At 35.3% G+C, this 144,179-nt stretch overlaps 6 protein-coding genes and 1 pseudogene across 8 annotated transcripts; 2 read left to right on the top strand and 5 right to left on the bottom strand.

Moving 5' to 3' along the window:
* Positions 1-21,844: 21,844 nt before the first annotated feature.
* Positions 21,845-28,575, bottom strand: LOC127811288 (wax ester synthase/diacylglycerol acyltransferase 4-like). The gene is made up of 5 exons (XM_052351014.1): positions 27,811-28,575; positions 26,547-27,134; positions 24,675-25,031; positions 24,401-24,538; positions 21,845-22,140 (listed from the first exon to the last, which is right to left on the bottom strand). Exons 1-5 carry the CDS (start codon positions 28,018-28,020, stop codon positions 21,988-21,990), a joined length of 1,446 nt encoding a protein of 481 aa, XP_052206974.1. The 5' UTR covers positions 28,021-28,575; the 3' UTR covers positions 21,845-21,987.
* Positions 28,576-42,507: 13,932 nt separating this feature from the next.
* Positions 42,508-46,473, bottom strand: LOC127810792 (wax ester synthase/diacylglycerol acyltransferase 4-like). Of its 3 annotated transcripts, none has more exons than XM_052350341.1 (5): positions 46,219-46,473; positions 44,753-45,334; positions 43,682-44,035; positions 43,404-43,541; positions 42,508-42,829 (listed from the first exon to the last, which is right to left on the bottom strand). In XM_052350341.1, the coding sequence occupies exons 1-5, from the start codon at positions 46,438-46,440 to the stop codon at positions 42,677-42,679; spliced, it is 1,449 nt and encodes a 482-aa protein (XP_052206301.1). In that variant the 5' UTR covers positions 46,441-46,473; the 3' UTR covers positions 42,508-42,676. The 3 variants fall into 3 exon arrangements, with proteins under 3 accessions (XP_052206301.1, XP_052206302.1, XP_052206303.1); XM_052350342.1 differs by having other exon boundaries at positions 44,753-45,328; XM_052350343.1 differs by lacking the exon at positions 42,508-42,829 and having other exon boundaries at positions 43,404-43,537.
* Positions 46,474-78,959: 32,486 nt separating this feature from the next.
* LOC127811428 (switch 2) lies at positions 78,960-105,580 on the top strand. Its single transcript, XM_052351291.1, has 8 exons — positions 78,960-79,608; positions 82,535-82,641; positions 90,464-91,391; positions 101,951-102,198; positions 104,197-104,323; positions 104,397-104,672; positions 104,776-105,049; positions 105,248-105,580. The coding sequence occupies exons 1-8, from the start codon at positions 79,240-79,242 to the stop codon at positions 105,571-105,573; spliced, it is 2,655 nt and encodes an 884-aa protein (XP_052207251.1). The 5' UTR covers positions 78,960-79,239; the 3' UTR covers positions 105,574-105,580.
* LOC127811429 (uncharacterized) lies at positions 91,507-94,978 on the bottom strand. The gene is made up of 3 exons (XM_052351292.1): positions 93,943-94,978; positions 93,053-93,859; positions 91,507-92,949 (listed from the first exon to the last, which is right to left on the bottom strand). The coding sequence occupies exons 1-3, from the start codon at positions 94,955-94,957 to the stop codon at positions 92,792-92,794; spliced, it is 1,980 nt and encodes a 659-aa protein (XP_052207252.1). The 5' UTR covers positions 94,958-94,978; the 3' UTR covers positions 91,507-92,791.
* A 189-nt stretch (positions 105,581-105,769) lies between the features above and the next one.
* On the bottom strand, positions 105,770-106,912 carry LOC127811430 (ADP,ATP carrier protein 1, mitochondrial-like; annotated as a pseudogene).
* Positions 106,913-124,129: 17,217 nt separating this feature from the next.
* Positions 124,130-134,523, bottom strand: LOC127811860 (mitotic checkpoint serine/threonine-protein kinase BUB1). Its single transcript, XM_052352051.1, has 14 exons — positions 134,407-134,523; positions 134,197-134,326; positions 133,938-134,095; positions 133,635-133,725; positions 130,084-130,191; positions 129,884-129,971; positions 128,273-128,376; positions 128,121-128,192; positions 127,942-128,031; positions 127,699-127,856; positions 126,162-126,216; positions 125,954-126,088; positions 125,732-125,853; positions 124,130-124,541 (listed from the first exon to the last, which is right to left on the bottom strand). The coding sequence occupies exons 1-14, from the start codon at positions 134,475-134,477 to the stop codon at positions 124,352-124,354; spliced, it is 1,572 nt and encodes a 523-aa protein (XP_052208011.1). The 5' UTR covers positions 134,478-134,523; the 3' UTR covers positions 124,130-124,351.
* A 6,774-nt stretch (positions 134,524-141,297) lies between these two features.
* LOC127810961 (squamosa promoter-binding protein 1-like) lies at positions 141,298-143,179 on the top strand. Its single transcript, XM_052350604.1, has 2 exons — positions 141,298-141,843; positions 142,631-143,179. The coding sequence occupies exons 1-2, from the start codon at positions 141,503-141,505 to the stop codon at positions 142,860-142,862; spliced, it is 573 nt and encodes a 190-aa protein (XP_052206564.1). The 5' UTR covers positions 141,298-141,502; the 3' UTR covers positions 142,863-143,179.
* Positions 143,180-144,179: the final 1,000 nt, after the last annotated feature.

Raw genomic sequence — 144,179 nt, 5'->3', positions numbered from 1 at the left:
TATATGGGTTGTGAATTTTGTTAAATTAAAGTGAATTAGGTTGGGCTTTAAGTGTTTGCAAGTTAGAAAATAAACTCTTGGGTCTAATTAGTAAGAGTTGAATTAATGGGTTGGACTTGAACTCATTTGTTATGTGATGAGATAAATTAAAAGAAAATGTAATTTAATTGTGAAATGTCAAGAAAAGGCTTGAGGTCCTTATGTTGAGTGTGAAAAATGTAAGGGTAAATGAAAAATTGTGTAAATGGGTTTGATAAAGAAAATAAAAAAAAGAAATAAAAAATGACAAATGACAAATGTTTGAAAGGGACATGATAATAATTGTGTTTGTGTGTGCAAGTGAAGGGCAAAAGGGTCTTTTGATGAGAGACACAAAGGCATTTTCATTTGAAGCTTCAAGGATGAGTTTCAAGTTGGAAAACAAGTTCTTCTTGATTTATCTCCATCTAAACAAAGGCAAGTTCTCTTGCATCACCTTTTATTATGTAAGATTTTATCTCTTCTTGAATTTATATATAGATCTACTTGATCTCTCTTCAATTTTGAGCATATCTTTCACTTCCATGGTTATAAATTATCATTTGATAAAAATGAAATTTTCTTTTTGGTTGTAAAATCTTTGTAAAGATCCTTCAAAATTTATGGGTCTTGTTAATGTGATCATTTGGAGCTTGATTTACTCTAAAATCCTTCATGGAATGACATATTTTTTGTTAGATTAGCGCAACACGGGGGTGGTTTTGACAGAGTCTTGCGAGGGTGATGGCATGTAGGTGTGGGCATGCCCATGGCACCTCTGAGTGAGGGTGATCGGGGGTGTTGGCGTGCAGTCGTGGGGCATTCCCAAGTGAGGGTCACTTGGGGGTGTGGGCACCGGTATGTGCGGGGTTGCGTGCATGTGTGTGCATTGGGCATCTCGATTGAGGTCACCTAAGCCAGCGCACGCACGCACGCACGCACGCACGCATGGGCGCGAGTGTTGGCTATCACATTGGGCCGCGCAAAGGCACTGTTGCAGCTACTTGGCAGGTCACAATCATGTGCGCGGGGGCTTTCCGCTTGGACATGTGATGCAATCTCCTTCCTCTGATTCTTTCGCTTATTTTTGCTAACCCACTCTATCCACTTATATTCTAGGGCATTATCAAAGAGATTTGTAATTTCTTATGTAGTTTGTATTTTATGAAAATTTAATTTAAATATTGGGGCTGAGCTAAGATTTTGATTCAATGAGGGCGAATTTAAATATAAAAAATATAATTTTAAAAATAAGATAATAATAATAATAATAATAATAATAATATTAATATTAAAATAAAAAAATATAATTGTTCCTTCTTTTCATACTAGAAATTGCAATTGTTTAAGAAAGTTACCTTAATTATTTGTGTTGTGCCATGGAAAATAGGTTGAGAAAAAATTAAAATTTTTAAAGAAAAAATAAAAACGCTCACGGCAGTGTGCCACAAGCCCACTTGCGGCAAAAGCTTTGCAGCAGTGTGCCGCGAGCCCCCTTTGTGGTAGCAGCTTTGTAGAAATGTGCCGCGAGCCCCCTTGTGGCGAAGGCAAAATCTTGCGGTGAGACCTTGTGGCGGAGGTAAAACCTTGCGACGAGACGTTGTGGCGGAGGTAAAACCTTGCGGCGAGACCTTGTGGGGAAGGCAAAACCTTACGGCGAGACCTTGTGGCATAGGTAAAACTTTGCGATGAGACCTTGTGGCAAAGGCAAAACCTTGTGGTGAGATCTTGTGGCGGAGTGAAACCTTGCGGCGATACCTTGTGGCGAAGGCAAAATCTCGCGGTGAGACCTTGTAGCGGAGGTAAAACCTTACGACGAGACCTTGTGGCAAAGGAAAAACCTTGCGGTGAGACCTTGTAGCGGAGGTAAAACTTTGCGGCGATACCTTGTGGTGAAGCTAAAAGCTTGTGGTGAGACCTTGTGGCGGAGATAAAACCTTGCGGTGAGACCTTATGGCAAAGGCAAAACCTTGCGGCAAGCCTTGTGGCAAGACCTTGCATTAAATACTTGATTGCAGCCACACACCTCGAACATGGTTCATTCAACAAGTGACACGTGTCAACACCAAGCATCATTGAGAATTGTGCCCTATAAATACCCACTTACAAGACATTGAAAAGGATTTTCAACTTCGATAAAATCTAGACACTTTGAATGCACCTTTACTGTTTTTGTGAATAGTCATTAGGATTCGAGACTGACTTTGGCATCTGAGGGTCTTCACGGGGGAAGATTCCCGTGAGCCTTCTAACCCATTTTTTGAGTATCAATAGGGTCAAATTCTTGCGGCAAACCTAGCGGTGAAGGCAAAAGCTTGTGGCGAAACTAAAAGCTTGCGGCGAGACCTCGTGGCGTAGGTTAATCCTTGTGGAGAAACCTAACGGCGAAGGCAAAAGATTGCCCCAAACCTACCGGCGAAGCTAAAAGCTTGTGGCGAGATCTTGTGGCAGGGGTAAAACCTTGCGGCGAGACCTAGCTGCGAAGGCAGAAGCTTGTGACGAGAGTTAGTGGCGAAATCTTGTGGCGAGAGTTAGTAGAAAAATCTTGTGGCAAAAAAGCTAGTGGCGAGAGCTAGTGGCAAAACCTTGTGGCGAAAGAGCTAGTGACGAAACCTTGTGGCAGAACCTTGTGGAAAAATTCTTACGGCGAGCATTCTAGCGGCAAACTCCCTTGAAGGCAACTTTTCTTACGGCAACCTAACCTCACCCGACAACAAGCTTGAGTGGACCCCACATCACAAATTTTAATTGTTGTATTTTGGCAACAACAATTTGAATCTTTAGACTCGCCATGACTACAAAAGGGTAGTTCTTGTCATAGAAAAAATCGAACACAATCAATTGATTCATTCAGACGAATTCGATAATCACAATGTTTGTTCTAACTGTCCGAAGAAAATTGTCTCAATATTTTTCTCTTAATTCATTAAGATTTCACAATTATTTTGAGTTTAATTGTGTACACTATTAGCATCTCCAACAAACTTAAAAAGATAATAGTTATTTTGAGTTTAATTGTTCCCCATTATTTGTTTTAAAAAGATAACAGTATAAGTAAAATACGACATCTTTGCTTATACTATATTCCAACTAATTACTAAATTTATTGAATCAAATTAGAACGAATCATTTTGATTTTAAGACTGACACATACCTCTTTGTAAGTAAACTCTTTTAATTTGATCTCAAAAATTAACGTTGTAATCCATTATTATAATTCTTAGCCCGGGATCCATAGAAAGTTGAGCAACATCAATTTGCTCAATACTTGCTTTGTTAATTTACTTATTTTCTTCAATATAAATTTTCTCCATATTCACTTTATTTGTTTTACAATTTTCTTCAATACTTAACTTTATTTACATCATCATTGTAAAAAAATAAAATTATGAATAAATAATAAAAAATGCTGGGGCCATTATATACTTGCTTTATTCAATACTTATTTTTTTAGTTTTATTAGTAAAATATAATATATATTTTTTATTTCTAATAATATATTATTATAAAAATAAAATTAAAAAAAATCTGGCCCAGTGGAAAACTCCGCCCCCAATGTTTATGTAAAGATCATGCGCCTTGTGATCGTTTTGTCGAGACTTGGCGATTTGAAGATGAACCCCTCAATATAAATTTTACTATGTACGTTCACACCCCTTTCGGACCTTCTTATGCACACTCACAATTGCAGTTCCAAGTAACTTAGAACTTAATAACATTATTTATATTTTATGTATTAAATGTTGAATGCACCACGTAATAACTTTTGCATAAATTAGGGTAATAGAATAAATTAGTGATAATAGTTTTACAATAAAGGTCAGGTAACACTCAGCATATCCCCCATGTAATAACTTCAATAATTAAGTACCTTAGAAGCTTCTATCCATAACCTTAACCTCAGACTCCTCAGTCATTCTGTCAATTATCAAGCAAAGGGTAACAGTCTCTCTTCATAGTCATTCCTCAAAGCCTTGTTGCTGTTCCACAGGGACATAAATGTCTCAACCTAATTAGACATGAAGGAATTGTCAAACATCAGGCTCTTTAGTTAAAACTAGGACTGTCCATGCATAGGAACCAAATTGATGAAAATTAAAAAAAAAAAAAAATAGAGGCTAATTATGAAAATAATCTAATTTTTTTGTGAGTTTTTAATTTAATTTAATTTTATCAATTAAGTCTAAATTAACTCGGTTAGATGTAGTTATTTATGTTTATTGGACGAACTCAGTCAGCACATTAGAACGGTGAAATCCTTTGGAACGGTGAAATCCATGCATGTAAGTATGTGTGTGTCACGTTATTTATGAGAATTATTTGCTAAATTTTGGGTGTAAAAGGTGAAATCTTTCACCTTAAGGGCCCCCACACACTGTCCCACGCACGTGAGAGGGATTAATCACGATACACGGCAACGCACCAAGTAAGAGACATAATACTCACAAGGAGTCACCCTCATAGGAGGGTGAAACTCCCGCACTGCGGCTGCCATGACTCGAACTTGCATTATTGGGTGCAGTCTGCTACCTGAGAACCAATCGTGCTACGCTAGTGGGGGCGAATTATTTGCTAAACTTATTTGTAGGTAGTGTTGCTAAATTTATTTATAGGTATTGCATTTCCCATCAGACAAGATGTTGTCAACAAATTAAGATAAAGAGTTGAACATGAATCCAAAGATGAGAAGAGAGAATAACCATCATCGTACCGCCATATCATTCTGACTCTTAAGCTGATGAATGCATTTGTATGGTTTAGCTTTCTGGCGATTAACATCTGACAGTTTCCTCTCCAAAGCACAGCACTAATTTCAGTTTGAATAGCCTCTAATTTTTGATTGAGATGATTGATCTCAATCGTAAATCTCATTTGTTTCCTCTTTTCTTCATGTAGTTTTTCTTGAAGATACTATCACAAGAGCAAAAACATGTTAGTGAAATTTATGCTTTGAGGTTTCATGAAATTGTAATAACTAAAAGAGCATCTCTAATGGATGAGGTTCTCTATTTGGTGTTAGAACAGCTCAATTTTGTATCTAATCTTACTCTTTGATATCACATCGCAAAATTACTGATATATATATATATATATATAAAACAGCTGTAAAAGAGTATTTACTTCGAATCGACTTATGTTCCTTTGCAAAGCAAGATCAGCATCAAGCATGTCGGTTGATTCAATTTGCTTGATCGCTCTCAAAAGCTTCTTTTCCTTCATCAAGCTATGGCTACCGTGCCGCATCCGATGGTTCAAGCTTCGAATCTGTGGAAATCCAGGGAACAGGAAAGAAGTTCGAGGAAGAATTGGAGAATTCCCAATAAATGGAGTAATTCTAGGCTCTTGAATCTTACGTAGCTGCTACGCTCTTGTTGGTTTTCCGTCGAGCATGATCTAGGCCCTCTCCCTCGGCTAGGGTTCTTGGAAGAACGGAGCTCGTTCAGGTCGTGTTCCAGAAGCTCAATTTCCCTACTAATCCAGGAGATCCGATAATCAAGCCCGTTCCATCTTGATCGATACTGCACTTCCGAAACAACGCGGCCTCGTTCCGCCTGAATCCGAGAAAAGAGCGCAGAAAAGATTTATTAATTCGTGGTTTTTGATCATGTCCTCTGTTCTTCGGCAATAAAATTGTAGAGTGTGTGTGTGTGTACCTTTTTCTCCTGTAATTGTTCCGCAATCGGAGATCGTTCTTTAATTAGCTGTTCCGCTTCGTGCATTCTGATTTTCACGCTCAGATTCTCCGAGGGCGGAGGCTTGACAAAGTAGAAGTGATGGATTTCGGCGGAGTTTACCTCTGATTTGCGCCCGAACTCGCTCTCCTCGAAGCAATTGTTGTATCCATCACATTCTTCTTCTACAAGTGGGTGGCAAGTGCTTGAAATCTGCTTCAGTTGCCTCTATGTTCGTCTCCACCTAATTTTGGTCAAACAATGCAGTCAACTGAAAACTTTCACGCTCAACAATTTGAGGCCGGACATAATCGTGTTGAGTTGCGGTATTACTGGGATAATCAGAGGCAATAAATATGGTTTACGGTTTAATTCGAGTGACTGATGATGGTGCTGAATATGATTCAAAACATGGTATTAATGATTGTACAGCGAGCAAAATCAATGATTCCACCATGGATTAGCAGAGAGAGAAGCATTTGAACTTACCGGCCGGAGGCCGCAACAACTCTTCAAAGCTGTGGAGAGATGGAAAGAAAAGCAGCATTTTATGTGAATAAATGATGATGAAATGAAAAGTTATCACCACTACACTTGTGCTCCAAGCCAAGCAAATCAAAGACAAAGAGGCAGCGGCTTCATGCTTGGCTCAGGTCAGCTCCATTTGCTCATTTTTAAATTCATATCCTGTCTTAGTTTATTCATGGTTGCATTGGCAATCAATCCGTCTCTTACAATATGAGCATCCAAACTTCTTCAACACGTTGTTTGAAACTCAAATTCGCTATTCAAAAGGAAATATATTGTGATGGAAATACCTTTCTGCATTTTCAACCTGGAGGGAAATTGTGTTGTAAATATATTTTATAATTTTTAGAGTTAACAGAGTTAGCTATGATTACTCTATCCGGAATGTGATACGGTTATGAAGGATGAACGGGATACCGAGAGTTCTAATACGATTTCATTTTTGAAATAAAAAAAAAAAAATCTATTTTTGATTTATTTCATCTATTTCGTAACTAAAACAAGAGAGGAAACACATTACATCACGATTTTTAATTAAAAGAAGCAATTGATATTCACAATCAAGGGTGTAATACTCTTTGTAGTAACAATCTTTGTATATCGTGTTAGCAATCAAAATATGGTCGAAAGAAAAATCTCTATTTGATATGACTTTTTTCAATAAATTTCACTCAATTGTTATTTGTCAAATCTAGATGTGTTAAATGAGTGGGATTGCCCATAAGTTGTCAGACTCTTTTTTTTTTTTTTTTGATAACCTAAGTTCTGAGCTTCGCCCAACTAGTTTTAGGAACGAGCGATCTTCTCTCTTAGTTCGTCCATTAGGTAAATTCGGATGTGATCACAACCTATACACACACAAAGCAGGACATTAGTTCATACCTCCACATAAAGCAAATACCACCACGAAGATTTGATTCTTGATATTTCTTATGAAACTTTACATACTTTACCGATAAATCATACTCGTGGGGACTTGTCGAACTTTCTTGAGTTTACATGTACAGTGTCAAGCATGATCATGCCTTGCATGCTACAGGCTCAATAGGCACAACTTGTGTGCCAGATAAATAAAACGTATATATATATATAATATATTAAGTTATAACTTATTACATACATTGCTATGGTATATTGTTTGTGATTTGTAGATTATAAGTTTGTATGTAGCTTGTAACATATCATTTATCAACATTTTGAAAAACAAAAGTAATTTGAGATATTATTTAGTACTTACTATTATAGTTGGGTTGAAAATATTAGATAGCTTCACTCAATTAATTTTCTAACATGTTTTATGTGAATTTGTTGAGTGCATATGTTCCTTTGCAAAGGGACCTTTGAATAAATGTTTTTACAGCATTACTGCACAAGTTCACTCATGTTTATATGGAGCTTGTTTCTTTCATTGTTTGGCATCCTATCTTTAATTGGTCTATTTTGAACTATCTCTCCGTTTGGGATGTTCTGCTAGGGGCTATTTCTTCGGTTCGTCTTATGTTTTACAACTTTGGGCGGTAAGTTTGCTAAAAATGTTATATGTGAAGTGACCTACTTTTTTCACTAAAACTTTTTCTCCACTTTTACTATCTGATGAAACAAGTAAACAGAAGGAACCCAAGATAAATGAAAATGAAATTAATTTCCTATCATATGTGCTGGTAGACAACAATTGGTGGAAGGGTGTGACATCACACTTGAATAAGGCCATCTCCAATGCAAGCATAAATTGCTCGCTAAGTCATAATTTGGAGAGCCATTTCCAAAAAATCCACTCCAGCATTGCTCTCTGTATATCTTGTCATTATCCAAATATTTGTTGAGTTTCAAATTGCTCAACAAAGTTGGCGGGCGACTGGATCTTCTTTAAATGCAGATGGGATCTGTCATTAATGAGTATGAGATCTGAAGCGGGCACAGGGGTACCCAACATGCTGTGGTAATGATGCTGTTGTAGGCTGGCGCAAGGCCAGGATCAGGTTAAGGTTGGGCCGAGATCAGGCCAGTACGGTCCACAGCCCCCAAAGTCGATTGGTCGCGAAACGAGCATCCGAGCTAGAAAAAGGGAAAAGTGGGCATGTTTGGACTCAGCTGGGATAGATGACTGAGCTGAGGCATCGAATATGTCTGAGATCGATGTTCGAGTTGACGTGTGGTCGTGCCTGGGCAGATGTAGGTCCTATGGGTACTTGAGGTAAGTTCGGACTCTATGATGAGGCGGTTCTCCTGAGGTTCTGACACGCGGCGCGTGTGATTTCGAGATTCATGGGATTACACTTCGGGAGGTGGGTTGTTGCAGACAAGTAACTAACAACCCATTGTTTTGCTCGTGGTTTTAAATGTGCAATAGATGGCGATTTCCTAGTGGTGGATTGGCGACAGATGACTTCTGACTATCGGATGCGCAGCGCAATGAGCATTATAAAGGCTCTCTTCTGCTTAGAGCTTCTGTAAGTTTTTGAATTCCTGTAATCTCGCGAGCTCTTGGTGCTTTCCTTCCGCCTTTGCGGCCTAAGATCGAGATCGTGCCTCCTGCTTACCTTTCTCCTTCCGCCTACGACTTTGATTAGGTAATCCTCTAAATCTGGATTCCTTTTGTTATTATGGGCTTGCGTCGGGGCATTGTGGGGATTTTTCCAAGTGCGTGAGTAGTTTATTGCTTCGCTTACTTTTCTACTTATGTTTGTCTGGTGTGTATATGCCCATGCTTGTGTATTCTTTTAGGCAAAATGGCACATAAGTTTGCCAATGGAGACATGAAGGAACTCAATAAGAAGAGGAATGAAATTGCGTCGAGGCTCTGAGTCAGCCAACAGAGCAGTTGGGGAGGCCTTAGCCTTGCCAAGGTCGGCTCTTTTTGCTAGACAGTCACTACTCACGGTTGCTGTTACTAAGGCTTCGACTCCCTGTCTTAGGGAGCCTACCATTTCCGAGAAGTTAGCTCGGCACAAAAGGCGATAGAGGGATTCTAAGGGGGAGGCCAGATGGTCTGGCAGCTCGAGTTTTGTTGGCCATGAAACTTACTTGGTCCCGTTCCAAGATCCCAAATTCCCGAGCGACCTCTTCATTGATGCCCATCTACATTTGTCATTGGAGTGGAAAAGGTTAATGGATCTTGGGTAACCTGTCACATTTCATCAAGTCGAGCGCCAGGTACTCCAGCTTGTTATGGATTGTCGAACAATTGAGGAAGATATCGTGAGTTGACTCACCAAGATTAAGTAGGATTATGAAGAAAAGTTAGATCGAGCTTGGGAATCAGTGAAAATGGAAGTAAGGAAAGGCGTGGAGATGGCCACTACTGCAGCGTCTCACAATTGACGTTTTCCAAAGCCAGCTTGAAGCTGCCAATGCAGAGCTAATAAGGCTAAAAGCGAAGATTGCAATAGCTAAGGTCGAGGTGACCGAGAAGGAGATGAAGGCAAAAGATAATATTACAGTTTCTCGATTTGAGGTTGAAGAAGTGAAGGCCGAGGTGGCCAGGACCAAGGAGAAGATCGGCAGGGTACAGGCCAACGTGGAAGAGTTGGAAGGTAAGGCTTTCCTGCGATATCTCAAGGGTAGAAGTGGCCTTATCCCATGTTTGAGCTATCTTTCCCTAGTTGGATCTTTTGGCCTTTGGTCATTTTTAAGAAATCAAGGATGGCGAGCCCGTGGACCCATTAGAAGAAAACCAAGTCGAATAGGTCGACATTTCGGAGGCAGCTAAGCCTCGCCAGACTGAGGATGAAGCACTCGAGGATACCAAAGTTGTTGATCCTATTTTGGTGTCCTTATCCGAGACCGCCACCGAGCTTGCTCTCGAGCTCGCCAAGTTGTGATTATTTTCTTTTTCCTTTTTCTTTGTAATAGTCTTCATGATAGTGTAGCTCTTCCATTGTTGTGGAACACAAATCTTGTGACTTTGCAACCTTAAGTTTGAAATAGATGACTTTTTTTTTTACTATAAATTCGTTTCTGTTGTCATTTCTCCTTGTGTTTGCCTTATTTTTCTTTTGTAACTCTAATGCGTTTTAAACCTTTGTAAACTTGATACACTCGTGGGCTAGACTCCATTCAGTAGGGTTAGGTTAGCAAGTCGGTATGGCTCTTGGCCCCCTATAGGTCAGATGCTCGCAGAGGGAGTGTTCGAGCTTGTATATGCTTTACCGAGCTGGTGTTGAGTAGTTTGGTGTTGAGCTCAGTGTCCTGTTGAGCTGTTGGGCGTAACTTTATTTTGAATTCAAAGGGTCGTTCTGTCGCTCTAACTTGATTGTGCGCGTGTTCAAAAAATGAGGTGCATGCCCAAGAATGTGAGATAGATTCTACAAATGTGGCGGCAGTCCACTACCCTAGGTGGGGTAGGTTTCTCAAAGCATTAATTGCGGGGTATGTGGCGAGATCGCAACGGTTGCTTTAGGCCACATCCGTCCATTGGATGCTCTGCACGATGACTATAAATATGCTTTCCTTCCACTCACACACTTTTCTCACACTCATCCCTAACTATTCATCTGTCTTGCTTCCCATCGTTTATGAACTCTCTAGCCCCCCCCTTCCTTCAAATTTTTTGATCGAATGGGTAATCTGCTAGTCCGTTCGCCAATGGTCGTGTCAACTTCAAACCCCGCTAGGTCATATGATTGGGTAAGCGAGGAGGTTACCAAGATCGCCTCAAGATACATTACTAACTTGTCTGTGGAGGCGATGAGAGGAATCTTTCTTTATGGAACTAAGGACGAGGAAGAAAAGTTTATCTACTGATCGTGCGAGAAGGAAGAGTGTGTTTATTCAAAACTCAGCTTAGTCTCAGACGCTGGCTTTGTCTACATGTATGAGACATTTTTTTGGCAACTATGCCTGTGGTTGCCCTTGACCGAGTTCTAGGGTTTGTTTTTGCAAGCGTTGAATGTTACCCCGACGTAGCTGCATCCAAACAGTTGGGGCTTCATCTGTAGTTTCGAGGTGTTGGTTGAGTTTCTCGATCGGAAGCATAACTTGGGGATTTTCTTCTTCTACTATCATTGGAAAGGGGTCGAATAGGGCAGTTGGATTTCCTTGATCGGACGCCCAAGGAAGAAGCTGCTGAAAGCTTATAATTCCTCCTACAAACATTTCAAGGACGGCTACTTCAAGGTGGCTTCAAAGTAGGATGAGCTCAGCTTTTTCCTGGACGTGGAGGACTGGGAGAAGTATCCCATATGTTGGAAGCTAGACTCGAGCTCCCTTATGGACGTAGAGTATGAGAGTCAAGATCCGGAGGACAAGCTTTAGCAGACGCATTTGCATTCTCTCCCCAGCTTGAGTCTGCGAAGCTTATTGGGTTCGGGGAGGATCCTGAGGACTTGTCGCAATACATGCGTAAGTTGCTGTTGTCTTTCCTTCATTTGGTTTTTATTGATCGTGGCTCATACTGGCATTTATTATTTCAGGGCAAGTGGCACCCAATTTGATGGCAGAGGAGGTGATGAGGTGAAAGGCGGAGAAGGGTACCCAGCTGCGCTCTGGAGCGGTTGGCACAAAGAAGCCGTATCTGTGAAATCGAAAGGCGTTATCCCTACCCAACCGATTTTCACTATTGCTATTGTTGAAGCTATCCCTTCTCCATCTGATGAAATGGTAGAGGCCGAGGAGGTCTCTTTGCAACAGAAGAGACGCTGAACTTCCGACGAATCGGCGTCTTCAGGCTCGGGCTAGGCTACTGATGTACCAAGCCCCTTGAGCTCGAGCTGAGTTGAAGCCCTTGAGCTCGAAACTCCATCTGAGACCAAGCTTATGGGGCTACGACTATGCCGAGGCGACCCCTGAAGCCTCTGGAGCTATGACTTCTAGCCGAGAAAGTTTGTCACGGAACACCTCTTCCTAGAGTTAGACGAGGAGAGGCATGCTTCCTTGGGGGACGCCAAGCTATTTCGGTGGGTACAGATACAGCTTTTGCATGCTGCCAGTGCTACCCAATTGTTGGTGATCAAGACAAGGCTATAAAGGGGCGACGTCGAGAAAGCCAAAGGGAAACTAATTAAAGGCATTGAAGCAAAAGGCTAAGGAAGCCTGGGAGACCACGGAGAAGTGAGTTGATGAGCGGTTGGTGGCCAAGACGGAGGACCTGAATGCTCGGGTCGCAAGGGCTGAGGTAGTGGCTATGAGGACGAAGTCCAAACTCTAAAAGGCGTATGAGTAGAGGGATGCAGCCTGGAAGGAAATAGGCGAGCTGAAAGAAAAGGCTGGGGCGCTAAAGGCTAAACAAGATACTACCTTTTACGAGGTTGCTCATCTAAAAACTAAGCTGGAGGGCTTGAAGAATGAGGCCCTTGACCAGTACCTCAAGGGCTTTGCCACGACTTTAGCGCAAGCTCGGACGCTCTACCTTAGGGCGAATCTTTCCGACTACGGCCCTTTCAAGGAGATCGTGGACAGTCGGGTTGTGGACTCAGATATGGAGGAACTGACTGACCAGGGCAAGGCCTTAGAGGGGGTGCAGAAGGTTGAAGGTCGGTCGAGTGAGGCCAACCAGCAGCCCGGTGAAGCCCCAGTCCTTGCCCAACCTGACCATCCTATCGCCGACTTCTAGCATAGCTTTTTGACTTCTTTTGCTTTTACCTCTTTTTGCTTAGTCTTTTCCTCACTATGTTGTGTAGATGATGTAAACACTTCGCTTTATTATAGAATAAAGGAGATATTGTCGAGCATGCTTTTTACTTCTTTTCCTTTTGTTTTCCTCATGGTAGCATCTTTAAGCCTTGTCTCGTGAGAGAGAGAGCAAGATCGGGATGGATTGAGGTCCACCTTCCGAGGTGAGCCCAGGCATTTGGGGGTAAACTAACTGGTTTGGTTTGAACCCTGAGCACGACTTAAAAAGAGATTGGGATGGACCTGAGGTCTGTTCGCCGGGGGCTAACCAGGCGCTTGGGGCGAACTGAGCTGAAAGGTCCATTTAGTACGTCGAAGGGCATGAGATGGTCGTGTCCTATGTTTGGGTTTTTTTACCCCAGGATGGCCCTTTTGGTGCTTGGTCCTTCCAGGAAGTTCAAGGATGGTTACTTGGGTAATATGTTTGCGACGCACGTGCGACATGGAGCTCGAGGTATGTATTCATGAAGATGAGGCGACACCTTTAAATGCTGAGTGTGCCATGTCTCTAGGAGGGGTGTTCACGAAGATGAGGGGATGCTTTCCCACGCGAGGTGCGCCGCTTCCCTAGGATGTGTTTGTTAGGATATTAATTGTTTGGGCACGTGGCCGTATTGTAATAGCGAATCTTTGGGGCATTAATGTCTAGACACGTGGTAGGATCGCATTAGGGGTGATGATGGTCATAAGATGCCCTTTGTTATGGCTATAAAAGGGGAGAATTTCAGCTTGTTTCTACATATCTTACAATTCTTCTTAGACACTTTCTATTTTCGGGGGAGCTCTAGGGTTTAAGGGATGAGATTGTTGACTTGACTCAAGGCCCTGTCGGCCAATGGTAGTGCCTCTGTTGATGATGTTGCGAGGGCAGCAGAGGTATCCATGGCCAAAGTTAAGCGCGTTTGGGCGAAGGCGATGCTAGGATTGGTGATTTTGAGCGATGGCGGTTCTAGGATTAGTGACTTCCCTCATCTACTTTAGGAGTTATTTCCACTCCTGTCAGTAGATCTGAAGTCACCGTGTACTCTTCTCATGGTCTGCTAATCGGGATAGACCCGGGCGCTTGGGGGCAGACTGGCCGCGTCGGTCTGATACTTGGAGCACGGTTGGGATCGAGGTGACTCGAGGTCTGGCCATGCCGAACTGACCTCTGCTCCTGTCTGATCCCAAGGATGGTAGACGACACAACAAAAGAGAGGCAAGGCATCGTGGTCTGCCTACCAGGATAGACCTGGGTCCTTGGGCGCAGACTGACTGCGTCGATCTGATACTCAGAGCACGGTTCAAGATACACATCGGGACTAGCTAGTGGTGGTCGTGTCATTTTTGCGATGCGATATAATTTGTGTGTTTGAAAAAATGATAGTCCTCGAGATGAATGTTTTTTTAAAGAGTTGTTAAGATGAATGACTTCCAAGATAAGAGATGGTCTTCAAGATAAAAGATAGTCTTCAAAAAGATGCTCCGTCTGAATGACTTCCTATTTTATTGATGACGGGTAACCACATAATATATAGGGGAAGGCTTGATGGGAATACCAAATGCTGGAAGAGCATAAGACAAGATTTAGGCTTGGGCCCGTGTGAGAATATAATGAATAATGAATAAATGGAATTGATTTAATTGACTGAGCAGAATTACTCAATTGAATGATACATGCAAATGATATTTTGAACCATTACTTAGCTATAATATCTTCGCAGGTTGGCTACGTTCCATGATTTCAGCAGGGGCTGCCCTGAGAGCTCAGCAAGGAGGTAGGCTCCATTGCCAAGGTTATTAATGATTCGGTAAGGGCCTTCCCAGTTGGCACCGAGCTTTCCTTCCCTGAGTTGTTGCCTTGCGCCTTTTATTTTTCTCGAGACTAGGTCTCTTTCTTGAAATTTTTGAGGTTTGACCTTTTTATTAAACTTTCGGGTTGCCATTTGCTTGGCAACTTGTTTGCGAATATGAGCCTGGTCCCAAATATCTTGGATGTGGTCAAGGTCGTCTCTTTATTCCTCGTTGTTGATGTCTTCCGAGAAATGAGCTCCCCAACTTCCACCAAGATCATGGCTTCGAACCCATAGGTGAGTTGAAAAGGTGTCTCCATGGTTGAAGTTTGAGTCATGGTGTGATATGACCACAGCACCATGGGGAATTCTTCTGGCCATGCGCCATTAGTGTGGTTGAGTCGTTTCTTTAATTCGACCAAGATGATTTTGTTAGCGGCCTCAACTTAGCCGTTGGTCTGCGAGTGCTCAACTGAGGTAAAGACTTAGCGTATGGCGAGCTCTTTGCAAAATTTTCAAAATTTGTTGTTGGTGAACTGGGTACCATTGTTTGAAGTGAGTACTCTAGGTAGGTCATATCAGCAGGAGATATTTTTCCAAATGAACCTTTTAATCTTTTTAGTAGTGATAGTGACCAGGGGTTTGGTTTCGATCCACTTGGTGAAATAATCAACCACCACCACTATGAACTTGAGTTGTCCCAGGACGATCAAGAAAGGCCCAAGTATGTATATTCCCCATTTGTAAAATGACGAGGAGATGCCGGGGTTGTGGAGTTCTTTTGGTGGGAAATGATGCGCGCTTGCGAACCTCTGGCATTTGTCACAACGCTTTACATAGGCTAGACAATCATTTCTCATCGCCGACCAATAGTATTCGGCTCTCAATACCTTCGCTACCAGGGACCGGCCTCCGAGATAGCTCCTGCACACTCCTTCGTGGACTTTTGCCATGATGCATGTGGACTAGGCCGTGTCAACACATTTGAGGAGCGATGTGGAAAAGCCTCTTTTGTATAGTTGATCCCCAAGCAAGGTAAAGAAATAGACTGACTTTTAAGTTTCTTGGCTTTCTCGACGCTGGCGGGAAACATCCCATCTCGTAGGAATTGGATGATGGCCCACCCCCAGAATTCCAGTCTTGTCTCCACAGCTTGGACGTCAGCTAGGTCGGTGGTGGGTAAGTCCAAGACTTCTTATATGACATATCGGTTGTTTCCAAACTTTTTTGTGCTGGCGAGTTTTGAGAGCAAGTCTGCCCACGAGTTTTGCTCCCTAGCGATATACTCAATATCAAAGTATTCAAAAAACTTGGCTAAAGTTCTAACCTTGTGGAGGAATCGGTAGCCCACTGCAAATAAACTGTAATTTAGTGACGGGAGAATCCGTCACTAAATTTTTTAGTGATGGATTTAGTGAAGGGAAAAATTCGTCACTAAAACTAGCGTTGCTAAAATTTAGTCACGAAATTTAGTGACTGGCCACTTTAGTGACGAAATTGGCGATGGGATCCCCGTCACTAAAATATATTTTTAATTTAAAAAAATTATATATATTATTTAAATTAAATTAAATTAAAATTTAATTAGCAACGGAACCCTATCACTAAAATATATTTTTAATTTTAAAAAAATTATATATTTTACTTAAATAAAATTTAATTAAAATTTAATTATTTTAAATCATGTAAGAATGTAAAAATTAAAAAATAAAATATTTTCATTAACTAAATTAAATCATATAAATAAAATATAAATGTGAAAATATAAATAATTTCATATAAATTAATTTTTATATAAAAATAATTTTTTTTTCATAAATATTACTATTTAAAACACTATTTTTAAAAAATAAAATTGCATATTTATTAATTTTTTATATATATTTAATATTTCATTTACAAAATTAAATTTTATAACATTATATTTGTATTTCTAATTTTAAAGCTTGTATTTAATAAATACCTAACTAACCAATAATATTTATAACATTATATTTTTATTTTTATTTTTAAATACAAATAATTTTAATTATTATAATATATTTAATAAATAACTACTTAAAACACTGTTTTTTACAAAAAAAAATGTATATTTATTAAAAAAAATTATATATAATTAATATTTCATTTACATTTTTAATTGGCATAATAATTTTTTATTTCTAATTTACATATTTTTTAATAATTTCTCATATAAATCATCAATAATATATACATAATACACAATAATATATACAAAATATATAACTATATAAACATAAAATAAACAATAATATACATGTAATAAATATAAATAACATAGATATTAAAATAAAATTGACATATCAATTAAAACAAAACAATTTATAACTAATATCAATATTTTTTATTTAAGAATCATTCAAATATATTTAACAATTAAATTAATAAAATATTAAAAAATATATATATAGATGTATTTTCCATATGTGTATGTATATTTTTTCTCTAGGACATGAATGATCTCACTGATCTCTCTAATCTCATTTAAAATTCGAAATGATAAAAAAATTACTTTCAGATAATAATATGATCCAAATATTTACAATAATTTTTTTTAATGAATGTCTATTTATAAATTATTGTAACGTCTGTTGTTTAGATGAATGAGAATTTATTTTTATTTTAAAAAATGTTTATTATAGTACTTATTAAATCTATAGTTGAACTTACCTGAACCAACAAAAAAAAAAATAAGAAAAAAATTAATAAGAAAAACTTACATGAAATAATGCGCAGCATACATGCTCATATCAAATTAAAAATGTGTCATATGCAATATTCTTTAATTTTTTTTTTTTTAGTTTCATTCAATCACATTAGTCTTTTAATCACGAGTATGTGCTGATTTATTAAATGTATTGAAGATAAAAAAAATTGAAGAGAAATCAAAAAACTTAATTAAGAAACATGCCTTGGTTGGATCCAAATAATTAAATTGGTATTATCAAATATTAATTTAATATCAAAAAAATTAATCATACTTCAACAAATGAGTGAAAAAAAAATTATAAGATGCATGATTTCATTTAAACCATAAACCATACAACTAAAAATTGTTATATGAAAACTTGTATTCAATTATATATAATCTTTTTATCACGTAATCATATTTTGATTAGATGGCGGCCCTAACTAGCATGAATAATGTAGTGAAAATTTTCTTTATATTGCAAGTTGCCCATATCTCCTTCTACACTTGTTTTATTTAGAGTGGATAAGATTTTTAAATCATATAACTCCTCAAATTTACATATATATATATATATATATATTTAGCGACAAAACTATTCTGTCTCGAAATAATTTTTATTTTTATTTAATTTTTATTATTATTTAGTAACGAAAATGTTCCGTTGCTAAATGATTTTATTTTAATTTAAAATTTTTATTATTTAGCAAGGGAATTTTTTCTGCTAAATGATTTTATTTTTTTTATTATTTAGTGATGGAATTTTTCGTCCCTAAATAATTTTATTTTTATTTAATTTTTTTTCTTATTTAGCGACAGATTTTTTTGTCGCTAAATAGTTTTAATTATTTTTTTATTATTTAGTGACTAAATGATTTTATTTTTATTTAATTTTTTATTTATTATTTGGTGACGAAAATTGTCCGCCATTAAATTATTTTTATTTTTATTTAATTTTTTTATTATTTAATGATGAAATTGTCCGTTGCTAAATCATTTTATTTTTATCTAATTTTTTTCTTATTATTTAGTGACAAAAATTGTCTGTCACTAAATTATTTTTATTTTTATTTAATTTTTTTAATATTTATTGATGAAATTTTTCGTTGCTAGATCATTTTCTTTTTATTTAATTTTTTTTATTATTTAGTGACTGCAATTGTCTGTCACTAAATTATTTTTATTTTTATTTAATTTTTTTATTATTTAGCGACGAAATTTTTTCGTTGCTAAATAATTTATTTTTATTATTTAGTGACGGAAGTTGTCCATCAGTAAATCATTTTTATTTTTTTAATTATTTAGTGATTGAAAATTCCATCTCTAAATATAAAATTTTAATAAAAAAATACAAAAAAAGTTAGTGATTTCGTCACTAAATTTAAAAAATATTTAAAAAATTCGCGATGAAAAATTTCGTCGCAAATCCGTCACAAAAATTTAATGATGGAATTTTCGTCATAAATCCATCACTAATTAGCGACAGAAAATTATCGTCACTAAATTGAGTTTTTCTTGTAGTGGCCTAATGGTGTTGGTGGTGGCTATTCTCTGCGTTATTGTCAATTCGTTTGCTGGATTGGTAATGCTACTAATTTTGGGTTAACTCAACAACTTGGTTTTGAAGTTGTTGGATGGTCTGGATGAGGACCTCCATGGCGACTAGATTTTTTGGAAGGTGGTTAGTGTTTGGGTTGGGAAAGCCTTTGGTTCTGGCCATGGGAAGATTGCTGAGATTGGTATGGAGTGTTTTGGTGAGACTTATAGGGTAGCTAAGTTTTACCAAACCCTACAGTGGGCGTCAGATGTTCCTTCCCAACCAAAAGGGATGGACAAACACAGGCCTGTAGCGGTCAGGAACTGGCTTCGATGGATGGATGGTTAGTGCCTGCAAATACTCCGACGCTCAAATTAGTAAAATAGTAAATTGGCATAATATCAATAGGACAGAAAAGAATATACATTCACTCTTGATAAAGCTGATCTATATAGAAGGATGAGAGGTCCTCTTATATGCATGCTTGCATCAAGTATTGTAGGGTGGTGGGATTGAATATTTAATGCCGACAGGGCTTCTTGACGATGGCATGGTGCCGACATGAGCTTCATTAAATGCGGATGGGATCTAGAGTATGTGCGGGGGTACTAGCATGCAATAGTAATGATGTTATTGCAGGTTGGCACTAGAGATGGCAAATGGGCGGGCTGGCCAGGCTGGCCCGCATCCCGCTTGGCCCATTAATTTGGTGGGCCGGGCCAAATTTGGCCGATGAGAGCGGTAGGTTAGGCAATGGGAATTGGGGCCCGACACGGGCCTTAATATATAGGCCAATACGGGTCAAGCGTGGTCGCGAGCCTGTTGAGCCTAGAGATGGGAAATGGGTTGAGCGGCCCATGGGCCTGCCCGGCCCGTTACTGTAGCAAACAGGCCGGGCCGACCCGCCTAGTAAAATGAGGGTCGTGCCGGGCCAGCAATATTTGGCCCGCGGCCCGGCCCGGCCCTACCCACCAATTGGCCTGCTAAAATGGCCTGGCCCGACCCACCAAAAAATAAAAAAATATTTAAAGAATTATGTTTGTATTTAATAATTATAAACATAATAATTAAAAATTATGTTTCTTGTAAACATAATTTTATTGTAATGTTTGTAAATATAACTATGTTTGTAAACATAATGTTTATTATGTTTGTAAACATAATTTTAATGTAATTTTTGTAAAAATAATGTTTACTGTAGACATCATAATTTTACAAACATCAAAATTATAAGTAAACATTAATAAACATATTTTAAAAAATATTAGTTACATTTGGGAAAAAATAAAAAAAATATATTTAAAAAATTATATATAAAAAAATAAAAATAAATGGCTCACGGGCCGGCCCATGGCCCGACCCGGCCCACTTTGGCCCATTTATTAAGGGCTATAAGGCCGTGCCGAGCCCAAGTTTCTATTTCCTTGGCCCGGCCCGGCCCGACCTAGCCCGTCTTCCTCGTGGGCCAAATTCGGCTCGGCCCACCAAATGGGTGGGCTAAGTGGGATGCGGGCCGACCCGCCCATTTCCCATCTCTAGCTGAGCCGGGCCATGGGCCATTGATTTTTAATTTTTTAAATATTTTTTTCTAAAATGCAACAAACGTTTTTTAAAATATATTTATAAGTAATTACAAGCGATTGTCGATTTTATATTTTTCAATGTCTCCCTCTTTGAAGAACACCCCAACTCCTTCATATACTAAAAATACTTGCAAAAAACTACCCTCAGGGGCAATCCCGAGGGCACTCCAATGCTTAAGTTAGTTTGGTTTCAATAACAAACATATATTAAGATGCAAATGAATAATAGGTTATTAAATGATATTAAAAAAATAAATTAATATTTAAGTGTTGTCAAATCTCCTTAATTCCTTCAAACGGTATAAGTACCTGCAAAGAATTACCCATGGAATTGCTCCTGAGGGCACTCTGATGCTTAAATTAGTATGATTTAAAAAAAAATAATAAAATCTAAAGTACGAGAAGATAATTGACTATTAAAATACATATATAAAAAGCTCAAACCAATTATTCTTGCCATGTGCTTCAATTATAATTTTGCAAGGGTTTTGTCGGGCCAGGCCTTATAGGGCCATTTTGCATTGTAGGGCTGACCTACGAGCTTTTTTGGGCCATTTGGTGGGCTGGCCGACCTGTCTACTACAGTATTGAGTAGGGTCGGGTTGTGTAGAGAGGCAGACCCATGGGCCATCTGACCCGTTTGCCATCTCTAGCTGGCGCGAGGCCAAGATCGGGTCAAGGCTGGGCTAAGATCAGACCATGAGTTGAGGGTCGAGATTGGGCTGTGAGTCAAGGGACAAGATTAGGCCAATAAGGTCCAGAATTGAAGTTTATTAAAATTAGAGCTGGCAATTTTGGACACGACCCGATTACACGACACGACACGACACGGAGTTAAGCGGGTTAGGGTTGGGCTTAATCGGGTTCGGGTCATAAACGGGTCAACCCGTTTATGACACGATTATTTTCGTGTCTTAGGCGGGTCAACCCGTCTAACCCGTTTAGACACGAAATGACACGTTTAATTAAACGTGTTAACGGGTTGACCCGAACACGTTAACACGATTATATACGAAATGACACGTTTAATTAAAAAGGTTAATGAGTTGAACTGAACACGTTAACACGATTATACACGAAATAACACGTTTAAAACTAAATAACACGTTTAACAGGTGACACGACATGACCCATTTAAATTAAACGGGTTAAACAGGTTAATAGGTGACACGACACGATACGACACGTTTAGTTAAACGGGTTAAACGGGTCGTGTCGTGTTACACGTTTAATAAACGTGTCGTGTTCGGGTTTAAGAAATTTGACACGATTATTAAACGGGTCGTGTTCGGGTTAGCCTGACACGTATTATACGTGTGTCTCGACACGACACGATTACGATCCACCAACACGAATTGCCATCCCTAATTAAAATAGAGAATGAAATAAGAAATGTGATCGAATCACCCATAAATTAAAAATAAGAAGTAAATTATTTATAATGAGTAAAAGAGATGCTCAGAGATGGGCTGAGAATGTAAAGTTACATAACCCAACAATTTAACGACACATGTAACTTGGCAAAAGCCATTTATTATTAATTGACTGGTGTGTTATCCTACGGATTTGCAGGCTTCACTGCAGCTTTGAACATCATCTCAAAGGCTTTCTGGATGCTTGACTGGAACTTCTGTGAGTCGACAAATCCTTTCTCTGACCCCACTGCCACTCTCAGGTTCCCCATGTAGCTCACTAATGTTATTGTAAGACTCTGCAACTCAAACCAAACAAACTTTTAGCTTTGCCTTTCAAATAGTTAAAGAAGTCATTAATTATAGAAAATTTCTATCTGCAGCCCATAAAATTACTCTTCATAACTCATATCATGTAAAATTCTTCATTAATTTTAAAATTTTCAGTTTAGCCTTACCTCTCTTTTTCTCTCCCGCATCATATACACACACAAACACATACATATATATATATATACACACGGGCGACTGTTGACCCATCGTCATTAGCCCTTCCCCATACACTCTCGCTTTCTCTTTGTATAATGGTTGCGAGCCATAGTAGAGAAAAAGAGGGTCAATTGCCATGGCCGACCCATACACACACATATATATACACTCACACACACAGCATGGCCGCAGCCATGGAACCCAGTCCAACACACACACACACCTATATATACACTCACACACACGAAAGCATGGTCGCGGCCATCAGAAACCTCTGCACCTTGCGGTGCGGGGGTTTCAGCAATCTCTGTCCCGACCCCTCCCCACCCCGACGACACCGCGACCATGTGTGTGTGTGTGTATATATATATATATAGGTGTGTTTGTGTGTGGGGGGGGGGGTCGGCCATGGCCGACCCATTCTCTCTCTGCGACGACCGCGAGGTGGGTCGGCTTTCATGGCCACGACCATGGAATCGTGTGTGTGTGTATATATATATATATGTGTGTGTATGTGGGTGTGGGTCGGTCATGGCAGCCGACCCATTCTCTCTCTTTCTCTCTTCTTTCTGCTACAGATGGGGTTAAAATGGGAATTTTAAAATTAATGAAGCATTTTACATGGTGTGAGTTATGAAAAGTAATTTCACGGGCTGCTGATAGAATTTTCCTTAATTATATGGCGAAGACATTCTAAAAGACAACGGGCCTGTTTGTTGTAGGTTAAAAGCTGCAACTTTTAGCTTCTAACTTCAAAAAAATGGGTATATAGTGTTTGTTTTAGTTTTTAGAATTCTAGCTTATAGCTTCTACTAGTTTTTAGAAGGGGTAGAAATTGGTTTTTTCAAAACTGGGATACCCCAGTTTCTACAACTTCTGATTAAACAGTTACATTTTTTGACAATTTTGCCCCTATTTTTAACAAAAAATTACTCTTCTGTCTACACAATCAAGGGTCTCTCTTCTCCACCGCCATCTTCATTTTCAAATCTCTTCTTCTCACTCGCCATCTCCCTTTCTCTCTATACACTAATTAATTTTTTTATAATACTTGAAACTTATACATATACACTAATTAATTTTTAAATTATCATTCTATAACTATTAAGAGTATTATGGATAATTATACAAAAATAAATTATTTTACAGTTTATGGTATCAAACACCATAACTGTTTAACTACAAGTTCTGAAAAGTTATATCAAACAAGTTCACAACTTATTTTAAATTTTAAAAATTATAATCTAAAAAATTAAAAGTTATAATTCTTTTAATTAAGTTACAACAATCAGGCAAGATTAATGAATGGAGAAGAAAGATGGTTCTAAAGGTTTTAAGGTTGACATTTGTTGAAAAGCATAAATCTTTTAAAAATCATTACAGACAGTGGGGGCACATATAATTGTCCTCTTAGAAATCGTACTTTTTTTAATAATATATAATTTGTCGTCCAAAAAATATGTCTGAAGAGAGTGAAATAGGTATTTCGCCCATTTGGCCTCCAATAGACCCTCAATTTTTGGACAAAAAATCACTATGCTACCTTTTTTATGGACAATATTAAATCAATTACGAGTCTTTTTTCACCTAGCTAACCACCTTCACAAGAACAGAAAGGACAAATGGGAAGAAACCTAAGTGCTGAGTTAGAATCACAATGCTCTAATTGTAGGGCTTTAGGCCCCTTGATTACTAGTTGTCCATTATTGACTCTCAATATGGAGAATAATGGAAGAGTAAATAAAGGAAAATATTCAAAAGAAAGATCATGAACACAATATTGATAGTCTTGTCGCACCTTAGCCATCTTTAATAATTGACAATTGTTAAGAGATTATTTTTAGTAGTGTCATCAGTTCTCGCTCGCACTTAAGGTTGCAGATTGTATGGTGTGAGATCATTCGAGAAATAGCATGGTTCAACAAGATTTAAACTTATTACTTTACACTTATAAATAACAGATCCAGCTATATATAGCTAACCGATAAATTACTATCCTAGATGGTTGGGTAATTAAGGAAAATTGACAATACTAAAAGTAGAAATTTTAAAAACTTTAAGCATGCATACCTGTGGAGAACCAACTACCATGAAGTAGATGCCAGCACAGGGATGGTCGGCCAAAGTGAGTTGTTCTACAGGTCCTATCATGTTGGTGATTGTCATGCTTGAGTTCTTCAAAGTGTGGTGGATGTGTTGAGCTGCTGCCTGGCACAAAGTGTATAATTGTTAACCATAATCTTACATTATTATCTTTACTCTCACTGTCTCGTTTTAATCTAACTTTACCCATTTCGGCACCCAAAAGAGACTTGTAATTGTTGTAGGAATTCAACGTACGTACCTCAGGTCCCATACATCTTTTGAGTGTATCTAATAGCTTGCCAGTGAGGAAAACAGCTCCAGAGTTTTTCTGCCTCCTAATTGTTTTCTGTGCCTTAGAAACGAAGCTGATAGGGTCTGAAGACTCAGACTTGGTGAGCTCTGGGATAGCTATATGCAAGAAAGCAAATTGGTTGCCCCATTTTGTGTCATGGCTGGGGCTCATCATCTCAGCCACAGACTTGTAGCCTGCAAGATTCTTCCTTGTGTTGAGTAGTACCAAAGCTGTGGAGTTGGCCTTGCTGAATTCTGGGCCTGCTTCTTGCATGTATAGCCTGGCTCCCAGGAAGATTATCCCAGCTATCACATCATTCACTGTCTACATATTCACATGGCAAATCACTAGTTAAGAGGGTTAGCCATGACAAGATTATGAATTAGAAGGTGGATTAGCGCTAATTTTGAGTTTTGAATTTATTTTTAATTTTTTATTTCAATAGTCTGTTTTTAAGAAATTAAAAACATATTTTCTTTGTCATTTTAAGAAACTATTTCTCAAAACAAAAAATTAAAAAAAAACATTCTTTTTTAAAATTTTGAAAATATTTTTTTAATATTATTTTATTCAATAAATTTGATTATTCAATAAATTAAAAATATTTAATGTTAATATATTATTAAAACAATATATACATTTTAAAGTTAATGAATTTTGAAATATTTTTTTTATTATAATAATAAAATATAAATAAATAAATATATTTTGATTTTAGAGTTTGTTTTAAATAAAAATACTCAAAACAACTTTTTGTTATTTTGAATTTTTTTTACAGTATTTTTTTTTTGTTTTCAAAAATATATTTTTAAAAAACCAAAGAAAATATATTTTATTATTTTAAAAAATTAAAAATTAAAATAATTTGAAAACATTAAAAAAAACGCAACCTAATTCTTTTAACAAGAATTTAAAAATTACTACAGTGTAAGTGATGTTCGGAGCATAATAAAAAAAAACAATTAATATAAATTATATCACTTCAAATTCAGTAAAATAAAAAAAATTACGAATTTATTAAAATAAAAAAAAAACTAAGAATTAGGAAGTTAAATTTAAAATTTATCATTAAACTATAACTGAAATGATAGTACAATTATTTACATATTCTAGACAAGATATTAATATAATATTAAAGTCCAGGAGACAAGGCTGTCAATGGAGGAGATGACGATGAATGAATGACTGAAGACCACTCACATCCCAATTATTATTATTGGAAGGTGAAAACTGATATCCCATTTATTATCATCTGAAGATGACCAGTGATATCCCATTTATATATTATTATTGGATGACCTAAATCTCTCATTTTCTACTAAAGATTATGATCTTTATATATCTATATATTGGGTTGAGATTTGGCTGGGCAGGATATTCAGAGTTAGCCTAAAATTCAACCTATTGTGTATTAGGATAGAGACAAATCTCCTTAGGCTAATCTTAAATCTCCTGATACCTAAATATATTAGCCTTTTTTTGATATAAATAAGCCAAGTAGAGGGCATGTGTCCCAATCTTTGTTGGTCATTGACAAAAACATGTGGGACAAAGAGTAAGCGACGAAAATTTCATCACTATCTTTCGTCAATTAGCGGCGGAATAGTTCCGTCACTAAATTCCGTTACTTAACATTATTTTTTTTTTAGTGACTAAATTCTCTCGTCGCATCTTTTCAAGAGTAAGCTATCTTGTAATGATCTTTAAATATACTAAGTCACTTCAATATTCTGTTTATCTAAATATAGCGAGTTTTGTTAGTTTGGTGGAGCTGTGAAAATAAAAAATAATTAAAAAAAGAAGAAGTTGGTAATTAAGACACAAAGTGTTAAATCATACCACTTGAAGATTGGACTTGATTTGTTTGATCTGATCAAGAGAGAAAGTGATGGTGGTTATCCTCATCGGCCGGAACTCAACCCCGTCGGCGCTGGACCGAATCGGCGTCCGATCATCTTCAACATAGCTGCTCTTCAGAAGGCTCCACCCGAAGTCGGAAACCGTGTTCAGAAGCCCCGACAGAACCCTCGGCACTCTCCTGAAAATTCCGGCGGCCTCCCCATCGGAATTCGCCTGAGAATTCAAGCCCTTCCTGAGAGCCGGAAAAGTGAGCGGCAGAGAAGGGTCGTCGGCCCTCTTCAAGCAGGAAAGAAGAGCTCCCATTATGGAGTAGCCGTCGCCTATCGCGTGGTGGAGCTTGAAGATGACGTGGCTGGCGGCGGTCCTGGTCGGGTACTTGACGATGTGAATTTCCCACAGTGGCCGGCTCTGTGGAAGTTGTTCCATGGCGATCTTGGTCAAGTAGTCGCTGAAATGGTCGTCGTAGAAGCCTGAAGACGTTCCAGGCGGGAATGTGGGGACTTTGACGTGGTCCCGGAGGTTTACTTCCACTCTCTTCCATTGTTTTCCACCATTCTTGTCTCTAACCTGCAGCTTTCAACTTTTCTTAATTAATTTGTTCGGTTTGGATACCGATATTGCATAAAAAGGAGAAGCACATATATATATACATCTCTACATTTATATCTATACCTATACCTATCTATATATATACCAATATTGGATACCGTGTTCATTTTTCCAAAAATTAAACAAGATGTACATCATGGCTAAGTTTGGTTGTCATGGATGTACACCCACAAATATGTTTAGTGTTTACAAATATATATAGAGATACTAAAGAGACGTTGAGATCGTGAGTAATATATTTTATGTTAAACAAAGATTACGGGTTTAAATCTTTTTGTCATGTCTTGACAGTTGGCTATCACTCCAAAAAAGTGACTTACGTACCTTCTCTCTCGTTTCTAAACTCAAGAGAGTAATTGATCAATACCTTCTAATGGGTGCTCAAAAAACCCATAATTAACCCTCAAGGTTGGCCGGGTAGGAAGGGACTACATTGGCCTCCCTACCACTTGAGTTCTAACTTCTCCCGGCCGGGTAAGTACATATATATCTATATATATAGATATAGATTTCTGTATACTTACGTAATGTTCGTGATTTCTAAATTATTAGACACATATATAATGTATGCAGGTTCTCATCAATAATAACAAGAAAAAACTTGATTTTAATCAAAGCTGCATCGTATGTATACCATGATGGAGGAAAAGCGAGGGTTGATGGGGAGGAAGAGACTCTTGAGAAGGGCCATGGCTTGGGAATCATCAAAGGGAACCTGCAATTCCAAAACCCCAAGAATCGCAATGGATAAGGCGGAGCTGTTGAAGTATTGGGCGATCGGACTCGCCGGCTCCTCCACCTCCTCCTCCGCCGCCGCAGCCCCTTGTTCTTCTTGCTTATTCATCTCCCCGGCACCAATCTCTAATCTTCTTAATCAACCACAGGTTTGTGTCTCTAGAGCTGGCTATCTATCTATATATATATATATATATCTTCTTCATTAATTGGCCACCTGCAAAACCACAGACTCTCTCCGTATTTCTGGCTCTCTTGCTCATGATTGAATAATGGACGACGCAATCCCTACTTTTTGAAAATTTAACCATTTGCGGACCACAAGTGTTTACTGCATGTGCTGTGTTGGGAAAATGTTAGAGAGCACGACGGGTTTACAATGGGTTTATTGAAAGGGGGACAAAAAGATCATTTTACCCTCACGCCCTGCTCTCACCCTCCCCCTCCCCCTCTAATGGATTCCCCCCTACTTTGCACGTCTCTCTTGCTTGTCATGACTGTCGCTCGTCTCTCCGTCGTGCCTCGTTACAGTCGCCCAGCCTTGCCTCGCCTTACCGACAATCATTGCATCGACTGTCGGTGAGGCGATGGATTTATTTTTAATATGCTTTCAATATATGCAAAAATCCTTTGTGGCATAACTTTTTATCTTGAAAGTTAATATTACGGTATTAAAGAAAATATTCATTTTGAACTCAAAGTATTTTTTGAAAAGTGTGTTAAAATTCTTTCAAAATTATACACACTTAGTAATATTTAAGGTAAAACTATTGATCATTTTGTACCTTACAAAATGTGTTGATGTATCAAGCAAAACTATCGACCACTTTCCAAAAGTGTCAACCATTTTTTCCTTTAGAGCAAAATAGTTTATCGTTCTTGTGAACTGTCGACGTCGCATTTTTACGTTCTCTGTAATTTTTGTGTTATGTTTAAAAATTGTCGACCTTTACTATATAATGTTGACTTGTTGTCAAAATAATCGATCATTTTTCTAAAGAAGTCAACCGTTTTCCCAAAGCCATAAGTATGCTTCAATTTTCTCAAAGAAAACTGTTAACTGGTTTGGTAAATTGTCGACTGTCTCTTCATTGACATATTTAAATGGCTAGTTTTTACAGACATTAAAAGCTCCCAATGACTCTTGTAATGCCTATTTAATTCAATGCACAAAAAAAGCTTATAAATACCATACCAAGGATGCACCAGAGAGGTTGATCAAGTGATAGAAGTTTACAAGTGTTATTGTTTTTTTATTAGTTTTTTTATTATTTGTTTATCTTTTGTAACATCTTGTTTAAGTCTTATTGTAATTCTTAGAGAGATTTTTGTAATTGAGAGTGTTAACTCTCAGATTATTCTCTTTTGTAATTGTTTTGTAATTCCTAGCAGTTGAGCTAAAAGGCCTATTTGAATATAAGTAGGAGATTGTAGGGGTGTGCAATCGGTCATAACCAAATCGAACCGAACAAAAAATACTACTAACCGAACCGAACCAACCAGCATATAATAACCAAACCGACCAACCCTACTAACTGAACTAATCGAAAACTAAACTAAATTAACCAAATCGATAACTGATTATGCAATACTAACCTTTGTTTGAGTAACCTCTATCAATACTAACATCTGTCTAACTAATGTCAATACTAACCTCTGTCTGACGGCCGATCATCGTTGGTATGGGTCCATCGTCCAAGCATAAGGAAAGGAAGAAACAAGGAGACAAAGGGGACGACAATCGACGAAGGGAAAGGCATCGGTCTAGGTCCTACGAATGGGACGACGATCGACGAAGGGATAAAAGGGGGGCGGCCGACTGCTGACGGCAAAAGGAAAGGCGTCGAAGGTGAAGGCGACACCAATGACAACGGACTCGAAGGGTCTCTCTCTCGGCGTCTCGCGTCCGTCTCGGTCCAGCCTTCCAATTCCAGGTGAGTGAGAGTTTTTGCCTCGGGTGTCGCAGCGTCGACGTCGATGGAAGGGATGGGGTGATGGTGCCTTCGTGCCAGAGCGTCGAAGACGATGGAAGGAAGAGGGTGGAGCCGGAGCAAACGGAAGGTGCGCGCGGTTTGATCCTTCTGCCTTGGTCTTCTCTCCTCTACGTCTCTATTTAGCACTTGGATATTTTCAATTTGCATCTCTGTCCGATTAAAGGGTTTCGGTTATATTGTAATTATGTTGCTTCTGTTCGGTTATTTCAAGCAAAAAACCGAACCGAACACAGAAAATCGAACTTTCCAAAAAATTTAACCTAACCAAAATTTTGAAAAAAAATAATCGAACCGAATCGACCAAACTTATCGATTCGGTTCGGTTACATCAGTTTAACCGAAGTTTTGCTCACCCCTAGGAGATTGTAATTCCTAGCGGTAAACTGGATGGCTTATTTGGTTTAAGTAGGACGTTTTAGTGGATTGAAAAATCTCCAACAAGTAGGCAATAATAAATCTTTGTATCTCTTTCATTATTTTTTTTTATTTTCTAGTTTACATTTCATTGTTTTGTTATTTATATTTGAAAAGTATTACAAATTTTTAAAATATATAAACATTCAATTCACCTCCCCTCTTAGGTGTGAGGTGCCATTAGATTACACAATGCTAACATATGATGCAAGGTCATTAAAGTCTTAACAAAAAAATTATCAAATTTAAACTTGTAAAGACAATAACCTTCCAGAATCAATAAAACTATTATTCTTAAATAAACTAAAAGATCTAGAACCAAATTTAAAAGAAAATCCTACCATATCAAGTTTCTTTAAAGAAACTAAATTGCAAGAAAATATAGGCACATGAAGAGTATCAAATAAATCTAAATAATGTCCAATATCAAAAATTAAATGATAAAGTGTCAATGGCTTCAATAGGAACTTTGAATTTATTTTTTATGAACACAAAACTTACATTTGGATTTATGGTTCGAATCTTAAGAAATCCCTATATTGTATTAGAAATATAAAGGCTTACCCTTTTTTTTTTTTTTTCTCAAACCAAGTTTTACGTTTCAAACAATCTTTCTTATAGTGTCCACCTTTATTACCAAAGTAACACTTAATGGTCCCATATTCCTTCTTGTGATCACTCTTATAAGATTCGTTCAAGTTGTGAAAATCTTTTTTCTTGCTATTTCCACCTTTTTTTCAAAATTCTTTCCAACTTCTTGACTACTGAAGAGATGAACATAATGAATTATTTGATTCTTTAACTGTGTCTCCTCTTAAACAAGCATGGTGATCAATTCATTTACATTCCACTAATCCCTTATAGTGTTGTAATTCATTTAAAATGACCCATATTGCTCAAAAGGCAAAGAATTAAGAATGAACTATACTAAGTAGTACTCATTCATACTCATTCCCAAAGTCTTTAATTTTCCTATTAAGGTCGTTATTTCAAGATTATGCTCATGCATGGTACGAGAACCATCATATTTCATGATGGTTAAAAGTACTCATCAATGTGCTAGATTTAGATGGCATTTCTGGAAATTTTGGATAAATGGAGCAAAACGGTTGAAAGCCTTGGAAAACTGTTAACCATTTCGAGACGAACTGTCGACAATTCCTTGAGAATTGTCAACAGTTTCTGTCGATATCATTGGCAGAATGCATGATCGATTTGTCATTTTGTGTAATGGAAAAGCTCGAGCACGTGGCGAGGGCAGACGAAGGGCAGAAGACGTGCATTCTTCTGGTCTCCTCCATGTTCCCAGCCCGATTTCCATGTTTCTTATTCATTGTGAGGATGATTAGGTGGATAGGGTTTTGTGTATTTGATATATAAGCCAAAAATGGATAAGAAGAAACGAAAGAAATTGTTGCATTGATTTCTCTCAACCCTAGCTCGATTTCTTCTCCATTTTCAAAGCTCAAAAGACTCTCTGATTGCCCTTCTTCCTTAGCTCCTTATTCTTCCATTGCTATAGCATCAACTCAAGCAAAACAGTGAAACTGTTTTGGTCCTTGGGTCTTTTCATTTGAACCCAATTTTCTTTTCAGCCTATATCTCCCTTACTCTCTTTGTCTAACACAAAGAGAGAGTAAAGAGATTTACCATCTTGCTTGAGCGTGGATTGACTAGCCCTCCTTGTATTTAGGAGTCAATTCGGTCTAACCAAATCAATTCAAGTTGTTCAAAAGCAAGAAGTTGCTCCACCGAATGAATTATAGCCTCTACATCGGCCTTTAAGTGTTGAAAGGTATATCTACTAAAACCCTTATGGCATGGTTTAGATCGTCTGTCATATGGACATTGGAAACGAGTCTTGCAAGATGATTTTGGTTCATGTTTTCGCTGTCATTTTATTTGTTTTTCGAAATTTTTTTGAAAATCCACTTAAACCCTTGCATTGGTACACCCATTAATGACGTTTCTCATCAACTAGATCTTAACATAATTATCAAATCTTGTGAGTTTGATCAATCATGGCTCTCACTCAGTCGGGTTGTTAGTCAATAGAAGTATTATAATGCACGCTAATCGAAAACCCAAATAAGTTTACTCAATGCTAGTAACACAAAAGAAAAAGTTCTCTATGTTTAATTAATTCTTGATAATATATATTAATGTGTGTAACAATTATACACATTATATATGTTATATTAGAATTAATGAAATTAAGGTTTGAAATGTCAAATTGGAAAAGCAAATAGAAGAAAGGTACGAGGGTCTCGCGAGATTGTACAGGCGCAATTAATTCGCCAGCGAGATGAGAAGACAAATTTGAAGAATTACAGGGAATTGAGCCCAAGTAATATTAGTGTGTATATATATATATATATATATACGTGGGGGATGGGTTTTCTGTCGGGTAACATTTATGCGGCTAGCCGGGTGGGTGTGGGTTTCACCTTCATGGAGCCCACACTCCCTCATTTGTGTGGGACAGTGGAGTGGGTGTATGGGTTTTACTTTCATGGGGCCCAAGTTCCCTTATTCATGTCGAATAGCGGGGTGGGTGTATAGGTTTCATCCTCATGTAGCTCACGTTCTTTCGCTCGTGTTAAATAAATTTTATGCTATTTGATACGAATAACATAAAAGTTTTCATATTTCGCTCGTTTTCATCGTTTTGTGTTACAAAGACTTGAGGCTTCTTGATTTGATATTACATGTGTTATATAATAATAATAATAATAATATATAGAAAAAAATATAATTTGTAAAAAAAAATTAAATAGATTATGTATAATAAATTATAAATTTTTTAGCTTATGTGTAAGGGTAAGTTTTATCAAAATTATTATTATAAATATCTGTCGTATCAAGTAGTATGAATATATTTTTTTTTTAAATCGATAAATAAAATTACATTCAATTAAGTTAATTTAGATCTAATTAATAATATTAAAAAAATTGAATAATGTTGTAGCGAATGGGCTAAATGGTCCAGTTGGGGCGGCCCTCGGCCTACTGATATACTGCGACATGCATCCCTTCTGTCATGTGAGCTGATCAGCTAAGCCGACAAGTTATAGAGATCGTTGGGAGCTCGCTCGAAACGTAGCTGGAAGCTCGTCCGAATACGCTGATAAGTTAGGGGCATTGCCGAGAGCTCGCTCGGTCCCACCGTTTGAGCCTGGGGTTCTAGCATCGTGCGAGCTTGCCTTAACGAGCTCAGCTCGATGTTTATTAGATCTTAAGCGATTGAGCCGGCCCACTAAATTAAATCCAACCCATATGGAGCAGACGGGAAATACCCATAACAGTAAATCTTATCAAAATTATTATTATAGATATCTGTCATGTCAAGTCCGTATGAATATATTTTTTTTTAAATCGATAAATAAAATTATACATTCAATTAAGTTAATTTAGATCTAATTGACAATATTAAGAAAATTGAATAAAATTACAAATTTACAAAAAAAAATAATTAGCCCTCATTTTTCTTGTTTATCGAGCGGACTCAGTCAACACAATAGATTAGCTAACAAATCATATTATCCATATTATAACGAGAGTAGAAAGCTCTGTGGCATTGCTCAGCATTAAGGCACATCGGTTGTAGCATGAATTCTGGGGGTGTAGGAAGAATGAATCAAAACATATAAGAAGACAAATAGGAATGTGCTAATGTATGATATAAGCTAAGACACACAAAAAAAAAAAAAAAAAAAAATCCAATTCATGTTATAAAGTTCAAATTGGAAAGTAAAATATGTTTTTTACAATTAAATAGGCTCCTGAGAGATTTTTTTTTTACACCACTTTTAGGATTTAAACTAACTCAGAATCAAAGAGAATTTATACCCATAAAAAAAAGAATAAAAATAGTACAAAGATTAAACTTGATTTAGTCCCTCAATAAACGTACGCCAAAAACTATTATAAAATAAGGAAAATGTTATATTTACAAATAAGTTTGACAAATAATCATCGCAAATTAATGTGACACAAATTCATAATGATTCTACTCAAAATTAATAATAGTTTATAGTAATGAGTAGATTTATTGTTAATTTGAAGTCAAATTATTATAAATTTGTACAAAATTATTATGAATATGTCACGTTAATTTATGAGAATTATTTACTAAATTTATTTGTAGGTATTACATTTTTCATAAAACAAGCTGTTCCAAAGATCAAAAGAGAAGATAACCATCATCATACCGCCATATCACTCTGATTTCTTAAGCTAAAGAAGGCATTTGTATGGTCCGACTTTCTCGCGATTAACATATGAGAGTTTCCTCTCCAAATCACTAATTTTACTTTGAATAGCCTCTAATTTTTTATTGAGATGATTGATCTCAATCGTAAATCTTATTTGTTTCCTCTTTTCTTCATGTAGTTTTTCTTGAAGATACTATCACAAGAGCAAAAACATAAAACATGTTAGTGAAATTTATACTTGAGGTTTAGTGAAATTGTAATAACTAAAGAGTATCTCTAATATATGAGGTTCTCTATTTGGTGTTATAAGAACTTGTCAATTTTGTATCAATCTTACTCTTTGATATCGCATTGCAAAATTACCCTTTTAAGGAAGGTAGTCGAAGCTTGTCATGTGTTCCCTTCAAGGATGCTAGTCTAAGTTCGTCTCGCATCCTTTTCTTAAGTCCTTTGAGGCATAACACGTGTTCATGTCAGAATAAAAACTTAAATTCAAATCCTGAAGGATCCAGGGCGGATGATAAGGATCCAACCCCATCATTATTATATTTGGGGAACCTCCCGAAACCTGCAAGATATCAAACTAGGGATCTCAAAGTCTACTCCAAGTATCCCACATCCACTTGCCTTATAAAAGACAAGTGCTCCTACTTAAGTATAGTAGCTAAAAATGTTATATGTGAAGTGACTTACTTTTTTCACTAAAAAATTTTCTCCACTTTTACCATTTGATGAAACAAGTAAACAAAAGGAACCCAGGATAGATGTGTTGTGGAGAAATAAACCTTTGTGAAAAACTATCACCCAAATTCCAAGAACATTCGTGTTAAATCACCAAGAATAAATAAAACAATAGGCGAAAACATACTTGTATCCATTGTTGTGATTAATCAAAACGGGTTATGATTTTCCAATTGATACGTAGTTCCTGAGAGTTTTTTTTCTCTATTGATGGGGATGTAGATATAAAGGAAAAACTAACGTTCAATTAAAGACCATGACCTATTATTTGTAATTGAATTATGTAGTTAACAACTTTCAGTATTTTTAAATTGGCCCCTCATCAATTTAGAAATACAAATCATGTCTCTACACATTAATTTCATGACAACTTAATACCCAATAGCCCAGAAATTAAACTTTATAGATCACTTTTAATCAGCTAAACTTTAAGATAACATTACACATTTAAAAAATACATTTGTGGCCCCACATGTCGAAACCTTTATTTTCAACAATCTACCAATGGGCTACATATGTAACCTTATAAATGTGCACAACCTTATGAGCTCCAAACTTTTGTTATAACCATTAAGAGTATTTCTGAACAATCTCAACCATTGATCATACTAATATATGATCAAAGCGATCTTTGTAACATTTAGCGTGACTAAATCCATCAATAGTCACGTATATCAATACAATCAAATGACATAGATCAATTACAGCATAGAAATTACATGTGATGTGATCCAAACATGCCTTAAGAGTATTTCCGAACAATATCATCAATTAATCATACTGATATAGAATCAAAGCGATCTTTGTCACATTTAGCGTGACTAAATCCATCAATAGTCACGTATATCAATACAACCAAATGACATAAATCAATCATGGATGCATAGCATGAAAATTATATGTGATGTAATCCAAACATGCCTATTTCCAATTGGTCCTATCTTATTCTTTAGTAAGATCGATACTGAATATAACATAACAGAGTGAAATAAATAAAATACTTAATTTATGTACATAAAATATCCAAATACATGAATGTTTCCAAAAATAAACATAAAGCAACGAGAATACAAACTCCCACTAAAATATGACATTCTCACACAATACAATACCCATATGAACAATGTGCTCATGAAAGACCTTGGGTGGTAATCCCTTAGTAAGCGGATCCACAATCATGGAGTTTGTTCCAATATTCTCTATGGAAATATGTCCACTGTGCACTCTTTCCTTCACAATTATGAACTTTATGTCAATATGCTTAGACTTAGATGAGCTCATATTGTTATTGAAATACAAAACTGCTGATTTATTGTCACAATATAACTTAAGCGATATCTCTATACCATCCAAAATATGCAATCCAGTGACAAAATTCTGCAGCCATATTCCATGGTTGGATGCCTCATAACATGCCACAAATTCTGTTGCCATGGTGGAATATGCTATGAGCATCTTCTTGGCACTCCTCCAAGAAAAAGCTCCTCTAGCTAGCAGATAAACATAGCCTGAAGTGGATCTCCTACTGTCTTAGCATCCTACGTAATTGGAGTCGAAATACCTTATGATCTCCAACTGATCTAATCTCCTATATGTGAGCATATAATCTTTTGTTCTCTGTAAGTACCTCATAACCCTTTTAGTTGCTCCCCAATGATCCATCCCAGGGTTCTTTAAATATCTGCCTAGCATTCCAACAATGAATGCTATGTCTAGACGTGTACAAACTTGAGCATACATTAAACTCCCAACAGCTGACGCATAGGGAATCTTTTGCATCTCCTTAACTTCAAAGTCATTCTTATATGGCATTGATCGAGACTAAATTTGTCTCCCTTAGCGACAGGGGTGTCCCTTAGTTTATAATCCTGCATGTCAAATCTTTTAAGCACCTTATTGATATAGCTCTTTTGTGATAATCCAAGAGTATACCGAGAGCGATCTCGGTTATTTGAATCCCTAATACAAAAGAGGTATCACTAAGATCTTTCATCTCAAAATTTTTTGATAGATATCTCTTGGTTTCGTGCAACATGCCTATATCATTAGTGTCAAGTAGTATGTCATCAACATACAAAACCAGGAAAATATGCTTACTCCCACTGAACACACAATCATCCATAACATTTACCTCAAAATCAAACGAGATAATTACTTGATGAAATTTGTGGTATCATTGACAGGAAGCTTGTTTGAGCCCATGGATGGATTTCTTTATTTTGCAAACCATATTCTTTGGGTCTCCCAACACAAAGTTTTCAAGTTGCACCATATAGATTGTTTCATTAATGTCACCATTGAGAAATGCCGTCTTAACATCCATCTGATGTAACTCAAGATCAAAATGTGCAACAAGTGTCATAATAGTCTTAAAAGAGTCTTTCATAGACATCAGAGAGAAAGTCTCTTTGAAGTTAATGTCCTCATTTTGGGTAAAGCCTTTAGCTATAAGACAAGCCTTATATCTTTCCACATTACCTTTCAAATCCCTTTTAGTTTTAAACATCCATTTACAACCAAAGTGTTTCGCACCTTCTGGTAATGGGACAAGATCCCAAACTTTATTGTCTTGCATAGACTTATACTCCTCATTCATGGCATCAATCCACTTTTGAGAGTTAGAACCCTGCATGGCCTAATGGAAGTTGATTGGATCATTATCCACCATTCCAATATCTTTTTCACATTCTTGGAGAAATACTATGTAATCATCTGGGATAACACTTCTCATTTCTTTCGTAGATCTCCTTAGTTCTTAAGGTTGTTGAGTTTGTTCTTATAGAATAATTACTTTATTCTGAATGGGTGGTTGTTCAACATTGTCTTGTTAAGGTTCCTGATTTTCTTCTTGATCAATGATAGGTATAGAAGCCTGCACATTATCAAAAATAATAGTAGGAATCGAAACTGATTCCTTCTCAAAGACATTGTCTCTAACTTATTTGTCCCTTAAACTCAACATCCTTAAAAAATGTTGCAGTTCTCGTTTCAAAAATTAACCTAAGTGTGGGATCATAAAATTTGTAACCCCTAGATTGCTCAGAATAACCAATAAAGTAGTTGCTCACTGTTTTAGACCCCAATTTCATTCCATATGGCCTATAAGGCCTTGCCTCAACTAGACATCCCCAAATGTGAAAATGCTTTAAACTAGGCCTTTTGTCTGTCCAAAGCTCATAAAGTGTTTTGATAGCTACTTTAGTTGGTACTCTATTAAGAATATAAGTAGCAGTCTTTAGTGCTTCTCCCCAGAGTAATTTTGGTAAGGTAGAATGACTATCATACTCCTTACCATATCTTTAAGGGTTCTGTTTTGTCTTTCGGCTACATCATTCATGCTAGGAGATCCTGGGATGGTGTACTGTGGGATAATTCCACATTTCTCTAAGAATTTAGCAAATGGTCCTAGACGTTGTTCTCCTGAACCATCATATCTGCTGTAGTATTCACCACCACGGTCAGACCTGACACTCTTAATCCTTTTGTTAAGTTGATTCTCAACCTCAGCCTTAAAAGCTTTGAACACGTCCAGTGACTGAGATTTCTCATGAATGAGATATAGGTACCCATAACGTGAGTAATTGTCTATAAATGATATAAAATATTGTTGACCATTCCAAGAAGCTGTAGGGAATAGTCCACAAATATCTGTATAAATCAATTTCAAGACGTCTAAAGTTCTATTGGCACCTAATCTCTTAGTTTTGTTATGTTTTCCCTTGATGCAATTAATGCAGACATCAAAATCTGTAAAGTCAAGGGAATCCAAAATACCATCAGACACAAGTCTCCCAATTCTAGCTTTTGAGATATGACATAATGATGCTGAATTTTCTTTGTTTAATTTGTGTTTAGTACCATGTGATTCCACATGCAAGGTTTATTATATGACACAACAATATCAAGAAAATATAGGTTATCATATGCACATAATGAACCAGTACCAATAACATTTGAATTTAATGAAAGACTAAACTGGTTGTTTCTAAATAAACAATAATATCCAGATTTGTCCAATAAAGAAATAGAAACCAAATTTCGTCTTAAAGACGGTATAACAAAAGTGTCTTGCAAATCCAAATAATAACCAGTTCCTAACAATAATCTAAAAGTGCCTATTACATAGAGCTGGCAATTTTGGACACGACCCGATTACACGACACAGAGTTAAGCGGGTTAGGGTTGGGGTTAATCGGGTTCGGGTCATAAACGAGTCAACCCGTTTATGACACGATTATTTTCGTGTCTTAGGCGGGTCAACCCGTCTAACCCGTTTAGACACAAAATGACACGTTTAATTAAACGTGTTAACGGGTTGACCCGAACACGTTAACACGATTATATACGAAATGACACATTTAATTAAAAGGGTTAATGGGTTGATCTGAACACGTTAACACGATTATACACGAAATAACACATTTAAAACTAAATAACATGTTTAACAGGTGACACAACACGACCCATTTAAATTAAACGGGTTAAACAGGTTAACAGGTGACACGACACGGCACGTTTAATTAAACGGGTCGTGTCATGTTACATGTTTAATAAACGTGTCGTGTTTAGGTTTAAAGAATTTGACACGATTATTAAATGGGTCGTGTTCGGGTTAGCCTGACACGTGTTATACGTGTGTCTCGACACGACACGATTACGACCCGCCAACACGAATTGCCACCCCTACTATTACATCAACTTCCACCGATTTGCCATCACCCACAAAGATGTATCTTTCACCATCATTTGGCTTTCGGTAGCTTAGACAACCCTGCATGGAAACACTTATGTGAGTAATAGTACTAGAATCTAACCACTAAATGTTTCTAAGTACTAAAGCTAAATTAACCTCAGAACAAACCAAAGTAAGAATTGTAGCTTTCTTTGCACGCCAAGCATGATATTTGGCACAATCCTTCTTCACATGTCCAGTCTTATTGCAAAACAAACAACCCCCATTGTCTTGTTGTTATTTCTTTCATATTCTTTCTTTCTTTTCTTGCCCTTATCTTTAGAGGTTCTTGCCAAGTGAGCACTTTCAATTCTATCTTGCTTCAACTTTTCTTCTTCTTGCACACAATACAAAATAAGCTCATTTAGAGACCATTTCTCCTTCTTGTAGTTATAACTAACCTTAAATTGACTAAATTGTGCTAGTAGTGAGATCAATACCAAATGTATAAGCAAGTCATCAGACAGCTCAAGCTTTAGTCCCTTAAGTTTTGAAGTAATGTGAGACATCTCCATGATGTACTCCCTTATGTTTCCCTTGTCTTTATATTTCATTAAAATCAAACTTTGCAAAAGCGTGCTTGTTTCAGCCTTATCATTTTTCACAAAACGCTTCTCAATTTCGGCAAGGAACTCATTGGCATTAGTTATCCCTTCGGATACTGCGCCCCTAAAGGCTTCTGAAATGTCCCGCTTAATAATCATAAGACTTATGCAATTTGAGCGATCCCACTTCTCAAAGTTCCTCCTATCATTAAGTGAACTTACATTCGTAAGAGGAGCGAATTGCTCAATTCTGAGCGCAAGGTCTAGATCCATGTAGCCAAAAACAATCAATATGTTCTATTTCCAATCCTTGAAAATTCAGCATGAGAATTGAATTTATGTTAGCAGATATTGTAATAACAGACACATTAGCTGTACAGAGAATAAAAATAACTAAATGAAAATCATGCTCAATTAATATCCATAATTAACAATCAATAAATTCAAATAATGGTAAGTCCCATCTCAAGATATCTAGCAAAACATTAATATGAAATCTTTAGACAGTAATATTAATTGTAAGTGGTACTCTTGGTGTAGTAATCAAACACAGATAATAATAACATATCAAACAATAAATCTTCTTTTGGGTCGATTTATTGGTCACATGTAAAATCGAACAATTATCACGCATTTATTACCACAGGTGCATGTGTAATTATATTAAACATTTACCTTCCTTTGGGCCGATAAATATTCACACAAGTTACATTCACATAACCGTTTATATTTCAAAACAAATTAATTTCCACAAGAGAGGTCACTTTGGTGACATTTTGTTTCAATTAATTTATTTCAAAATATATATATAAAACCATAGCAATATCTGAATTTAAAATTGCACAAAAATAATCCCTTAATTAAATTTTTTTGGGTCAAAGTCAACGGTCAAATGTTGATTGGATTGACTATTGACCGGATCAGTACTGGACCGAGTCTAGTCAACCCATCCCGGATCCTGTATCAGCCCCACTCAACCCCTTATTTTCTTAAAATAGTTTTTTTTAATAAAAAAACTATTTTTTTTAAAGGAAAACTATGAAAAAACTAATTAATAAAAAAATAAAAACCATTTTAAACTAATTTATTGAATTTAATTAATTAATCAATCAAACAACTAATTTGTTGTAAGCTCCAAAACCTTCACGGGCCTATGTCTGGTTCTGAAAACCCTAGGGGTCTCATTCCTTAGGAAGCCTGAACGCCGCGGCCAAAGTCGTGGCCAGATGGTTGCGACTTTTCTTTTCTTAATGTCGCAGCCACTGGTCGCGATTTTCTTAATGCCATGGTCAAATAGGTGCGACTTTGCTTTTCCTTGTCAGCGCAGCCAGAGGCCTACATCGTTACTAAATCTAAAAATTTTATTTTAAAAATTGAATCCAAAAAAAAAACTCAAATACCATAACACCAAAAGTAAATCATGGATCGAAAAAATAATACAGTTTTCAATGATTTAACATGAAAAGGGCTCTGATACCACTTGTTGAGGAGAAATAAACCTTTGTGGAAAATTAGCACCCAAATCCCAAAAACATTTATATCAAATCATCAAGAATAAATAAAACAATAAGTAGAAACGTATACGTATCCATTGTTGTGATTGATCAAAACGGGTTATGATCTTTTAATTGATATGTAGTTCTTAGGAGTTTTTTTCTCTGTTGATGGGGATGCAGAGAGAAAGGGAAAAGTGACGTTAAATTAGAGACCATGACCTATTATTTGTAACTGAATTATGCAGTTTAACAACTTTCAATATTTCTAAATTGACCACTCATCAATTTAGAAATACAAATCATGCCTCTACACATTAATTTTATGACAACTTAATACCCAATAGCTCAAAAATTAAATTTTATAGATCACTTTTAATTGACTAAACTTTAAAATAGTATATTTCACATTTAAAAAATACATTTCTGGCCCAGTGTCGAAACCTTTATTTGCAACAAGATGAAAATGCAATTAATTTCCTATCATATGTGCTGGTGGACAACAATTGGTGGAAGGGTGTGACATCACACTTGAATCACAAATACTAAGAATGTAAACATAACCCAACAATTTAACTATGTATATGTAACTTGGTAGAAGCCATTTATTATTCATTGACTGGTGTGTCATCCTATGGATTTGCAGACTTCACTGCAGCTTTGAACATCATCTCGAAGGCTTTCTGGATGCTTGACTGGAACTTCTGTGAGTCGACATATCCTTTCTCAGTCCCCACTGCCACTCTCAGATTCCCCATGTAGCTCACCATTGTTATTGTAAGACTCTGCAACTCAAACCAGACGTACTTTTAACTTTCCCTTTCAAATTATTAAACAATTCATTTTATGGCGAAGACATGCTAAAAAACAACATTAGTGAATGGAGAAGAAGGAAAGTTGTCAAAGGCACGACGGGTTTTAAGATTGACATCCTCTAATTGTAGGGCTTTAGGCCACTTGATAACTAATTGTCCATTATTGACTCTCAATATGGAGAATAATAAAAGAGTAAATAAAGAAAAATACCCAAAAGCAAAACCAGGAACACAAGATTCAGCCTTGTCCTCCTTAGCATCTTTAATAACTTGTTAGGGATTATTTTTAATTAGTAGTATCATCGGTTCTCTCATTTAAGCCCGCAGGTAAAATGGTGTAAGACTATTCCAAAAATAACATGGCTCAACAAGATTCAAACTTATTACTTTACACTTATAAGTAACAGATCAATTATCGCTAATCGATAAATTACTATCCTAGATAGTTGGGTAAGAAACATTGACAACACTGAAAGTAAAAATTTTAAAAAAAATTATTAAAAATCTACTATAGTATTTTGATAAATACTTTAAGCATACATACCTGTGGAACACCAACTACCATGAAGTAGATGCCAGCACAAGGATGGTTGCTCAAAGCCAGTTGTTCCACAGGTCCTATCATGTTGGAGATTGTCATGCTTGAGTTCTTCAAAGTGTTGTGGATGTGTTGAGCTACTGCCTGGCACAAGTGTATAATTGTTAACGATAATTTTACGTTATTATTTTTACTCTCACCGTCTCGTTTTAATCTAACTTTACCCATTTATGCACCCACAAAAGGCTTGTAATTGTTGTTATTGTTGTATGAATTCGACGTACCTCGGGTCCCATATATCTTCTGAGTGTATCTAATAGCTTGCCGGTTAGGAAAACAGCTCCAGAGTCTCTCTTCCTCCTAATTATTTTCTGTGCTCTAGAAACAAAGCTGATAGGGTCTGAAGACTCAGATTTAGTGAGCTCTGGGACAGCTACATGCAAGAAACCAAATTGGTTGCCCCATTTTGTGTCATGGTTGGGGCTGATCATCTCAGCCAGAGACTTGTAGCCAGCAATGTTCCTTGTGTTGAGCAGTACCAATGCTGTGGAGTTGGCCTTGCTGAATTCTGGGCCTGCTTCTTGCATGTATAGCCTGGTTGCCAGGAAGATTATCCCAGCTATCACATCATTCACTGTCTGTTCACATGGCAAATCACTAAGAGGGTCAGCCAAAAGAGGATTATGAATTAGATGGTGGATCAGGGCCACATTGGTATTAAGTAATCCATGTGTGAAGGTAGAAAAGACATGTCTGGTAATTGAGTATATATAGTGTTATATTTATTAATATTAAAAGTAAATAATAGACGTGAGTCTAACTGTTAGTCTTTTTCCCTTCTACTCTGATTGAGACCTTTACTTAGATTGGGTGAGCTAAATCTCTCATTTTCTACTAGAGATTGAGACCTTAATTTACTTAGTTTGGGTTGAAATTTGATTCAGTAAGACAGCCAAAGCTAGCCACCAACATTTCTTATCGAGATTTTTGAAATTCAATCTATTGTATAAGATAGAGGTAAATCTTCTTAAGTTAATCTTAGATTTCCTGAGATCTAAATCTATCCGCCGCCTTTGATACAGGCCACCTAAGGGGCATGTGTCCCATCCCTATTGGTCATTGGCAAAGACATATGTCGGGTAAAGAGTAAGCTATCTTTAAAAGGTAAACAAATAATAATATAATTCTATGGTGAAGAGTAACCCCCCGTAGAATATGCTATCTATCTTGATCTTTAAATATACGAAGTCGCTTCAATATTCAGTTTTTATAACAAGTTTTGTTAGTTTGGTGAAGCCGTGAAAAATAAAAATAAAAAAGTTGGTAATTAAGGCACAAAGTGTGTTAAATCATACCACTTTAAGATTGGACTTGATTTGTTTGATCTGATCAAGAGAGAAAGTGACGGTGCTTATCCTGATCGGCCGGAACTCAACCCCGTCGGCGCTGGACCGAATTGGCGTCCGATCATCATCAACATAGCTGCTCTTCAGAAGGCTCCACCCGAAGTCGAAAACCGTGTTCAAAAGCCCCGACAGAACCCTTGGCACTCTCCTGAACATTCCGGCGGCCCCCCCATCGGAATCCAATCCCATCTTGAGCGCCGGAAAAGTGAGGGGCAGAGAAGGGTCGTCGGCCCTCTGCAAGCAGGAAAGAAGAGCTCCCATCATGGAGAAGCCGTCGCCCATCGCGTGGTGGAGCTTGAAGATGACTTGGCCGGCGGCGGTGCTGGTCGGGTACTTGATGATATGAATTTCCCAAAGTGGCCGGCTCTGTGGAAGTTGTTCCATGGCGATCTTGGTCATGTAGTCGCTGAAATGGTCGTCGTAGAAGCCTGAAGACATTCCCGGCGGGAATGTGGGGACTTTGATGTGGTCCCGGAGGTTTACTTCCACTCTCTTCCATTGTTTTTCCCCATTCTTGCCTCTAACCTGCAGCTTTCAACAATCTTCCTTAATTAATTAATTAATTAATTAATTAATAAGCAGCTTTTCTTAATTAATTTGTTTGGTTTGGATACCAATATTGCATAAAAAGGAGAAGCACATATATACATCTCTACATTAATTTATATCTATATCTATATCTATCTACATATATATATAATATATGATCCCAAATTAGTAGTTTTGTAACCATATTTATTTTTCCAAAAATTAAACAAGATGCACATGGCTAAGTTTGGTTATGGACTGGGGTGGATATAGGGGGGCTGGCATGGATTTCAACCCGTGCCATCCCCAACTAAATAATTCTTTGTCGGTCCCAATTACATAGTAATATATATATATATATATACATGTGTGTCCCTAGATAGCTCAGTCCTAACTAAACATTAATACAGTCTAATCCCAAGTCTCCTTTACATTGCTCATCGATATGGAAGTACATAAATGTAAAAATATGTTTAGTATTTACACACATATAGATGTAATAAAGAGACATTGAGATCGTGATTAATATATTTTATGTTAAGTAAAAGACTACGTGTTCAAATCTTTTTGTCATCTCTTGACAGTCAACTATCACTACAAAAAAGAGACTTATTACCTTCTCTCTCGTCTCTAGACTCAAGAGAGTAATTGATCAATATACCTTCTGATGGGTGCTCAAAAAACCCATAACCCTTAAGGTTGGCCGGGTAGGAAGGGACTACAATGGCCTCCCTACCACTTGAGCTCTAACTTCTCTCGGGTAAGTACATATATAGATTTCTATATACTTATCTAATGTTCGTGATGCATTATATCATGTATGCAGGTTCTCATCAATAATAACAAGAAAAAACTTGAGCTTAATCAAAGATGCATCGTATGTATACCATGATGGAGGAAAAGCGAGGGTTGATGGGGAGGAAGAGATCCTTGAGAAGGGCCATGGTTTGGGAATCATCAATGGGAACCTGCGATTCCAAAACCCCAAGAACCGCAATGGACAAGGCGGAGCTGTTGAAGTATTGGCCGGTCGGACTCACCGGCTCCACCTCCTCCTCCTCCTCCTCTGCCGCCGCCGCCGCCGCCCCTTCTTCTTCTTGCTTATTCATCTCCACGGCACCAATCTCTTCTCTTCTTAATCAACCAAGTCTTTAGGGCTGGCATTATATAAATACATATATATATATATATTGATATTATCTTCTTCATTAATTGGCCACCTGCAAACTACATACAATCCACATTTATGGTCTCCTGTTAATTGAATTTCCTAATGCTTCATTAAATGCACACTTAAGTTTGGGTTTGGGGTTGAGGTGTTATGTTCTCATTAGTTGCTCCACAAAAATGTTCCCCTTTTTATGATTAGATAACATAGTCGGTCTCTTAATTTTATGTTTTCTAAGAAGTAGTTATGAACTTAGAACGTGTTTGACAGTATTTTTTTTTAGAGAAATCATTTTCTTTACAATGGTCACGTGAGAGTTCTTTTTTTTAAATCATGGAAATCAAGTGTTTGACAGTATTTTTTTTTAGAGAAATTATTTTTCTTACAATGGTCACGTGAGAATATTTTTCTTTAAATCATGGAAATCAAATTCCTTGAGAGAAGGAGATGAAATTTTCTAGGCAATTGAAAGCAGGGGTAGGTGGTGGCTGGGGGATATGAGGGAGAAGTGCAGGGGTGGGAGGCTGCTGGGGGATGAGGAAATTTTCTAGGCAATTGAAAGCAGGGGTGGGTGGTGGCTAGGGGATGAGGGAGAAGGGCAGGTGGGTGGGGAAAAGTTTATAAATTATTTATATTTTATATTTTTAATAATTAATAAATATAAAAATAAAAAATTATGTATAAATTATATTTTTGGAAAACAAAAAAAATTAATTTTATAGTTTTATTTCTTTGAGAAAATAATTTAATTAATTTAAAATACATTATTATTTTAATTTTTCTGTACAAAATTTAATATTTTTCAATACATTTTTACCATTGAATTCCATGAAAAATGATCAAATTCTATGGAAAATATTATCAATCAAACACCAAAAGATGGAAAATAACATCATTTTTCAGGTAAAAAATTATACTAATCAAACAGGTTAAACTTTCAATTTTTAGGAATTCATTTTCCTTGCAATTCACTTCTCTGGAATTCATTTTCTTTCCATTCAAATTCTACCTTTGCAATCAAACGCACCCTTAGTGATAAAGTTTTTTCCACGGCTAGGTCTATAGCAAAGCCGGCCCAACAGAGTTAGGGGCCTTAGGCGAAAGGATTTTTTGAGGCTTTCGAACACTAACTTTTTTATAAAAAATAAATAATACACTTTTTTACATAAATGTTTTATTATTTTATTAAATAAAAAAATAAAAAAATAAAATTCAATCAAATATAAAATATAATAATCTCTTAATGATAATAAATATTTAACTAAAATATAATGTCTTAGATATAAGAAAAAAAACAAATAACTTTCAATAACAAACAAAGAAAAACAAAACTAATTTTTCTTGAAACTCTAAATGGCAGCAAAAAATTATACATTCATTGGATATTGGGAAGGAAAAGTGAAATTTATGGGATATTGGGATTTGGGAACACCATAGCAATGGTTACAAATTGGAAAATGGTGAAGGGAAGTTAAAAAAAAAATTATAATGTTTTGTATTTAATTTTTTAATAAAATATTAATTATGAAAAAATTAAAATATTTATACATAAATATTATAAATTTTTAAAATTTGAGGCCTTTTAATTTTGGGGGCATAATACCATGACATATATGGCTTAAGGGTAGGGTCGGCCTTAGTCTGTAGCAGTGATTACAAACTTAATAATGTATTGATATATTATATTGTATGTTATATTGATATAAATATATAATATATTAACACAGAGTTGTGTCACTCCAAGTGTCAAAATTAAGTGTACCATCAATAATTGTATTTTGTCTAAAGATAAGATTAATTTATGACATTTAAAAGCACTTGTTAACATTAGACTTTTAAATATTAAACTATGACTTAGTTTGACATGGGTTTTTTAGTCAAGAAATGTTATAGTCGCAAACATGTTTGGCAAATAATTCTCCTAAATTTATGTAGTTTCATAATATTTTACACAAATTCACAAGTCTTACCTAAAATTAATAATTAATAAATTTATTTATTACTATAAATTATTATTAATTTTTAATAAAACTATTATTAATTTATATATGTCACCTTTATTTGTGAGAGTTATTTGTCAAATTTGTTGGTAAGAATAGCATTTCTCTTTTTAGTTAGCTTCTACCATTGTTAGTCTTAAAATCATCCTCTTGAAATTCAAATCCGATTTATTGAATACTTAATATTTATAATTTATACCTATTGAGTATCTATTATCTAGTCAATATTGAGCGTGTAATAAATGTATCATTAAGCATGTAAAAATAAAGTAGCAAAACACCATACCAAACAGTCGTCGAATTACAAACTCACCAATAATAGGTTATGGGTCGTCAGTCAGATCAAAGAGGATAAGAAAGTGTGGGTTGATAGCGAGTCGTCGGTCAGAACAAAGAGAAAGGAAAAGGGTAGGTCAATTGGTGAAAGGGAAAGATGGGTTGGTCGTGACTCACAAGTTATCAATTAGAGCAAAGAAAAAAGGTCGGGATCAATCAAGACAACAACGACCGACTAGAGACTCAGTTTTTTTGTTCGAGTCGACAAGGGCAAAGACGATGACCGAAGGTGAAGGAGAAGGCGAAAGGCGAAAGGAAGTCTCAATTCAATTGATACTTCTATTCTTCTTCATTTTTTCTATTTTGTTTCTTTTCAACTCACCTCACATGTAATTCATAGATTATTTTAAATCAATTCAATTGATACTTCTATTCTTCTTCATTTTTTCTATTTTGTTTCTTTTCAACTCACCTCACATGTAATTCATACATTATTTTAAATCAATTTAAGTAGTCAATAAGTATAAATTATAAATATTAAATATTTAATAAATTAAATTTGAAGTTAAGAGAGTAATAAGCTTTTTATGTAAACTTTAAGGGGAAAAAAATATGTTTGACCTTTTACAAAACGTTGATAAACTTACATTTAAACTTGCCATAACTCTTTACCAAACAAAGCGCGTGTATATATATATAAATATATATATTGACACCTCAATTATGAAAAATTTGGTAATTAGTGGGCACATTAATGTAGCCACCTACCATTTAGTGCAGTCACGGGGCGCCATGTGATCGCGGACCAAATGGTTGACCAAAGCGCGCACCCTTTCAATAAATATGCCGCCGGGTACCTCCAAGTCTTTCATAAATATACACATACACAGGCGCGGATCTTAGGGGGCAGGTGCGGCTGCAGCCCGTGTCCGCTCCACCCCCTCCCCCAACCTCAAATCTAGATCTGGATCATTGGAGGGTGAAATAATTTCTGGATCTAGGGGCCAATCCTCTCCCGATCCATCACTGGATCTGCCCTTACACATACATATATATATAGAGAGAGAGAGAGAATATATATAGAGAGAGATAGAGAGGGAGGGGAAACAAAGAAGCAAGTAGGGGTGTGGTTTGGCCTGAATCATTTTCAACACGCCAAACCGCTAGTGCGGTTTTTCAACCAAATCAGACCGCATTTGCGGTCTGGTTTGGTGCGATTTATCGCGGTTTGAAATGCTATTTAAAATCACTAAAAAAAGATATTTAAAAATGATAAATAAAGACACAAATATTGGTAAATAAAGACAATTAAATATAAATAAATAGGAGCAAAAAATAAAGACAAAATAGTGTAAAAAATAAATAGGATAGGCCGCCAATTATTAGATTTTTATAATAATATTTTTTTATAATTTTTTTTATTATTTTCTTGGGCGGTTCGGTTTAAAACCGAACCGCAAATCGTGCGGTTTGGACAGAATCCAAACCGTTTTCGATTGCCAAAAAAAAAAATTGATCGGATCGATTTGGTTCGGTTCTGTTTGGCCGGTTTCCGCGGTGCACCGATTTTTTTGAACACCCCTAAAAACAAGTGAGTTGCTCCAACCGAATATACCGAACTGATTGAATAGTTGTTTAAATTAAAAAATATAAAAAATTAAAAATAAGAAAGTATAAGTTGATAAAAGTAATTTAAAAATAAATGTTAATTGAGTAAAAAGAATATTATTTCATTAAGTAGAATTTTTGCTTGATTAACTTTTATAAGTAGATTTCAATTCAGAAATATTATTCGATTAAAAAGATTTGTTAGTCGAGTAAAAAAAATATTTTTTTATTAAAATATTTCTCTTAGTCTATTAATAATTCGAGAATAAAGATTTTGGTCAGTTCGATTATTTTATTTTTTTTAATAAGAAAATCGAACTAAATTGAAATAAGCAAAAAACTCAAATTTAGAAACCCGAATTGAATCGCCAATTTCTACTGGTTTGATTCAGTTGTTTCTATTTAACCGAAATTTTGTTCATCTTTACTTGAAAATTTTATTTAGATAATTAGTTAGAACGCTTTTTATTATCCTTATATATATTGATGTGTTTTATATTTATATTTATATAACACAAAAAACAATACATTAATATATGAACGTCACTAAAAATGTCACAACTAATGGTCTAAATATCATTTACGAATATATATATATATATATATATATAAAAGAGGTAACGTTACTCTTAAGTGTTAGTATTTGATTGGTTAGTTTTAACGTTTAACATCTTACATTTTACATTTAACATTTAATGAGTTAATCAGAATTTGATACATTGTTTTCATTTTCTAAGCATTTCTATTGGTTGATGAAATATTTTGAAACATGATGTATTTATTACTAATCAATATATGCATTTATAAACTAAAAACAAATTATAATAAATACATATTATCTAAAAATAATATTCAAAACACTCATTAACATTACCCAGGTTTAAATTGTGGCCTATTTCTAATGAATTCAAGCATTGAACTTGTTATGCCCTACGATGAGCTCAACCCTAAAAAAAAAGGGCTTATAGGCCCATTGGAAAATTGAGAGAGTAGAGTAACTTGTGGCCTAATTAACTTCATATTGAGCAACCCAAGTGATCTCTCCTCGAAGCTTTTCTCAACGTCATTGATGAACTCTTCCAAGAAAGTTTCATAGGTCACTTGGTCACAAGAAAAATCCTTGGTCAGGAAACTCTCATGGGATACCCAGACTCAGAACACTTTCTCTAGATAATGTGAGAAGACTTTCTCCAAACAATATGAAAGACCCTTTCGAGAGACTTAGAGACCCCAAAAGACTTGATTTTTAGATATTATCCATACAAAACCTTGAAGAACAATTCAAGCCTACCTTTAATATGCTTGCCTACAAATCTGGAAGGGCAACCGATATGCTCATCGAAGAATGTGATTTTTTCAGTATTATCCTCTCTATAAAAAGGAAAACCCTAATCTAGTTGAGGTATGCTCAGAACTCTATACTAACTATAATTCTACTTGCTCTGCATTCTATTCTCAAACTAAGATACCGACTTAAATATTGGAGGGCTCGCACAAGAGGTCACCAACACCCCTAACCAATTTTCTTCCTTGTAGGTCACCTGCAACTTCCAATCGAGATGTTCTTCCACTACAAATAAATTTATTATTATATCTACATAACAACAAAACTATTTAAGTGACTCTAAATTTTGGGTTTTATTGGTTCAATCAATCTAATAAGCTTGTATAAAGTTTTACTAAAATTTTCTCATCTAGTAGTAATGAGGTTTAAAGGGTCAATCATTGCCTGATTTGCCACATGTTCGTGTTATCTTCAAGTTGTTCGCAGTGTTAAGGTTGTCTTAACAATTCTTAGTCCCAATATGTCTTGAACTAGCTATTCTTACAAGAAATGAGGGCGAGGTCTAGTCCCATGTTAGATCCACCAATGTTCAAGTTAGTCACTATACTCAGAAATTACTCAATTGTGATACAATAAATGTGTAACAAATATTGTAACTAAACCCTTGAATATTGTGCCTTTATATAGGTAAATTGTGCAATCAATGTGACTAGGATAAAGCTACGTGGATGATCGAATGCAACCCTCAAGATGGACCGAGTAGACTAGTTAGATGCCCAACCTTAGGCCCCAAATTCTAAATTTGGGTTACTCTTGGCTTTTCAATAGTTCCCATCATTGAGTAGTTGCTCTATAAGAGCACCAAACTATTCACTCACATCTACGACTTATTTGGTATTGTTGTATCGTGTTGTATTGTTTTCAAGAATTTTAAAAAATAATAATTATACTTTAAAAGCACATCAATATTATAAACAATGATATTGTTTACACATAGTATTTTAACACTGTATTTTAATATTTACAGAATTATAATTACTTTTTGAAGGAACGAACAACATTTTCTTCATGAATTATTATTATTTTCTAAAAATTATAAATATTTTTACAATGTGTAAAAAGTATTTATAGTTTTTAAAAATAAATATTTTTTATTATGTAAAAGTGTTTATAATTTTTAAAATTGTTGATAATTTCATAAAAAATTATTATTAATTACTTGAAATAATAGTTGAACATAATATTAAAACACGGTATACAAATAACATTATCGTACTATAAATACACTCTAAAACTATTTTAGCTCAACCCTCAATATCTTGTAATCATATTATATCTTACAAGACCATATTCAAAATTTGGGTTGAAAACTTAGGTCAAAAATTGGGATCATGTGGGGGCAAAAATCACATGCTGCCCTTGCATGCATATATATTCATAAATTTTGAATAGAAAATTATTTTTCTATCCTATTTTTTGTCTACTTTTGAGACATATCAATGATAATGTTCAAGGGAAATTCTATTCGTAGCCACAACTTTGCTCTTCGCAGCCATTTTTCAATATACCTAAAATAGCCTCAAGCAAAAATTCAATTTTACCCTTCATCTTCAATGCTCAACCACCCACATTACGCAATCACCTAACATCGCACTTTCTTCCATTGGCGAAACTCTGTAATTTCTTCTCACTGGCCGTCGCAATTACTTATTATTTTACACCCGCCATCAAAAGTTATTTTTTTCTTAAGGTCACTCATTCCTTTTGTTTCACACCCACACCTAGCCATTTTCTCTCATAATATCAGCGGAGAAGAACATCGGATGCGATGTGAAAACAAAAAATAAATGAAAATAAAGGAATAGAAGAACGCATACACACACATATATATATACACATATATACATACACAATCACACAGACACATATATGTACATATACGCACATCTTCGCATACACAGACATATATATACATAAATATATATATACACACGCAATGCCTGCATACACACAGACATATCTATTCATAAATATATATATATACACGCGCGCGCGCAAACACACACACATATATATATATATACGCACACATACATACATATATATATATATATAAATACACACAGTGGGTGGGCATGGGCGGCCATGGTCGCCCCATTCATGGCGCTGCGCCCCCGAATTGTAGGGTTCGGGGACTTTCAAACGCCCCGAACCGCAGGGTTCGGGGCACCATGAATGGGAGGGGGCCATGGCCGCCCATGCCCACCCACTGTGTATATATATATATATATATATGTATGTGTGTGTGTCACAGCCATTGTGTGTATTTATATATATATACGTATGTGTGCGTATATATATGTGTGTGTGTGTGTGTGTTATGCCACCGTGTGTGTATATATATTTTGATAGTGGAAATAGGTTGAAATCTTTTTCCTTATTTTCAGTTTAGTGGTTCCTATTTTTCTTTGAAAATTTGTTGTATTTAAACTATGAAAGTTGTTGAGGATATGTTTCAGGAATGGTTATGTGGTGATAGAAGAGGGTATTTTTGAAAAAAAATGATTGTAAAAAGTTATTAACGTGGTTGCAAAGAATAAAAGAGATAAATAAATTTTTAATAACTACGAAGAACAAAAAGTGGCTGCAAATAGAATTTTCCAATGTTCAAACCAAAGACTCAAATAAGAAAGAGTCTTGATTTTAATTGGGTTTAGTTGATTTGTTTGGTTCAATTTTATTTTATAATTGAGTGACTTTTGAGTTCAAAGTTATAGATAATTGGGTCTAAGTATAAACTTTTGATTTTATAATTTTGATTTTATTTTAGAGTTTTTTAAAATTAAAATGCTAAAATGAAAAATTACAATAATGCCCTCCTAATCGACAAATAGAGTTTTTTTTAATTAAGAAAATATAAACTTTTTATAAATGATTAAGGTCGGAGTCGTGAATATCCAAAATAAAATATTTTAATCCATTTCTATTTCTATTTCTATTTCTATTCCATTTATTCTTTATCGATTTGGAAAAAACAAAAATTAGGGTTATGAAAGAATGAAGGAAATACGTTTTTTCTAAACATAATTTGCATAAAAGAATTATATGTACCGATAACGGGTATGTCGAAATTATACTTATTTATAAATGTCTCTAAAATTCCTTCCCAATAAAGAAATCTATATCCCACAAGTCCCTCCCAAAGTATGAAAATCTCTATTAAAAATCTCTTCAAGCTCAACTCATATAAGATGCATATATGAGAGGCATCAATAAGTAACGACATCTGCCTTAAAGACTCCAAGGGATGGGGGTTTATAGTTATAAAAGAGTTCAGACTCAAGCGTACTTGGTGATCTTTCGACATTATTATAAAATAAAATTATTGATTCTTTTTATTTATTAAAAAACATTAAAATAGATTAAGATTGCAAAATTGTGATCATTATATCATCATTGTTGTCACCATTATTATTATTATAATATTTTTTGATAGAAAAAAATTATAAAAATATGATTATTTATGTTCTTGAGGGGGCAGAATTCAGTTGAGAGAATGCAGAGCTTTGAATGGAGTTAGGTGACCAACCCATACCCAACTAATCAATTCACTTCTTCATGACAAATTAATGCAACATTCAATTATGCAACAAAAAATTAGTATTTGCTTTAAGAGTAATTATCAAATAGTAATAAATATATTTTATTTTAGATATTTAAATAATTTTATTAATTAATAATAAATGTATCGCATTTTGAACTGTTTAATCAATTAACAAAATTATTTGGATATTAAAAATAAGATATAATGAATACATATTATTTAAAAATAAAGTATATTTATTGCTATTTAATCATTGCCCTTCAGATAATGGTTAGCGCTACTCTTTAAGTAGTGTTTGTTAAAATAAGTAAGATAAGATTGGAATGTTTTCTGGACCAATATATAAAATGTTCAAGATATGATTGGGAAGTATTAAAAGATTTTTATCAAACTATTTATTAAATTTTTTGAAATATATTAATGACATATAGGTTTTTTATTTTTTTTATCTGTAAGGTTCAGGATAAATTTATCTGTAAGGCGATAAATAAATTTATCTAAATAATTCCAAATAAAAAGTCATCTGATTTTTTTTTCAATGGTTGTTAAATAAATTTAACAAATACAATGAAAAATATTTTTGTTTGTAATATTTTTTATATCTTATTTTTTTCTAACTCATATCTTTATTAACAAACACTATCTTAAAGAATAATATTTTTTTATAAAAAATAATCCTAATCATTGTTTTTTTAGGACAATGGTTAAGATGAAATAAATGTATTTTATTTATAGACAGCGTACATTTATTGCTTTTTATTTTTAGTTATAAAATACTTATTGGATAAATTAAGTACCTCAATCTTAATGTTTATCTTTTTATATATCACGGATCAAATATCATATTTTTTAATTGTTAAGAAAACATAACAAATTAATCATTCTATTCAAATAGTGTCAACTAATCATCTATATGGCATATCATTTATGAAAACATGTGCATTCATACACGTGCTAATATTCCATCATGATAAAAATTTAAAATAAAATTTTTTAATAATTAATATACTAAATCTTAATATTTTATGAATCAAGAATTAAACACCACCTTTTCCAATTATTGAGGGGGCCTTGTAATATATTAAGTCTTTATTGTATAATACAAAATCTGTAAACTAATAATGTAATTCACTCACAAAAAATATAATCAATTACACACTATGATATGATTTGATGAGGGAGTGTGCCCACGTCACACGGTATATCCCCTTTGTATCCTTTTAACTTTTCCTCTTATATCTTCTCGTGACCAAGAATTCCCCTTGTACGAAGGAAATTTTTCAAAAGGTGAAATCTTTCATTACCATCACAGGCATAGTTCAACGGTTGGGAGTGAGTACATCTTAAAAATATTTAGACTGTAATCGATGTATAGTCAGTAAGAGATCTCGTGTTCAATTCTTGATCCCTGAATTCTGTGATTAACTTCCTCTCTCCATATGTGGAACTGGCGGAGAAAAGCCCTTTAAAGTGAGGGATATCACCTTTTGAAGAATTCTCTTTTATAAAAGTGTTTATAATTTTTTAAAATAAATACTTATTATCATGTAACGGTGTTTATAATCTTTAAAAAATAATTAATAATTTATAAAAAATAAAATAAAATAATTCTAAGAACGTATTACGCTAAAACCCTACACTTTAAAAAATTGCATCAAATGGAATATCTTGGCAAATTACCAAAATACCCTCAAATCAATTCAAATTTGCCATTAAATCCATTTTTGTTCATTTGGAATGACAATCCTAATTTTTCAATTTATTTTAAAAATTTGACATATTAGGAGAGGCATCTCAACGTACCTTTTACAATCACTTGAAAAATATCTTGTAGATAGTCACACAAACTAAACAAATAAGATGTATAAAGGACGAAAACAAAAAAAAATAATCAAATAAGAACGTCATTGACTTATAAATTCAAATGTTAAATTAGTCTCGAAAATCTTGAAATCATACTAATCTACAATAATTACTTTAGAATTTCAATAATCCTATTTAGGTTGCACTTAATGGAGAAAGTCTCTTTTATCTCTACCATCTCGAGTTACACCTCGATATATAAAAGGATATCTTATTATATAAAAAAATACTATTAGTACACCATAATGTACATCTTAAACTACATAATGATATTTCAATGTCTAAAATGCCCTCATTCAAGGTGTTGAGGCCCAATAAGACATAATGAGGCGAGAAATATTTATGTCATTTACGTGCATTATGTAACTCAATATGTATATAAATGATATATAAGTAGCATGACTCTATTATATAAAATAAAGATAATTGAATCTTTGACTTCATTTCTCTCGATACTACTTCAAAAGTACCTTTTATTTGAAGTATCAAAAAATATTTTTTGAAGATGCATGTCAACATTATTTTTTACCTTGTTTATGTGTTTTTAATGAGAAGACAATAAATTTCATTTCTTAAAAGTATATCTTTTAATGTAAAATGAATACATCAAAGATATTTTATCCATAGAAGATTAAGTAATGGTCTCCATCAATCAATTGATTCTTCCCTGATAGATAGTGGTAGATATATGCATTAAAGATACTTTGAATTGTCTTCCTCAATAAGTTGAGTTGAAGCATGAAATGTCAATTTAGTTTGTTGAGACACTTTGAGAAAAAGGCTAGTTTATTGGGACCATCACCCGTAACACTTCTATAATTAATAATTATTAGAAAGTATTGTCCGTATAAATAAAAATATTTTAAATAAAAAATTATTATGTGTCAGTTGATAATTGTGGTCTAATTTTTTATATTTTTTAACAGAAAATTACAATTAGTAAAATGGTAAAATTAAATACTTTATGTTTGTAGAGTAAAGTCAGTAATGGTCAAATCTCAGTAATTAAGTTTATTTTTATTTTTTAAATAAAAAATAAAATATTTTTTTTATTTACAAATATTTATACGCATATGTAGATAACCAAAAACATATTTATTTTATGTGTATGTAAATAAATATAATAAATAATTTAACTGCAACATATGTATATATGTGGATATATATATTATTTTATAGTCTTATTTTTTAATTGAAATATATTTTTATATGTATATAAACAAAGAGAAAAGATTATTTCTCTTTGTTTGAAAGAATATGATGAAAGGCATGGAATTGAATGAAAATAATGGATAGATAAGTCTAATTTTATTTAATTTCTTTCAAATTAGAGGAGCAAAAGGTACTTATTTAGAAGAGATTGAATGGAAAAAAAATAATAATTCTATCAAATCTATTTCTATTCTGTTACTAATAAGTTTAGTAACCAAAAAAAAAATCCTTTCTATGGCTTACCATTCCATCCAATTCCGTTGTTTTCAAATCTACTATATAGATGGAGGGTATGTAAAGGAGAGTAACAGTTCGGTTTATTCAAAATGATCGAACTTGTCAATTTGGTTCATTTTTTTCTTGTATTGGCTCGATTCAGTTAATTTTTCTCATAAGTTCAGTTTTTTATTTTCGTTTCGATTTTTTGGTTGGAAAACCAAACTAACCGAACTGACCAAACCTTAAAATAATATTATTTTGATGTTTATAAAATGATGTCATTTTCTTCGATTTTGTGTATCTTTTATCGATTATTTCAGTTTCATCGGTTTGAGTTTGATTTTTTCGATTATCAGTTAATTCGATTTTTCAGGTTAATTGGTTAGTTCAGTTCAATTTTACTCATCGATTCAATTTAATCAATTAATGAATTTCAATCGGTTCGATAATTGAACCGACTGCTTGCACACCTTTAAAGGTATAGAGGGCGAGGATAGAAGACCCTGTAACGACCTGTCAGTAGGTTTAGAATATTTATTAAAATTTTATTTTGTATGTCATATTTTGGAGGCATCATTGAAATAAAATGTTAGAATTAATTATTTTTATATGAAAATATTAATTGTCAGATTTAATATTTAAAATATTGAGATTGAAAGGCCATTAGCGAAAAAGTTACATTAATGAAAATATTATTTTTGGAATCAATGTATGGCGAATAGTTAAAGAATGATTGTCTGGATAAGGTTTGAGCCAAAGGTTAAAAGGTCCAATAGAATTGAAGAGTTAAATTCATTTATAAATTGAGTTGAGGCCATTGAGCTTAAAATGAATTAAATATATGTATGTGTTATTTTATTTGGGACCTAAGATGGAAGTGGGCCATTTTATTTAATTGGGCTTTGATATGGGCTAGGGTCATGCATATAAATATGGGTTTTGTTTAAATGGGTTATAAATATATATATATTAATTGAAAAATGTGTGAATAAAGAAAATAGAAATGCAAAATGTCCAAAGTGGACTTATATATTATATGTTGTGTAAAAAAAAGTAAGGGTGAAATGAAATTTTGTATAATAGAATGAATAAAGAAAAAGGAAAAGAAATGAAAAATGAAGCAAATTACCAATAGGGGCATGGATATTTGATTGTGTATGTGTGCATTAATGAGGGGTAAAATTGAAAAAAAAAATAGGGGGTGGTTGGGGAGGGGATGTGGAGCCTATCCCCTTCCCCATGCTTCTCTTTCTTGCTTCATTCTTCTTCTTCCTTCTTTAATCTTCTCTTCATTTTGCTTATCTCGATAAATTTTCTCTTCTTCTTCTTCTTTGCTTTTTTTTCTTCCATTTATTTTCTTAGCTTGGAGTTCAAGTGAAAGTTGCAGCTAGGTGTTTTCTCTTCTGCTTGGATTTTCTTCATCGAGACAAGTTCTTCTTTCACTTTTATTACATTTTATGCAATCTTTCCTTTTTTCCATTGCAACGTCGAAATGTTTCATGGTTCTTTATCTCCTCATTGTTAAAAATTATTTTCGGTATCGGTTGTATATTTTTTTCATTTTTCATTCGAACCGTATACCACGTCAAAACTTTTGTTGAGTCTTGTTGTTGGTCTCATTAGGGCTTGTTTACCCCATTTTTTCGTTCAATGAATGGCATTTGTGGGTTAGGAAGCTAGTGGTGGTCGTTTTGAGGTGTTTCTGGTCTATTTCGTGCTTTCTGTGTAGGTCGAGTCAACTAATATTTGGGTTTAGTCGACTCAGCAGATGCCAGTTTTCTCAATTTTTGTGTCAGCCCTCGACCCAGTTGACTCAGCAATCTGCTCAGTCAACTAAACCTTATTTGACAAAACATTTCCTTAGTCAACTAAGCCTTCTATTAGTCGACTAAGTCATTTCTTTCAAATTGCGCACCTTGTACTCTTTAGACCATAACTTTTTGTCTCGATATCGGAATTAAGATCTATTTTTTTGTTGCAACCCTAACTCGATAAGCTTTGATGTGACATATAATATCATATAGTTTGATTATAATTTGAGTCATATAAGGCTTTTCTCCATCTGAATTAAGCGTAATGATCAAAATAAGTTGTTTATGTAATATCTCGAAATTTAAAAATAAATAATAATTATTTAAACCGATATTTGATGACATTATTGAATATTTGAAAATTTAAGAGGAAGCATTTATTTACGTAGTTTGAGGAAAATAAGGAATTAAAGATAATTAATTAAATTATTTGGTTGACAATTATTAATTATTGTATTTGTGGTGATTATTGAATATTTGTGGGTTAAAAAGAAATATTAATTTATTTGGGTATCTGGAGATTTAAGAAAAATGTTTATTTATGTGATTTTGAGAAAATAGGAAATTTAGATATTTAATTAAATTAATTGGGAGTATTTATGAAAATAGTAGAATAAATTAATTTATTGGATTTTTGAAAATTTGGGTATAAGTGGGATTCTCAGAAGTTTCGGGGTGCTTGTGTAATTAAATGTGGGGTGTAAGTGAGGTTTTCAGAAGTTCAGGGGTGTTGGTACAAAATTCGGAAAGTGACTAGAAGTCACTTTAAATTTAATTGAAGGCATTATATAATCAGGAATGGTGGCTAGCCAAGCGGTCGCGCGCGCAAGAGAGGTGCCGAGGGACGCGGGTTCAAGGCAGAGCAGGCGCACGACTGAGGGAGAAATGCTGATTTTAATCAGCAGCCTAGCCCCAAAATGACGTCGTTTTGGGGCAAGGCGGTGGCAGCCATGCGTGGCTGCTGGCAAGCGCTGGGGCTTCCGCTTGCTTTGGCCGTTGAGCTTCATTTTTAAGGCCATTTTCGAAGCAAAACAGAGAGCAATTGAGAAAGAAATTGTAGAGAAGAAGAAGGCACACGAAGAAGGAAATTTTGGGAGAAAATCAAGATTAAATGAGGTTTAATCAAGGTTTAAATTAGCCAGGTAAGTAAAGAAAAATATATTAATCATTCTATACGGTTAAAATTTTATTTTGGGTCCAATTTTGTTAATTTTGGGAGTTTAATCTATTTGCAGTGTGTATTATTTTGGTGGCATTCAAGCGTAGAAACACTGTAATCAGCTTAGACGAGGCAAACTTTCTCTATTCTTCGCAATCTCTTTCTATTTTATGAACCCCTCGTATTCCCTTAATTCGTTTCAGTTTTACTTATTAATTATACGAAAAGAGGATTTTATTAGCGTGATTTAATTTAAATTAAATACGAGACTTATTGGGATTTTATTTGAGGTGCGCCTACGTGGGATTTTAGATAGCTAAATTATTTATATGACACGGTAGATTTATTTAATTAAAGCTACGAATTTATTTATTGCCAGGAAAACGTTTTAGGTCGCAGCGGGAGTGCAAGAAAAGTAAGAAACAATCGTGTAAATGCAAGCTCCTAACCCTCTCCTCCTGTTCTTTAATTCCCGTGAGAGACTTCGTGGTTTCTCGTATTTTACGCCTTTCCTTACTCTAATTCGGCGCCTAGCATTATTTATTGAGATATTATTCAATTGTTTTAATTTAAATTAAATCTGGGACTTTTAAAATTTTATTCGTTATGTGCCTATGGGGGTTTGTACCGCCCCCATTCCTTTCGGAATGATGTTGAACCCAACTTGGGGACTAGGTTCCTAGATGTGCGAGTTTATTTATGGTTCGGTTAGGGCTATCGAGCAGTGGGGCAGTGGTCGACTGTTGGTTGACATGGAGTAGACTATCGTACGGCCCGGATGTGGACCGTCAGGTGGACACTCTTAGTCACTAACCATTGACCGATATCGGGCACTGCTGACTAGCTCTGCCAGTATGTGATTTACTGCACGATTAGATTCATTATATTACTATTCATGATTTATGTGCACATGGGTACGGGTTGCATATTGGGATATTCATTTATTGAGTATGCTTAGACACGGACATTCTAGCTTGGTTAGGTTGCATCCAGCACGGGCATATGCATCGTGTGTGATTTACTATGTGGGCGGAACATGGCCTGATGCCTGGATGTATGGGCGTCAATGTATCACGTTGATGCTTATTACACCATTGCATTTTTATGTGTATTGCATGGTTATTGGTAGTTATCAGTTCTCAGAAAGGAATACCGTTTTGAGGGAGCTTATGGCTCGGGTGTCGGGAGTACCGACACGGACACACAGGTGACGGGAGCACCGACCCAAGATGGCGCGCACAGGTTTGTGAAGATATTTGTTGCCTTTTCAGGCAACGGCAGATTGGTATGGGACTTGGGTGCCGTGTGTCTTATGTGGGCCCCAAGGACCGATATGTGCTTTTATTATGCTATACTATTGCGTGATAGCATCTCATGGCTTATGTGTGCTTGGGGGTTGGTTCCTGGGGGGAGTTTATTGGATTTATACAGCCTTCAGCCGTTCTTTTCTTATGCTTGCTGAGTCTCTCGACTCACTTTGCTTTTCATCATTCCAGTAGTAACAGCATGGGCCATGGCAAGGGAGTTAGCTTTTAGCGGCAGAGTCGGTATGGTGTACAAGCAGTCCTGTCAGTCCCGGTCAACTTTGATAGTTGAGTAGGATTTACTCTATTATTTTTACTGTGCCGGGTCTTTCCTCGTGTCTTATGTATGTCGGTACAGGAGTCTGAATTCATTTATTTATCTTGTGACCGCTGTGCTAGCGATGTTCCCGTAATGCATGCATGTATATAGCTTTTCCTTTCGTTGTTTTAATTCTTGTGTATCCACGCCAGGGTGGTTCTTGTCTTATGGTTCATTATTTTTCCTTCCGTAAGTACTCCCGTTCGGGTAGTCCGAGTGATTGGGGGATATCCAGGAGGGGGTGCTTACAGTTTAACCATTGAATAAACAATTAATGGATGTGGTTGAAGTTAATTGCATGTGGATTTGTGGAAGATAGTCCAGTTCTTAGAGGGTGCATATAATATGTATATATATTTGATTGTGCTTGTAATTGTCGTGGTTAACTCCATCCAAATGTTAATGATGCAAGTAAACTAAAGGGCTTAGAAGTAAGACATAAATGATAATGTGGTTATATGAATGCATGAGGTAAATTGTAAAATACATATAAATGGTGGAGGTATTGGATAGAACCCATATTTGTATGATGATAAATGTAATTTCAGTGTGTACGGTAAGAGATCATGATGCGTGCCTATTTTCTTTTTATATATGATAAAATTCCCTTTTAATACCAATTATAGTTGATATTATATTTAGAGCTATGATTTATAACGATTGGGAAACAAGCCTTTGATATGTATATATATATATATAAGTCTTACAAACATTTAATTTAGCAGTGACATTGGGTGAAATTGATTTTAAGCTTCTATTCTATTTTTAAAGAGTGTATGCGCCTATAGGGAATGATCTGGTGTATACTCTACAAGAGTCCTTGGATACTGAAATTATTTGGGTCTTATGGGGAATGATCTAGTGTATACTCCACAGGAGTCCTTGGATATTGAAATTGTTTGGGCCTATGGGGAATGATTTGGTGTACACTTCACATGAGTCCTTGGATACTAAAATTGTTTGGGCCTTGTGGGAATGATTTGGTGTATACTCCACATGTTTTCTTTGAGAATCCAGTGAATGATCTGGTGTATACCTCATGAATTCTCAAGCATTAGCCATCACGGGGAATGATTTGGTGTATACTTCATCTAGATTGTGTAGTATTTCCCATGCTTATACTTTCATAGAGGATTTTGTTTCAATGGAATTGATTACTGATGAGGGAATATTTACAGGGGGCAATTTTACTGTACTACCCCTGGGAGGTTGCCATTAACTTAGAGCCACGTGTACCAGTAGAGGCCAGTATGTAATCGCCACATGTCCATTCCTGGGAGCTCCATATGTCCTTATAGTCTCCATTGTGATTTTGAACTGGAAGAGATAGAGATAAAGACTTAGTCAAACAAGAATCTCTCCAACACCTCAAGATTTTTTCTCCATTCGAATGTTATCTTATCTCCATCTGAAAGTTATCTGATCTTCTTAGGGTAGGCTGAACGTCATCTATAAATAGAGGATAACCTCTACAGGTATAGGGAGCTGACTCCTAAGGGACTCTTTTATTATCTTCCATTACTATTATACTCCTCGAAAATCCGTGAACTGACTTGAGCGTTGGAGGGATCACGGGGAGCAAGTCCCCCCCCCCCCTTTTGCAGGTATTTGGTTCGAGACAGAAGAAGGTGATCGGCTCTGCATCATCAATTGGCGCCCACCGTGGGGCCTTCGTCTTTTCCTTATGTTTTCCAAGTACAATTTCAAGCCGTAGGAAATATATTCAACTCAATTACACGTATATGCTGATTGCATCATGGGTACGTTTGTTTCTCTTTTAATATTTTTTGTGCCTCTTACGGTTTTATTTTTCAATTATTGTTTTATGTAAAAAAATAATTGAAAGAGAAGGCAGAAAGATTCATATATATATATATATATGTATATATACATTCAATCACATAAAAGAAGCGTAATTCTACCATTGTTGTGGATCACACGCACATACATACATGATATACATTTACATTCATATTATATATATATATATATGTTGGAGAAAAGGTCATCATGGAAGCCTAGCAAAGTAAGTAAGAAAAGAGGTGTTATATTATAATATTAAAGAGGAAGGCTTCCTGGAAAAGGGGTATATACCCAGAAGCCACCATGGATGAGCCAAGCAATGGCCACAGCAAGCAGTGATAATGGCTGCGACGGAAGGTCCGTTAATGTCGCTTTGGTTAAAACTTATTTCCTTTGTTTTATCATTATAGTGTTTTAACTATTATCCATTGGAGAATTGCATCATGGATATATAGGTAGAAGCAAAAGGTTTTAATTTGAACCAGCAAGGGAGAAGGAGATTTCAATGACGAAGACATCCATGGCATCGAAGCTGAAAGCGTATTGGCTTCCAATGGTGCTCTCCACACATGCCTGCTTGCTTCTGCCGCCATCTCTTGCGTGTGCCTTGCAATGCCTTATTGTTTTGCTTAGTGTGTGAGTGGTTGTATGGGCCGAGCATGGCGGCTTGTTGTGCGCGAGGTGATTGTGTGGTTGCCTGTTGTGTCTACATTTTTCTCCAATTGCTGATTCCAATGGGATTTTTGGCTTAACAACAGAAAATGACTTTTTGCTTTCCAACAAAAGAGTTCACATCATTGTTATCTTGGAGTCTTGGATATCTCTATTATTTGAAGAGACGTGATATACCCAACATATATATATCATATTCTAAGCCACATAGCCACAAGTTAGAAGGGGGCAGACATGGCCCATGCATCGAGCAAACGGGCGAGTGGATTTGGATTTAGTTCCGGTGCCAAAATGGGGCAAGGGAGTTTTTTCTCTTCCAGGTTTTATTAATTTATTTATGCTTCAATGATTTGTATTTTAATTATTTCTGTTAAAATGTTTGGGATTAATAACGTTAATAGACGAATGACTCACCTTGAACACATGCGGACGTAGGCGTTACGTTGAACCGCGAAAATAAAATATTATTATTCTTTAATTGCGGACGTAGACGTTATGTCGAACCGCGAAAACAAAATATTTTTATTCTTTAATTGCGAATGTAGACATTACTCCGAACCGCAAAAACAAAATATTATTATTCTTTAATTACGGACATAGGCATTTCGCCAAACCGGGAAAATAAAATAAGGATATTATTTGAAATCCCATCATCAACTATAATCCAAGCCAGCATGTGCACACGAAGACGGAGGTCCAAAAGGCCTCGACAACGCAAGAGTAAAAGATCAGATGTGATCCTCAAGGGGCCCTAAACCCCCGAACACTCAAAAACAAAGGATCAGATGTGATCCTCGGGGGGCCCCAAACCCCTGAACACTCAAAACAAAGGATTAGAAGTGATCATCGGGGGGCCCCAAACCCCCGACAACTCAAAACAAAAGGATCAACTCAAGACAAAAGGATCACATATGATCCTCGAAACTCCTGACAACTCAAAATCAAAGGGGACCACCCCTAATAATTAAGGAACGTGTTCGGGGGTTACGCACCTCTGCCAGGCAAAGACTCAAAGGGGACTACCCCTAATAATTAAGGAATGAGTTCGAGGCTACGCACCTCGACCACCAAAGAATCAAAGGGGACGACCCCTAATAATTAAGGAATGAGTTCGGGGCTACGAACCTCGACCATCGAATGCTCAAAGGGACCACCCCTAATAATTAAGGAATCAATTTCAGGAATCACTCCCAAAACAAAAGGAAGGTTTGATGTAACCCCCCATTGGTTCGGAAAGAACCTCCAACGAAAGCCGAAGGATCAAAATTCTCGCTAAGCAAGCAGCGCTACATGAAAAAGTTGCCTGATCGGGATAGTAGAGCTTATCCTAGTACACCCAAATAGTTAAGGGCCAAGATTTTATGAGTTTTAGAAAGCAAGTGAAAGAGGGAAACCTCGGCCCCCATAGTTTCGGTCAGCGGCTCCAAAGACGAAGCACGCAACCTCGGCCAGCGACCCCGAAGACAAGCCAGGCGGCCTCGGCCACCACAACCTCGACTAGCGACCCCTGAAGATGAGGCACGCGGCCTCGACCAGCATAGCCTCGGCCCTAGGCTCCCAAAGCAGAGGCATGCAGCCTCGGCTAGCATGGCCTCGGCCCTAGGCCAAAAATAACAATAAAAATATATATATGTACTAATTTGAGAGTTGGCCCCTCTATACCATAGGAAAATCCCCGAACGTCTCTATCACCTCAAACAACCTAATCACCATCTGCATGAGAAGAGTGAAAAGGCACTGGGAGACTTGAAAAGTGAATTCAGCATCTAAGACTGCTAACCCAATTTTTAGTAGAACTTTTTTACAGAGGTTCAGAAAAACAATGACCACTCCTTCAGCTGCCCAAACTCCTCGCTCGATTAGCTCAAGAAGTGGGGGGCAAGTGATGAGGGAATATTTACAGGGGCAATTTTACTGTACTACCCCTGGGAGGTTGCCATTAACTTAGAGCCACGTGTACCAGTAGAGGCCAGTATGTAATCGCCACATGTCCATTCCTGGGAGCTCCATATGTCCTTATAGTCTCCATTGTGATTTTGAACTGGAAGAGATAGAGATAAAGACTTAGTCAAACAAGAATCTCTCCAACACCTCAAGATTTTTCTCCATTCGAATGTTATCTTATCTCCATCTGAAAGTTATCTGATCTTCTCAGGGTAGGCTGAACGTCATCTATAAATAGAGGATAACCTCTACAGGTATAGGGAGCTGACTCCTAAGAGACTCTTTTATTATCTTCCATTACTATTATACTCCTCGAAAATCCGTGAACTGACTTGAGCGTCAGAGGGATCACAGGGAGCAAGTCCCCCCCCCCCTTTTTACAGGTACTTGGTTCGAGACAGAAAAATGTGATCGACTCTACATCATCAATTACAAATACTACTTCAGTCTAAGAGATAAATTTATTCCATTCTAAACTTATTTTGATTTTAGAAAGTCATTAATTGTATGATTTCGTGCCATGCAAAGAAAGGAAAATCCTAATAAGGTAGTTCGTTCGCATTGTGTTGCTTGAGATATGTATTTAAAGGCCTTATGGGCCAACTTATTAAGCTTGTGCTTATTTTTTATTTGGAATCGGATATATGGTTGATGTTATATAAAGAACTCGTGTATCAAGAAAGCATTGTTAATCAAAAAGGCATGTTCTAAGTAAATGCTTGAGGTGTATGTGGTGCCAATCTATTATGCATGTCCAGGGTCATCTTGTGGATGTGAAAAGGTGTTTTTGATAAAATCTAAAGAATTTGTGCTTCTTTGAAGATGTAGTTGTTAAGGATAAAAAGCATGAACCTAGTCGATGTCTATATGTTGGGTAGTGATTTCCCTTGGCTCTATGTTATGCATGTCTTCATATATTGATCTTATTGTAATTTTCCCTTGATATATGCTTGTTGAGCCTTGTGGCTCACCTTGTTTTCCTTTTGTCATTCCAGGTAAGGGAATGTCAATAGTGGATGGTGAATCCAGTAGAGCCAAAGCCCTGTCTAGTTGTGTACAGAAATGTCTCAATCTCAAGATCCATGGGTATAGTTTTGAGAAAGTAAGTAGAGTGTTTCATTTTGTTTTTAAAGTTTTAATGCCCTTTTATTCTGAAAATGTATGGGCAATAAGCCTGAGATAATAGTGTAAAGAATGTTTTAATATTTTTTTTAGCTCTTATTGACAATGAGCAAATATGGAAATGAATTTTTTTTTTTTTAAATTTTGAGTATCTGTATCCATTTTGAATTAACTTTCTCTCGAACTTCCTATGCTAGTTGGAAAATCTGGGAATGAGGCTTGACAGACCCTTTCCCTTATTTGGATGGAGATTTCATAATAGATAAGGAAGGTACATGATATCTTCTACACTTTTTTTTGTACCTATATATATTTTTTTATAATTAAAAATATATAAAATAAAATAAATACTATACATAGGTAACATTGGAATATATACCCTAAGCATAATACAAGTGAATAGAAAAAACTAACTCATGATAAGACATATAAATAAAGCCTTCATAACATAGAAGCCAACACCCTAACATTTAAATGAGTCTAATAAAGACATTTTGGAGGGAAACGGCAAATATGAATTAAAATCAACCCCTAAAGAGACGGAGAAAACTGAAAAGTGAAAAAAAGGCTTGAAACCACATTTTGGATCAAATGCGCCAACTGAAACTGTAACGGCCCACCTCTTGGAGCCCCTGTCGACGTAGAGGAACCGTGAATGAGTCATTATATGGATGATACCGAAAAATAACACAAGCCAACACTAACACACAATCCTTATTAAAATTAGAACATTTTTATCACACAACATTTAACAACCATCCTTACATAGCCATTCCCCATGCGAGCCCACTTGGCCTTACATAACCTACCTCGAGAACATAAAAAAATAATATCTTAACTGAACACAACAACAGCCAAGACCTACTCTCGAGAGAGCTTTGCACTTGCTACCACGGCTCGACAACTTGGGCCCAAACCTGGTAGATGTTCCCGCCAACTCTAGCAATTCCTCTACCTGGAATGATGACCAAACAAAGGATGAGTCACAAGACTCAACAAGTGAATACAAGAATAAGGCTGGTATAGCAGAAGATATAACGCCCAAACCACCCGCACACCATGTGCAAAACAAGTATCAACTCACACACCTTGTGCCCAAGACAAACACATGCACAGCATGAACCACAAGTCAGATGAAACCCGCATAAATAAGCATGCACATAATGGTCCTTGGAGCCCATATAAAAGACACCGACACCCAAGTCCCCAACAAACATGCCGCTGCCATGAACTGGCAAGCATAAAACCATGAGCCAAATATAACTAATATAACCTCAAGTCGGTACTTCCGCCTGAAATGAAACGGTCCTCTCGTTCGTGGTATTAATGCCAACCTCAAGTCGATACGCCCGCCTGAAACGAAACGATCCTCTCGTTCGTGATAACAACCTCGGATTGGTGCTTCCGTCCGAAAAAGGTACCTTAAGTAATCAGAATCACCGCACGCATAGAACCATGTAATGTAACACATAAGAAATGCAATGACTTCTGCAGCATAAACGTAATGGCAAGCCCCCCATAAACCAAGCATCAAGCCATGCTTCGCCCACATAGAAATACACACATGCAAAATGCTCTAAATATATATGATCACCTAAAGTACCCAAATTGGCTTTTAGGTTAACCGGGTCATGCCAATGCTCACACACCCCATCGCACACAAAGTTGTTGGGCCCGTGTGAGTGAGTGTAAGTGCATTTGTTGGATTTATTATTTGTTGTTTATAGAAATTTGAACAGCCACACTTAATTTCTTGAATTAAATTTGAGGCTTTTCATTTGCACCAAGAGTCACAACTTTTAATGAGTTTTATGATTTTAATTAATTGTTGTATTGATTTTGTGGCTCTTAGGAGCCCTTGGTGCAACTATAAAAGGCTGCCCAAGTTTCATTCTTCATCATCCAAGCATTCCAACATTCTCTAGTTCCATCTTGTATTTGCATACACCTCAGAGAGCAAGTTCCTTTATTGAGTTCTGCTAGCTCCAACCGTTCGAGGCCGTTGTTCTGTTAGAAAGACCGTTTTATCCTGCTGAAGCTTTCGCCATAGCTTGCCGGTTGCCAGTTGCAGGGCGATCTTGCTTTCAGGACAGCGCTAAGATGTGACTCGGTCTATTGTGTCCCTCCAATTTGGCTGTTTCAGTTGCTATCAACCTCGTCTTATCACCGATTTGCAGTCTTTTGATCTTAAAGTTGTTGCTAATATTTGTTTATAATATTGAGGGAGTGCTTGTGCAGTTTTCAATAATTGCATTAAATATTATTGCACTTTAGGGGTTGGTGAGTTATTGCTTTATTTGCAATAAATATATTCTATAATTGTGGCATACCTAGTCATAAATTCAACAAAAGCATGTCTCTCCAATGAATGCAACCCAACCCCGACACACACTGTCAACATCAACTGCAACTAAATAAATAATAATCCCACACACAAAGACCTAAGATCCACAACCAGCACACATGCACACACCCATCTGGAACCTAACCCCATTAAGTGCGGCATCATTCCCAAGGAAATGGGGCAATATGAAACCCTGTGTCGGTTAGCAATAAATATTACACCAATCATAAAAATGGTTGCTACGCACAGTTATACAATTGATACATGGAACTGAATAACAACAAAAGAAGGAACAAAATATAAATAATGGTAGAGGCTTGCAGAGGAATACAAGCTGATGATGAAAGAGTTAGGAACTTGCCTTAGCTTCTTTATCGTACTTAACAAAAGACTTGAACCAAAGCTTCAACTCGCTGGTACTCCTATACCGAAAAAAGGAAGAAAGAAATGAACGGAATCGCTCACGCTGCTGCTCTCTTCTTCCTCTCAGTACCCATTTTATATATAATAGGTTTATTATATATATCCATACTAAATTGGCAGAACATGATTGGAAGATAACAGAAAAAAATGAGAATGAGATGAGAAAAGAAGAAAACGAAATAGAGGCGTTGAGGGAGACGCACGCCCAGCGTGCTTTCTGCAATTAAATGAGAGAGAGAAAGAGAACTCCAAATGCTTTCCACGCTCACTGAGAATATCCAAAAGAGAGTAAATCCTTGGGCAGGACGTTTCCTCCAAAAGTAGAATGAAATGGAGGCTTAGGTCTGCTGCCACGCGTCCCACACACACACACTATATTACATTTTTTATATATAATACTTGAGATAGCATTCATTGCTTATATATTTTATGTAATATAATACGAGATATTATATATTACCTCATTATGTACATATACATACAATTACACATGGCCACCTCCTTCCAAATTGCTACCGGTTCCTTCATTTAATTATTTTATTATTTTATTTTATGTATAAATATATTAATATTTCATTCACCTTGAACACTAAATACTAACTTGAGTCCTAAAAAATTCACAAATTTATGATCACTTCCCCTTTCAAAAATACAATAAATTTAACGTTTTCGTTTAAATTTCTCTAGATCCCAAATTTTCAATAAATCGCAAGAATACAAGAATTCATTCTTTCCTCAAAATACCGGGATTAATAATTATTATTTATTTTCAAATTTCGGGATGTTACAGATTTCGCACGCTTTGATTTGGATTGTAAAGAAGGGGAATTAAACATATTTATAAATATGGATACTAGTTTTATTATCTTACACTTATTTTTTTTGTACTTTTTTATTTATGGGATAATCACATAAACATAGATGAGGTTTACTCTAACATACATTTTTCATCGAATTTCCTATTAAGCTTACAAAAACATATCTAAACCTTTCCTAAGGTCTAATTTTTTATAAAGAAAAAATTTTAAAAAATAATCAATTAATTTCCCAAAAGTTAATAAGAGTGTCAATAAAGTTGCAAATAAGAAAAAAAAAATTAAAGGGTTTTAAGTATAAAAAAAGTCAATTATGAACAACAATTTTTTATACATAAAGCTGTTGAACTGAATTTTTTTGAACTTGTAATTTCACAACTACTTTTATCTAAATATTTTTAAAATGTATTAACTATTTTTACAAAAAATAATTTCTATAAAAAAGTTGAGCTTAGATACATCTCTATTAGGATAAAAGTGGCTAAGGTATCCAGAGTGTAGATCAATTGGTAAAGAAAGAATTTGTTGGGGTGTTATTCTTTGGGCCCCCAGTTTCGTGTTCGAATCCTAGATAGGAGATAGTTTAGTAAGTAAGGAACGACCCTGAAAATGAAAAATGGTTGCCTCCCTCACATTTGCAATTGTATTAGGGGCCGAAACCTTTCTACTAGATCTCCTGATTTACCTCTCCTGCTGGAATTATGGGACCGAGTAGCGGGGGTGCGAGTGATAGCGCGTAATCTGAAAAAAAAAAAAAATAGCTAAGGTATAAGACCGCAAGATTAACAAAAAAATTTAATGAAAAGTGTATATTATAATTAATCTTATAGTATCAGTAAGTTACTAATCCAGTGCTTTAACCTTGAGTATATATAGAATCAGTATCAAATAACTAAAGCAACCCACTAATTAATCTGTAAGCTAGTGAGTCTCTCCTTAAGAGAAATTCCACATGCGTTAAAGTAAGATAAGAAGTTACATAAAGTTGCAAAGTATATTTCTATAACTATTCCTTATTTATTTTAAATTAATATTTATTAATCAAGATAGAGACTGAAAAAAATAAAATGTGAAAAGAATTTCGGATAAAAATATTTTTTATTATATTTGTTAAATTTATCTGGCAACCCTTGAAAAAGAAGTCATGTCACTTCTTATTTGAGTTTTTTCAGATATGTTTATTTCTTCTTTTTTCCTTAAAATAAACATATATTGGACCTTACAAATAAAAAAAAATAATGCATGTATCATTCAATTTTAACAAATAGTTTGATAAAAATTTTAAAATATTTCTTAATCTTATCTTAATCATTTTATATCTTGGTTCAGTATTTTAAACTTATCTTAATATAATTTTATCTTGTTTATTTTAACAAACATCACCCAAAAGTAAAAGAGCATAATCGTAACCTTTTTTTTTTTTTTTCTAATTGTCCAGTCTTTATTCAAATAAAATAAAGTTATATTATATTCATTTATACCTCATTCTTCACAAATAATAAAAGAATAACAAATATTACGTTATACTTTCGGTAATGTCATGCTAACACTCAATTTCGATGCTCACAAAAATATAAGTATTTATTCAGAAAATTAACAACACTTATTCACAAATTATCAATTATTTTTTAAAAATTATAAACGCTTTAAAAGTAAAAATATTTATAATTTTTAAAAATTATAAACACTTTTACTGTATGTTTTAAAAATGATAAACCCTTTATTATAAAAAAAAATATTGTTTATTTATTAAAAAATATAAACCCTTACATAGAAAAAATATTTATAATTTTTAAAGTATTTTTATAATATTTAAAAATAATTAATAATTTAAAAATAATATTACTAATATTATTATATTTTATTTTATTATATATCGTTACTTGCTACTAAAAGGTTGTTTGCCTTACCAATTTTTTTCATAGCTTTTAAGCTATTTACCTTTCAAGTTAAAAGTTAAGTAGCGTTGGCAAAAAAAAGCTAGAGAGTTGACCAAAAAAAATACCATTTTACCCTCAAATATTTTTCATATTTACTCACATGTCCCCGCCATTACCGTTGCATCTTCTTTCCCAAACTCTCTTCTCTCATCATCTTTTCCAGAAGCTGTTGCTGTCGCCCCTTCACCATTATCGCCGTTGTCGCCCCTCCTCCATAACCGCCATCGTCCACGTCCAACTAAACCGCCGCAAGAAGCCTTATGTTAGTGGGTTGTGCCATCGCCGCTTTTTTTCTGCCATTACCTCGACAAGCTACTGTCGCCCCTTTTCCATAACCGCTGTAACTATTGCCCTCACCAACTGCTTCCTGTCGGCCATCACCCCCACTGGCAGTCCCCACCCTCATTTCCTCCGTTCCCACAGAATTGCCCACTGCATGCATATATATATATTATGTATATATAACAACAATTATATGTATATATATAATACATAATAATATATTTTATTGTTATATATAACATATATAATATTATATTAATATATTTTTAATAATTATATATAGTTTATCAATATTTAATAATAAAATTTTATATCATTTAACACTATGTCTATTTTAGTTTTTTTATCAAATTTTGATAATTTATCAACTCTTTCAAACTAAACACATAACTAATAATTGATAGTTTAAAAGCACATTTATCCAAACACATTATCAATTTAAATACTATCTAATTTTTAATTTAAAAACTAAGATAACTTAAAAGCTATTGAAAAAAAAGGCTAAGCGAAACAACCTCTAAGAGGCTATTTGGCTTAGCGGTTTGATCACATATAAGCTACTTTGCAGCTGATAAGCTATATAGCTTTTGATAATTAAGTATTTGGCAAAAATAATAAACTTAAAAGGTATCTCACTTAAAAATTGGTACCCCCAGCTTTGCCAAACTAACAAAAATACCAAAATATCCTTCATTACCATTACCTAAAGCTTTCTTCTCCATCATCTTCTCCGAAACCGTGCTCTGCCATTATTGCTGTTGTTGCTGTCGCCCCTCCTCCATATCGTTGTCATGCAGTTGGGCCGCCACAAGCAGCTCGTGTTGGTGGGTCGCGCCATTGCCTCATCTGGTTCCAAATCTGTCGCCTCTAGCCCTCAATCCTCCTCCATGACTGTCGTCTCCATCAAGCGCCGCCTCTAGCTTCGATTGCCGCCTCCTCCATCGATAGTGGCATCCCCAACCTGTAAGTGTATATACAATATATATATATATATACACTTACAAGTATATATATATATTGTATATATATTAATGGTAATATTTTTTAAGAAAAAAAATAAAAAATGTATATATATTATATTAATATATTTTTTAATAAGTATGTATAATTTATCTAATATTTAGAAATTAATTTATAATTTTTTATTAAAAATAATATTTTTATAAATTTTATTTATATTATTTAGCATCATGTCTATTTTAGTCTTTTTGTCAAGTTTTGACTATTTATCAGCTTTTATAAATCAAACACATAACTATTAACTGATAGCTTAAAAATATATTTATCCAAACACGCTATCAACTTAAACACTACATAACTTTTATACTAACAGCTAACTAGCTTAAAAGCTCCAATAACAAAGGGTAAGCCAAACAGCCTCTAAGGGGAAATTTGGAAAAATAGGACTCTCGGTAGGAAACTTTGCAAAAATAAGACACTTTAAAAATCTTTGCAAAACTAGGACTTTTGAATATATATTAAACAAAAATACTCCCGCTTTTTAGTTAACTCTTTCTGTCTTTTTCCTTCTTCTTTTTCAATAAGTCTTTCCTTCTTTCTCTATTACTCTATATATAAAGTACATATATATATATATATTCATCTACCATTTTTTTTTTTTACCATTCTCTATAACCTAATTATATGTGTATATATTGTTCACATTTAACGATTGAGCTTAAGAGATGTGAGTCTCTCTAATTCTCTCTCCATTGTGTATATATGTATTATACATGTATTATGTGTTTTTGCGTTAATGGGAGAGGAGAAGAGCCAAATGGCGGCCATGTACAGAAAAAAGAAAAAACGATCGCAGCGACAACCATGGCGTTGCTAATATATCGATTAATTAACAGATATCGATTAACAGTTAACATATATCTATCAAAATATTAAAATTTTGAATTTCAATTGAATTAACATTAATTAATTTGATTCAATTTTTATCTTCCTCAATTTAATCTGGGTATTTTAAAAGTTTGAATTTTTTATTTGGTTTGAAGACTAATATTTTGTAAATGATAATCGAAGGAAACAATAATTGTGAATGGAGTGGTTATTAATATATAATTTACTTAGAACAAATTTAGTTAATTACATTCAATTCATTTATTTTGATAAGAAAGAAGATAGAGGGTTTATATATAATAATATTTTGATAAATTTTTTATATTAATTTTAATAGATATCTGTTACAGATCTTGATTAACCGATATTGATTGACCGACATCTGTTAACAATCGATATTTGTTAAGTGATATCTGTTAACAACCGATAGCGATTAATCGACATTTGTTAACAACTGATACCTATTAACTGACATCTGTTAACAATTGATATCTGTTAACCGATATCTATTAAAAATATCTATTAAACAGATATCGGTTAAAAATATTAAAATTTTGAATTTGAATTGAATTAACATTAATTAATTTGATTCATTTTTTTTTTTATCTTCAGTTCAATCTAATTTGGGTATTCTAAAAGTTTGAATTTTTCATTTGGTTTGAAGACTAATATTCTGTAAATGAGAATAGAAGGAAACAATAATTATGAATGAAGTGGTTATTAAGATACCATTTACTTAGAACAAATTCAGTTAATTATGTTCAATTTGATTATTTTGATAAGAAATAAAACAAAGGGTTTATATACAAGAATATTTTGATAATTTTTGTATATTTTAATAGATATCTGTTACGAATCTCGATTAACCAATATCATATCGGTTAATCGATATCTGTTAACAACCGATATAACAGATATCGATTAACCGACATCTGTTAACAATCGATATCTGTTAAAGATATCTATTAAACAAATATCGGTTAAAAATATTAAAATTTTGAATTTGAATTGAATTAACATTAATTAATTTGATTCAATTTTTTTTTTTTTTATCTTCAGTTCAATTTAATTTGGGTATTCTAAAAGTTTAAATTTTTCATTTGGTTTGAAAACTAATATTCTGTAAATGAGAATAAAAGGAAATAATAATCGTGAATAAAATGGTTATTAAGATACCATTTACTTAGAACAAACTCAGTTAATTATGTTCAATTCGATTATTTTAATAAAAAAAAAGAGGGTTTATAAATAATAATATTTTAATAATTTTCTTATATTTTAACAGATATTTGTTACGGATCTAGATTAACCGATATCTGTTTAATCGCTTAAACAATATATGTTAAGAATATTGGTTAACAGATATTAGTTGTTAATAGATGTCAGTTAATCGAGATTCGTAATAGATATCTGTTAAAATATAAAAAATATTCTTATATATAACCCCTTTATCTTTTTTCTTATTAAAATAATTGAATTGAACGTAATTAACTAAATTTGTTCTAAGTAAATGGTAGCTTAATAATCATTTTATTCAAGATTACTGTTTCCTTCGATTATCATTTACAGAATATTAGTTTTCAAATCAAATGAAAAATTCAACTTTTAGAATACCCAAATTAAATTGAAACAAATTTTTAAAAATATTGAATCAAATTAATTAATGTTAATTCAATTCAAATTCAAAATTTTGATATTTTTAATCGATACATGTTTAATAGATATCTTTAGCAAATATCGATAAAACAATATTTGTTAAGGATATCAGTTAACAGATATCGGTTGTTAATAAATGTCGGTTAACAGATATCAGTTGTTAACAAATGTTGGTTAATCGATATCAATTGTTAACGGATATCGCTTAATAGATATCGGTTGTTAATAGATGTCAGTTAATCAATATTAGTTGCTAACACATATTGATTAATCGATATGATATTGGTTAATCAAGATCCTTAAGAGATATCTATTAAAATTAATATAAAAAATTTATCAAAATATTCTCATATATAAACCCTCTATCTTATTTCTTATCAAAATAATCGAATTGTACCTTAATAATCACTCTATTCACACTTATTGTTTTCGATTATCATTTACAGAATATTAATCGTCAAATTAAATAAAAAATTTAAACTTTTTAGAATACTCAGATTAAATTGAATTGAAGATAAAAAAAAATTTAATCAAATTAATTAATGTTAATTTAATTTAAATTCAAAATTTTAATATTTTAACAGATATTTGTTAACTGTTAATTGATATCAATTAACCGATATATCAGCAATGCCATAACTATCGCTATGGTCGCTTTTTTTTTTTTTTTTTTCTGTACATAGTTGCCATTTAACTATTTTTCTTTCCCATCAACGCAAAAATATACTCTACATATATAATACATATATATACAATGGAAAGAGAACGAGAGAGACTCTTAAACTCAATCGTTGAATGTGAATAATATATACACATATATTTGGGTTACAGAGAATGGTAAAAAAAAAAAATAGTAAAACATGAAAAGAGTTAACTGAAAAAATGAAAATATTTTTATCTAATACACGTCCAAAAGCCCTAATTTTGTAAAGATTTGTAAAGCGTCTTATTTTTGCAAAGTTTCGCACCGAGAGTCCTATTTTTCCAAATTTCCCGCCTCTAAGTGGTATCTCTATCGTCGGAGGGTTTTGAGGGATTTTGGGTGTTGATTCCGATGGCAATCTACCGACGACGAATTGGCGGCGAAACAAACGCATTGCGGGCGGCGGCGAGCCAACACCACTGCTCTACAGCGATTCTGATCGGACCAATTGGCGGTTGATTGGTTACGAAAGCAAGGAAAATATCCACAACGTAGATTCAAGGAACCCCTTTCTGATCTCAATTGCGCATGTCGTTGCATAGCTTCAAGGAGACCCTCAGGCCCTGCCCTAACCTCTCCTCCGCCGACGTTCTTTCTTCATCTTCGTCTTCCCAACCTTCAATTTCCCACCAGTTTGACCTCCCCACAAACCCTAGAAAACCCCCCAAATCTTCCCTCTCTCAGCAGCTTCTGCGCCTCCAGGACCCCGTTTTTGTGCCCCAACTCGAATCGCAGAGTCAGCGAAATCACACCCAAGTCGAGGATGAGGACGAAGATGGAGTTGACGAAAGGAAAGAAGGGTTTGGGAGACCTAAGTTGGATTCTTTCCAGTTTGATCACACGGGACCTTTTGAACCGCTGGTTCTATCCGCGCCTGGTGAAGCCCCTGTAGTTCAGGTAATTTTTTTCCTTGGATAATATTTGCCTTTTGCACTTCAAGCAATAACACATAATTCCATTTACTTTAAAAGCTTTATAGTCCTGAGGAAAGAAAAAAGAAGAATTAACTCGTAGTTTAAACTAGAGTACAAAATTAATCTTCGTTAAGGATGCCTGAGGGTTTGGTGAAAAGATGAATGAAGAAATTAGCATATAGCCCTTGTAGTTTTATAATAAATATGGTTAAATATTTGATTATTTAAATTAGCACAATTCGCACTGGTTAAGTTAACTAAACTGTAAAATTAAATGCTAATAAGATCCTTACCAGATTCGGTGCCTAGATAAAAAGAAGCTGATGCAAGACCCCTATAGTTTTTATGAGGTTAAATTGGTAGGAATGGTAAGATTGTTTCTTGTGACTAGAAGATCACGAATTCACATTGTGGAAATAGACTTTTTGCTGGGGGGGGGGGGGGGGGGGGGGGGCGGCGGGTGTTGTTGCATACTATTACAATCCTCCCCTGATTCTCGCGGAGCAGGGAGCCTCATGCACTGAGGACACACATTATGCCCCTTTTTTTATTCATCCAGTCTAAGGTGAAGGGGATTGTATTGGCTTTTTAAGATTGGGGGTTATGTATTTTCTGTTTAGGTACAGGGAAAAAAGGTCATTATTCCTTACTGACTTATGTCATTGCGATGGCTATTAATGTTTTAGTGCTTTGCATATGAAAAGTCGTAGCTTTCATAGATTATGCATTATAACAGCCATTTTTTATTGTTTTGACCAAATTACATATGTTATAATTTCTTCCATTTTATTTGGGCACAGTTCCTTCTTCCTTTGCATCAGTGAACATTGCAGATTTCCCACTTTGTCTTATTTTGATAATCAAGCCATCCATGCTAAGGATTTTTTTGTAAGAATTCAAGCATGTTTACTGTATCTAAAAACTAAGGTCTTCAGTAGTCTCATCTGAAGTAGTGGACGGAATGGTTCAATTTCTCTTAGTCCATACAATGTGGGGAATGGAAACCTACATTACATTCTAGTTAGTCATGAGTGGCTCGGTGAGGTGTCTGCCTCATAGATGCTGGGCCTTGGTTTTTGTTGGGAACTTGATTCTCCAGAACATGTGTAGCAAGTTAGAGTGGAACTTTGGAAGGGTACTAAGATAAACCTTTATGAGTAATATTGGATTGTAATGGAAAGTATTAGAGGAATTTTCAGAATTTGTTATTGAAATAAAAAATAGGAACTCCACCTATGAATTGAGTATTCCCTCCAACGCACTTCTAGTGTTAAAGGCATGCCTCCTATTTACAGCCAGAAATAATTTAGGACGGTTGCGTTAGATAGCTGTCAGAGCACTTTAAAACTGTTTGGATAGAACATCATGGATTTTAGATGGCGGAGGTTTAGAATTTATGTAGCCAATTCCACTCAGCGTGATTAAGACTTGTGATTGTTGTTGAAAAATAGGGAAGGAAATAAGAATACATTTCTGACAACAGCCCCCCAACCCCCCCCCCCCCCCAAAAAAAAAAAAACTTTTTTTTGACAGTGATACTTATGTTGGTTTTTGAACCATGCTTCCAACTTCTGGTATCCTTTGCATTGTCACGGAACCATGCCAAGTTTTGCTGTGGATTTATTTTTCCTGCTATGTCTTTAATTGCTTGCTATGTTTCTTTGTTATTCCATATTATTCTCTTTTATTCCAGCTGCTAGTTAGTTAGAAAGAATATCCAGCTGTAAAGGTGTTTGGGATGGGACAAAAGAGTTGGTTATGGGAGCTGCAATCTGCTGTGGCAGCCCCCTAGGATAGCTATATAAGCCCAAACGGCTCCTAAGAATGTTCATCTAGAATTAATCAACAAACTCCAGATTTACTCCCTGCATTCCCTCTATCTCCCAACTATTCTCTCCCTCAATCTTCTTCTTCTTCTTCTCCCTAAACCTTTCTCTTCTACTACCAATCTCTAGTCCATTCTAATACAGTTCGGACGGAAGTCGGCAGCAGTCCCAGCAACCGTGTCATGCATCTTGTTACTGGTAACTATGATCTGTCCTACCACATCTTTTAACAAACTTCATCCTTTAAGTGAGGGCTATTCTTGGATTTTATTAATTGTGGTATGTTTCATCATGGTCATGCTACTACAGCGGGATCATTATTTTCTGCCTACTTATGGAAACTGAGCTCTATATGGATGACAGTATCAATATTAGTCTCTCTTATGGTCTTTGTTTCTCATCTAGTCATGTTCACTAACCTAAGGTTATATTCCTTCTCTTTGTGTGGAAGTAACTTTATTACTTGCATTCGTAAGACCTCTAAAACATCCTCTTATGAAAGGATAAATTGAGTTTTGCAATAATGAAAGGTGATTGATTATTCAGAATAGCTTCATGCTGTATCCCCCTCTTCCCCTGGTTTACCCCTCCTTTCTTTATCTGCCTCTATCCTCTCACTATGTTCTATTTCCTCCATAACTTTATTTCTTATATCTTTTCTTTTGCCCATCTTTTTCTATGAGTATCTCATGGAACAGAAAACATACTTAGGCACCCAGCACATTCTTTGATTAAATGCTTGTAAGATTTAGGCTAAAGAAAATTTTGAACCTTATTACAAGGAGATACCACTGGAATATGGATTCTTTCAGTTGGATGACAAGGAAATGGCATATCCTTCCAGTACAATAAGAAATTTTCTCACAACTCACAAGAATGATTTTTCCTTCAAAAGCTATGTCAAAGCAAGATTTTATTGAGTTACCTTCCATGTAATATCCAGAATGCTTCTTTGTATTCTAATTGAGAAGTTTTTACCAATTGTGAGCTGTTCAATAATAGAGCAAATAAAACGTGGCTTACATGAAGATAGCAAGACCTTTAAGGAACTTGTTAACAGGGAAATTTATTTTCTCATCTCAGGTTCCTGCATCTGTAAACTGTAGGCTTTTGGAGCATCAACGAGCAGGAGTGAAGTTTTTGTACAACTTGTACAAGAACAACCATGGAGGTGTTCTTGGGGATGATATGTGAGTTTATATATTTTATCAATCGTTCATTGGATTCTTGAACTTGTCGTTTTTAGTATTTCCGATTTTATGATTTGCAATTAATTAATTTCTTTAATTCAAAGTCATAGAGGTTGTGCTAACCATTTGTTTTGAGAAATTAAAGTATTAACTTACTGAATTGATTTTCCTGCTCATTATGCATGTGTATTACAGTCATTGGTCATTTGAGAAAGGTTAAAATGCATGTGGATTACTGTTCAAAATGCACATGTATATGAGAGTTTGAGCCAGAGTATATGGGCTGGAAGGTTGGGATCATGGTCAAACATTTAGATGGGAGAAAGTATTCTCACAACTTAAGCTATGAGCTCGGGTTACATTGATTTTGCACCTCTTGGTTATGTTTCTACTGATATTCTGTAATATGTTCAGTATGTATCATATTAATTAGTTTATATTAGGGTGAACTAAACTTTATTCCCTTCTTGCAAGGTCATTTCATCTTAAGCTATGAGCTCAGTTTATATGAGGGTGTGCAGTGTTCTAAAACGTGCTAGGCGCTAGTCGAGTGCCAGGCTGGGGCCTAGCGCCTAGGCGGGGCCTAAGCGACTTAGGAAAACTGTTGGTTTTTTTTTATTTTTTTTAACTTTGTGATGTAACTTGATATTATTTTCAATTACATCAAAGTTGAAAGTGGCATGAAAATATATATATATATCTAATATATATCTAACATATAAATAGAAAAGAAAAATATATATATATATCTAACATATAAATAGAAATAGAAAAATATATATCTAATATATTTAACATATAAATAGAAAATAATATATATATATATCTAACATATAAATAGAAAATAAAATTAAATAACATAATAACCTAACACCCAACAACGCGCACGCGCTCGAGAGAGAGAGAGGGGTCGGAAGCGGAAGTGGAGATGGAGCTTGACAGCGGTGGCGGCGTTGACGCAGCGAGGACGCGGCAACGAGGATGGAGCTTGATGGCGTAGAGGCAATGAGGAGGTCGCGATGGAGCTGGAGGCGGCAGCAAGGAGGCAATGGTGGCCTTGGGCTGAGATGGAGCTTGACAGTCGACGGTGGTGCGACTGAGAGAGAAGGGGAAATTGACGAGAGAGATAAGGGGTAACAGGTAAGGGGAAACAAAAACCCTAATAATCAATTTATATAAAATGGATTAGGCAGCCCAGGTGGCCGATTAGGCCATAATCAGCTAGGCGGTTCACGCGACTAGGTGTCGCCCGGTACCAATTAGCCGGGTCGGCGCCTAAGGGGGCTAATTAGGCCACAATCGCGGCGGCTAGTGTCTGCCTAGCGCCTCGGCGTCGCCATGGCGACCACCTAAGCCGAGTTTTAGTTCATTGAGGGTGTGTTAGAATGTTGTTTCGAAAAAAAATCCAGAATATAGGCAATGAGAATGCATCGAAATTAGAGGGTATAAATAGGCGGGTCCCTACTTGTAATATTAGTTATTAGTGAACGGGTAAAACCGGTAATATTCAGTTGTTTAAAGCCTAGGAATTGCCGCCCAAAATATTCTATAAATAAGGAGGGCTAGGCATTAGGCGCATAATTTTTCAGTTGTTTCTCGAGAAAGCTTTGAGAGAAGCAAAGCTTGTGTCTTAGAATAGCTTTTATAATCTTGAGAGAAGGCAATCCGAACCAGGATAAAATCTAGTGTTTGTGGTGTGTTTTTGTTTCTTATTTGTTTTAATTATGTTTCTATTTATCGTGTATGTTGAATTCATTGAATCTGTTCTTAAAATCAAACTCATGAGTGTGTGAGATTGTGTGTGGCATAATTTATGTCCAAGAAAACTGTTCCAGTGACCCTAGGTATAACAAATTGGTATCAGAGCTAGGTTTTAGGTTCAATAACAGTCCAAGAACTGTCAAGATTTCATCCATTTTTATTCTCTATCATAGAACAGTGTCCAAGATATCGACCACTAGGTATGATATTGAGAAGTTTGATGGCCAGAATGATTTCAGCCTTTGGAGGATGAAAATGAGGGCATTACTAGGGAATCTAGGACTGGAAGAGACCTTAGGCAGTAAGGAAAAACCACCAGAATCTCTTACGGATGAACAAAAAAAGGAAATTTGTGATAGGAGAAAAGAAATCAACAAGAAAGAATCCCAGGAGAAAACTAGCCCCAAATGTTCAAACACCATGTGTGGTTTTGGCTATGAGAGTGCGGATGTCCTATAGTTTTACTAGGTATGCAAGAAAAATAGCATAGGTCCTAAGGTTAGGGTGTACTTCTCATAAGAAATAGGTATTTACCTTTAGGGAGCGTTTGGTACGGGAGAAATTTTTAAATTTATAGGATTCATGATTTTGGGGAATGTTCTTGAAAATTTTTAATTCTCAGGATTTATGCAATTTTATATTTGGTTAAATTTAAACATTCTCAGGAATGTTGAGTATTCTTTTCTGAGAATCTTATATTCTTATGTTTGGTTTAAATGTAACATTCTTAGGAATTCATGTTATTTTTTCAAAATTACCCTTATTTAATTTTTTTATTTAAAAATGATAAATTTCTTCTACTATATAAAATATTGGGACCCACATCTTTAGAAAGTCAAAAAAATATCATTTTTTTACACATTATGTATATATATGCATGCGTCTATATATATATAATATATGCATAATATATATGTTTGTATGAATATCTACTTTAATATATATATAATATTTTATAATAAATAATATAAATATATTATAATATATATTTTTATATTTAATATATAATATATAAATACATATACATATATATAATATGTTTGTATGGGGTTATAAAAGGGTAAGAGGTGTTTTAGTCTTTTTCTTTGTTAAAAACATTTTCAAGTCCATGGGAAACTTGGATTCCCAACCCCCCCCCCCCCCCCCAATAGAAATTTTTTTGTGGGAAAGTTGCTTAAAAATTATTCCCGGGAATCCTATTTCCAAAGATTCTTTGTATAAAAAAATTGTACCAAATATGGGAATACAGATTCCCAACCTAACATTCCCAGGAAGCTTAAAATTTCTTTTGTATCAATCGCCCCCTTAGAGTATGGTGGAGGGGGAAATGGTTTGTCTAGGCAACAATTAAGGTTAAGAGAATTGGAGATGTGAGACTAGGATGCATGGTGGAGTTGTTCTAGAATTTAGAAGCTGTAAAATGAAGCTTAATGTCCTTAGCATAATTCTGAAACTTGCGAGGCGCAAAGGGTCTTGGAGCCTGAGGCGTGAGACGCACGAGGCGAGGCGCACCTTTTAGAAAAAAACTCAAAATCTTGTAAAATCATAAAAAACTATCAAATTATCAATAATAACACATGCATATCATTAATGATTCATTATCTTCAAATTCTAAACTAACATCATCAAAATTGATTCATTCATCATCATGCAAATTCTAAACTAGAAACATCATCAAAGTTCAAACTCAAACAAGTGCCAATCATCATGCAAAGTTCTAAATAAACATATAAACACTACAAGTCCACAATAAATAAAATGTTTTCATTTTGAAAAATGCTATTTTTCTAAGTCAGGAAGATTAGCGCATTATAAGGAGACATATAAGAAAATGTTTTTATTTTGAAAAACTATCTCCCGGTATTTTGATAGCTAATATTCATTGTTGTTAAAATGATTTTTAATGAATTTTTCAAGAAATAATAGGTATGTATTTTGGGGGTGGTAAAATCGCTAAATCCCAAGTTTGTACTAAAACCAAAATTCTATTTTCTTATTGTTATGGATTTTGATTTTTTAGATATTTTTATTGAATCCAAATGGGGGGTACTTTCTTATTTACATTTATGTATTAAAGTAAATGTCCACATTATCTTTTATTTTATATTTTATCTTCCATTTACTTAAACTAAAGAAATGTAAATAAGTTGTATGTTGTAATGTATACATGCTAGAACTAAGAAGAGAGGAGGAATTGGGCTGCCCAAGTTTTAAATTAAAAGCAGTTTCATGAGGCGCGCCTCTCGCCTCTGTGCCTCACTATGCAAGGCGAGAGCCTCATTGAAATTGCCTCACCTTGGCCCAGGCGAGGCGCAGAACTGGCGCCTTAAGGTGCCTTGCACTTAGGCGCGCCTTTAACAACTATGGTCCTTAGGAAGAATTAGATAGAAAAAGGTATTCTCGTATAGAGGAGAATTGGAGTCCTAAGAAGTTGCACAAGCATCTCTTAAAAGATGGAAGCAACTCTTAAGAATGGAGGTTATGTGGTGCATGCTTGCATTTATATGTGGATAAGCTGCAACTACTAAAGGATAGCCTATGATAAGGTTAGGCTGTGTCATTTGTTGAGGATGGCTCACTTCGGTGAGCAAGGTCTAAGAAAAGTATCTGAGGCTAGGGATATTAGGAGGAAAAATTTGCAGGTGTATAGGAATAAAAACCATGTAGTTTGGTAAGGTTACCAAATGTAGAAGTCTCCAAAACAGACCTTGTATATGTCAAAAGCCCATTAAAGATCAGTTTCTAGGATCTAGGGAGAACCTATCTAGGCTGTCTCATGGTGGAGCTAGCTGAGGTGAACCTAGTGGAGATGGTGTGTCCCTAAGGAATTCCCATGCATATATGAGCTTGCTGGAATTGATTTTAAGCTTGCTGGAAATTGCTTCTGGTATGAAAGGTGGTTTAGAGTTGTGAAATAGGTATGCCTAGGACTTCTAAAGCTAGGGTTCTTACCTATGTGGGAAAACTCTACTAATAGGACATAAAATTAGCTGATGCTAAGGGCAAGGGATGGAATCTGGAATGCTATATAAAGAAAAACAGCAAGGAGAATCCTTTGTGAATGTCTGAAACTAGCCTATGAACCAGGGTATGGCAATAAGGGAAATCTGGGAAATTTTTTGGTCATATTCATTGTGTAAGTTTGGGCTGGATTGTGAGAGGGAGGAAGCTAGTGTTTAAGTTAGCTTTGGCTCTTGTAGTGAGGATCCTTGTGAACAGTGAGGGGAAATGGTGCGTGCAAGTGTGTCCTCGTATGATGTAGCCATTATTGATCAAAAGTCCAGATTAAGCAATGAAAGGGAAGGAGAATCATCTTGTAGGAAATGAGCAAGGGAATAGAAGGTTTAGAGTGTTGCCTAGGATGGAAAGTGATAGGTCTTAAGTTAGGTTCCAGTGAGGTATGAAATTTGGGTTTATAAGATGCTTATGCACTGTCTTGAGTGCTAAGGATGGGCTGGGATATAGAGCTCCTTTGTATAAGAAAGAGGGCTGCACTCTTGTCCAAATGAATGGCATGGAGCCATGGAAATTTGGGGAGAATCTTGGACTTAGGTGGAAGATCCCTTAGGTTAAATGGGTGGAGTACTGTGTAAGTGCCTATTTGTAAGTTAAGGAAATGCTGGGGATGGGAAAGCCTAGGGAGAAAGGCTAGGCAAATGGCCATCAGGTATATCAGCTCATAAAGGCTTAATTTTGGATCAAATAGGTGTCTCGAACAGCTAATTATCCATGAGGAAACTAAGGGAAAAGTGATCTTATAGTGTAGCCAAGGGATAAGAGGCTAGAGGGAAAGGTAAGCAAGGATTGGTTGCTTAGACGGTCTCTCTAGGTATGATAGTAATTCCTTAGGTAAGATATAAGATTTTGATAGCCCAAGGGTAAATTGAGTGCATGGGGTAGCTGTGTCAATTTTCAATAGCATGCCTAGGAAAAGTAAGGCAGCTTCATTGATAGTTATCCAAGGGGAATCTCAAGGTGTAGCTGAGGTGGTAGTTCAGTGTTTGAGATTGTTGGAAGGAGGAGAAGCTGGAAAGATAAGGCATAGAGGTTGGAATAGGAATAAGACAGCTCATGGCAGCCTAGGAGTACCCAAATCTTAAGCATACCTTTGTTAAGCTGGAAATAGAGGAGAGTTAAGAAAAGAGGTCAAGCAGTCTTGTTTTGAAGCAATCATGATAAGGAAAGTCAGTGGTAAATCCTAAAAGGCCGGTTTTGGGAGCTAGGAGGAAGTCTAGCAATGTTAAGTTCAATTCCGGGAGAGGTTCACTGGTGTTGAAATGCTGTGTGAAAGTTTGGACACTTTGGGATTAATGAATAACATCGTGTATGGATTTGGTTTATGGTGGAGTGTGCCTAGCTGGAAATTATGCATTTGGGGTGTATATGTTGCATTTTGTATGCAGCAGGAACCCTAAAATATAGTCTAGGTAGGAGGAGTTGAAACAGCCAATGGGCAGTCCATTTGGCTTAGTTTTTTAGTCCCATCATGGAGTATATCAATCATATTGATGTTAGGAAAAGTTATTCATTAGGAAATCCCTTGAGGAGGATAATATCTAATGAGAGTTGCAGTCTTGCAAGTTTAGTTATTGCAGCTGAAATTTATCCTAAGGTGGTCCAGTGTTGAAATTTACAGCACTGATTTGATATCCTTAATGTTTGTTTTGTTTTTGAATGATCAGGTATATCATGCTGGAACCAAAAGGAAGAGCAGGCCAAGGCTTTGATGGATGAAGAATGTAATGGATTTTACAAAAGACAATGGTGGAGATTTGTTAGAATGTTGTCTCGAAAAAAAAATCCAGAATATAGGCAGTGAGAATGCATCGAAATTAGAGGGTATAAATAGGCAGGTCCCTACTTGTAATATTAGTTATTAGTGAACGGATAAAACCGGTAATATCCAGTTGTTTAAAGCCTAGGAATTGCCACCCAAAATATTCTATAAATAAGGAGGGCTAGGCATTGGGCGCATAATTTTTCAGTTGTTTCTTGAGAAAGCTTTGAGAGAAGCAAAGCTGTGTCTTAGAATAGCTTTTGTAATCTTGAGAGAAGGCTTGTAATTGAGGGGGTACAACTGATGTATGATCATTCTTGGTAATAAAGAAGGCTTCTCAAGGGGGTTCAAGATTGGATGTAGGGTTGTCCAAAAAGACAATCCGAACCAGGATAAAATCTGGTGTTTGTGGTTTGTGTTTTTGTTTCTTGTTTTAATTCTGTTTCTATTTATCGTTTATGTTGAATTCATTGAATCCGTTCTTAAGATCAAACTCGTGTGTGTGAGATTGTGTGTGGCAAAATTTCTGTCCAAGAAAACTGTTCCAGTGACCCTAGGTATAACAGGATGAATTAAACTGGGCTCACCCTAAAATGTACCCCTGTAATTTCATCTTAAGTGCACAACACAATCATTTTGAATTGATGTTTGTGGTGTGCAAACATTTGAAAAAGAGCAGGCAACTAGCTGGAAAATTTGCTTCCCCCTGGATGGACAATTTGGCCTCATCTCTCTATTTCTACCCCACTTTCATTCCCTTTTTTCTCACTAAAACCGCAAGAAACATGGAAAAAGTAGAAGATAGTTCTTGGCAGAAGCACCCATGTCCATGAAACTCTTCTAGTTGCACAACTGCATAACTTTAGGCTTTGTTCCTCACTATTCAAATTCCAATTCAAAGCTTAACTGTTAAATATATAGAAAGCATGACAAGGAAGGGGAAGAATTGTGCGAGTTAATCAAGCATGAGTTGTCAGAGCTACAATGTAGTCATCTGTTCCTAGCTTTTCCGCCTTTGCATGGTTGAGGTGTTTGCAGCCATTCCAAAGGAAAGGGGTCACATATGTAATGACCCTACCCATCCTTATGATCTTTATAGGGTCATAAGCTGCCAGTTGTTTCCATATGGTTCTTTATTGATGTCAAATGGCAAAAGATCTATACTGTGTTATCTGCATTACTTTTTTACTTTTTTGGTATAATTTTTATCCTTTACCAAATGCTAATTATGTTTATTATTGTCTCATTTTCTTCTTTACCTTTCTTGTCTTGAACACGGTAAAGGGGTCTGGGGAAGACCATTCAAACAATTGCTTTCCTGGCAGCTGTTTTTGGAAAAGATGGAGATCCTGGCGACTGCAATTCACTAACAGGAAATCAGTTTGGCAAGAAGGGCCCTGTACTAATAATTTGTCCTACTTCTGTTATTCATAACTGGGAGAGTGAATTCTCTAAGTGGGCAACATTTAGTGTTGCTATCTACCATGGTTCAAACCGTGACCTGACTCTTGAGAAGCTAGCAGCACATGGTACTGAGATACTTATAACCAGTTTTGACACTTATAGAATACATGGCAACATTTTGTCAGAGGTTGAATGGGAAATTGTAATTGTTGATGAGGCACACCGGCTTAAGAATGAAAAATCAAAACTTTACACAGCATGTTTACAAATTAAAACAAGGAAACGATATGGGCTCACAGGAACCATAATGCAGAACAAAATTATGGAGCTGTTCAATCTCTTTGACTGGGTTGTGCCTGGATGCTTGGGAACACGAGAACATTTTCGAGATTTTTATGATGAACCCCTCAAGCATGGCCAGAGGGCAACTGCTCCTGAACGATTTGTCCGGGTTGCTGATGAGCGAAAGCAGCACTTAGTAGCAGTTCTGCGTAAGTATCTCTTAAGAAGGACAAAAGAGGAGACAATTGGACATCTTATGATGGGCAAGGAAGATAATGTTGTATTTTGTGCCATGAGTGAGCTGCAAAAACGAGCGTATACAAGGACGTTACAGCTACCTGATATCCAATGCCTTATAAATAAGGACCTCCCATGTGGCTGTGGAAGTCCCCTTACCCAGGTAGAATGTTGCAAAAGGACTGTACCTGATGGAATCATCTGGCCTTACCTTCACAGGGACAACCCTGATGGCTGTGATTCATGCCCATTTTGCCTTGTTCTCCCTTGCCTTGTCAAGCTTCAACAGGTAACTAAAACTTTAAATTGCATATTTGACTGCCTCGTGATGCTTATTTTGCCATATGATGCCTTTAGGTACTTAGAACTGAAATTTTTTACCAGAAAGAAAATTAAAAAACAAAATGTAATTTCTTACATACATGCACATAAAAACATTTAATTTTGTTTTTCTTTTCCTTCCACAAATCCTACGTGCATACATAGAATTAAGTTGGCAATCTCATATCATTGTTATTGGTGATCATAGTAAAGGCATAAGCAATTTCATCCCTTCCTACAACCTAAAAGAAAATAGAGTGAAACAAAAGACAGGCAAAAGAAATTTTGTATCTATCAGTGTTATTAAAGGCCCAAGGCACACTAAGGCGCAAAGGGTCTTGGAGCCTGAGGCGCAAGGCACAAGGCGAGGCGCGCGCCTGGCAGGTGCAAGGCGCATGCTAACTAAGAAGAAAGAAAAATATACTTCTTAATTGAATAATAAGTCATAAAATAGATCCTAATCACATATCAACATTTATGTTATCAAAAAATTCAAGAATTCAACATATATTAAATAAATCACAACATAAACATAATTCATGACATACCTGTAAATTTCAGCAAATTAAATCTCACCATATTTCAACAAATCAGAAAAAGGAATCAACATTTAAACACCACAAATAAAAAACAAAATTAGTATTTGACATATATAATTAAAAGCCAACAAAATAGTATTAAAAATGTCATTAAACTTAAGCAAAACCCACCAAAAAATGTTAGTTTTAAGATTTTAAGTCAACAATCAACTTAAAAGGAAAAGTTAAATGATCAACCTTAAACAGTTAAACCATTAATAGGTCCTAAATGGCTAAATTTTAATTAGGATTAACTAGATATACATAATAACTAGAAATCATCCTCATCATCAAGATCAAATGTATCCATATTTTCATCATCAGAACTATCATCTCCAATATCTTCTTCTACATCATCTCCCTCTCCATCTTCTTCTTCCTCGTCAAGATCCATTGGAGCATTTGAAGTTGATGCCCTTGTCCCCCTCCCCCTTGTCAAATTTGAAGTTGAAGTCGCTTTTGATCTAGTTGAGTGATTAGCTTCTTTAACACCAGATGCCATAGCAACATCAGCCCATGTCAAATCATGATCTTCATGTACCAGCTCATCATCTGACTCTCCAAATTTATCAATTGCCCCAAGCAACCACTCATTACTTTCATCAACTTCATCTAAAGAAATTGGATCAATTGATTTACGCAAACTAAAACGACGTCTCAAAGCTCTATTATACTTGACAAATACCAAATCATTGAGACGTTGTTGCTCCAATCGATTTCTCTTTTTGTTATGAAGTTGTCACAATTAAATTAGAATCAGTAAGTTAAAGAAATAAGAAATTATACACCTTTAGTGGTGAATATTAAGAATAAGAAAAAACACCCTTATATGCTCAAAGACACTCCAATTCCTTTCACAACCTGAAGAGCTACAAGTGAGGCTACATATCTTGATGGCAAACTTTTGCAAATTAGGGGTTGCAGTACCAAATTGAGACCACCATTCAACTAGGAAAAAATATACCATAATGACATAATCAGTAATTGAAAATTGCTAGTTGTAGACTAATGATTAAACTTACTTAGATTATTAATTAAAAAACCATATTACCTGGTGCCAATTGATTCCTTCCTCTTATGCATATTTGTTTTCCAAATATCCCTTCAGCATTTTTATACAAGCTTAGCTCTTTAGAAATTTTGTCTTGCACCTCTGCAGTGGGAACCAACCTCTCTATGGTTTGATACAACCTATCAATAATCTCTTGATCTTCTCCAATGCTTGCATTTGAATAAAAAAATTCTGGATTCAAGTAATATCCGGTTGCATGTAGAGGACAATGCAATTGAATATTCCACCTCCCATCAATGATTTCAAATATTTGCTTGTATTTCCTTTCATCATCAAAAGATTTTGCAATGGCTTCTTTTGCCCTATCCATAGCCTCATAAATATAAGGCATAGCAGGCTTATCCTCATTGTCTACCACTCTAAGCACCTTGACAAGTGGCCCTGACACCTTGAGAGCATAAAGAACATTTTTCCAAAATGAATCTTGTAACACTGTTTGAGATGCAAGCTTACCCCGTGCTTCTCTTGCAAATTTAGAGTTAGTCCACTCTTCTGAAGTGAACATCTTCCTCAAGTTGGCTTTTTGTTTATGAAGTCTTGAAAGGGTGAGGAAAGCCGTGGCAAATCTTGTTTTCCCAGGTCTTAACATCTCTCTCTTTTTTGTGAATATTCTCATCATATTCAACACTTGTGTAGAGCTATACAAAAATCCATTTACTGCACATGCTTTTTGAAAAGTCTTCTTCAATATAGGAAGTTTAAAAATATCTTCTAACATTAGGTCTAAGCAATGGGCAGCACATGGTGTCCAATATAAGTGCTTTCGCTTAGCCATTAAGAACTCTCCTATAAGACAAGTTAAAAATCTGTCATTAAACTAACAACATCAACATCATTCAAAGGCAAAAGTTAAAAAATAGCAAACTTACCAGCTAAAACATTAGCCGAGGCATTATCAGTCACAACTTGAACCACATTTGCTTCACCTACTTCCTCTACAAACTGGTCAAGTAATTTAAATATTTTAATAGCATCCTTGGCATATGAGGAAGTATCAATGGATCTAATGAACATGCTTCCCTTTGGACAATTTACCAAAAAGTTAAGCAAAGATCTCTCTCTCTTATCCTTCCAACCATCACACATAAGGGAACATCCATATTTAGGCCAATCCTCCTTATGACTCTTCATAATTTCATTTGTTCGTACCAACTCCTTCTTAAGATAAGGAACTCTCACCTCATGATAACTAGGAGGTTTCATGCTTGGACCAGCTCGACCAATAGCCTCAATCATTGGCTTAAAACTTGGATACTTGACTGCATTGAAAGACAAGCCAGCTTCATACATCCATCTAGAAAACCAAACGCAAGCATTCTCCCTCAGTTCTTTATTGACATGGGTCTCCATTGTTGTTTGCTTCCCAGTGCTCACTTTAAGTTTAGGAGGCGAAAGCAAATCCAAAGGCCCTTTCATCCTTTGCTTTTTTTGTTGCATTGTTAAACCTTGACTTGAACTTGAAGACATAGGCCTTTTAACACCTCTTTCAAAAACCACTTCATCATCATCATCATCTCCAAGGGTATCAATGTCGTCAAAATCTGGTATAACATCACTGTTGTTCTTCTCTTCTAGCTTTTTCGACATATACTCTCTAATTTCTTCTTTAACATGTGAAGGACATTTTGGACAAACTTTGGCATTCCTATACCCTCCAACAAGGTGTTGTTTAGCTCGGTAAACCCCTCCTTTCGTTATTTTTCCACAAAAATTACATTTTAAACAGTTTATGTCCTTTGGATCTGGCAGTGTGTTATATTTCCATGCTGGATCTTTTCTACCACTGCTAGAGGAGCCACTAGGAGCATTTGAATCAGATGCCATTAGGATTAGGATATCTGCCATAATCATCATAAGCAAGGAGTCATAAATTTGAAAAAACATTGTAAAAAAATTCTGAAAAGAAGCATGGATGAATAAGTGGCTGAATTTCAACCAAGGAAGGGAGGAATTGAAAAAGAATTCTAATTAGCGGTGGGATTTTCTGGAATGGAGAACTGATGCAGCCATGCAAGACAACAAGAAGTATTGCAAAAGATTGGAGGAGGAGAAAAATTTTCAGGGAGGGGAAAGAAGAAATCCAGGGAAGTAGTAGAGATCAAACTTCTATTCTATTTCTAATCAAGCATAGGATCCGATTAAGGATTAAAACTTCTATTCTATTTCTAAATGCTGTAGTTGCACCAGTTTTATAAGAGTATACCTGAAAATTTGTAAAGACTAAGGCTAAATCATGCCAAAAAATGTTAAAAGAAAAACGAATTAAGAAGCAGCAGTAGGCATCAACAAATAAAAATTAAACAAAAAAATAACTGAAGAAGAAGAAGAAGAAGTAGCAGCAGCAGCGTAAAAAAGAAGAAGAAGAAGCAGAAGAAGAAGAAGAAGAAGAAGAAGAAGCAGGCTAGCAATAGCAGCAGCGTAAGAAGAAGATGAAGAAGAAGTAGTAGCAGCATAAGAAAGAAGAAGAAGATAAAGAAGCAGGCTAGCAATAGCAGCAACGTAAGAAGAAGAAGAAGAAGAAGGATAGCAGGAGAAGAAGGAGCAGGAGGAATGATAGCAGCAACGTAAGAAGCAGCCGTGTAAGAAGAAGAAGAAGAAGAAGGATAGCAGCAAAGCAACGTAAGAAGATAAAGAAGCAGGCTAGCAATAGCAGCAACGTAAGAAGAAGAAGAAGAAGAAGAAGAAGGATAGCAGGAGAAGAAGGAATGATAGCAGCAACGTAAGAAGCAGTCGTGTAAGAAGAAGAAGAAGAAGAAGGATAGCAGCAAAGCAACGTAAGATTAAGAAGCAGCCGCGTAATAAGAAGAAGAAGAAGAAGAAGAAGAAGAAGGAGAAGGGATTGTCGATATGTTACCTTGGCCTGGAGAAGCAGAAGTAGCTCAATCGGAACTGGAGAAGAACTTGAGGAGTTGCAGTTGCTGTGTTGCGGAGAGAGAATAATGCTGCGTAAGAGAGTGTTTGGAGCCTTGGAGGTGTAGTCTCTTGGCCTTCTAGAAATCAGATGAGCTGGAACATCATATTTTTGAGTTTTGTTGACTTTTTAATATCATATTTTATTATTTTCTCTCTTTAAGTTTTAACAGAAATGTTTAGAAAATAAAACAAGATTTTTCAGCTAGGCATGTGCGCCTGAGGGAGGCACGCCTGAAGGGCCTAGGCGCGCCTGGCTGGATCTCGCCTCGCCTGGACATGGCAAGGCGAGATGGCTGTGCCTTGAGGGGCCTTGCGCCTAGGCGCGCCTGTAACAACACTGGTATCTATACATGTCAGCATGTCTGTCTTTTTTCACATTTGGACCTGTTGATGATATAATGAGGCTTAGGCTTCTTTTCTACTGACTATATTGAATGGTTACAAGGAGATCCCAGCTCCGGAAGATTATGTTGAATGGGTATTATTGGATCCCAGACCTGAAGTTGCTAAACCTATTGTGCATAAATATTTTGAAACCTATGTTTTCTGGAGTTGTTAAATTCCACTGCAAGTGTGAGATATCCACGGTAATATTTTTATTCACTTAGAAAGAACTATTTAATTAGTTGGAAACCCCCAATACAGGGTGTGAAATGCCTGCATCAAGGTTATTCTCTTACTTAAGAATTGGTTAATCTTCTGGTCTTAAAGGAGGGAATCCCTAATTGTACTCTTTTGACCTGAAATACCTAAAATTAGTAGCCCTAGACTTTGGCATATTCTTCAGTGAGCTTTATGCTCTCTCTTTACATGGGCAGCTTTGTCTTCTTCTATCCAGTCCCTATGGTTTGGCTTTAAATATAAGTCTCACTAACAATAGTGACAACATACCAAGCCTTAATCCTATGAGGTGAGATCAGCTATATGTATTTGTGCTTGCCAATCATCTTTTTCTATAACCATAATGAGATAACCATTTCTTGAATTTGTAATTATATTCATGTGCACTAGTTTGGAATAGATAATAATTGTAGACAAACTGGATCATTTAGGAATGTTTTAAAAGGCTTTTGTATGTGGAATACATTTTGTTCCTCCCTGAGCTAAGGGTTACTACACTCAAAGCTTCAAAACAAGCTTTCAAGCACTTGGAAACTTTTTGACTGCAAAACGTTTATGTCATTCATTCATTAGTGTATGAAATGGGGGAAAATAGAAGCAAAACGTTTTAAGAAATTATGTTTAAACCTCAAGGCATTCAGACTAAGCTTTCAACCTAGAGACGCTTTTTTTAAGAAGAAATTGAGCATTCACATAGAAAAAATAAATTATAGGAGGTTAGATATAGAATTATGCCTAACATTAGTTGGAAATCATCATTGCAAAAGATAAATTAATGAAAGTTACAATACTTCCACAACTACAACTATTATACATAAATTAACGTAAAATTTGAATAATAAATAAATTAATTCAGAATACATTAATAAGGGAAGTTTTATTGAGCAGCTATACAACCATCTTTGTTGTATGGCTCAAAATGATGGTTAATTAAGTATGAATATGTTCAAAAAATGAGTGTAACTGAGATGAAAATATTACAAAAAAATAAGAAACAAGATCATACATAATAAGGTTGGAGCCATATCTTTGAAGTTAAAATGAGGAAGTCACAATTAAAATGGTTTGGACATGTGAGAAGAAGACCAATAAAGGCATCTATTAGGTGAGTGGATAAAACGGAGGAAATTTGTAGCAAAAGAGGGAGAGAAAGATCAAAGAAAACTTGGTGAGAAACCTTAGATATGACATAAGATATAACATCCTTACAAAGGATATGGCCATGGATAGAGATGGTTGGACATCTGCAAAAAATGTAGTCGACCACTCCTAGTGGGATTAAGCCTTGTGATTGTTGTTGTAAATTAACAAGGTACGTTAAGCACATTCTAAGTGATCTTCCAATTGGTTGGGGCTTTTTTGGCTATAATTCTAAGGATACCTCGATCTTCTTGCTCATTGCGGATTTCTTTGCAAGGATGGGCATATTCTCCCTTCTTGTTCTACAAACTAAAGCCAAATAAAGGAAAATTATCTTTATACATGTAGTAGGTGAACCTAGTGCATGAGGCTTTGGCATTGCAAGCTTTGGGGAAGGTCAATTGTACGCAACGTTGCCCTTAACAAAGAGATTGTTTCCTGACTTGAACCTATGACCTACAGGTCACAATGAAGCAATCTTACTGTTGCACCAAGGCTGACCTTATATCTTTATACATGCATATGGTTTAATTCAAATAATGATAATATATATTCGCTCCTTTGTGGTCAAAAGGTTACAAGTTCAAGTTATGGAAACAACCTCTTTAATAAAAGTAAGGGGAAGGTTGTGTGCAAATATGACCTTGCCTCAACCCTCACAAAGCGGGGAGCCCCATGTTCTAGGAATGGTTTTTTTACTCATTTGTTTTGATGTGCTGTCAAAAAAGAAAAAGAAAAAAAATTCTTGGATGCTTAGAAAGATTTAAAATCCATACTATAGGATTTAAATCACTATTTCACTCAAGGCACACACTTCATGGAAGTATTTTTCTTCAAAAGCCTCATAAATCTTTGGCTTAGTTGAGTGTCTTTAAGAACCTCATTGCATTTTTGGCTATGCTACATTGGTATTGGGTGCAGGTATATGTCCAAGTGTCTGATTCATCTAACTCTCATGCTTAAGGGCACATGAGAATTTCATGTTACTTGTATACTACTTGCCTAATATGAAATGGCCTTTCTATGTAAGCAGTGAGTTTTTGTGAATATTTCCAACTTGACATGCTGGAGAAGCCCCTTTATTTCCAACCAAGCATGTTGGACCAATATCTCAAGTGTCAAGTGTGAGACGTAAAATTTTATAAATTTAGTTAAGTCATTTAGATATAGTCATTATCCACCTTGCTTCAGGACTCTATCCAGTAGTTCAAAACATATCAACCTATATCAGCGCCGTGAACACTTGAGTAGTTGAGATGACCAAAATAGTGGCACAGAAGTGGCATCTCAGTCTTTAACTCTAGATAGGTTGTTGACACCCTCGTCCACTTCTAAATTTGTAGTAATGGCAGGAGCAGGGGCAACAGTGGGTAAAGTGGCTTTATTTGTTTCTTTCATATGCTTTTATTGGAGTGATTAGCAATTGGTAGCTGCAATTTTTTTTAAATATTTTGAAGGTTACAAAGCCAGTTGGTTTTTGTAGCTTGCCATAAGTTCATGGGGCAATGACCTTAGAAAGATAATTGCAACAGTCACCAATACCCCTTACTTTCTACATGCTTTGCCCCTTTTTTGGCAGTTTCTTAAGCATATATTTTTATTTAATCCCCCCAGCTCCCCAAAAAAATAAATAAACAAACAATAACAAATTTGGATATGCCCCTTTTTCACCATGTTTTTCATCCACTAATCATATCTTTTTCATATCATTCAGTGAAAATGTAGCGTGAAAGAGTTAAGCTTGCTGCATGTATTTGTATAAATTAGCTTTTTCTTCTACTTGCAGTTTTGAATAATTTGGTGAATTTTCAGAAGTAAAATTAAAATACAGTTAGAGAACTTTTTCTTTGTATAAATAAACAAGTATATAGAGTGAAAATTCGACCAAAAAATAATGAGATAATTTGACCCTTTAAACAACTAAGTTTTCAGCTGCTCTTCAATTTCTTTCATCAGAGGTGCACCGTGTAAAGTTGATACAGAATTGTAAAGCTTTGAAGAATGAACTAAGAATGCCTCTCTTTATGTTTATATTGAAGAAAATAATATATGTACTATTCTACAATTATACCCTTACAGAATACATTTAAATACAACACATATAGACATTACTCCCAAGCTGGAGCAAAAATATCATATTTTTCATGGTTGTTACAAATAGATCTGCAAACATATTTCTGACTTCACGAGTAGTCTGGATAATAATGTTGGTATTATCTTTTTCCAAATAAAGTGACAGCCAACCTTGATTTCTTTAGTTTTTCATGGAACATAGGATTGGAAGCAATATGAATTGCTGCTTGATTATCACATGTTAACACTATAGATTGTGAATGTTGAACTCCACGCTTCACAATAATGTGTTTTAACCATAACAACTTGCGTGTCATTTATGTCATTGCTACTTACATAGATTTAGCACCAAACTGAGCTGCCATTATTTACTTCTTACTTTTCTTGGATTTTAAATTACCTTCAATGTTATATTCTATCAGGAGGAGAACTTGCGTGTTTATGAGTATAGTCCTAACACCACATCCAAGGATGCTCTTTGCATATCTTAAAATGCAAATTGTTGCTTACATGACTTGTAGTTGGTGATTTTAAGAACCAAATGACAACTCTGGTGGCAAAAGCTATATATGATCTAGTTACAATCAAATAATTTAGTTCCCCAACAAGTCTTTGATATCAACTCAGATCAACTTTATTTGCCGCACATTTGATATGCGGATCTTCAGGAATATCATCAAGCTTGGATTCTAACATTCCTATCTCAAATAATAATTCAAGAACATATTTGTGCCAAGAATGATCAATTTCAAGTTGGGATCTAGCAATTTCTATAATACTCAAAATACTTCAAGTGGTGCTAGATCCTTAGCATGAAACTAAGAATGTAAAAATTATTTTAGCTTAGTTGTATCCTTAATATCTGCACGTGTTATCACAATATCATCAACATACACTAGTAATTGTACTTTTTTTTTTGCAAAATGATTATGGATGATAAAACTATTAACACATCTCTAAAGACCAAATCCTATCACAATATCATTAAATCTGGCAGAATTTGTACAGGAGACTGTAATGATTTCTTTAACCAGCACATTAGTGTGACCCTCAAGTCCCCCCCCCCCAAAAAAAAAAAAAAAAAAAAAACCAAAGCTCTAGTTGACTACTTTTACCTACCTCTGTGCAATTGAAGCTATAGTTTGTTTCCTGGTATCTTCTAGGTACTCAGGTCTCTCTGCCACTTGGTCTTTTTATTGTGACTTCCTGACCCATATGCTCCTCAGCTCAGCAGCCTCTTCAATGTTGTTCTTCTTCCTCCTCTGCATTAGTGGTGTGTCAATATGATTGGGAAGTGAAAAGTATCCTCAAGATCATTATATGAATAAGGTTAAGCAGAACAATGTTATTGACTCAAAAATGTAACATCCACACTCAAGAGGTAATAAGGATGCCTCATGGACCTTTTGCATATGTGGACCTTTGCACATGAAGCATCCAACTTTAGGCACAAAGTCTTTTTTGTGTACACCATTTCCCTGATCTCCCCAACCTTTAGTCAAGACAATTAGTACACATAGGTTTTTTATGTGCTATACAATTGCAACTGGGTACGCCTCAAAATCTGGAAAAACATAAGCAAACTATACAATAAGGACACTGGATCAAGATGGTCTAATAGCATTTTAAGTTGCCACAATGGTAAAACTCTAGAAACCAACTAGGTCTACCTTTGGCTGTATTGGTGCTGAAGAATATATAATAGGTACGTTTTTACAATTTTACTCATTTATACATCGAAATACGTAGGCACCTAACACATCACATGACGCATAAACCAAAGGTTGACCTTACATAACTCTGGCAGCCAGATGGGAAACTCCACTCCCAATAACGCAAATTGAAACTGTAAACCTTGGATTATGGATTGAGTAGTGAAGCCTGTTGCCTTCTTAAGTTGTAAGCCATGAATGACATTACACATTAGCATCATTTGTAATATGCATTTGCATGGTATCTGCCTTGTTGAGGCTTTTTTTGTTTTTGTTTTTGGTGGCAACTTTGCATGCCAAAAACCCTGGGGTTTGCTTCATTGTAAATTTCAAGAGCTTGCTCAAATACATCTGCTCAGTGTTGGAATTGTCATTCCCATTAATATTTTATTTTGATATTTCTCAAGTTTCTTGACAGATCAGCAATCACCTGGAGTTAATTAAACCCAATCCCAAGGATGACCCTGATAAACAAAGGAAAGATGCGGAGTTTGCATCTGCAGTTTATGGTACTGATGTTGATTTGGTGGATGGCCAAGCCCAGACTGAGAGTTTTATGGGCCTGAGTGATGTCAAACATTGTGGGAAAATGAGAGCATTGGAGAAATTGATGTTTTCTTGGATTTCCAAGGGCGACAAGATTCTTCTCTTCAGTTATTCTGTCAGGTGATATGCCACATCATCATACTTTTGAATCTTCAAGTCACCTTTTCCTCCAATTTTTTATTGTTTTTCAGTTTGCAAAATTACAGATTCGTATTTTCTTTTCCCTTAACATAATTTGATGTTCACATTACTATTTGGTATAAAATTTTGCCACATTGCTCTTTTGCATGGATTTGTATTGTCAATGTGACTCTTGGAACAATTGACCTTATGAATGCTGTGCTATCAGCCCGACTTGGTTGGGATAAGATGCAGTATCCAGTGAAGGTGAGCCTTGATGAGACAATAAGGTTGCTCCATTGCGACCTGGAGGTCACAGGTTCAAGTTAGGAAACTTCCTCTTTGTTGAGTAAAGTTAAGGCTACATATGATTGACCTTCTGCAGAGCCTGCAATGTGGGAGCCTTATGCTCTGGGTTCACCTTTATCTTTTATTGCCATCCAGTTATTGGACGTGAGCATGCTCTTTCTCTTTCCTTTTTTTTTTTTAAACTTAAATATGGTTATGCAAAGTGAAAAAAAAAAATGTTGAGGAGTTTTGCCTACATAATTAAGAACCTAATAATTGGATGGCTAAACTGTGATTGCCATCCCAAATTGCTGCTTCAACATTTTCTTTCTTAACCTGTATACACTGTAGACAGCTGTACTCAAAGAATTTTCATCTCTCTGAAAGCAAGCATGTGTGACATTGTTGTGGGAGTTGAATGTCCAAAAAGGTACAGATCTGACATAACATGTAGGGGAAGACATTGGAGTAGATGTGGCCACTTCTTTGGAATTGCTTACTTTCATAATTCCAGTAGTAGCTGAGACTAATTTTTGTGGGTTGGAGGTCACAGTTGACTTCCTGCACTGCTAATGCTCTTATGTAAAGTATATACCACAACAAAAAAAAATGTCATTTGTCTAGATTCATGATATTTGATCCCACAAATTTTACACAGGATGTTGACTACTTAACACAACTTTTCACTATTATCTGTGCTCATGACTGGCTGTAAATAAAAGGAACTTCTTCAACACTATAAGTGGTAAATAGGTGCCTGTGTTCTAATGTCAAGTATATGTTCTTCTGAAAATTGTTCTATAGATTATAGTTGAACTTCATTAGGTTTACAAAAGTGATTGTTAGTAATCACTAACTATCATCTAAACACATGATGTTTTCCACGTAACATTTGTTAATACTTGTGGGCAAATCCAATGGTGTAATAAATTACACATTGTAGAGCTCTAATAGAAAGGTTCCCTGGGTCATGCATTTCCACCAAATTGGTGTTCTTTGACCATGTCAGTACCCTTAAAGTTTGAAGTTCTCCACTATTTTGGATGCAAATCTTTTGAAAAAAATTAAAGATATTAAGGAGAAACAGTGTCTTCGTTAGCAACTCTGCCAGCCTGTTTTTTTTCTTTTTTTCCTTTTTGTTTTTTTCCTCTTTGTTGGGGAGAGAGAATGTTTGTTATATTATGATACTTTATTGTGAGTACTGTATTATGACAAAAGACAGAAATACATGGAAGTCTAGAATTCATGTAGCCGACCCCACATGGTAGGATAAAGGTTGGATATGTTGTTGTTGTTGTATTGTGAGTACTGTATTGTAATAGAGGCTAGGCAAGAATGCTTCAGCTTAAAGTTTCTTTGCTATCTGATAGGGCCATTAGGAGCTAAAATGAGAACTTGAATCATTTATTTGAAATTGCCCCTTCTTTTTGCTGCTGCCAAACTCCAACGCCCCAGGACTCCTTTCCCAACTTTTTTTTATTAGTACACAAAAAAAGAAAAAAAATTGCTGTTTCACTTTGATGCAAAATGTGAATGATGCACCTTTTGTTTTGCTTTAGTGAAGAAATATCATTCAGTTTTTTTTTTCTGTTTTTCAGTATGAAAGCTATGTACAATGCTGGAACGGTTTCAGTTTAGGCAATTTCTTTTGTTTTACCTGTCTTCCCCTTTTACTGTTCTGAATTTCATATGAAATACTTTCACAAGCAGGATGCTAGAGATTCTGGAAAAGTTTCTTATACGCAAAGGCTATTGTTTCTCAAGACTTGATGGTTCCACTCCAACCGGCATGCGTCAATCTCTTGTTGATGACTTCAATTCAAGTCCCAGCAAACAGGTAAAAATCACATGTAGGACTGAGGCTGAAGCATCTAGCCCAATTTTCTATTGGAGACTGATATCTTTTTTAGGTGTTCATAATATCAACTCGAGCTGGTGGGCTTGGAATAAATCTTGTTAGTGCAAACCGAGTGGTAATATTTGATCCAAACTGGAATCCAGCACAGGACTTACAAGCCCAGGACAGGTCATTTCGCTTTGGGCAGAAGCGACATGTTGTGGTTTTCCGCCTTCTTGCTGCTGGGTCTCTCGAGGAACTTATTTATACCCGGCAGGTCTACAAACAACAGCTATCCAACATTGCTGTTTCTGGGAAAATGGAGAAACGATATTTTGAAGGTGTCCAGGTAGGAAAAATTGTGTTTGTTCTCATGGTGCTAATCATTTTAGTGATAGAATTAAGATAGAAGGCAAGTTTTTTTCTTTATATTTAATTTGGCTGCTTCTCAGGATTGCAAGGAATTCCAAGGCGAACTTTTTGGGATCTGCAACCTATTTCGTGATCTGTCTGACAAGCTCTTTACTAGTGATATCATAGAATTACATGAAAAACAAGCACAGGAAGATCGCATTCATCGTATTCGAAAGCAGGATTTACCTGAGCTTGGGATGTATTTTGTTCCATCTGAAGAAGAAAATAAAAAAATGTCATCTAGGACAGAAGCAAGTAAATCTAAAGATACGATGAGGTCTTCGACAACCAAACCAGTGCTAGCCGACTTAGGTGAGCTTTTCATATATCATTCCTCCTCCTATTATGTCTTCTTAGCTTCAGCTAGCAGAAGTTCAGCTAATGCTAATGCTTTGGTGGCCTTATCCTAGAGAACCATGACCCTTCCATTGATTGAAACGTTAAGATGTGTTGATTACACATCAATTTCAAATTCAAGATCCAAATTGAATTGTTGGTTCTGGTATTCAGGTATTGTGTATGCTCATCGTAATGAAGATATTGTCAACAATGGGCCTGGGACTCAAGGGAAGGAAGAAGCTGGAATAGCCCTAGACAATGACACCAAGCAGGCATGCTTTCCAGGCAAGGGAAGGAGGAAACTGGATGCCATAGGTGGCAAGGAAAATGCTTCTTCGGCTAAGTTGCGAAAAAAGAGCCAATACAGCCTCCTTGCACAATTCACAAACATGGGAGACGTCGAGTTCAGCCGGTGGCTCCTGTCTGCAACGCCTGCCCAGCGCGAGAAAGTGCTTCAAGATTACAAGAAAAGAAAGGAGAAGAGGCCTGATGGTTGAAGGATATGTCCATTCTTTTAGTTCTGTAATGTACATCATTCATTGCACATCAATAGGCCAAGTTACAGGTCTTTCATATGCTCACTCATCTGCCCCTTTATTTGCTCCATATGGTCTAATACTTATTCTAAATGTGTGAAGCTGGTTGATTGCCGGGGATGCCTTTGTCGTCATCGTCATCACCACTGATATCGCATTAACTGCTGCCACCAGACCCATATTTCTTCCCAAATACGAGGAGCTGCAACTTCTCATAGCCAGCAAGCACGCCGGCCCATGCAACGGCGCGCAAAATGTTGGTTCCGGCGCCCTTGAAGAGGGATTTAGCACCTTCATTCTTGAGGATCTGGTTAAAAGCATCCAGGGAGCTCTTGTACTTGACAGCTTCTCCAGATGTCATCATCCTTCTTCTCAGTGTCAATTGGGTAAGAAGCTAAGCTAGCACCAATGGCGACCCCCCACCCCAGTAGGAAACTTGCCAGGAAACTATCCTGCAAATGACAAACACAAAACTACATAGGGCTGAACAATCTGTGCTGGGTAGACCATGCACTGCCCAAGTCTGTTAGTTATGTTAACCTAAACCCTCCTTTACTTGGGAAACTCAACAAGGTACAAATACAACTTTTGACCTTTGCAACCCTGTACACCGAGGAGAACTTTCAGTAACAATAATAAGATTGTTCTTTTGTGACTAGAAAATCATAGTTCGAATTGTAGAAACAGTCACTTCACAAAAATAGTTAGAGAAAGGTTCCCTGCAAATGTGATCTTTTCTCTACCCTAGTTAAGCAACAAGCCTCATGTGAGAAACTAAGACCACCCAAGTATAGTAGGGTTGGGATTTGAACCCACAACTTCAGATTCACAAGCCTCAGAAGTCATGCATCGAGTGCAAGTGTTGATAGCAACGGTAAAATTGTTTGTTTTGATCTTGAGAGCGAATGAGAATTATGAGCTTACCTCGAATGGGCCAACCAAAACCACAGGTTTCAATGAGTCATACATCCCAAAGTAGAGGCCACGGTAGATAATAATGCCCACACGAGATTTTGAACCCACGATAGAGGCCAGCAATGCTATCTGATTTGAGGGTTTTCCTGTAAACATGAATCAAGCCATTGAACTGCCTTTCGCCGCCGTGCGCGGCTGTTGCTTTAGCATCATTGGCCAAACGAGTCCGAGCATAATCCAGGGGGCACACAAGAAAGAGGGATGATGTTCCGGCTGCACCGCCGGAGGCCAAGTTCCCGGCGAACCACTTCCGGTACCCAACCACGTCTTTATTGAGGTCAAACAGCCTAAGAAGCAAAGTTGAAGGCCTAAGAAGCAAAAGCAATCAGCACAAGGGCATGATGATGGAACTGAAAAAGTCTGCAACAGCCAGATGGATGAAGCCTGGATTGTCCAAAATAAAAATGATAAATCAATAGCAGCAGATGTTATCACTTGTGATTTGACCATGTAGACTTCGATTTTATAATATCAACTATGTGACAGAATATTCACCATGAACAAATCATAAAATGTTAATGTATGAAGATGGTATTAAAATTTCATCCCATCATTATCATGCTAAAAGGTTGCACTACAAACGGCTTTAGTTACATTATCCTTTTGCATAGGTTTATACTGTAAACTTTGTTGAGAAGTCAATAGATATTATGGATATCAAATCAGTAATCCTAATTTGGTTAAAATGAGATACGATTAATGACTTAATCCAAAAAATAAAAGAGATACGATTAATGATGATAATTGGTAAAAAAAAAAAAAGTAAATATCGTCTAGATGTCTATGGCTTAGTTTTTTGGTTTTAAGTAAACATTAAGAAGATAGCATAGTTAATCAACAACATTGATAACTAATTATAGCAATCAAGTGAGAATAGATCTAACACCAAAAAAAAATAGGCGAATGTAGTTAAATTTAGCATATAATCAGGGCCAACTGAAGGGGTAGGTTGGTGAGGCAATTACCGAGGACCTAACCTCATCAACTTAATAAATAATTATTTTAATTTATTAATTTTTCATTTTTCATTAAGGGATTGGGACCCTAAATTAATGATGGCTTAGGGCCTAAGCCCTTGAGCCGATCTGTATATAATGTCCATGTAGTTTACTTTTCTTTCAAACAGCTTCTCCTATTAGGACAAGCTACTAATGGTGTTAAAAAAGATTTAAACTTCTCTCCAACGTCCTGTATGGTTTTGGTTTAGTTCCATGAAGATACCTTGTAGTCTAAGTCTTAACTTTTTGAACATCCCTTAAGATTTAAATATGTCATTTTTATAAGTTAAAAAACAACGTTAAACTCTAAATAAATAAAAGAACCTATTACAAGAATCTCGAAAGTGAGATTTAAATAAAAGAGAATCTCCGTAAAAACAACTCAAACCATAAGGGACGGGTGAAGTTTACTCCTTAAAAGAAAGGATAAATTATGCTCAATACCCTTGAAATTTAGCAAAATTAGAGAGACAATTTTGACATGTGAGAAATGACAATAATTTTTTGTAACTTTACAATAACTATATTTTCTTTTATTATTACTAAAATTATTAATATAACAAAAATACCCTCATATTTTCTCTCTCCTCCCTTTATCCTCCTTTGCTCAATGAAATGAGTAAAATTCGACAGTTTGTCAATCTCAATCTCTCTAGTTTAATAACGATTTAGTAGTCACTAGAGAGCGAGAAAAAAGGTTGGATTATTCTAACAAATTCATTGTACCAAGAGAAGAAATGAAAATAAAGAGAAAATGTAAGAATATTTTTATAATATTAAATTTTTTTAACATCTTTAAATAAATGTTGGGGCAAGAAAAATGTGTCCAAAGTTGTAACATAAAAAAAATATATCTTTCTCATTTCTCAAATATCAAAAGTGTTGATATCTTTTTATTAAACTCGAAACTCGAAGGAAACCTGTTGTAGTTCGGAAACTACGACAATAGAAATTTATTCAAGGTAGAGGAAATCGTCGTTCAATGCCCAGAGAATTGGCCAGTGGGATAGTCCTTTCGGAGAGAAAAAAAAACTCTAATCAACGGAAAGGACCCTTACGGAGGTATCACCGGTCTTGCGGAGGGACGTATTTCCAATGGATGAGGTAGCTCTTTTATATCGGAGGCTTTGGCAGTAACGACTGTCGGGAAAACTCTGATCAGTTTCCAAAGAGAGTCTAGGGATCTCTCGAGAAGGTGTTATGAAGGACCCGGAGAGAACATGTGTTCTCTCATGGGAAGTCAGAGGAGCTTTCGAGAGGGCTGCAACCAGGGATGGAAGTTAAAAGGCTTGCAGGAGGAATCTCCCGCGAAGACCCTCCGACGAGCAAGTTAGCACAAGGAAAAAAATGAAATAGTTGCGGAAAGGAATCCAAGCGTTGCGGAAAGATAAAGTCTAGAGAGAATATGAATAGGTTACCCGATGTTCTGATCCCCACCATTGTGTTGTGTCTTGGCTTTTTAAAGGTCTGGTGGGAGTCACCTATTCTTCTTGGAGAAGACTCATCCTCCAGAAGCGATGCATCCGAGACAACAGTGTCTTTCGGAGAAAGCCTCTGTCGGGAGACCTCTCGGGGGTCTCTCGGAGAGAGGGTACAACAAAACGAAATATAACTTACCCTATAAAAAAATCCAAAGGGAACATAAAGGTGACATGGGTATGGAAGTATTGGATGACATTGACAGTGTGGATCTCGACCCAAGAAGCTCGAATAATCTTTCCATCTAAGCCAAGATCCTTGCGCCAATAACAAATTCTATCAACTCCGAACAACTTGCATGTTGATCCTTATCAGCCCATAATCTTCATCGAATCTGGGATCTTCAAGGATGATCCCTATCTCTATCATCCCATGACGGCCGATGACATGTAAGGTACCTTCTTCTTTATGTAAGCCAGTCTGGTCCCAGGATAAGGTATGTTCTTTCCAACCCTTACCAATACTCTAGCACTCTGATTCCTCATTGACTTAAGCATCGGAGTGCTTACAAGTGTCAGTTACCCCACTATGAGATTGTCACCAGATCGTGGCATTCTGCCATCATCACAACCAGTCCGATCAACCCCGTTGGGATGGAAAGAACATTTGGCTCCCATCGTGGAGCTCGGTAAAACTTACCTACCCCACACGTCAAATCCCTACTTCTCTACAAACTATCCAAGGTCAGAACCAGAAGCCACAACAATATGACCCCAAACCAGGAAGATCCATACACCAACAACTATCAACCAGAGAATCCGGCAACTATAGAGGCCCTCCTCCAAACCATCCGACAACTATAAGACCAAGTTGTCGAGTCAACCCACAACTAACAATGCAACTAGCGCAATCAGCAGGTTGACAACGACAAAGAGGTCAGTTGTCATCAACAGCTCCAGGCCACCCATAATCATGCTCATCCACCGTTAGGATCCTTGCACACTCCACGTTACCCCTTCTCGGAGTTCATGATGTTCGTCCCCCTGCCAGAAGGATTCCCCCTTCCTAGCACATTGGAGTTGTATGACAGAACCTTTGACCCCCAAGAGCACTTAACAATGTTCAATTCTTTGATGTTGTTAAATGAGGGAACTGATCCAATCATGTGCTGTGCTTTTCCTAGCACCTTGAAGAAGTCCGCCTTAATGTGGTTCTTCGCCTTGGAGCCAAGCTCCATCCACGACTTTTTCGAGCTCGCCACAAGCTTCCTCGCCCACTTCTCCACTAGCCGAGCTCACCATAAAACCTCAGCCAGCCTAATTAACTTGAAGTAAGGAGACAATGGGCCACTTCGAGCTTTTATGCATCGGTTTAACCAGGAGGCCATCCAAATCAGGGATCTCAGCCCAACTATCTCTCTGCACGCTATCTTGGCAAGGCTTAAGCACGGGCCCTTTGCCGACTCTCTAGCTTGGAATCCCCCGCCGACCTAAACGAACTCCAAGTACGAGCAGTCAACTACATAAATGTGGAAGAAGTGTCGACTGCCAGACGCAGTTGCTCCCAGCCACAGCCGAATCGGTGACCAGGGCCATCTACCGAGCATCATCGCCAACCTAAGAAAGACCCCGGCCGTAGACAAGAGGATAGAGACCGATCCAAGGGGTGAAGAGAGCCAACCAAGGCTCCTGAGCCACCCCAGTTACACTATGACACTTACACCTTGCTAACGACAAGACAAGATTGGATCTTCCAAGAGGTCTACAATTCAAGAATAATTTCACTTCCCGAGGTGAGAGCTTGGCCCAACCCCAGCCCTAATGTGGACACCAACAAGCGTTGTGATTATCATCACATGTTCAACCACACAACTGAAAAATGTACCACCCTTAAGGACAAGATTGAGAAGCTGGTCAAAGAAAGCCACCTCTGCCGATATGTCTATAGGAGGCAAAGCCAAAGCAGAGAGCCACTCGATGACCGACGCTCGAGGAGAAGTAGTAGCCTGCAAAAAAGACCCAAGGTTGAAGGAGGTCAGGAAGCCAGGGCAAGCCCCCCAAATCAAATACAGGGGGCTATTAACAAAATTTATGGGGGCTTCGTGGGTGGAGGAGATTCTAACTCAGTAAGAAGGCGTTACGGATGTGTTGTGCGAGTCTTGTGTCTTGTATCTGGATGCTACAGTGACGCATCTAGATGAGGCTTCATTCATATCCGGATATGCTGCATGATATCTGGATGTGACTTCTTTGGATTTTGCTCTTGTTATCCGGATGTGTTGAGAGACATCTGGATATATTTTCTTCATATCCGGATACGTTGTGGGGTATCTGGATGTGGCTTCTTCTCTTGTATCCGGATGCATTGAGTAACATCCAAATGTAGCATCTTCAAATCCAAATGGCCTTGGAAGTCATTCAGATGCGTCTTCATGCATTCGGATGTGGCATCTTCATATCTGGATAGCCTTGGATGATTATCCGGATGTGTCTTCATGCATTCGGATCTCTCTTACTTATTTCGTCATTTGCATTCCTTACGCTCAATTTTGATAAATCCTTACAAAATAAATATAAATGCCAAATTATCTTATTTATTTGATAGGAAATGGATGAAAACATGATAATATTTGACATATTTAACCACTAATCACTCATTTTGATCCTTTTATCATCGAAACCCAATTAAAGCTGTACATAGCTCTAATTTCTCAATAGTGACTATCTTGGTTAATATGTCAGTCGGGTTCCTACTACCTTGTATCTTCACAACCGTTAATACTCCATCCTCCAATAACAATCGAATAAAATGAGAACAGAGTCCTATATACTTAGTCCTTGAATGAAATGTTGAATTCTTGGCCAAGTGTATTGTACTTTGACTATCACTGTGCAACACATTCATTTCTAGTTTGAAACCCATTTCTGATAACAAACCTTGTAATCAGATAAGCTCTTTGCTATCTTGTCACTACTACATACTATGCCTCAGTTGTAGAAAGAGACACAATCTTTTGTAATTGAGAAATCCAACTAACAGTTGTAGTCCCCAATGTGAACACATACCCTGTAGTGCTCTTTTTGTGGTCTACTTCTCTAGCCAAGTCAACACCAACATAACCTTACAATTTCAGTTCACTTTTCCTAAAGCATAAACACCTTTCGGTAGTACCCCGCTGGTATCTCAGTATCTATTTAACTGCTTCCCAATGTTGTTTGCCTGGATTGGTCATGAATCTGCTCAGTGCTCCCACTGCATGAGCAATATTTGGTCTCATACAGACCATGGCATACATTAGGCTTCCAATGGCTAAGGTATATGGAACTTTAGCCATGTACTCCTTTGACAGCTTAAAGTGATTAGCTAGAGGCGATCTAACTGGCTTGGCATCACTCATACCAAATCTCTACAAGACCATACAAACGTACTCTGTAACGCGTCGTTTTTCCCAAGCGTGCGTTAACTCGAGATTTTGGGGATTTTTTTTTTTCAACAATCAGTCAACATACACTCAACGTAAATTAAACCCCGACAATCCCGATATACCATCTCAACATATTAACTTAAAAGAATAAGCTAAGACTAGTAAAAACATCACATCAGTAGAAGCAGAATCGAAATCTCGATAAGACAAAACCATAATTCCTTTATTCATAATATAAAATTCGTACCATTAATGTTCAACATGTCATCATCAAAATAATACACTCACAGCTAAATATCCCGTACATAATAAAACCTACAAAAGATCTAATACGTAACTATCAGCTACATCTCGATAACGCCCTTTCCCTTAGCGTTGTTGCCTTCACCTGAAACGTTTGAATATTCCAAGGACAAAGTCCAAATTAGATGCTAAATCATCTAAGTGAGTTCAAAAATATTTTCATGAATATATGCAAGACCATGAAAACAAACTGACATATCCTGGCATGTCTCAGCCCAAGAGAATCCCACATAGCACTTAACCTTAACTGGGGAAAATGCAATCTCTCTAAAGACAACACAACCTCATTGACACATTGCCATAACACAATCCTGCTTAAGAGAAACAACCTCAACGCATGAACACGAGTATCACCCCTATATCATGTTAGGAATTACACTCCCACACAAAAGCGTTCCGGATCTCAACACAACCCTGGCCACAAGATGATTAACACCATCCCCGGAATCAACGTCCACCTAGGCAATAATGTTATTTCTCAAAGGCACATGGGGTGGTGTCCACTCTCAACCCCTGCCACTTGAGCCATCAACCGGGGTGGTGTCCACTCTCAGCCCCGCCACTAGAGTACCGTAGGGTGAAGTCCGTCTCAGCCCCGTCCCAAGTGGATTACATACTATTAATCATTGGCGCGCATCCCGAGTGCTATCACTCAAGTGCCACACACAAGTTGACAACCCATATCCCACATGGACCATACATAAACATATTAATGCCACAACACAAAACATGCATCATATATATATAAACTCAACATTTCAAAGTATTATAACACACGAAATTCAATGCACACACATAAAACAATTTGGGACAAACCGCCCGCATGAAAACAACCTTTCACAGGTTAAACTATTCACATGCAACAAAACCATTTCCTTGAAATCATAACACGATTACGTAGAACAAATACCAAGCTTTTAGGGTAAGAACCCTCACCTCGAACCTATCTCAGACACCTCGATTCTCGTGTCAACCTCAATAAATACCTAATGCTCGACTTCGAGCCTCAACGACCCCTAGATATTATATTCATTCAAAAGAATATCAATATCTATTTTTTTCAATTTTTCATAATTTTTTCCTATTTTCTCCTCAAAAATTTCAAAATAAATACCTACTCAAGGTTTTTCCCAAATTTTTATTCACAATAATTCATAAAACAATATTCTCAATTTTATAGAATTTTATAGAATTTTTTCAGATTTTTTTCCTATTTTTCCTCTATTTTCCATCAACCTTATTTTCCTCAAAAATTACAAAATAAATAATTAATCCAATATTTTCCAGAATTTTCCTCCACTAAAATACAAAAAATACTTTTCCAATTCTTCTAGAATTTTCTGAAATTTTTTATAATTTTATTCTATTTTTTTCCTCTTTTCTACTTTTTTTTCTTTTTTTATTTTCTTACCTTCTCCGGTCATTTTTTCCAGCGATAGTGACCGGCGACCTACTCCGATGCTTGATTCAATGACACCACCTTGAAGCCCTCCTCAAGCCAATTACAATGGCACCCTTCGATGGTCAAAACACTCGCCAGAAATAGCCTGAATGGCCGATTTACAGTCCAGCTCTGGCAAGATGTGCGATTTTTCGGCGAGTTTCGAAACACCTTCAAACCTTGATGAAACTTCATGAAATTCTCCAAAAATACTCCTCAATACATGGAGAATAAAAGCCCCTTATCCCCGACCTCCGATTCACTCCAAATGTGAGAAATCTGAAGTTTAATTTCTTAGTGTATTCAGCCACCTTGAAATCGCTATTTATACCCGATTCCAACCCCAATCGAGCCATACCCCGTCTAATCGAAGTCTCTATCATCATTAAAACCATTATTGACCTCAAATCGTGATGATTCAATACGCATACCCCTTCCCCAATTTTTCGGTGACCGCGACCATGCCTCGCTATTTTCTATCAAATCACGGCCATGCTTAGCCACTTTCAACCCATACCTAATCTCAATCAATTCCCACTTGGTGGGGCCCATTCTCGTACCTCCAGACGACCCCAAGGATGTCAGCTGGCGATGGCAGTGGCCAGCAACGGCCATGGTTGAGCTTTTTTTTTCTTTTTTTTCTGTTATTTACACTTTGGCCCCCTTAAAACTTTCTCTTACATTTTGACCCTCATTCTCAAGCCCCTGAATTATCCAATAATTCCATCAAGTCCCTTAAGTTCCAAAATATTCATTTCACCCCTAAAAATCTAGAAAAACCATCGATTCAACCTCCCTCGGCCAAAATTAATAAATTACACTTGGGCTCAAATATATGTAAGATCGTGTTTTGACCGTAATTACTTTTGTTTCTTCCTGAAACTACTTAAGGGTTACTCCTTATGCTAAATATGAGCGTACTCAGGGTCCCGTTGATTTCCCAGAAGTCCCTTATGATCATTTGATTTCTCAGACCGAATCATAACTGTACCGAAAACTGTCTCGATTCCAATTTCTTTTAATACCATAAATCTTATCTCGCAATGCTCGTCAATGCCGTATTATTTTTCTTAGACATCCAGGTTTCAAAGCACTCCCTGCAGTTGATTCGGCGAATTATTTTACTATCAAACCCACTTTTCGATATTTTAAACTCCTCTAAATTACGTGGCACCCTTATGCTAATATGGGGTATTACATACTCTGCCTGAGATAATTGTAAGGTACCCTTCTGTCTATCTCTACTAATTCTCATCCCAAATATCTGCTTTGTGAGACCCAAATCCTTCATCTCAAATTCACTAGATAGTTGTTTCTTCAACTTATTAATCTCATCTTTGTCAGCTCCTACTATTAACATATCATCAACATAAAATAGCAAAATAATAAAGCTAGAACTGACCTTCTTGAAGGAACAATACTAGTCAACATTGCATCTGAGGAAGCCATTGTTTTGCATGAAGCCATCAAACTTCTTGTATCATTGTCGAGGTGCTTCTTTCAAACCATACAAGCTTTTAGTTAACTTGCACACCAGACTTTCACTGCCTTTTACTATGAATCCCTCTGATTGGTGCATGTATATCTTTTCTTCCAAATCACTATGGAGAAAAGTTGTCTTCACATCTAATTGCTCTAGATGTAGATCCTTTGTTGCTATAATACTCAAAACTGACCGAATAATAGTTAGCTTGATGACTGGAGAAAAGATGTATGTGTAGTCAATACCTTTTTTTCTATTGGAAGCCTTTAACCACCAATCTTGCTTTGTATCTCTTGGACCCATCATGCTCCTCTTTGACTTGGTACACCCATTTGTTCTGAAAAGCTTTCTTGCTAGCTGGTAGCTTTGCTAACTCCCAAGTCTAGTTGGATTTAAGAGATTTCATCTCATCTTCCATTGCAAGCTCCTACTTGCTCGCATCTTTTACCTTACATAACTCATTATAGCATTCAGTTTCTCATCCATCTGTCAATAGCAAATAGCTCAAGTACTTCCTATTTGGTACATGCGGTCCACTAGATCTTCTCAACATAGGAACCTGATCTTGTAGCTTCAATAACTTATCCTGTAATTTTCTCCTCATGAGGATTCTAGCCTGTTTTAACCGTGACACTATTTGGGACATCATTGGGCTCAAAGTAAACAAGTTCTAGATCCTTTGGACTATTAGACTGTAATGTGTCTCTATCTTTATACAGGACCTTTTCATTAAAAACTACATCCCTGCTTCTAATGATTTTCTTATTTTGGTCATCCCAACATCTATAACCAAATTCATCACCACCATAACTAATGAATGTGTATTTAAGTGATTTGGCATCAAGTTTATTCCTAAAATTATCACTTATATCCACGTAAGAGACACAACCAAATACTTTCAAATGTGAAAGTCCAACCTCTTTTCTAGTCCAAACCTCTTTTGGTATTTTGAAATCTAAGGTTGTTGATGGTCCGTGGTTGAGTAAGTAAATTGTCGTGTCGATTGCCTCTCCCAAAACTGCTTAGGCAACCCTACATATAGATGCATGCTTCTTGCTCTCTCAGTCGATTTTCTATTCATACGTTCTACTATGCCATTATGTTATGGTGTCCCTGGTACAGTTCTCTCGAGCTTGATCCCGCTCTCATAACACAATTTTTTAAACCTGGTGTCTTCATATTCTTCACCATTGTCAGAACACAGCTTTTTAATCCTTAAACCAGTTTCATTCTCCACCATCGCTTTCCATCTTTTAAATGATTCAAATACCTCAATTTTTTGTCTAATAAAGTATACCCATACCTTCTTGGAATGATCACCAATAAACGTAACAAAATATTGCTTACCACCAATTGATGAAACTGTTATTGGACCCCAAACATCTGTGTAAACTAACTTGAGCTTTGATGTCTTTGGAGTTCTTCCTACTTTCTTAAAACTCACCCATTTTTGTTTTTCAAAAAATACAGCTCTCACACAAATCAATATCCATTGATTTCAATCCCAGCAATTTCCCTTTTGAATGCATAACTTTCAATCCCTTTGCACTCATGTGGCCAAGCCTGTGGTGCCACAGATTAGGATCTTTTTTACATTCTATAACTACAATAGAGCAACTTCCATTCATAGTTGCGTAAAGAGTTTTGATTTTCTTACCACGAGCAACAATCATAGCTTCCTTCAAAATCTTCCAGGTGTCTCCTATAAAAGTTGTTACATAACCATCTTTTGCCAACTGTCCAATAGAAATTTGTTTCTTCCTGAGGCTGGGTACATGTCTCACATTCTTCAACTTCCATACAAATCCATTTAGTTTGATCTATATTACTCCTTGACCAATGACGTCGCACCCATGATCATCACCGAGATACACCTTTCCCAAATTTCCTAAGACATAGTTCTCAAACATTTCCTTATTTAAGGTAGCATGGAATGAAGCCCCTAAATCTAGCACCCAAGATTCCGTCTCGCTCTCCATAGAACATATTAGAGCATCATCTGAATCATTTGACATGACGTTTGCATTAGCCTATTCATCATTTTTTTTTCTTCAAACTGCTACATTCATATTTAAAGTGTCACATTTTTTCACAATTCCAACATTCAATATTATTTTTACCTTTACTAGCAGCCTCTGGATTTTGATCTTTCGTTCCTTGACTTAGATCTACCACGCTGATTGCCTTTGAATCTGTTTTTACCTCTACTCTCCACATTCAATGCTGATGCGAAAGTTGAGGGACCTTATTCCTTCCTTCTGATTTTCTCTGTCATGATCATGTCTACTACTTCAGAGAACACTACAAAAAAACAGCATTTTAGCGGTGGTAAAAGTATCGGCTTCAACTTCCCGAAAGAAGCACTGATCGACTGTATGGTAGACTGCCAGCTCTTTGGCATCGTATTAAGAATAGTATCGGCTTCAACTTCATCGGTAAAAGTAATTTCCACCGACTTTAGTTGATCCTTGGTCTTATTGAAGGAGTTCAGATGTTCTCTGAAATTAGCATTTTCTGGCATCTTTAAATTAAACAATTTCTTAATCAGAAATACCTCGTAGGCTGCGAAAGGCTACTTATACATATTGGAGAGAGCTTTTATAAGTCCTCCAGTTGTATCCTGATCTTTGACATTGAAGGCAACAGATGTCGTCAAACTAAGACAAACTGCTTCAAGGACTTTGCGATCTAACACCTTCCATTCCTTGTCCTTCATGGTTTGCGACTTCGTGTCCAGTGGCAAGTACAAGTCTTTCTGCCACAGATAAACTCCCAAGTCAGGCTCTGATACCAATTGTTAGGAATGGGGGGAGAAAGAATGAGACTCACAAGTAAAAAATAAGAACAAAATAATAAAAGAAAGGACACAAGAATTTTACATAGTTTAGGAAACTCCCCTATGTCCACGGAGCTACTGTAGTATTTTCACTATGTGAAAAAATATACACTGTGTTTTTATAAAACACTCTTTACTCACATAACCACAACCCAATTACACCCAGAGAATTTTTCTTCTCACTTAAATCTCTCTTTCTACTCTCCTTTGGGTTGCACAAATAATGACAAAGGGGGCTCTATATTTATAGGACCCCAAATTGTGATGAGTTAGCTGCCAGCTCTCTAATTCTTAAAGGTTGGTGTCGCAGTCAGAAGAGAAGAAAAAAGAAAGAGCTGCTAGAATTTTCCAGCAAAGGAGGCGCCACTTGCATGCTGCAATTTTCTTCTCCAAATTCAATGACTGCAGTTTTTCCTTTTCAAATTTGCTACTACCCCTTTTTGATTTTCAAATGTTTCTTCTCCTTTCCTTTTTTTCCTTTGTTGTTTTTATCTTCTTTGCTTTTGTCAAAAAAAAGCCCCTCCTTTTTTACTTCTAACAGTCTTCTTCTTACCTCTCTCTCTCTCTTTCTCTACACTGGTGTTGTCTTCTTCATTCCTGTCTACAACAATTCATGGTCTTTCTCAAGAAGGTGAAGCAGTGACGAGGATCATAACTGATATAAGTTGATGAAAATGAGGTTGCAACAAGTTCCCAACATTAGATCTTCTCATCTCCAAATAGAGGTGAGTGGCTGCACTCTCACCCTGCAATTAAAACACAAAACAAAACACAATAAAAATTTTATATTTTTTTTTCTTTGTTTAGGTGAGAGGTTTATACTCGTCAGTGTACGAGTGCAGTTGTAGTCCAAATTTAAATTTATATTTTCTGAATGAGTCCAGGTCGTCCACTGAGAGATTTATTTATGGCAAAATAAAAAGAATGTCACACAAGCACACACGCATTTGGATAAATTGGCAACAAGGTTTTTTATGGTTTTTTAAACAACAGATTTTAGGAAATAAATTAAGGCAGTAATTGAAATAAATACTTTAAGTGAGAATATAAAATTGGATAGTACTTGAGTTAAGACAATTTCAGTGCCAACCCATTGATTCCCAAATTTTAGCATAAAAGATTAGCAACATTAATTTAATTTCAGATATGAGGGTTTGTTATTAAATGCAATTAGAGATGATGATAGTTCTAGGTTAAGCAATCCCCATACATGATATGCGAGATTCTAATTTAAGCAACCACCATAAATTCAATTGCAATTAATACACAAAACAACTAAATTAATCATCCGGGTTTGGGTATGATAGCGTTTCCAGTTCTAGTAACTCTCATACATGGCATGAAAGCTCTAAGTTAGGCTTACGCTCTAATCCAAACCTAGTGATTTCTCAATAATTAAGATACATTCATACTGAAATTTAAATTAATGTTACTTATTTAAAGCGCAGCTTTCTTTGGGAATCATTGGCGTTGGACACTGTACTTGCCTTAACCCAAGATTAGATTTAGCTACTCATTTCCATTTAAAAGTTAATTGACATGAATTTAAACGACGTAATTTAAATAACAGAATTTAAATGACAAGAAATTTTAAAAGCATAAACTAACCGGCCATTTAGGCGGTGGATAATTAAATAACAAGAATTAAAATTGCAGAAATTTTAAAGGCATAAACTAACCGTCCATTTAGGCGGTGAATAATTAAATGACAAGAATTAAAATTGCAGAAATTTAAAGACACAAATTAACAGGCCATTTAGGCGGTGAATAATAAAGTAATAATAAATGACATAAGAATTTAAAAGAAGAAAGGAAGGAAGTAAGATCACAAGAGAGAATACTAAAGAAAATGGGAAAGAACAAGAACAATTCTCAAAGAGAGAATTATAAGGAAACAACTAAACTTTAATTCAAGAATAATAATCACCCTTACAAATGCAATCAAGTGATCTATTTATAGGCCATAAGATGCAATACAAATCACACAATTTCAATTATTCAACTAGACATAATTATATCTAATGGGCACTCACACACTTAAAGTTAAATGGATTTTAGCTATAATACACACCTAATATTAAATGGATTTTAGCTAAAATACATACCTAATAAAGCATTCATAAAGTTAAATGGATTTTAGCTATAATATCCACCTAATAGTTAAATGGATTTTAGCTAAAAAATACACCTAATAAAGCTCTCACATAAAAAATAAAAATAGATTTCTATAAATTGGTTTTTAATCTTCATTAGGATTAAAAATAATCCTTGAGCCTTCTCCAAATAATATCTTCCATGGGTTGCTCAAATTGGGTCTTAATTCTTCATGGGCTTGAATTCTTCATGAACTTTAATTTTTCATGGGCTTGATTTCTTCATGGACTTGAATTCTTCATGGGCTTGATTTTTCCATGGGTTTGATTTCTTCATGGACTTGAATTCTTCATGGGCTTGAATTCTTCATGCCTAAAAAAAAATAAAAATAATTTAATGTTATTAATAAATTATATATTATATATATGTATTACACATGGCACATATATATATATATATTATATTATATTATATATATATTACATGCATGCATATAATGATGTATATGTATTATATATAATTTTATATATTATTATTATTATTATTATTAAATTTTACTTTAAAATTTCATTTCATTCATTTTTCAATTTAAACTTGCATATAACCATAAAATATATATTAATATCTAATTTAAACTATTTTTAAGATCAAAAGAAGGGTATAATTATAACAAAATTTTTATAAAATTAACCACTAATCAGTGAGCACAGATGAACAACAAAGAAAATAAAAGCATGTTCTCTTTGTTGTTTTCAAGTCTTTTTGTTTTCAATTTTCAAAACACAAAAAAGATGTACACACAAAACTCAAAACGCTCAAATTGCATTTTGGTTGTTTTTAGGCAAAACAACCACTTTGAATCCAAAACGCGAAAAACATATGCAATCCTTCTTTTCCTTATCTTCTATTTTTTCTCTCTTCTCTTTTCTCTTCAAGGCTCAGCCTCCATCGCTCCCTGTCATTCGACTGTCGAACAGCCAAGCATCACGCTTGCCACCGCCGTCGATCGCCCCTCGTCGCTCTCCTTGCATCGCGTCTGACATCACCACCTCTCGTCAATCAACTACCAAATGGCCGAGCATCACGCCCGCCACTGCCCACCGCCGTCGACCAACAACCCCAGCAATAGTCGCTGTTTAAATCGCGACTAACCTACCCTTCACCGATCGTTTCTTCATAATTTCTTACTGATGCAACTACTCATCTTCTGTGATTTGATTCCTTCTGTGATTTGACTTTTTTTATTTTATTTTATTTGAATATTAAACTGAATATGTAATATGATTTTTTTTGTATTGATTTTTCTTTTTAATGATATTTTTAAGATTATGAATTATGTCTATGATAAACTAATATTCTGTTATTTTGTAATTTATAATTCCTTTCTTTAGTGTCTCGTGTTGTGGGTAATCTAAATCTGAAAATTAACATCAGTCAAAAATAAATTTATCATGAAACTAATAATTGAACCAAATCAAAAATTGCTTTAGAAAACACTTTGCAATTTTAATGTATTGCATACAATTAGATTATCACTTATCTCTTGTATTATAATTTAAAACATTTTAATCAAATTTACAATTTACTAATAAATGCTTACAATTTACTTTGAATCAAATTTATTAAATAAAATATCATAAAATAATTTTATTATGGGTGCTTTCCGAACCGCTTTTTATGGGCTAGAAATAGTCCAGAGGATTGGCCCAATCTCTTAAAAGCCTAGTAAGTCCCGGGTTGAAAACATCATGGTGAGGTTACAAATCACTTCGACCGGGTCAGATCGAGAAAAGTCTTAAGCTGTGAGACACACCGCCAGGCTACTCAGCTCGCGTCACGAAGAGATGGCTAATTTATCGGAAGCGATTAGAGAAAAAATCAATTTTCATAATCTAAAGCAAACCAAATCCCTGATAATGCGGAATCCATTCCTAATTTTATGGAGCTGATAAGGAAATATTATCTTTATGATATTATTCTCCTATTTTGGATTTTATAAAAATTGTAAGCACCCCACACTATAAGGGTCAAAAACCATTGTATAGGGTTGAGCAAAAATATATTGTTACTCTATCGGAATAACTAGATAACAGTCGTGGACTAAGCATCATTCTGATCGAATCACGTAAATATTTTCTTGCGTACGACTTATTATTTGTTTTATTTGTTTCTTTTCTTTGCATTTGTGTTCATTCTCTCAATGCGGACTAACAAATCACGGCCAACCAATTCCGAACGTCGACAAAAAAAAATTCAAAATTTCAAAGTAAACGCGTTTTTTAATTTTCTATTTTGAGAAATAATTTTTCAGAATGATAAAAAAAATGCATTTTCAATAATTTCAAAATAGGCACTCAAAACACAAAATTGAGAATGAATTCAAAATTAAAAACTAAAAATTGAAACATGAAAATAACATCACCTAAACTTTTTCAACGATAAGTTATTTTCGCATAAGGTTGAATTTTGATGGAGTACTTCAAATTGCATAAGTATTTGAACTTTAAAGTGTTTCCTTCTTCCACTTTTGGAGGCTTCAAGTTGGAGCAACAGGTGAAAACAATAAGTAGGTCTACAAAGAGGCATAGCCTAGCCTTTCTTGAGTTGTGCCTTTCATTTTTTGGATTTATAATATACAACTTTCATTGTTTTATTTAAAAGAATTTGTATTCTAAGTAGTGTGTGTATATATATAAGTATTTTTAATTAATTTTATAATTTTAAAATACTATATAATAATTAAATATAACATTAATAATTATCACAACTGAATATTAAATAGCCGAAACATTTTATTAGAATTAGAACTCCACATCATCACTGTACTTTTTAAAATCTTGTGATTTTATAATTATTATATTAATATTTACTTATTGGGTATTTTTATCATTATTAATATATTTAACATTTTTCTTATCTAATTTATATAGTCAAAAAATCTAAAATATTTTTTTTTTTAAAAATTTATATATTTGATAAACGTTCCACTTTGGCACACCAAAATATAGCATGACCTAAAGTAGAGATGGCAAATGGGTCAGCCCGGCCCAGCCCGATACTGTAGTAGACGGGTCGGCCTAGCTAGAAGAATGAAGGTCGTGCCGGGCCAAAATGGCCTGTGTGCTGGCCCGTCAAAATTGCCTGACCTGGCCCATCAAAAAATAAAAAAAATATTAAAAAATTTATATTTAAAAAATTAAAACATAATTTATTAAGGGCCACGGGCTGGCCCGACAAGCCCACAGCCCGGGCCAGCCCGCCTTGGCCCATTTATTAAAGGCCACAGGGTCATGCTAGGCCCCAATTTCCATTATCCAACCTGGCCTGCCTCTCTCACAAGCTAAATTTGGCCCAACCCACCAAATGGGTGGGCCAAGCAAGAAGCGAGTCAGCCCGACCCGACCAGCCCATTTGCCATCTCTAACATGAAGTGGCGAACTGATGAAGCCTACCCCCACATACCACGTCCCAAGAAAAATGGCGTACCACGTTCCACGAACTAGGTAACTATAGACTAAACTAGTTCTAAAACGATATCTAGAAATCAATTTACGCATCCCCGTCATGTCTCTTTTAGTTTACAACTGTTATATCTCCATCTAATCATATGACATCGAGTCGATGAGAATTACAAGTACTAAATCATGAAAGGTAAAAAAAAAGGTAATCATGGTAAGGAAAAGCCATACAATTGAATCTACAAATGTATAGCAAACAAATAGATGAAGATATCTCAAGAGATGAACCATATAAATGGCTGCAGTAGCTAAGCAGAACATAGGGAAGTCCTTTGCTTGACCAGCAACTGCTTTAGTTTTCTGATAAATTGAGGATTGGAGCACATGTAGTCCTGGAATGACTCTCTCAAGTTCCTCAACAACTCCTTATGATCCTCGTTTGGATTAATGTTGAGAAGTTTTGTGAAAAGATCACTCCACAGTTGGACCTGCCAATAGCTGAAGATGGGCAATGCAGCAGAATGCCGAAAATATTTCGTTAGCAATGTCATAGGTTCGAGTTACGAAGACCTCTACTCTCCCAAAATGAGGTCTTGTGACCCAAAAACTGGGCCTTTAACAAAAGGAGCTGGGCCTAAGAAGACGAGAAGTTTGTGAAAAGAGAAGAATTCAGCCATTCCAACTCAAAGAACACAGAAAATATTTGGTTAGCAAGGTCATAGATTCAAGTTATGAAAACCTCTAATCTCGGAAAATGAGGCCTTGTGCTCTAAAAACTGGGCCCCCTAAGAAGACAAGAAGTTTGTGAAAAGAGAAGAATTCAGCCATTCCAACTAAAAGAACACACAAAATAATTCGATAGCAAGGTCATAGGTTTGAGTTATGAAGACCTCTATTCTCCCAAAATGAGGTCTTGTGACCTAAAAACTGGGCCTTTAACAAAAAAGAGCTGGGCCTAAGAAGACAAGAAGTTTGTGAAAACGAGAAAAGAATTCAGCCATTCCAACATAAAGAACACACCTACAGGTGAACATTTTATTGATTTGGTCAATTATAGAATAATTTGGTAACTGAACCATATATTTATGTAAAAGAAAACGGAACTGAAATTTTAGAAAATCAATTTAACCGGAATGAACAGAATTAATCAAATTTTATTCAAAATAACCAATATTAAGAAATTTATTAGGAATTTAAGATATTGTAATAAATGGAATTGCTGTCATAGACATCAACTTGAGTTTATTTTAGTGGTAATTTTGTGAATAGCCTAAAATTTGGTGTAAAAACTGAAAAACTAGTTAAAAACAAATCAAAAACGCCTTTTTTTGTGTTTATCAAAATCGAAGTGAACTAAATTTATCAAAATTAATCAGAACAGTTCAGAAATTTGGTTTTAGCTTAATATGAACCCCCCACCCCATCCCCCAAACACACCTTCTCATGTTAAGGAATTGTTCAAGAAAAAGCTCCCAGCTTTACGGGAGTCGAGGGAGTCATTTTTGTATTCAAACTTATACTTACTTTGCAAAAACACTATTTACATAACTCAAACTTGTGATCTTCCAATCACAAAAACACAACCTCACGTTGTTGCCAAGACTCGCTCTCTAAGGAATGGTTTAAGAATATCAACAAAATTTAACTGCTTACATTTACCATGCATGCAGAGATGGGGAACGACTTACCGTTTAAAAGATGATTTAGGCTGATAAAGATGAGTTCCATCAGAGAATGTTTTCTTTTGAATTTCCATGTATGAATTGTGAAGCATCATGTGAACAATAACACAGAGGCCATAAGTGTCCACCTGGAAGTCAGCCAGCCAACAGTTCCCGTTAAATTTATGCTCAATCACAGAACAACCATCTAACTTCCATAACCTGATATATCATTATTGGGACGCTGACCTGACAAGTCCATGGTTTCTTCTCTTGCATTTCAACACAACGGAAACCAGAAGTGCGACAATCGCCATTAAACTTGGTTTTACCAGGAAAAAGATTCAGGTCTATCCCCCTCCCCCAATCAACGAGACAAAGTCCCTGCATGATAAACATGTGAAAAATCAAATATTATTTAGATCAGATTTCAATCACTGATTGAATCAGTAATAACCTGATTGCTCCAAGGACCGGAACGCTCTCGGAAACCTTCCTCTGTAAGGTCGTCCCTGCCAAGAATTTTCAGTAAAGATTGCATAACTATTAATTTATATATGTGTTAATTATGATACTGAAACTAAATCTGGAGATAAGACACCAATTCATTAATATAATAGACTAGGCTAACTTTTTGCAAATTGAAATTGAATAGTAAGATGTAGGAAGTACTATAAGATGATTATAGCTTACGAAACAAACAAAATTGGATAACCCTTGTACATATCACACAATCAAAGAGGCAGACATGGAAAAAATATGAGTATTACATGTACAGATTAGTTTCATGAATTAAATGTGAACATTTTTTAGCACAAGCAACCAGAAAGGGAGACTCATAAAAACTATCATCTCAAGCCATTATTTTTTAGTTATACAATGCATATGATATATCTCTCCGACAAATATATTCATTTGAAGAAAAAACTTTGCAGCATCAAATGATGATACACCAAGGGGCCCTTTAAGCATTACTGAAAATATATAGCCTTTTTAAGGTTTAGCAAAAATAGAAGTTTTGAACTATATCCAAGAGTTGCTTTATTTTTGTTTCCAGAAATAACAAAAGTTATTACTTTGGGCGCTCATTGTTCAAATAATACATACACGAACATGTTGGTACTGTAGCATTGTTCTCATTAATCATATCCATGCTGCAAAAGATACTGACAAGAAAGATTACCTCCACAAATTTGAACAGCCACTACTAACCATTTTCTGATCTTTTTTTTTTTTTTTTTTGGCACAGAAGGGGGGAATTATTATTTGCTATGGAGCAGGAGTCTGGAGAAAGATATACCATAAATAAACTAGACTCTGTTCTCATCTAAAAACCTCTACCTGAACCGACCACACAACTTACAACATGCCAACTACTTAGATATAACAAGAACAAGACAACTAGGTCGGCAGAACCCATGTTAAATCACAGAAAACATGCTCCTTCCTTTAAAGTACATAGCCTCCATATTTTAATTCAAACTTCATATGGTAAATCTTTTCTATTAATCTTTCTCAACCATAATTTTTGAATTCATGATTGTTGGTAAGGTAGTAGCCATGCATTCCACTTGTTCGTATGGATATCTCTAAGGTAATATTTATTACTTAGCAACTACTGGAAAAAAAAAAAGAATTCCATAGCTGGAAACAAACTAACAACCTGAAGATGCACCAAATTCCTACACAATACATTGTCTCAGGAGTTGCCGGAGCACCACATGACATAATGAACCTAATTTTTTTTTTTTTTTTTTTGGTAAGTATAAGATAATAATAAGATATAATGAACCAAAATTACCAGTTACCATATATACCATATATAGATATAGGTTATCAACTGGTTCTGACCCCCTGCACATTTGATATGATATACTCCCAGCAAAGCCTAAGATAGTTGGTCTGCTGGAAATGATAGAGCAAGTCATTTTTATCTACAAGTTTCACCCACAAGTATGATGATCAGGTTATGATCCATGCATAAGTTCTATTACCTAGCATAGCGAATTAGCATATTATCAGGCTTGAAATCACCATGAAGGATGTTGGCAGAATGCAGGGTTTCCAGCATGGACAGCATCTCTATTGTGTAGTAAATGCATAAAACTTCTTCCATGAACACACCAATGACCACATTAGAATTTATAGCATCCTGCAAGGTGCTTTGAATTAATACAAACATTACCATAAAAAAGTTAAATTGTAACTGAAGCAAACATAAAAAATGATACATCTACCTGAAGTGTCCCATGTCCTAAATAGTTGCATACAAGTATGCTATAGTCAGAATAGAGATGCAGTCTATGAGCAAAACCAAAACTTGCCCTCTGGTGAAATTAGACATTGAGAATAAGTGACCAGCAATTTATAAGCAGCAAATGCAAACAAATTATTATATTTCTGGGAAATGGCATACTTCCTTGTCAGGGATCCGCTTATCAAGCTGTCGGTATATGTAGAACTCCCAAGAAAAAGGAGGCTTTTGTACCTGACAGAAATAGAAATAATAAAATGCATTGAGATTTGGGTTGTTGAACCTAAACTAATAGGAAAGAGGTTAAAAGTCACCTTTAGCGCAACAACATCATCTGGATTACTATTGACATATGCTTTGAATACTTGAGCAAACCCACCCAGGCCTGCACAACCTTTTATCTGGTATTTCTTTCCTCCTTCAAGGATCACAATTATTTACACAACAAAACTTCATAAGAACAATAAGAAGTTTACACGAGAATAACAATCATTAGTTTACACAGCAAAACTTCATAAAGACATAAGTTCTTTTGAGCTGACATCATGCCAAGCAGATATTGCGAACAAACTATTAATGGCACACGCTGGTTGGCACTAATACAAAATGGAAAGTAAAGAAACTGTTGAAGAAATAAAATAAGATCGGGCCGGGCCTTGAAGATTCCAAGAGACTCATCCATTATCATCTTTCCATTTATTTTGTTATTTTGCTTATTTATTTTTCTTTGTATTATCTTGTATTATTTCTTAGATATTTCTTAGATTATCTTTGTATTATCTTTTAGTGTTGTAATCTAGTAGAATAACATCTAATCCTAGATAATAGGGTTGTAATCTAGTCCTAAATCTTAGGAGAATTCTTACGAGGATTCTTAAGAAACTTCTTGTATAAATATTTCTGATTCATATCAATAAAGTGTGTGGGAATACCGCTTCCCTTTCTCCCTTACTACAGAAACTTTTCCTTTGATTAACAATGGTCTCAAAGTACACATTCCCCCTTCTAGCCTGTGTCTTCATCATGGGAAAAAGAAAGTTTTACATCTTGGTGAATCTTCACACAAGAAAACATGTAAAAGAGCTTTATGTTCCAATTACCATATATGTTCTCTACTTTTATTTGGTCTTAGTTTAGAGGGCATGCTAATCATTTCTTGTCCATCCTGCAATTGCTTCAATTTTTAAAAATGTCAAAAAAGTGGAACACAAACAAACAGTCACGTAATTTGAAATTTGAAAGTTAAAACTCATAAAGGTTATTGCAGAAACCTAATACTTTGATCAGAAAGGGCACAAAGAACAACTTGAATAGATAGACTTGTCCAGATTTCAAATTTTTACTGTGTTTACTGTGTACATCTTTACCAACAAAGCAAAAGCAAAATGTAAAAAGACAAAGAATGCATGGATAGAAACTAAAGAAGGATGAAGAAAGCATGCTCAACTCATAGTGCACCAAAGTTCTATCCAATTCCAATAAGAAAAACAAATTTCAAACAACTTTATTACACTTATTTTTGAATTACTTGTTGATAGAATATTTAGTCATTTAAATTTATTTCACGCTCTTTAGATTGTAGGTTATAAATTTTATTTACTGGGATAACTGTAATTAGGGTGTTTGTCTTTTAGTTGAACTTCAGCCTGTAAATAGTTTAGAATGTATCACAAAATCACCTTTTGATTGATATTGAATATAAATTGCTGATTTTCAATTCCATGAAATTTCTCCCTACCTCTCTCTAATTCTTCTCCACCCCCCCCCCCTCCCCCACAATTCTTCTTCCTCTATTCCCCTCCAATCTTCTTGCTGTCCGATATCAAATTGTTGCACAAAAGCATAGCAATAAATAATATATTGAAATCTAAACCAAAATGGAACCTAAAAATGAAAGTTAGAAGTATCAACGTAATGAAAAGTACCTATATCAATGACCTTGTTCCTTGCTGATTTTTGCAGAGAAGATAAGGCCACTTTTCCAGAATAAGCTTTATTACTGGAATGGTATCCCTAAATAATGTTGAAAATGCTTGTAAGAAAAAGGAAATTACTAGTTAAAGAATCAATGTAAAACCATGTTCTCAATAATAACTCAAAAGTCATCTACAACATGTTATCTCACTTCATATTTTGAAATCTGAGAATCCATCCTTTGCAGGAGATCTTTAACCGTTGACATTGCCCATGGATTGATACAACTTTCCCCATGCTCAGAATCACCATCATACATCTACAATAATCAAAAGCAGAAAACCAACCATCTTTACTGTGTATACAAATAACCAGCAAAAAGATGATAATTCATGATAAAGGAGCCGGAGAAATAATACACATATAAAAGGACACTCTTCCAAGAGAGTACAAACAACTAAAAATTGAAGTTTTAAAAGAAAGTCAAGTATACCAAGGTTTAAGCAAGTTGCCTCATCATTTCTTATTTGACAGGGCTTTTCAAAACAAAAACAAGTAGGGCCATGGTATAACATTTCCAAAGAGTGATGATAAACAAAATCAGTTAGTATGATAAATGTATGTGCGTTAAAAGTACTCAAGGACACAAATGAACAAGCAAGAATTAGTATGCTAAAAAAACGAAGGTGCAGATGCATATGCGCAGTGGTGAGACTTGAGAACCAATGATTAGACAGCTTTAGATCATTTCTGTTGGGTTTTTGCATGGAGAATTATGTCTAGAAGATGAAGATAATAGAACCTGTTACAAGAATGAGTGTGGCTGGATTTTTTCTAAGTTAGATGTTATATTATAAGGGTTATTTTAGTCTTTGTGTAGGCTAAATAACCAGTCTTGTAATTAATACCCCTATGGTTTATAAATAGGAGGCGAGGGCTAGGCAGTCAGTCATAACAACATTCATTCATTCAATTGTGTCTCTGAATGCAAGTGAGATTGCCGAGAGGGAGAAAAGGCTTTGAGAGTGTGAGAGTCTTTGTAATCTCTTGTGTGAGGGCAGTGAACTTGTGTGATAGAGAAAAGAGGGTTCTTGTAATCTTGTTCAATGATTTCTAGTGGAATTTGCTCTCGGGATCAAGGCTGGATGTAGGATTGCATATTGCAATCTGAACCAGGATAAATCAGCGCCTACTGCTTGGTTTGGTTGTCTCTTTTACTTAATTTCTTTGCTGTTCTTTTCATTTCCAGATTATATTATCTGTTGTGGGTGATTTCTGGGTGAGGAGTGTTGAGAGATTGGCAAACTAAGAGTATTGAATTGAGTTTCTAAGAGCTCCTAATCCTAACAATTTCAATTCACAAAATTTTTTATTTTAGTTTGTTTCTGTTTTGAATTTTTCATAAATTATTTCATAATCATGGTATTAGCCAATTAAGTTTTATATGCATTCTGAAGCAATAGCAACAGCACAAACAATATAACAAGCCTTATTCCCTATAGGTTTGGTTAGTTAATGAAGTCTATCTCTCACATCATCCAATCCATGGCTATATATTCTGTAAGGCCGTTGTATTTCGCGTCATGTCAAAGGGTTTCTAGTTTCTCATCAAATTTTCTTTGGTTTTCCTCTTCCTCTTTTATTGTAAACTTATTTCGCTCCATCCATTTTCCTTACAAGTGTGTCTAATGGTCTTCTGCTCACATGCACAAACTATATTAATTGCTTCTCCACATATTATCTTTAATAGGCATCCTCCTACTTATTATAGATAATCCAGTTTCTAATTCTATCTTTTTTAATATGACCACACATCCACCATAACATCATATTTTGCATGTGTTGGTACTTAACTACCCAACATTTCAAACCATTTCACAAAGAGGGCCTTATAGTTAAAACTTTTGTTTTAACTTTTAAGCAATTTTATGATAAATAAGATAATGGGCACACTTTCTCCAGTTTATCTATCCTATCTTAATTTTATGAGTAACATTCTCAACAATTGCTTCTTTTTGAACAATCAGTCCAAGATATTTAAACTAATATTTTCTGAGAATAACTGAATCTTCAAATCTCGTTGTGACATCATCCACTTGCTTACTAGAAGGCTTCATATTCTAAGGTGTCCATCCATAATTTGAGTTTAGTATCCATGCCTTCTTTTGTCTCAACCACCAAAATAACCACAGCACTTCTTTTGAATGTGATTGTTAGTTTGTCCATCACAAGAGCAAAGAGGTAAGGACTCGGTGGAAATTCTTGATATAATACATTGCAATTGTAGAAGTTTCAATATCCCTTCACAAGTCCTAACAAATATTTCTTCTTGGTGTTACATGTTTTTATTAGCATGTACATTAAGTAATCTAGACTTCTTTTTAAACCCTTCTATTAGAAGTCTCAACAAGTAGATAGCTTCCATTCTTGACTTGCCAAGCATGAAACTAGATTGGTTCTCACAGGCCTTAGTTTCTCTTGTTAACCTCTTGCTCAATCACCCTCTCCAAAAGTTTTGCTTTGGTGAACCAAAACATTCGGTGGCCTTAGTTATAACTTATAATGGAAAAAAAAAACATAAAAAATTATTTAGTGGAAAAACATCAAATATATAACTTATTATGTTAAGTTATTGTAATGGGAAAAAATAAAATTTACTTATGGAAGAGAGGGGTTAAGCCTAAGATTAAGGAGGAAATAAAGAAAGAGAAATTAGAAATAAAAAATAAAAAAAAGACAACTCAACCCCCCCCCCCCCCCCCCCCCCAAAAAAAAAAAAAATCAAGACCCAAAATGTTTTCGAAAATAGTTTAAAAATATATATATAATACATTTTGGAGGCATTCCACTTTGGTGAACCAAAGAAGCCTATCCCCCCTTCCCGTGGTACCATGTTTTGGGAAAAGTAGCGTACAATGTCCCCGTACCATATTCCACATACCAATAGCTCCACAGACCAGGAAACTGTGAATTGGTCCAGCATAAGTTCTAAAACAGCAATCCTAAGGTTACAAATGATCCCACATGCACTGGACATCTTGCATCTATACCTATGTCTCACATCTAGGCCCATGCCTCATATATGTGGTGATTTCAAAAAGAGAAAAGAATAGGGTATAAAATAGGAGAGACATGTCAAATAATAAGTCATATATATATATATATATATCTAATAGGTATATATAACTTTCTTAGATTCTACACATGATTAAGAAGTCTTAATATACATCTCAAGGTAAATTTTGTTATAACACATACTAATATGTAATATATTGTAATACAATTAACTTGTTATAAACGTATGTTCCAATATAAGGATAGTTTGTATTATCATAACATTCTATAATTAAACATAACATATTAGATGAAGTTTCAATATTTTAATCATCATAGTATATTGCTTTATCTATCATAACATCAAAATATTTGATATAATATTAATAGCATCAAACCTATCAATGACTTGTTCAAAATTTTAATATTTAACAAGGAGTAAAATGAATGACTAAAGGAGTTGAATTCTCATATTCTAATAAAATGACAATGGGGATAATGCATAGTGATGATATAAGTAAATTTATTGATCAAATGATAAAGTATTCTGTCAACAGAAGTTGCAGATATATTAGCCAGTAGAAGTGTCAGCAGAAGAACAAATGGGCCGATATACCTAAAGCAACATGTAGCAAACCTATCTTCTAGCTAACAGTATCCAAAAATGTGAAGGGACTCTAATCTTGTCAAGCATGAAGCCAAGCATACCTTGTCATGGTTACAAGCATCTACTATTGCAGACATCCTATCACGAAACAAAGCTTCTGCCTTCTTCAAGCTCTCCAGTGGCTTGGCATTCCTACCACCAAATAACATAGAAAGGAAAACCCACACACACAGAGTCAGCTGAAAGGGCCTAGTCAGCTGTCCCAAGAAAATCATTTTTGTCTAATGTAAAATCATCCAATCAATAAATTAGCCCATTCGAAATAGGTCAGCTAGGAGTTTTTGGAATAAAGCAAACAGGACCTAATTCGATGAGAGAGAGAGAGAGAGAGAGAGATGAAGAACCTGGAAATGCCCAATTGATAAACCATAAATGCATCAATAAGCTTCCCCTTTGCTTCCAGAAACAAAGCATAATTCTGGTAGAAAAAAGAATTGTACGCACAAATCTTACTCTGCTCCATTTCTGTGAAGACTCTCTCAAATTCCGGACTAGAATCCATCTGGAAAAAACAAGATTAGCAAAACCGCTAAGAAAAACACAAATTCACAGATAACACCCAGAAAATCACTGTCTTAAGAGAGAGAAATAGAGAGGCATTACGTAGAGAAACCAAATCTTAAGAAATCTGGCGTCGTTTTGATACCGTTCGTCATCCTTGAACATCCTGACGCAGTTGAATACAAGCTCCTCGAGGTCTTCGCCTTGGCCATCCAATGCTTTCCTGATGGACCTGGATCCAAACGGAATGGACGATTGATTGTGAACCAATCGCAGACAGAGAAAACCAAATAGAGAGATAGAATTCGATACCAGAGATGAGGCAAGAGTGGGTCGTCGCCGGAGGAAGAGCTCGTCGCCGGATTTCTGGAAACGACGGCCATTTTTGGGGTTGGACACGAGGCGGGGAAGGATTCGTTTTGTTTTTTGAATTTGTGTACAGTGATATAAGGGCGCGTTTGGCTACCTGTATATAAAATTAATCATTCTTGAGATTTTGTATTATTCAATTTTTCATTTTGAACTATGAATAAACAGTGAGTAAAATAATTATCTAAATATCAATTTATGTATTTAAAAAATTGAAAAGAAAACTTATTTTTACCCCTTCTAAACTTCAAATCTAACTCATTTAATACTTATTCTTTATAATTTACATATATTGATTACATGACTTGATTTAAAATAACGCATAAATTATATGTGATGTGAGTTGAAAGAAGAAAAACATAAAAAGAAATTCCTTCTATTTTCCCCCTTTGCCTTCTACCATCGTCTTTACTATCGTTTCAACCAATCCCGACCTTTTCTCTTCACTCCAACTGGTAATCTATGAATCGCAACCGACCCACCCTTCATTCTTTTTGACCAGTGACCCACAATCAACCTATATTTTCCTTTCCTTTTTACTTCGATCAGCGAATCGTGACAGACTCACCTTTCCCCACCCTCTTTGCTCTTATCAACACCCCACAAATATGAGTTTGTAATTCAATTTTTCAATTTGTTAAACTTTTTTCAAATTTTTAACTTGATATTTGGTTATTATTCATGTGCTTAATGGCATGTCTATTATATGTTCAATATTGACTAAATAATTAGATAATCAATAAGTGTAAATTATAAAAGTTAAATATTTAATATGTCATTTAAAGTTAAAAGGGAATAATAAGCTTTTCATATAAAATTCAAATCAGAAAATATGTCTTTGGCCAATAATAAATGAATATAGGTTGTATTGGTTCGGATCGCAATATATGATCTATATTCACAAAGAGAGGCAAATAGTTTCACTATGAATAAATTGAAATAATATAATGTCTCAAGTCTCTCAAACCAAAATGATCTTTAATACACCCAATTACCCTTATTTCTATTTTAGAAAAAAATTGGCTTTTCCATGTCTTGACCCAAGCATACTTAGATATACAAATCAAAACATACTACAACGTATCATTTGGGATTTAGTGGAAGAGCAATTGAAACTTACCAAAGTCAAACTTGAAACATTAAACTCACCAAACTACAATTTTGGATGATTACTCCAACCTACTCAACTTATTTTATGCCTTGTTAGGACATCGTTAACACTACCATTAATCACCATCTTAAACCTAACGAAATTGAAACTTAAACCCGTAACTTTAAATTCACCATTAAACTTTTCTATCATTAAACGACTAAATAGCATAAATGGTTACTGGATTTTGCATCGAGGTATAAAAATATCATTGAATTTCAATTTATAGCCAAAATGTCACTGAAGTTCAATTTAATATGCAATTCTATAATTATCGCCAATTATTGTTAAAAGAGGCTAATGTGATGTTAAAATGACTAAAAACGTGGATAGCTAAACAACGCAAATAATCATTGAAGTTTGCACAAAAAATACAAAAAAGGTCACTGAAAATTTCACCAATGTACAAAAATATAAGCATTTCATTAGCATATTTGAATGACAATTGACGATAGTTATAAAATTGTCTATTAAATTAAAGTGAGTTCATTAACTTTTTGAGTACAAATTAAAATTCAGTGATCTTTTTGTACCTTAATATACAATTCAATGATTATTTATACTATTTTCGCACCATTAAACTACTATCTTGAGTGGTCGAATTCAATTTTTTTTTTTTATCTCTTACAATATCTAGTCTATTGAAAAAATATCTAATTTTTGCAACTCAACCGACCAAAAGAAATACATACAAAAAAAAGTCCAAATTCCAAGGGCATAAGGTGGAGAAGGCAAGAAAAGCACCAGCACCAGCATCAGCATCAGCGTACTTGGTAAAGCCCAGTTTGGAGATGGACCAGACATTGGCATCGTCCCCACCAAAGCACTTGGAATCGTACCTGAGAGCTCAAAAAGAACGGCTGCCAAACACTCCGATCATTGCCCCAACCCACCTCAAGGACATAGTTGGTAATGAATTTTCTATTTACTTTTTAAATTTATTTAGTAAATATTTAAAATTAATATTGGTAAAATATCTCGAATCTGGGAGACTGACCCACTAGAATTGGGTCAAAAGTTGGTCCAAAAGGTGAAATTACTCTGAATGTAGGGGCGCCCGAGGTGATGTAGGGAGGAGGTTAATCATTGTGATCTAGCCGGACGCAGTGGCTAGACCCAAGCTCACCGCGCACAAAGAACCCCACTCACTTTGGAGAAATGTACTCCACACTATCGCTTGCGATACTCGATTCGCGATCTTAGTCCAAGATTCACCACGAAAGGCACTTTGTGCCCCTTTTCTTGAACAATTGGACTGCCCATGCGGGCTGGGTCAAAAGTTATTTGATTGGGGTCATGTCGGGGTTCAAAAAATTTCTAGTTAAGTTTCAATTAAAATTAGGATGGAAATGATTTTTTTATTCCCAATTTAATTGTCCCTCTCTATGTATATTGAATTTATATATAAATATAGTATTTATTATATTAAACAAAACATATATATAAATATTATTTATTTTATATATATGAGATTTGGGTAATCGCACGAAGAAGGAAATGAGATACAAACCCTTGTGGAATAGGGTATTAAGATTTAGAGTCGACGACAAAGTAGACTCGCCTACCCTATTATCATATCTCTATTTAAATAATGTCTTATTTTCATTCTTTAAAGATGATTTTTTTTAATTTATTTTTAATTTTAAATGAATAATTAATGCTTATATCTTAGTAGATGTTTAAATAAATTTTATCTCTATAACTTAAATTATAACTTTTTTTGTAATCATTTAAATTTTAAATAATAAATAAATAAAACTCATTTATTGACCCATTGTTATTCCTAAACGTAGCGGCCAAACACTATGTCCGATCTATGATACACAAAAACGTTTCAAAGGTGTTGTTTCAGTATTTGTGAAATGTTTTTATTTTTGAAAAATCAAAAAATAACACACAAAAAAACTTTTTTGGCTCATTTCTATAAATTTATAAACGTTTTGAGATCATTTTGTAATATTAAAAAAATATTAAAATACTTTTTTCAATTTAGAAATGTATTTCTGCACATGAAGAGAGACATCATTCTTTTTGTTTCTAACTCAAAAAGTTTAATTTTTTTAAATTTTTTTTTTGAAATTTGTTTGAATATATTATGAAATTTATATTATTTTTAAATTAAATAATTATTTTTTATATTAAAAATTATATTTATAAAAAAATTATATATTTTTTTATTTACACATTTCTATTTTTTACTTTTTTTAGAAAATATTATTTTTTGTTTCTATTTCATATTATATCTATTTTTCATTTTCACTTATGTGTTATTTCTGTGCAACTTTGCATATAAATATTATTAAAAATATCAAAAATTAGTGTCCAAATACCATTTTCGTTTGGGAATACGGAGCTCGATTATTATAATATATATATATTATAATTTATTAAATATTATATGTAAAATTGTGTGAGAAGTGAGTAGGGTTGATAATGATTCGGTTTGGTTTCAAATTTTGTCAAAATCATAACCAAACTAAACTTAAATTACTAAAACTAAAACTAAACCATTACCCATTGGTTTTAAAAATTAAAAATCATAACCCAACCATTCGGTTTCGGTTTTAACTATGATTTTTTTTAGTTTGATTCATACCAACAAATAAAGACAAATTCTTATAAATAATATTCATAAAAAAAATTAATAACTCCACAATAAATAAAAACAAGCTCTAATAAAATTATCTTCTTCTTACATAAAATTACAAATTAATTTCAAACTTATTGGATATAATTATTTGATTGATAAAAATAAAATAATTTAAGATTAGGTTTTATTTTTATTTGTTAATTACTTTATAAATGTTAAATATTTTATATATTTATAATACATTAGTTAAATTACTTGTAAAAAAATGCAATAGTCAATATATATATTATGTGTATATATAATATATTAAATAAATAAATATCTATTATATATATATATATTAAATAAATAAATATCTACAAGCTTTCTCCGGGTATAGTTAAACCGCGTGGGCCCCACTGTTCACGAGAGCTAGCATACTCGCTGGGCCTTGTCCCACCAAACACGTGCACAGGTATTTATTGTAAAAAGAAAATTGAATTTTGATCCCTATATTAATTACTATTTACTAATAAATTTCATCCCCATCGTTGTTAGATAAAATTAACGGACTTAATATTATCACCACACCAAAACTCATTATATTTAAATTTTACCTTAAAAGGTTAAAAATAAATTATGTGAAAGGTCGTATTCGATGAAAATCGTATATACGGCTTAGAGGAAAATTTTTCATATTTTTCGAGATCCATCCTATAATATGGTGCGAAGAAAATTTAAATAAGTGATTTTAACCCTTATAAAAATAAATAAATTCTTGAATCTCTTTCACGCTCATGTTACGTTAAGGTACCGTAAAAGAAAAATCGTAAAATATGATAACTTGTTTTGTAAAATTTTGTTTATTTAATTATTTTTTATAGCATGAAAAATTTGAGAGGTCGCCAATCATAATCAATATTTGATTTTGATTGTCTTACTTTTGATTCACCTTGATTCAATCTAGGTATATCGATATATTTATTGACTCGAAATCTAACTCTAAGGATAGACATATAATATTATATAATTTTATATAAAGATATAATCGAATCCACAATCTCTTAATATTCCAAATTCTTAGATGAGTGCGGCAAATCCTCTATGCTATCTCTAGCGATTTTATATAATATTACTATGCATGCTCCCATATTCTATGTATATGTATATATATATATATATAAATTGAGGTGTAGTCCGTGCTATACACGTGCTAGTTAAAAAATAAAATATTTTAAATAAAAATTTATTTAGTGACAATTGACGATTACAATTTAGTTTTTATATTTTTTAGAAAAAATTTAAATAAATATTAGATTTAATGTGAGTACGTCATATTTTACATGGTATGAGTTCAAATTTTATTAACAGATCTTATTTTTTATTTTTTAAAACAAAATATGTAGAGGATATTTTAGAAATTTATTTTAATAATAATAATAATAATACATAAAAATTACCACTCAATTATGAATTAAGTCAGGATTTATTATTATTTAAAAATAATATCAATCTGTGTGGGACCCGCCCTTTACTATTATTCCACTAACTAATATTTTTGAATAAAAATTATGTAGAAATTTGAGTTCCTTTCTTAGTTATGGAATTACTATATTTATTTATTTTTATACCAACAAAAGACATCTAGCTAATAAAAAAATTCTATAGAAAATGACTTTTCTTTCATCTCTATTTATTTATTTTTATTATGAGGTGTATGGTTTCAGTCGACTATTCTTACAAACTCAAGATAAGGCTTGACAAGGACTCCTGTCCCACCTAATAAATATGTAAGCTAAGGTGAATAAAGGACAACCCTCCACCAAACAATTATTTTCAACTCGAGAATAACTTTTCGTATATATAGAGAAAAAGTTTTTACAGTAATAAATTATAAAAAAAATTAAATTGAGAGACTTCATTGGAGCGAAAAGACGCTAAAATACTCAAACAATTCAAAAGTGCAAGTATTACATTACATAGAGTGCTCCGCTTGTATAGGCTCGTATTTGTATTATAACTTTTCTCTTAAACTCATGATTGTATAATCACAATGCAAGGAGAAGTAAGTATATGAACAAAAGATCACACATTTAATTTGATCAAAATATATCTTAATTACAAAAATGTTATTGTTGGGTCATTCTGATAACATTTTTCGAGAGTGAAAATTGACAACGGTCGTAAAATTGCTTATTTCTCATAGAAAAATTTAGAATTATTTTCCATAACTCTTATAAAGTGAAGAAGTTAGTGCATCTTAAATTCTGAACTCTAAACTTTAAACTGTAATCGTATTGAGAAGTTTTAATCAAATTTTCACAATGACGTGGCCCGAGAATTTACACCAATAATTTTTGTTGAATTTGAGCTTGCAAACACAATGCAAGGTAGACTATATTGGGTACTTCTAGAAGCACCATCCAATAACTAAGTTAACTAAGAGAGAAGTGGAGCATGTGAATAAATATTTTGGAAAGAGAGTATAGGAACTGATTTGCTTAAAAATTATCAGAATAAGGGGTCAAATCTATATTTTTGCCCTTATATTTTTATTTATTTATTTATTTTTTGTGATCATTCGAACTTCTTTTACTTTTAATTACATTTTTAAGTCAATTATGTACTTTGATATTTTTTTTGTGTGATAATTTGAATTTTTTTTTATTTCAATTATACCCATATATTTATATTTTCGAGTCAATTTAATCATTGTACTTTGATGTGTAAATAAAATGAGTTAAATTACTTTAATATTTTTTAGTAACTCGAACTTTTTGTTATTTCAATTACACATCTGTACCTGCATTTTCAAATTAATTTAACCTCTATAATTTGATATATAAAAAAATTAAGAATTAAATTGACTCATCTTACTTTATAATTTTTTTACACATGAAAATAGTAAGTTTAAATTGACTAAAAAATGTTCGTATTTTATATATATACATATTTTATAAGTCTGTGATGTTTAGTTTACAAAATTATCCTCTATATTTTTACTATTTATATATTTCCCCAAGTAAAGGGATAAATTTCCCATGTATACCCTCGTCGCACAGGCTTGCTTTATATGTAGTTTTCATTTAAAGTAAGACCACTTCCATTTTAAACATTCCTCACTCATCCATGTCCATTAGCAAAGAAACACGAGCAAGAATGGAGGTTGTGGTCCTCATCCATCACCATCCAGCTTTTAACCTTTTACCTCTCGAAATTCCCAAATCCCATCTCTTCCACAACCCAATTTCTCCCAGTTTTCCACCACCCCAGTTGGGTTTTTAAATCTCTGCCACCACCCTTCTGCATCCTGATCATCCATGGAGGGTGGCAGCAGCAGCGGCGGAGGAGGAGGGGAAGTGAAGCAGAAGGCCGCGGCCATGGTGAAGAAGGAGCTTGGAGAAGGCGAAGATGGAGACGGCAATGATGAGTTAGTGAATGGTTCTGAGGAGGAGGAGAAGAAGAAGAGGGCTGCTGCCAAGAAAGGATCTGGTGGCAGTTCCACGAACTGTTTGAGGATGTGCCAAGCCGAGAAGTGCACGGCGGATCTGAGCGACGCCAAGCAGTATCACCGGCGGCACAGGGTCTGCGAGCTCCACGCCAAGGCCCCGGTTGTCATGATTGCCGGAATTCGCCAGAGGTTTTGCCAGCAATGCAGCAGGTGGGAAGTGCCATCTTTGGTTTTCTTATTGTTTTCTTGTTTCTTCTTCTCTTTTGGCAATTGGAATTCGATGGTTTGATGAGCTGTTTTGCAGTTGATCATGCATTGTAGTATGGGGTTCTTGGGGCTTATCAGTTTAGTTGATTGATCTAGTAGTCGAAAGACTGGTAGTAGTCTGTTTAAAGGGTGCTTTGTGTTCTTAGAGCAAAACACTTTGAGAAGCAGTGATTCTAATATTTTTGAATAGACAATGAGTAACTTTATTGTGTCAAATAGAAGTGTCATAGAACAATTTGGCTATATCACTTATTTTTGGATCAATATATATAGAAGACTGACATGGTATCTGCTAAATTCTGAGGCCGTGTTCAAATTCTAGCTGCTGATTAATGTGGCGTCCATGAAACATGATCTGTGGGTTTACACGATTGACTCAGATGTTTGATGGCCTGTATCTAAGTTTTATTTGTGATACAATTGTATATATGAGAGGAATTGTATCTTGATTGATTCAAAGTAGAGAGTTGCCTTTAATCTATCACAATAGATAAGTCATACCTATATTTCTAACAATTTGATCTCAATTCAAGTTGGAAAGTGTTGAGCCATCAAATGTGTATGGGTTTTAAAAGGGATTCTGCTTGTCTAAATTGGAATTCTTCAGGGGAATTTCTGTTGTTGCTATGCTGTATTTGATCGAGTTTTATGTCAAGCCACTCGTATCGTTATTATTCAATCTCATCCCATAATTTGGTGGGTTTTAACTACTTGGAACAATGCGATGCAGGTTCCATGAAATCTCAGAATTTGATGAAAATAAGAGAAGTTGCCGGAGGCGACTGGCTGGGCACAATGAACGTCGTAGGAAGAATGCAGCTGATTCTCACGCAGAAGGCTCGAGCAGGAAGGGGACAGGCACCCAGTTAAAAGAACTGGTTTGTGGGCAGGTCGATGAAAGGGGGAGGATTCAAGTAACCATACAAGAGAATCCAACTTACAAACATTTCCAGATCAGATAAGGCCTAGCTAACTGCTTAATCTGAAGCGATGCTGCTGCTCTCTCTCTTCTGTCACCCAAGTGCTTCCGGGAAAGTGTTTGGTGGAGGTGATATGGTCATTACTCTAAACCCTATATATCAGAAAACTATCCTAGGAAAAGGCACCATACCATCTATCCCATGGTCCGAGGTTGCTAGCTATGGCAATAGATATGAACTATCCACTATATGTACTGCCGATCAACCCTTATGATCATATAGAGGCTACTTCTTATACCCTTCTCTTGTATGCTTAACTTTCTGTTTTATCTAATAAAGCTTGTTGATTATATATATAACCTGCTACGGGTAATTTGAAACTAACTACTGAATCCTTTATTAATCTATTCTATCTCATCGTGGTATTTGTTTGTCTCAACTGGTGGAAAATGACTGAACTTCGAATAGAATTGGCTGGTTTGGCAGTTGTAAGTTTGACAGATTACTTCAGTACAGAAGTAAGAAGACAATGAGGCTTGATAACCCTGCAGATGTAGCAGAGGGACATGCTGATCTCTGCAGGATGCAAGTAAGAGCGATAGCTAGTGAAACCTAAGGTCCTTGTTTATAGTTTTTGTTAAGAGTGTCTTGAATTTAAACTTGATAACCCTGTTCAAAGCAGGGTAGAGATAGGATTTCTATATCTGATCCGAAGGTTCCGATGACCCGTCTTATTCTCTCTATAAACAGAGCCTCGTATCTGAGTTTTAGATGGCAGCGAGGTATTAAGTAGTAACTCTCAGTGAGATAGGGTGTGTCGGGTTTAGTTAAGAGCTTATCTCTTTTATAACTCTATGAATTTTCTCTCCTTCGTTCATGGACGTAGGCACAATGCCGGACCAGGTTATATCTACTGAGCTGGAATAACCCATAGCTAGTGGCTTTCTAAACCTAGAGCAACATTGCCATGTTGCTGTGCTAATTTGAGGACTTCCATGGAGCATCATCTTTGTTAGAACATCTGTATTATCATTCCTTCATAATTTAACACATCTGTTTGGTTTTCAGATTAATAACTCAAATTGAAATGAATATAAAGATGAAACTTGTGGAAAGTTGGGTACTTGTTGGGTTGAACCTGTTTCCACTCTCTTGACTTATATAAGATTCGACAATTTTTATGTTGATTGTCAGCTATTTAACATAACTCTTGATGATGGTTGGAGCCAATGACAGTCTGTCCAAAGCCGACTGCTTTCGGTCGCTGTTCTCTAGCTCGAGTACATCCAAAGTTTGCTCGACCATGGGCTTAGTCTCCTAGTTATCTTCTGATGGAGTCGAGCAAACCAGTACTTGATA

This window comes from Diospyros lotus, chromosome 10, assembly GCF_014633365.1.
Source record: "Diospyros lotus cultivar Yz01 chromosome 10, ASM1463336v1, whole genome shotgun sequence".
Taxonomy (NCBI): domain Eukaryota; kingdom Viridiplantae; phylum Streptophyta; class Magnoliopsida; order Ericales; family Ebenaceae; genus Diospyros; species Diospyros lotus.
This window is presented reverse-complemented; position numbering and strand designations above follow the sequence as displayed.

What these genes read in the sequence shown, in the direction of transcription:
- LOC127811429 (XM_052351292.1), bottom strand. Translation starts at nt 94,957, where the DNA reads ATGTTTTTTCAAATTTATGACTCCTTGCTTATGATGATTATGGCAGAT. An exon ending in CTCGGCTAATGTTTTAGCTG is followed by an intron (nt 93,860 to 93,942) that starts GTAAGTTTGCTA and finishes CTTGTCTTATAG; the next exon opens with GAGAGTTCTTAATGGCTAAG. An exon ending in AAGGAATCAATTGGCACCAG is followed by an intron (nt 92,950 to 93,052) that starts GTAATATGGTTT and finishes ATTTTTTCCTAG; the next exon opens with TTGAATGGTGGTCTCAATTT.
- LOC127811860 (XM_052352051.1), bottom strand. Translation starts at nt 134,477, where the DNA reads ATGGCCGTCGTTTCCAGAAATCCGGCGACGAGCTCTTCCTCCGGCGAC. An exon ending in CCGGTCCTTGGAGCAATCAG is followed by an intron (nt 126,089 to 126,161) that starts GTTATTACTGAT and finishes TTTATCATGCAG; the next exon opens with GGACTTTGTCTCGTTGATTG. An exon ending in CCTAAATCATCTTTTAAACG is followed by an intron (nt 124,542 to 125,731) that starts GTAAGTCGTTCC and finishes GCCCATCTTCAG; the next exon opens with CTATTGGCAGGTCCAACTGT.
- LOC127810961 (XM_052350604.1), top strand. Translation starts at nt 141,503, where the DNA reads ATGGAGGGTGGCAGCAGCAGCGGCGGAGGAGGAGGGGAAGTGAAGCAG. An exon ending in TTTTGCCAGCAATGCAGCAG is followed by an intron (nt 141,844 to 142,630) that starts GTGGGAAGTGCC and finishes AATGCGATGCAG; the next exon opens with GTTCCATGAAATCTCAGAAT.
- LOC127811428 (XM_052351291.1), top strand. Translation starts at nt 79,240, where the DNA reads ATGTCGTTGCATAGCTTCAAGGAGACCCTCAGGCCCTGCCCTAACCTC. An exon ending in GTGAAGCCCCTGTAGTTCAG is followed by an intron (nt 79,609 to 82,534) that starts GTAATTTTTTTC and finishes TTCTCATCTCAG; the next exon opens with GTTCCTGCATCTGTAAACTG. An exon ending in ATTCAAGTCCCAGCAAACAG is followed by an intron (nt 104,324 to 104,396) that starts GTAAAAATCACA and finishes TATCTTTTTTAG; the next exon opens with GTGTTCATAATATCAACTCG.
- LOC127810792 (XM_052350341.1), bottom strand. Translation starts at nt 46,440, where the DNA reads ATGAATAAGCAAGAAGAAGAAGGGGCGGCGGCGGCGGCGGCAGAGGAG. An exon ending in GAAGATATATGGGACCCGAG is followed by an intron (nt 43,542 to 43,681) that starts GTACGTCGAATT and finishes CACTTGTGCCAG; the next exon opens with GCAGTAGCTCAACACATCCA. An exon ending in TGGTAGTTGGTGTTCCACAG is followed by an intron (nt 42,830 to 43,403) that starts GTATGTATGCTT and finishes TTTGAGTTGCAG; the next exon opens with AGTCTTACAATAACAATGGT.
- LOC127811288 (XM_052351014.1), bottom strand. Translation starts at nt 28,020, where the DNA reads ATGAATAAGCAAGAAGAACAAGGGGCTGCGGCGGCGGAGGAGGAGGTG. An exon ending in CTCGCTTTTCCTCCATCATG is followed by an intron (nt 27,135 to 27,810) that starts GTATACATACGA and finishes TGAAAGCTGCAG; the next exon opens with GTTAGAGACAAGAATGGTGG. An exon ending in TGGTAGTTGGTTCTCCACAG is followed by an intron (nt 22,141 to 24,400) that starts GTATGCATGCTT and finishes TTTGAGTTGCAG; the next exon opens with AGTCTTACAATAACATTAGT.